The sequence below is a fragment of the Trachemys scripta genome, chromosome 1, assembly GCF_013100865.1.
Source record: "Trachemys scripta elegans isolate TJP31775 chromosome 1, CAS_Tse_1.0, whole genome shotgun sequence".
In the NCBI taxonomy this organism is placed as follows: domain Eukaryota; kingdom Metazoa; phylum Chordata; order Testudines; family Emydidae; genus Trachemys; species Trachemys scripta.
The window spans coordinates 318908987-319036085 of NC_048298.1; the positions used below are offsets into that span (position 1 = coordinate 318908987).

The window sequence follows — 127099 nt, forward strand, 5'->3', positions numbered from 1 at the left end:
GCAGATTAAACCGATTAAATAGTAACTATGATTATGATGATATGGAGACATGGGAAACAATTGATTACCATCCTTTTTATAATAGCCCTTAACATATTTGAAGACTGTTGTCAGGTTCCCTCTCAGTCTTATTTTCTCAAGACTAAATATGCCCCGTTTTTTTAACCTTTTGTCATAGGTCAGGTCTACTAAACCTTTTATCATTTTTATTGCACTCTACAATTTGTCCATCTCTTTCCTAAGTGTGGCACTCAAAACTCAGCAGTGCCGAGTAGTGCAGAACAATTATTTACAGTGTCTTACATATGACAGTCCTGTTAATTCACCCCTTATTATATTTGCCTTTTTCACAACTGAATCACATTTTGGTTCAGATTGAATTTGTGATTCGCTATAACCCCCAGATCCTTTTCTGCAGTATTACTGCCTAGCCAGTTATTTACCATTTTTATTTATGCATTTGCTTGTTCCTTTCTAAGTGTTGTACTCTGCACTTGTCTTTATTGAATTTCATCTTATTGATTTCAGGCCAATTCTCCAGTTTATTAAGATCATTTTTAATGCTAATTCTGTCCTTCTGTCATCTGACTATCCTGCCTTTAATTTAGAGAATGACCCATACATAGAACAGGGGGAACTAAGTCCCCAATCTTGCAATAAGCTCCATGCAGATATGCAGAGTTCTGCTTGCATAGAACTCATTGCAGGATCAGGATCCAACCCATTTACTACATGGGGGAAACAGTAACTGACTATACAAAAACTGGTGCTCTAAAATACACAAAGTGAACAAACTGAAAAATAGAGCAAAATCATTATTTTCTCTAATCTCTTCCAGTTCTAATCACCTCAGATGTCACTGAGGTGGCAAAATTATTTCAGACAAAAGTGTGACTTTTAAGTTGATTGTACCCCTTCAAACCCTCTTGCAATTGGCTCAGTCCTGTAGCATAATTGGGTCTTGCTCTGTATTGTGAGGGAAGCACACCCCATCCCCTTTTGGGGCAGGGTGAGGGTTGTTATATCCCTGCAGCTAAGTCTGTGCAATCACTCTTTTTCTCAGGGTACTGTGGCCTAGGGGCAAAAGTCAATATAGCTGCCCTCTCTCAGGGCTGCATGGCCCAACAGCCAGGGTGAAATATGGCTTCCCTCTCTCTCAGGGCAGTGTGGCCCACTGGCCAGAGTCAATATGGCTGCCCTCTCCCTCAGGGCAGTGTGGCCCACTGGCCAGGGTCAATATGACTGTCTTCTCCCTCAGAGCTGTGCAGCCTAGTGGCCAGTCAGGGGAGTGGAGTGGGCCACCTCTTGTGGGGAGGTGGCTGGGGTAGGGGGATCCAGGCCCTCCCTTCTCCACTGGGTCCCAGCCCAGGGCCCTATCAATGGCAAGTGTGCTCGCCACTGAGTCAGCGGGTATCCGACCAAAACACACTGATGTCACACAGCACAATGACTAGTCTCTCTGGGCTACTTCTTACCCTGTCCCTGGTGCAGTGGTCCAGGTGTCTCCGGGGTCTCTGGGCTCCTCGGCCTGTGCAGCTCACGGCAGCTCCGACACTCCTTAGGCATCTGCCTGGGTCTCAGCGCCTCTGGCTTCCCCTGCCTGGGGCCTCAGCAGTTCCTAGTCTGGAGTCTGCAATGTGCATCCTCCCTCCTCAGCCCTGAATGAGCTGGGCTGCTTCCTTTTATACCTGGTCTCCAGACAGAGCATGCCCAGAAAGGCCAACGGGTGTGGCCTCCTCAGCCCAAAGGGTGAACACCTGCTGTATCAGTGTGGGGCAAGTGCACCCCATCACAGTCTGTGACTGAGGCTCAGGGCCAGCCTTAGGGGTGGCTGATCAGAGCAGTTGCCCTGACTGTCAACTTCCAGGGGCACCAGATCAACATTTGGGGGGTAGGGGAGCAGGAGTGCCAAATTGTTTTGTTTTGTTTGCTCAGCTGCTTACCACCACCTATTCAAATCAACGAAGTCACTGGCAGCATCCGTATCAGGGGCTATTTTGACAATGAATTGAAAGAGTGGTTGTTGAACAAGGGGTTTTAAATAAACCAACTATCCCATTTTCTTTGTGCTGATTCATAGCTATTCTAGACCCAGATGAACCAGTCTTACTTTTTATGTAACAGCAGCAAGGAACCACAGGGGCACAACAAGGTTCCAGGAACATCCATATTACACCCCATCCAAAGAAGGAGGAAGTGTCCATGTAGTGGGTTTTTTTGCCAAGAGAGGGAGCTGTACTATGACACCCACGTGAAAGTGAACAAAACTCCATCCTCTGCTGCGCTGAAGGACAAGGTCTGATTCAATGCATGTTTATTTACACCACGTGAAATGTGCAGGAAAAGTTTACAAAATGACCCTTCCCTGGATGACTGTTGCAATAAAGTTAATTTAAAAAAAGCTATACCAAAGCTGGGTACATTCATTAAACCCACTAGATCTTTCCCTTCATTTGAGTCTCTGTTAAATGTTCCAAATAGGACATATCTGGATTTGTTTTCTTTTTTTAGGGTGGATTACTATTTGTGAAGCCGGACAAATTGACAGCCTTGGAAACTAAAGTTCTCTGTATCCCCACAGAACAGATATAGCACAGACTGCAAGTTTCACCAAACTGTTTCACCCATCTGGTAACACCAGGGTGGGAGGGCTGGGACAGATGACAACACATCATCATCATCATCATGTTCCTATTACACCTCTGATGTTTAGGGCAGCAACGAAGCTCCTCCACTCCACTCTGTTTCTGGCAAGTCTTTTAAAATCACTATGTTGTTTTCAGGCGGCCTTATTTTCATTTGCCTTCAGGTGTCCATTGTGATCAACACTGCATGTAAAGTTGAAATAGAAGCTTTTGATGACATTGATTATATGGAAAGGAATTCCATATGTCCGCAGAATGTGCCATAGGCTGGTCCTGTGAATGCTATCAAAAGCCTTCTCAAAATCTATGAAATTTATGTAGAGTTGCTGTTGCCATTCTAAATACTGTTCTATTATGTTTCGTAGAGTGAAGATCTGGTCTGTGCATCCACGACCTTTCCGAAAACCAGCTTGCTCTTTTCTAAGAACACTATCAACTTCCTCTGATATACACTGTACTATGATTTTACACAGCACAGATAAAAGTGTGATACCATGCCAGTTATTACAATCACTGAGAGTTTCTTTCTTTGGTATCTTCTCTATAACCCCATTGGTCCACTCATCTGGCACTTTTTCCCTTTTCCAGACTGATGTAAATAGAGGGGCCAGGATAGATGCTGCTAATTTAGGATTTACCTTGAGCAATTCTACATTCAAGTTATCCTTGCCAGGAGCTTTCCCATTTTTTAAGGATTTGATGGCTTGAATGATCTTTTCCTTCGTTGGGGTGGGGGTGTTGATATCAAGGAGTTCTTCTGCCTCCTGGATGTTTGCTTCCTCTTTAGGTGGCTCCCTGTTCAGCAATTCTTTGAAATGCTCTGTCCAGCGCATTTCTTGTTCTTTTTCGGTTGTTAGCAGATGTCCTTGTTTGTTTCTGATGAGAGTGTTTGTTGGTGTCTGCTGTTTGCCACTGATAAGCTGCATCATTTTGTTGATGGTTCCTTGTTCACCACGAGCAGCTGCATCCTCTGCTTGTGTTGCCAGGTTATCAATATAATGCCGTTTGTCTGCTCTCACAAGGCATTTGACCTCCCAGTGTGCCTTGCTATGCTGCTCATGGTATTTGTCCTTTAGCTTCAGGGATTGTGTCTAAAACCTTTTTCTTCAGGGCTCATCTGGTTTCTATGGCGTTCCAAGTGCTGGGTGTAATTCACTCCTTCCTTCTCTTCTGCCTGTAGCCTAGTCAGGCTTCACTGCTCTGTTTATAAATTGCTGTTACTTTGTCCCACTTCTTATCTCATCTGCATTCCCCTCCTCTTCATCCAGGTCTGCAAGTTCGTGAAACCTGTTCTTTAACTGCATAACAAAGGCTTTCTGTATTTCAAGGGACTTTAGCTTTATACACTGTGGTTTATAATGAACACTCCAAGCCTTAGCTATATTTTGAACAACATGAAAAATAGGATGGATCCTGGAAGGACAAGGCAGGTCAGATCCACTAGTGATAACATCCATCTGCACCATTTTTATGCTAATGACTTTAAGGCATTACCACCTAATGCCAGATTCAAATTCATGATTAGCAATCAAATGCTCTACACCCCATTACTAATCCTTGAGTCATCCAGTCCATGATTTGCAGAATTATTTTGTTATTTATATACAGCTAGGTACGTGTAGAAAACTAAACATGTGGAGGGGTTCAGTCATAAAAATAATGTTATGGGTAGTGTACTGTACAGATGTATTTTAGTGCTAAAACACTGGAACCATGCAAGATATTCCTTTAGCTCAAGAGGTGAAAACTGGTGCTTTAGGCGAACACAGTCCTGAGTTTTAACTCCACATATAACCATGTGGCCACAGTCATAGATTCATAGCATTTAAGGCCAGAAGGGACCACCAGGTTATTTAGCTCTGAGTGTCCCTAGCCTCAGTTTGCTAGAAGCTGAGAGGGGACAACAGGATGGATCACTCAATGATTGCCTGTTCTGTTCATTCCCTCCGAAGCACCTGGCATTGGCCACTATTAGAAGACAGGATACCGGGCTAGACGGACCATTGGTCTGACCCAGTATGGCCATTCTTATGTTAGTCTGACCTCCTGTATATCACAGGCCACACCATCATCTGTACTACAGATGATGAATCTGAAGTTCAGTGCAGCCACTGAATCACTACAATTGTTTTTAAAAGATCCCCCAATCAATTTTTATACATTCTGCAAAGCTTACTTCTCTTGCTTCTTATACAGATCTTTGTTAAAGGATTTAGTCTGCTACATATGTTCAACTTCTTAAGCGTCTCTGGAGATACTGAAATTATACTTAAATGTATTGCAACTGCACCATGGGCTGAATACAATAGTCATGAACACATAACTTGTGACTATATTTGCATCTGCTTATACGCTGCACAGCTATAGGATATTGGCAGGTGCACTTGAATATAATATAGGAAACTCCCAGTACCTCCCATCTTAATAATACCTTTAATAAGCAGTTTAAACTTAGCCCCTTCACCTTTAGTAGGTGGCTTTGTGAAGTTACTCAAGAACTGCTTCATTAGAATATATGAAATCTGTTCTTTTTCCTTGTTTCTTTGTTGTTTATTTTATTTGGTTGTTGTTTTTTTTGTGTGGCAGCCTTACATCTGTTAGAACAGAATATGCAATAGCAAAGAAAGTGCATTTTCCTCCAGAACCACACACCAATGCAGCAATGAAGTATGTGACTGTCACCAGTAAAGATTCTCTCAGCACACCCTAAAACATTGAGCCAAATTTAGCCTTGATGTAAGTGGGCATTAGGCCACAGAAACTTACATACTTTAAAATGTCTTGCTTGTATTTTCTAGCTGTCGGACAGATATTTTTGTATGGATTGTATACATAGACGTGACATTTTCCAAAATGTCTAAGTGACCTAGGAGCACAAATCCTGTTGACTTTCAGTGTGCTCTTAAATCACTTTGGGTGGGATATTCAGAAATGCCCAAGATAGGAGTCTGACTATATTCAGTATGGCAACCTATTCATAGAAGCATGTATGTGTCTATGTTGACTGAGGTTTAAGTAGCACATGGCTTACAAATAGCCTGAGGGCCCAGATATACCCTTGGCAGCCTATAACTGCTTTGGGAGTTATGCAGTGGAGTAAAAGCAAACAAGGGATCCTTGATGTGAGTAACTCACTTTCTCCTGGGTGGGATAACACTCTCTGCCTTCCTTTCTTCCTCAGCACAGATAGAATTAGAGAGCAGTGTGGAATCTGGTTGCCCAGGAAGGGATTAAGGTACAGGAAGGGACTAAGGTATGTAGGATTTGCAGTATCAGAGGACAGGGAAAAATATGTAATGACTACAGAAGATACACCTCCTATAAATGCCACTCGGTATTAATTTCAAAAAGTCCTACAGAGAATCCAAAAAGTAGCTTTACAAATAGTACATTGGGTCACCTTCCCTCATTGATTCTCCCTTGCTCCTTGTGAGATGCTCCCTCTTGTGTCATGGTTAATTCAGAACATAACAGAGCTACTCTAGGATATGTTGCAAGATGACAACTACACTAAAATGACACTATCCAAATCTTGCCCAGTTTACACAAGTAGTCCCAGTGAAGTGAAAGATTACTCCATGAGTAAGGCAAACAGAACATAGTCTACAGTCATACAGTGGCACAATCTGATGCTGCCTTCAGAGGTAGTTACAACCTGAGGCATATCTTTGATAATCATTTTGTTTCAATATATCATTATGTTGATATAGCATATACTTTCTGTATTATAATCATTTCACTATTAGTTATTATTTATTCATATTCTGGTAGCACCCCCACTGTGCTAGGCACTGTCTAAACACACAGGTAAACACGAGCCTTCCCAGAAAAAGCTGAAAATCTAAGAATGGGCCTTATCCTTTGCACTCCTGTAGTTTTTTCTATGCAAGGGTCTCAACATACACTTTACAGTCATGACTGAATTAAACCTCTCATCACAATACTGCTGTGGGATAAATACATTTCATTACCCACCCCGCTATGTGCTTTAATCAGGAGACTATGCTTCCTCTTCTAAAGACATGCATAAAACTAAGATATTTATTTAAGAATTCATCAGTGCCTGCTGCTTATTCCTCACATCACATCATAATCTTTAATTTAAATATCATTCTAATAAACTGCTGCAGAGGTAATTAAAGTATCACAACAAATTATAACAACTGCAATCAAGGAATCTTTGGGAAAAATATGTCAGAATCTAAGAAATGGTGTGTATCTAATTTTTGCCAGCATCCTGAACATTCTGGAGGAAAAAAATAGCTTGGTGTATAATATTCCAAGAAAGAAAGGAGGAGCCAAATTCTCAGTTGTTGAAGTCAGTTATGTTGATTTACACCAGCTGAGGGGCTGTATCTGTATTTCAAGTAATTTTGGAGACTCAGGTGGAAAGAGACCTCTCAAAGGAGGCGTTGCTCTATGAGATCCTTAAAGCTACTCCTAGAACTAAGGAAAATGTCAATAAACATTTTAGGAAATTCTATTCCTAACCTCTCCACAGACTGATGGCAGAATTTGATAGACCCATTTGCAGACAATTGCCTGTGGCTCCATGATAAAGTTCAATAAGAACTTTAGACTAATTTCTAGCTGTCCACATTCTAAAATGGAGTAAGATGAGTATATTAACGGCCTGATTTTTAGAGATGGACAGCAACCCCAGGTCCCATTCAAGCCTCTAGTAATTGGCTGAGCCTTAATCAGTGGGTGGGGTATTCACATAGGCCAGGGCTTTATAAAGCAGCGCACAAGCGACCAGGGGCTGCTAACGGAGTTTTGCAAGGGAGTGTGGGGGTGGGAAGGGAGCAGGGGTCCCTTTATTCCCCTTAAAACCTATAAACCAAACTACATTCAAAACCTCTTGCTTAAATAACCCTTTCATTAACTAGGAGACAATGCAGGCAGAAGCCCAGCTGCAGAGTGGGGGCTATCCAATTTATTGCACTGAGTGCAGTATGTATCATTACCTGCCCTGTGGGCGGGTGGCATATGTGTGTATTCTGTGCAAGGAGCTCCTGGCCCTCAAAGACCATGTACGGACTTTGGAGGCCAGGGTAACGGAACTGGAGGACCTAAGGGAGGCAGAGAGGTATATTGATGAGGCTTTCCGGGACACTGTGGAATTGTCCCACCTCCGGTCAGACAGCCCCTGTGCTGTTGAGGAGGATGAAAGGCCCAGGGAAGCAGAGCAGTCAATGGGAGCAGAGGGAAACCTTCCCATAGTTGGGACCCTCCTTCCAGATGGTGCTGGGGTTACCTCTTGCACTGAGGTTACCTCTCTGGGGGAGGGAACTCCAGTTGCTAGGAAAAGGCAGGTGTTAGTAATGGGAGATTCGATCATTAGAAACGTAGATAGCTGGGTTTGTGATGACCGGGAGAACCGCATGGTGACTTGCCTGCCTGGTGCGAACGTTGCAGATCTCTTGAGGCATCTAGACAGACTTATGTGTAGTGCTGGGGAGGAGCCGGTGGTCGTGGTACATGTAGGTACCAATGACATAGGGAAGGGTAGAAGAGATGTTTGTAACCTGTCCTTTAAATCGGCTTCTGTACCAAGTGACTGGAAGTTAGCTAATGCAACCCCAATATTTAAAAAGGGCTCTAGAGGTGATCCCAGTAATTACAGACCGGTAAGTCTAACGTCGGTACCAGGCAAATTAGTCGAAACAATAGTTAAGAATAAAATTGTCAGACACATAGAAAAACGTAAACTGTTGAGCAATAGTCAACATGGTTTCTGTAAAGGGAAATCGTGTCTTACTAATCTATTAGAGTTCTTTGAAGGGGTCAACGAACATGTGGATAAGGGGGATCCAGTGGACATAGTGTACTTAGATTTCCAGAAAGCCTTTGACAAGGTCCCTCACCAAAGGCTGTTACGTAAATTAAGTTGTCATAGGATAAGAGAGAACATTAGGTATGATGTCATCTCAAGAACTTTACAAGGGCAAAGGGCTTTCTCATTCTTGCATAGTCTGTTAAAACCAACTCCCGAGCATGGCACTTTTCACATGTTTCAGTGGGAGTTAAACTGATGAGGGCAGAAATAAATATACTGGGTGAAATCCTGGCCCCATTGAAGTCAATTGACTTATAGGGCCATGATTTTACCCATCTTGGAAAAGCCTCTTTCCTCCCACTCCCTAAAGCAAGCAGCCTGTTTCAGGATGGGTTGTAGTGTTCTGCAACGTTCTTTGAAGGACTTACATTCCACGGGCATAATAGTATTTCAGTTAGGATAAACCAGAGACATTGGAGTGCAGCATTAGAGACGTGTTTTGCCCTATGTACCAGGTATGCTGGCAATACTCAAATGGATCAAAAAAGAGGATTGATGGCCTCAACTTCTTCAAAACAAAAGGGGAAATATAACCTATGGTAATAGGCCGTGTGTTTATCTTAGCATGAAAATCCAAAAAGTGGTTTTAGTAATTCCGTACATGCACCTAGGGAATGAGATAGACACTTCTTGTAAAGTAATTTTTTGTTTTGTTTTTGCTTTTCTATAGCACTTTCTGTTCAGTGATCACTAAGCATGTTGCAAATATTAATTAAGTCTCATACTACACTTGTGAGGTAAGTATTATTAACCTCACTTTACAAATGCAGAAAATTTAGGTACACAGAGCCTAATCCAAAGTCTAATGAAATCAAAATTCCCAGGGTACATCTACACTGGATTAAAAGAGCTGCAGCTGGCCCATGTCAGCTGACTTGGGCTCACAGTGCTTGGGCAGCAGGACTAAAAATTTCAGTGTAGACATTTGAGCTCGGGCTAGAGCCCAGGCTCTGGGACCCTACCCGCATAGGCACGGGAACTAGAGGTGCAGGGGGTGCTGCAGCACTCCCAGTTTTTGTGCAGGGTCCTGCCCACCACCCTGAGCCCCAGTGCTGCCGTCCCAATGCCTGGGACTCTACTCCTGGCCTTGCACTGGGGTCCCGACTCCCAGCTGCAGGACCTGCACCTGGGGCTCTGTTCCCGGCTCCGCATGCAGGGTCCCAGCCTTGGCCCCCTTACCCCATCCATGTGCCCCCCCGAGCCCCGGTCTCACTCCTGGCCCCAACTCTGGGGGGGGGGGAGGCATGGACAAGGGTAAAGGGGGTGAGGTAAAAAGTTTGGGGTGGGAACCACCGGCTTTCAGCACCCCCATTGTAAATTGTTCCAGCGCCACTGCCTACCCCCTTGCGGGGCTCCAGAGACCGGGCTCCAGCCCGAGCCGGAATGTCTACACAGCAATTTTATAGACTGCAACCCAAGCCCCAGTCAGCTGACCCAGGCCAGCCACCCCAAGCCAGCCACAGGTGTTTAATTGCTGTGTAGTCGCACCTCTACTGACTTCAGTTAAAATCAGACTCAGAGAACTTAAGTAACACCCCCACAATCACACAGGACCTCTGTAGCAAAACCAGGAATTGAACTCACATCTCCTGGCCATGTGCTTAAAATTAAAGACCATCTTTCATCCCTCAGTTACATTAAGTACTGTGCTTATTATTTATATTTTTAAGTAATTTGTCAGATGAGACATATTTTATATATATTTATAAATTAAAGTATTCAAACACTATACAGTGAATATATCAATGTTATAGGTATCTACACTTAGTTATAGATATATCTTGATTTGTTATAATGGCAGTAATTTTTACATTTGAAAAATAAAACACTTCTGGATTGCAAATCAAGGAAGTTGTTTCTTTCCATTAACCAGGTTTCAGTTTCCTGCACATGATTCTGTGTCAAAAGACGTATCTAATGATAATGGAGAAAGAACTTCTGTTATTCCGTTAACATGCTGGCAACTTGCCAGAACTTCATCTTAGCACATACCTAGCTCTGATTAACTGAACTTACTTGTGCATGAGCATACGCAATGGATTGATTTGGGAGTCCCTATTAGCGTTCAGTCTGTAATAATAGGGACTGAAAACATTCATGGATACTCTACAAAATAATCATAGCTAAATAGAAAACCCATTAAGATCTGATGGAGTTTTTCACTCAGTGGAAATGAAGACTGAGGTCCCAAAAAAACCCTCTGGCATAGACTGAACTTGAGGGGCCTGGTTCTCCTCTCACTGATACTTAGGGTTGGAAGGATTCGATTTTTATCAATAAATGTCAGTACATCACTTTCACTATACACATACTTACTGACAAAATATATTTCCATCAATAATAATAAAAATTTACAGATAGGTGAAGTAAGAAAAATGCTGTTTGAGAAATTAAAGTAAAAATCCAGTGATTTAGATTTTAATTAGGCTGGTTACAAATGGACTAGCAAATGAATAGTAAAAACACGTATAATTTGTTGATTTAAGGATATTTACTTCATATATTTTGACATGTGATGTTGATAATTTGTGTTAACTTTTTGAATCTCATCATCTACTGTCATAAAATTGTCTGACCCTCCAATTTCCCACAACTGAAAATTTATAAATAGAAAAAAATGCTTAAACCCCATAATTTCATGCAACTGTGAAAAGTTAAATAGATAAAAATCTAAAAATAGCTTAATATAGACATTGATATCTGTCAAAACTAGACACAATCAACTCCGGTTTGAATAAGGACTGGGAATGGCTGAGCCATTACAAACATTGACTCTATCTCCCCTTGTAAGTATTCTCACACTTATTATCAAACTGTCTGTACTGGGCTAGCTTGATTATCACTTCAAAAGTTTTTTTTCTCTTAATTAATTGGCCTCTCAGAATTGGTAAGACAACTCCCACCTGTTTATGCTCTCAGTATGTGTGTATATATATCTCCTCAATATATGTTCCATTCTATATGCATCCGAAGAAGTGGGCTGTAGTCCACGAAAGCTTATGCTCTAATAAATTTGTTAGTCTCTAAGGTGCCACAAGTACTCCTGTTCTTCTTTTTAAAAAATAAAATGTAATTCTGCCAAGTCCACTGATCCTGCAGTAACTCCATTGTGGTAGGTGGAGTTACCCCAATGTATACCCATGTGACAGAAGAATCAGCCCCAAGGTGTATAAACGCCAAACTTCTGTCGTGAACTTCCACAGATTCGGGTGCCTGACACCCATTGAAAATGACAGGTGCTGTAGCTGAAAATAGAGGTCTGACACATGCACCAGTACAAGGGCTACATGGAGGACAGAGATTGTAATGGCATGAGGTCTAATATGGCCTAAATGTAGGTTCCTACAGAAAGATGATCTGCTGATATAACTCCATTAATTGAGAATTTGGCCCCTGGATCCATATTTAGATACCTTAGAGGACTGACATGATTTTCAAAGGTGCTGAGCACCAGTTCTGCTCAGCACCCTTAGGCAGACAAGTTTGAAAATTGTGTTTTCTGTCTGTAAAGCACTATACACACCTATAAGATTATATCACCAGTAACATTACGGAAGGGGTAGTAAAATGGTACACTTTTAATGTATGACAGTGGTAGATAATAGTGCAAGAAAGTCAGGAGGGTCAAGAGATTATATGGAAGATAAAAAAGAGTTTCAGAGTTGTGGTCCCAATTCAGGAGAGCATCCCTATTCAGGAAAGCACTTGAGAACATGCATAACTTTAGGTACATGCTTAAATGCTTTCCTGAATCAGGCCTTAATCAAGTACAGCATATGGTACTCCTGGGGGAATTCTGCAACAAAAAAATAAAAATTCTGTTCACAATATTGAGGGGGCCCACTTAGGGATTTGGGGCAAAATCAGTAGTTGGTCCTGCCAGTGAAGGCAGGGGGCTGGACTCGATGACCTTTCAAGGTCCCTTCCAGTTCTAGGAGATAGGATATCTCCATTAATAAAAATAAAAAAAAATATATTTTAAAATTCTGCAAAAATCTGCATATTTTATTTGTCAAAATAACACAATATAATCACACCAGTTTCAATTATTTTTCGTCATTTATTTCAAAATACCTGTTAGCGAGTATGTCTGTAACAATATATACAACAAAAAGGATTCGGGAAATGTTTTTCGAGAAATAGATTCCTTACTAGGCATATTAATACAGAACTCTGAATATTAATTCATTTAAACTACAACAGGGTTTCTCAAAATTCATTGCACTGTGATCCCCTTCTCACAACCAAAATTACTACACGACCCCAGGAAGGGAGACTGAAACCTGAGCGTTGCCACGCCAGGCAGGTGGGCCAAAGTCGAAGCTTGAGGGCTTCAGACCAGGGCAGTGGGGTGGGGGCTATAACCTGAGTTCCACCGCCCAGGGCTGAAGGCAAAGCCTGAGTCCTGCCACCCAGCGGTGGGGCTTGGACAGGCTGGTACTGCGCCCTGTCTCCCCAAGAACACATAGCTGCTAGGTAACAGTTATGAGGAAGAAAATGTGTCCTCGTGGCTTAAAACAAGCCCAGGCAAAACTCTCTGGGAACAAAGGGGCAGTTCACACCTCATCGGGGCATGTATGGGACAAACCCAGCCCAGCCTCACAGGAACAATGGACACTGGCCTAGGCAGCAACAAAGGATCTGCTGGTCTCTTGAGTGACTCAACCCCCTTCCTTTGGTCAGTTTGGGACTATGATGAGGTAATGCTCACCTGACTCGGAAGGGGGGGGTAAAGCCAAGAGGCAAGAAAGAACATGATAAAAGGGAGAGACGTTTGCCATGCTCTTCCTCTCTCTTCCACCTCCCTCTACAGACATCACCACCAAGCAACTGAAGCATTGATCACAGGGGGTAGCCTGACTGAAGGGCAACCAGCCAGCCTGTGGTGAGAAGCATCTAAGTTTGTAAGGGCACTGAAAGTGTTAAGATCAGCTTTGAATGCATTTTGCTTTTATTTCATATGACCAAATCCGACTTGTTATGCTTTGACTTATAATCACTTAAAATTTAGCTTTGCAGTTAATAAATTTGTTTATTTTACCTGAAAAGTGTGTTTGGTTCGAAGCATGACAGAAACTCCCCTTGGGATAACAAGCCTGGTGCATATCAATTTATTTGTTAAATTGATGAACTCATATAAGCTTGCAGCGTCCAGTGGGCATAACTGGACACTGCAAGACGGAGGTTCCAACAGTTGTGTCTGGGACCGGAGATATTGGCTAGTTTCATTCGGTTGCACAGTCCAAGAAGCAGCTTACATGCCAGAACCATGTGTGAACAGCCCAGGAGTGGGGGTTCTCACAGCAGAACAGAATAAGGCTGGTTCCCAGAGTCAAGGATTGGAGTGACCTAGTAGATCATCGGTCCAGATAACATCAGGGGAACGTCACAGTGGCGCTGCAACAGTGTATATGTGCAGCTTGTTACTCCAATTGAAGTTCACACTTTAAGCACTGATATTTGTGATTTTAAGTGAGTCTTAAGTGCAGTGGCTAAGAACAGTCAGGAGGAGGTCACAGTTTTGTTATTTTCTGTTTGCTTATTTCAGGAAAGGGAAGTAGGAACAGAGAAGCAGAAAAATTACTACCAGTGAGGCAGCTACAAAACTAGAGCTGGCCAGACTGGAAGAGGCAGAAAAGGCAAAGGACCACGAGTTTCAAATGTGTCAGGCAGAAATGAGGCTCAAAGAAGCAGCTGCGGACAGGGAAACTACGGAGAGGGAGGCAGCATACAGAAGGGCTATGGAGGCAGAGGCAACCCAGGAGGAGGCTGCACACAGAAGGGCCATGGAAGAAAAAGAGAGAGAGAGAGAGAGAGAGAGAGAGAGAGAAGAAAAAGAGAGTGAAAACACCAACTGAATCTGTTAGAGAAGCAGAACCAGAACCCACTGGCCCCAGCAATTCCCATCACTCCAAAAATCCACAAATGGGAACACTTATGTCCTGCATACAGTGAGGATGATGATATTGTTGAATATCTGACTACCTTCGAAAGGCTTTGTGTAATATATGAAATCCCTGATGATAAGAGAGTTCCTACCCTGATTGCAAAATTAACTGGTAAAGCTCGAAATGTATTCAATGGAATGCCTATTGAAGATGCTTTAGACCAGGGGTCTCAAACTCAAATGATCACGAGGGCCACATGGGGGCTAGTTCATTGGCCCGAGGGCCGCATCACTGACACACACTACCTCGCTGCCCCCGGCCTTGCCCCCACTCCACCCCTTCCATGAGGCCCTGCCTCTTCCCACCCCTTCCTTGCCCCCATTCCAACCCCTTCCCTGAAGTCCCCAACCCAACTCCGCCCCCTCCCTGCCCCCAGAGGGTGCATAAGGGGTGTGGTGGGGGCTCAGGGCAGGCAGTTGAGGTGCAGCAGGGGGTTGGGGTCCAGGCAGGGAGCTCAGGGCAAGGAATTGGGGTGCAGAAAGGGTGTGGGATGCAGCAGGGGGTTGGGGTGCAGGCAGGAGACTCAGGGCAGGGGATTGGGGTGCAGAAGGGGTGTGGGATGCAGCAGGGGGCTCAGGGCATGGGGTTGGGGTGTGGGGTGCAGCAGGGGACTCAGGGCAGGGGGTTGAGGTGCAGGCAGGGGGCTCAGGGCAGGGAGTTGGGGGGTGGGGTGCAGGAGGGCTTCAGGCTCTGGGGTGGCAGCGGCGCACACCAGAGCCAGAGCAGGCTGCCGGCCCCGGCCCCGCTCCGCTCCGCTCTGGGAAGTAGCTGGAAACATGTCCCTGCAGCCCCTGGGGGAGGGGGAAACACAGGGCTCTGCACGTTGCTTGCCACGCCTCCAGGTACCTCCCTCGAAGCTCCCATTGGCCACGGTTCCCCGTTCCCGGCCAATGGGAGCTGCAGGGGGGGGGAGGGGAGCGGTGCCTGCCTGGAAGCCAGGGCAACACAAGGACAGAGCCCTTTCTCCTGCCCCCCCCCCCCCCCCGGCTGCAGGGATGTGATGCCAGCCACTTCAGGGAGCGGCGCGGAGTTCGAGGGGGCAATCCTGAGGCTGTAGTTTGCCCACCCCTGGAGGCACGGGATGCTTGGCGGGCCACAGGAAATAGCCCCGCAGGCTGCATGTTTGAGACCCCTGCTTTAGACTACTGTAAATTTAAAGATACTGTATTGCGAAGATTTCAGATTACCCCTGAACCATATAGAGTTAAATTTAGGAATCTTACGAGGGATATTGGTATGAGTAATGGGGAATATGTAAACAAAATGAAAGATTTGTTGAGAAAATGGGTGAGGGGTAAAGAGGTAGCAAGTTTTGAAGGAATGCTTGATCTTGTCGCTCACAAGTATTTACTAAGCATATGTAAGGCTGATGTAAAGCAGTGTCTATGGGACAAAGATGTAAAGACTGTGGATGAGATGGCTTTTTTAGCTGATGCCTTTGAACAGACTCAGGCGTCTATTGAGGGCAGGCCACAGAAAGAGGGGTTTAAAACTGGTGGGAAGGGAGGATCCCATTTTGCCCCTGGGAAGAGAGGAGGGGGTTGGGAGCCTAAACATTCTCTTACCCAAAAAATCCCTCTACTGCTAACCCTCATCCCAAATCTCCTGTAAAAGCAGAAGAGCCCTGTGACGTTGTGCAGTTTATATGGTTTTATAAAAATATGATACGTGAATATAATGTAACTGGAATATGCTTCATGCAAAAGGTCTCTTGTTAGGTATCATTACAAAGTTTATAATCTACTGAGTGTGATCATGCTATTTGTATAAATGTACCACTCTTGTATTTAAAACTAGAAATATGAAATATAACTCTGAGGGCCTATTGTAATTATGTAAAGTGTGGGCCATTAAGGATAGTTTGGAATCTTGATGACTCCCATTGTCTGCAGATGACTGTATTTACCTGTGAGTCTTCCTGTATATGTGTTTGCTGGCAAGTGGGTAATGAAGTCTTGCAGTGACATGTGATCATGTCACCTGAACTGGAATCCATCTTTAACCTCGTGCTTTTCCAGTGAGGGGGGGTGGAAACCCACAGGGACAAAGGGTTCCCGCCTTATGCAAAAGATTTTTAAAGGGGTGGAAGAGAACAAGGGGAGAGAGGAGCCATCATGAAGAATCCTCTAGCTATCACCTGAGCTGGAACAAGAGCTGTACCAGGGGAAAGAATTGTGCCCAGGCCTGGAAGGTGTTCAGTCTGAGAAAAAACTTACTGAAGCATCTCTGAGGGTGAGATTATCTGTATTCAGTTTGATTAGGCATAGATTTGCGCATTTTATTTTATTTTGCTTGGTGACTTACTTTGTTCTGTCTGTTACTACTTGGGACTACTTAAATCCTACTGTCTATATTTAATAAAATCACTTTTTATTTAGTAATTTACTCGGCGTATGTATTAATACCTGAGGGAGCAAACAACTGTGCATATCTCTCTATCAGTGTTATAGAGGGCGAACAATTTATGAGTTTGCCCTGCATAACCTTTATACAGGGTAAAACGGATTTATCTGGGTTTAGACCCCATTGGGAGTTGGGCATCTGAGTGCTAAAGACAAGCACACTTCTGTGAGCTGTTTTCAGGTAAACCTGCAGCTTTGGGACAAGTGATTCAGACCCTGGATCTGTGTCTGGAGCCAGACAGGAGTGTCTGGCTCAGCAAGACAGGGTGCTGGAGTCCTGAGCTGGCAGGGAAAACAGAAGCAGGGGTAGTCTTTTGCACATTAGGTGGCAGCTCCCAAGGGGGTTTCTGTGATCCAACCCGTCACAAGCCCAAAAGGTGCAATCAGTGTAATTCCACTGATCACCTGGGGAATAAATGCCCTGTGCTAGAAGGAAGCAGGCAACCAATAGCACATGTTAGTTCCGCTGTCCTCAACACAGAAACCCCCCCAAGCAATTGAAACCTATTATGTCGGTTTTGTGAGATTAGCCTCTGCAGAACCAGACATGGAGCATGTTAAGGCTGTCGAAATTAATGGTAGGGAATACTTGGGGCAGAGGGATACAGAGACCCAGATCTCTCTGGTTAAGTTGAGTGTGGTCCCAAAGGCCAGTATGTTACCTGGCCAAATGGCAGAGATTGTGGTGGTGGGCAAAAGCAGATTCCTCGTACCACTAGCTAAAATCATGTGGTGTGGGAAGGTTTGGAAAGTGTTTTGACTGTGGGGGTAATAGAACACCTCCTAGTTGACCTGATTCTTGGTAATGATTTTTTCCATGTAGCTCAGATTAAAGTATTTGCCTGCAGCAGGAGGGAGTTTTATGCTGGGACTCCTGAGGGAAAGGGTGAGGTCTCATGAACTGCTGAGGGTCTCCTTGATTCTTCTGCAGCAGGGGGAAGCCACATGCTTCCAGGTGGGAGGGTGGTTCAGACCAACTCCTGCACTGCAGCTGGAGGCAACACCACATAAGGAAGGGATGGGGGTGTAATGTCTGCCAGGGAGAGAATTGTCCAGATTGTTAGTTGCCAGCAGGTTGCAGCTGAACCAGAGGCAAAACCGGCTCTAGGGAGCATAGAGAAATGTGTCCCAGAGAAGAGCCCAGAGAAGGGGATCTCAGAAACCACTGAGGTGGGTGACGATTCCTGTGACTCTGTAACACAGGGAAGCAGTGTGCTTCCAAGTATGGGAGGGGCTGAGGGTATGGCTACACTTGCAGCTCTACAGCGCTGTGAGTTAAACCTGTCTTCGTACAGCTGAGTAGGGAAAGTGTTGCAGTCTGTCCACACTGCCAGCTGCCAGCACACTGTTGTGGCCACATTTGCAGCGGCATTGGGAGCGGTTCATTATAGGCAGCTATCCCAGCATTCAAGTGGCTGCAATGTGCTTTTCAAAAGGGGGGGGTGTGGGGTGGAGTGTGACAGGGCGCACGGGGGGAGAGAGAATGGGTTTTTGGAATGCTGAGAGTGTGTCAGCACGTGGCCTTGTAAGTTCCGACCCCCTCTCCTTCCCCCACCCCTCTCTCACTCACTGAAAGCAAACAGCAGCTGTTTGTTTTTTTCTCATAGACGAGATAAGAAGCCGCTCGCTGAAACGGACCCCAACCCCCTCTCCCCCGCCGCCTCTCTCTTCAAGCAAACATTAGCTGTGGGCATCCCAAAGGGAGACCCCCCCTGCCTGCCTCTACTCATTCAAAGCAAACAGTAGCTGTGTTTGTTTTTTTGATAAGCAGCTCCCGAATCCGAGCATCCGGAGTTCACAACAAAACAAAGAGAGGAAGCTTCAGCTAAAAGGATTATGAGGAGTTTCCGGAGGTCAATCACTGCATAATAAGGTTACTCCCCGTTTACACTGGAGCAGCAGCGTCTCAGCCACTCCGCAGTAGCTGTTAATCCTCTCGGGGAGGTGGAGTACCTGCAGTGCTGTAGCCACGGAGACACAGCGCTGTACGTGCCTTGTCACAGTGGACGGGGAGTGAGGTACAGCGCTGTGGGTGGCTTTATTGCGCTGTAACTCTCAAGTGTAGCCAAGGCCTGAGACTAGCTCCTTTCCAGCAGAAGGCAACATGCCCTCAGGCACAGGGGCAGGAGAGGTGTTGTCAGTGATTAAGGAAACTGTCCCAGTTGTTAGCCAGCAGAGTTTTGCAGCTGAATGAGAGAGAGAACCCTTCCTAGGGAGCACAGAGAAATGTGTCTTAGGAGGGGGCCCAGAGGAGGAAACTGGGGAAGGAATAGTGGAGGTACAGGAATGTCTCCTCACTAGTCACTTGGGGCAGAATGCCCAGGACACTAGGCGGATGGCTGGGTCAGCATCTATGCATCCAGACACTCAGCCTGTGACCCAGTTTTGAGAAAGCAGTTATGGGAGAGCTGCTGGGAAAAGGTGCATCTGATCAAAGGGTAAACACACTTAACTCACAGAGCACAGATCATAGTCCTCTAAGAATAGGGGGAAAGAAAGGACTCAGTGCTGGGAGGGGGAAACACTGGGTAACCCCAAAAAGGGGTCTGGATTTTCTGTATATGTACAGTCCGGGGGTTGGGAGACCACTCCCCAAAGGATCCCCCTGAACACCTATCTTACCAGAGCCCGAGGCACCAAAATTCCAGAAACATGATTAAATTAAGAGCCCACACAGAGGGGAACACTGGAGGGAAAGAAAAGCCAGTGACTGATTACATGGGAGAGTCAAAGGACACCATGGGTAATAAACAAACTAAACTCAAACTACACTATCTGAACAGAGGGCATGGTATCCTAAATATACTTGTAAACGAACATCTGTGACAAAAATTTTGGTATTAATGTTAAGTTTTGGGGATAAGAATTTTGACACTGCTGTTAAGCCTTATGATAATGCTACTTTTCAATTAATACCTGTAAACAGGTTTAAAGCTTATCGCCTGGTTTGCTGTGTGTGAAAGGGGAAACTGAGGCACGCTGCCTCATGGCCTTAATGGCTGGATGCCAAGCAAACTATAACCCAAACTGCCTTCAAGATAGTCACTGAATAACCCTCTTGCAATAAACTAAGGGGGAGCTGTGATGGTCTGTACCTCGGGGGAACACCCCACCACCCCCATGTTCATCCTTATAAAATGATTATGTGGTATCCAATGCAAAGTTTGTCATGCCAGGTGTCTTCAGAAGGCTCATGATGCACTGGGCATTGTTGTTATAGTGATGTTATAGTAATTGTTGTTATAGTACTGTTATAGGTTGTAATTTCATGTATATAGTTATGAAGCTGGAAAATGTGTCCTCGTGGCTTAAACAGGCTCAGGCAAAACTCTCCAAGAGCAGAGGGGCAGTTCACACCTCATCAGGGCACGTATGGGACAAACCCAGCCCAGGCTCACAGGAACAAAGGACACTGGCCTAGGCAGCAAAAAAGGATCTGTTGGACTCTCGAGTAGAGTCACCCCACTTCCTTTGGTCAATTTGGGACTACGATGAGGTAATGCTCACCTGACTCTGAAGGGTGGGGGCAAAGCCAAGAGGGAAGAAAGAACATGATAAAAGGGAGAGACATTTGCCATGCTCTTCCTCTCTCTTCCACCTCCCTCTACAGACATCACCACCAAGCGACTGAAGCGCTGATCAAAGGGGAGAGCCTTGCTGAAAGGCAACCAGCCAGCCTGTGGTAAGAAGCATCTAAGTTTGTATGGGCATTGAAAGTGTTAAGATCAGCTTAGAATGTGTTTTGCTTTTATTTCATTTGACCAAATCTGACTTGTTATACTTTGACTTATAATCACTTAAAATTTATCTTTGCAGTTAATAAATTTGTTTGTTTATTCTACCTGAAGCAGTGCGAAGCCTGACAGAAACTCCCCTTGGGATAACAAGTTTGGTGCACATCGATTTCTTTGTTAAACTGATGAACTCATATAAGCTTGCAGCGTCCAGCAGGATAACTGGACACTGCGAGACGGAGGTTCCAAGGGTTGTGTCTGGGACTGGAGATACTGGCTATTGTCATTCGGTTGCAGAGTCCAAGGAGCAGCTTACATGCCAGAGGCTGTGCGTGAACAGCCCATGAGTGGGGGTTCTCACAGCAGAGCAGGGTAAGGCTGGCTCCCAGAGTCAAGGATTGGAGTTTCTAGCAGATCACCGGTCTGGATAACACCAGGGGAACGTCACTTATACCAACAGTGTCCAGTATCCGCCTGCTCCCGTCTCGTAGGGAGCCTCCTGCTGTGGGTCTAACACCCCCACTCAGACACCACCATTCCTGTCCCCATGTGCCTCTGTGCCCTCACCCAGCCAGTCCCATCCCTATGTAGCTCTGCACTCCCTCCCCCATCACCATGTGGCCCTGCACCTCCTTCCCCCCTCTGGCCCTGTGCCTCCACTCCTATTCAACCCCTGCCCCAGTCTGTTCTTCCCCACTAGCCCTTATGAGTCCCTGTCTGACCCCCTCAGTACCCCACACTGTCTGTCTCCCCATAGCCCCCGTCTCCTGACCTGGCCTGGCCTGACAGGTGCTGTGAAGAAGGCAGGCTCTTTCCCTTCTCTAGCCAGCTGGGAGTGGCTGCTGTGTTCTATCACCACAGTGCCATCTGGTGGGCAAAAGGCAGAACTGCAGGAACATTTCAGCAGAAGCTTTGTTCTGCGCAAAAAAATTAAAATATGCACGGCTCATAAATTATGTGCACGCACAGTAGTGCAGAATTCCCCCAGGAGTAATATGGATTCAGTAATTCCCACATAGTTCTGGTTGTTTAAATATGTAAGATTCATATTCTTGTTCTCTCGCAATTCCAATCCATTTGCTTCAGTTTGTTCTGAATTCGATGTGTCTACTTTTAAATATTTAATTTTGCTTTTAGAACAACACTTTTAACATTTCTGAGCTGATCCTATTGGGCTTGTTTCACGACAAACAATTTTAATCTTTAACACTAGAAAAAACTTGGCAAGGCTGGCAATGTTGCAAAATATATTCCACAATATGATCATCTACATTTATTTTTTAATAAATAGAATTCAACATGTTGTGATTAAAAACAGAATGTTTCAGTCATGGGCATACCGGTTTGTATTTGGATGCTCAAAGAAGCCCATCAAGCCATATCCTGCAAGTGCAATTTCTATCATAAAAGTTGAACTTACAAATGTAGAATTATGTACAAAAAAACTGCATTCAAAAACAAAACAATGTAAAATTTTAGAGCCTGCAAATCCACTCAGTCCTACTTCTTGTTCAGCCAATCATTCAAACAAGTTTGTTTACGTTTGCAGAAGATAATGCTGCCCGCTTCCTGTTCACGTCACTTGACAGGGAGAATAGGTGTTCTCATAGCACTGTTGTAGCCAGTGTTGCAAGATATTTACGTGCCAGATGCGCTAGAGAATTCATAAGTCCCTTCATACTTCAACCACCCTTCCAGGAGACATGCATCCATGCTGATGACGGGTTCTACTCGATAACAATCCAAAGCAGTGCAGACCAACGCATATTCATTTTCATTATCTGAGTCAGATACCACCAGCAGAAGGTTGGTTTTCTTTGTTGGTAATTCTGCTTATGTAGTTTCCGCATCAGAGTGTTGCTCTTTTAAGACTTCTGAAAGCAAGCTTCACACCATGTCCCTCTCAGATTTTGGAAGGCACTTCAGATTCTTAAACCTTGGGTCGAGTGCTGTAGGTGTCTTTAGAAATCCCACATTGGTACCTTCTTTACATTTTGTCAAATCTGCAGTGGAAGTGTTCTTAAAATGAACAACATGTGTTGAATCATCATCCGAGACTGCTATAACATGAAATATATAGCAGAATGCGGGTAAAACAGAACAGGGGACATACAATTCTCCCTCAAGGAGTTCAGTCACAAATTTAATTAACACATTTTTTTAACGAGCGTCATCAGCATGGAAGCATGTCCTCTGGAATGGTGGATGAAGCATGAAGGGGCCTACAAATGTTTAGTGTATCAGCACATAAATACTTTGCAATGCCTGCTATAGAAGTGCCATGCAAATGCCTGTTCTCACTTTCTGGTGACATTGTAAATAAGAGGAGGGCAGCATTATCTCACATAATTGTAAACAAACTTGTTTGTCTTAGCAATTGGCTGAACAAGAAGTAGGACTGAATGGACTTGTAGGCTCTGAAGTTTTACATTGCACTCAAAAACAAAACAGTTATGTAACAAAAAAAATCTACATTTGTAAATTGCACTGTCATAACAAAGAGATTGCACTACAATACTTGTATGAGATGAGTTGAAAAATACTATTTCTTTTATCATTTTTACAGTGCAAATATTTGTAATCAAAAATATACACACTTTGATTTCAATTACAACACAGAATACTATTTGAAAATGTAGAAAAGCCTCCAAAATATATAATAAATATCAATTGGTATTCTATTGTTTAACAATGAAATTAAAACTGCGATTCATCGTGATTAATTTTTTAATTGTGATTAATTTTTTTGAGTTAATCGCATGGGTTAACTGTGATTAATCCACAGCCCTACGATTTATGCAATAAATGATAAATCAGAACTTTAGATTATCACTCTAAACTGTGGTTCTCTAACTTTTTCCATGATGTGGACCACATTTTAATGAGTCTCACAAACCCTCCCATCCCACTCCCAATTGTGCAGACCATCTTCCTTCCCATTCAGAATCATATAATATCACTGCATAAACTGTGGCAATTGCCAATATCAAAGAGTAAGATCAGCAAAGACTATGTAGTGCTTTTAGCTGCATTTTACTGAAACTTTAACAACCGGAAATACAGATGGGAACCAGCAGTGTGACCTGACCACCAGCAAGTGGCTCATGCACCACAGTTTTATTATTATTATAAATTTTTTTTCTATAATGTACAGAAGGGTCACTTGACCACTACCTAGCCATGGGGAATCACTGATTTAAAGTAAATTATAGTCTGCTGACAGCAAATGAATCTCAAAACTAGCAACCGGCCATGTAATAATTCAGTCAAGTCTAAACCTCTTCTAAACACTGGTCCACGATGCTGGTAAACTTACATTTACTAGTACCTCATTCTTTCCAACTGGTCCTCTTCTCTCCCCCTCCCCTCCTTTTGACCCAATCGTACTCCTACTGAGGTCCATGGGTTGCCGAAGGAGGCCCATAATTGTCTGTATTGCACTCCAGTGTGTAGCAACTGTCTGCTTCCCATTCAACTGTGTGCACTTTAACCTGCAATAAAGCTTGGACACCTGAAACACCAGAGTGGAGCCACCCAAGGTCCTTTGTGGGTTAGAAAGACACTGGAGGTGGCAAATAACTAAGAGGTAGAAAACACTGACTGGTATGGCAAAATCTTAGTCTGGCAAACTGGCACAGTTGCATGAAAGGGTTGGGACCCACTGCACTAACAGGAACTGTCTAAGAAAGTTTCTAGCCTAGGGACCTCATTTTATCTAAACAAAGAAAAACAAAAGAAAAAGATGGAATAAAGGTATCAGAAAAATAAACTCAATAAATAATAGAACTCTGACCTCTTCTATTTGCATTCTTTCTTAGTATCAAACATTTTAAAAATATAGCTTTGACCTAGTTTTCCATAATGTTTTTCTATAAGAAAGGGAATTATATTTACAATGTACCACAAAACAGCATTTTGAATTCTACCACCTGATAGACTGATTTAAAATTCATGTTGCAAGCCCAGATTAATCATTATAAGAATTTCTAATAATATAGAAATAAATTAACCTTTTCATAAATGTTTTGGCTGAAGTAACAAATTTTGCATTGTTCTGAACCCTCCCCTGCCCTTTTCTGTGTAGCAGTACTGTTGCGGAGAAAAACATGCAGACTCCTTTAAACACATTCTGATTCCTGAATAAAGCAAAGATGGAAGAGCTCTTCTTCTCCTTTCCCTAGGTCTCTTCTTCACTTTCATACAGGGCAGGAATGCACTTAGTTTCAGTAGACTTACTTAGACTTAATATCAAAGGGGTAGCCATGTTAGTTTGTATCCATTATAGGACTCAACCACAGCAGCCACACCATCAGGGGCTCATTCACCTGCACATCTACTAATGTGATATGTGTCAGCAATGTCCCTCTGCCATGTACACTGGCCAAACTGGACAATCTATGTAAAAGAATAAATGGACACAAATCAGACATCAGGAATAGTAACATACAAGCCAGTAGGAGAACACTTCAGTCTCCCTGGACATTCAATAACAGATTTAAAAGTAGCCATCCTTCAACAAAAAAACTTCAAAAACAGACTTCAAAGAGAAATTGCAGAGCAACAATTCATTTGCAAACTTAACACCATTAATTTGGGCTTGAATAGGGACTGGGAGTGGCTGACTCACTACACAAGCAATTTTCCCTCTCTTGGTATTGACACCTCCTCATCAATTATTGGGAGTGGACCACATCCATCCTGACTGAATTGGCCTTGTCAACACTAGTTCTCCACTTGTAAGGTAACTCCCTTCTCTTCATGTGCAATATATTTATGCCTGTATCTGTAATTTTCATTCCATGCATCTGAACAAGTGGGTTTTTTACCCATGAAAGCTTATGCCCAAATAAATATGTTAGTCTTTAAGGTGCTACTGGACTCCTTGTTGTTTTTACTTAGACTTAGTCCATCCCGTGCTTTGCTGCACATTGGGCTACCCACCAGGCAGTGGAAGAAATACTTGCTACCCTTCAGAGCTGGTTATTGGTCTACTCCCACCCACATCCTTCCACACACTTCTTCCTCACTGGGACTTTTAGGATTCCTAGTAAAGGATTTTTCCATTTTTATTTTTCGTTATAGCTATTTAAAACACTGCCAAAAACTGTGCGTTGTTATACTATTACATTAAAGGCACAAGGCTCAGAATTTGTATGCAAAGGAGTTTTCATCTTCCCAATGATCACTGTTAATACATTTGCCTTTGTGCAGCAGAAATATGTTCCCAGAAGGGAATAAAAATACACAGTCAGAACTGTATGAGGAAGTCTCACAATCCTGGAAACTGTCACAGCTGACAAAATTGGCTAAGTGACAGAAATTGGAGTTGATAGCAGCCTTCAGTTACCTGAAGCGGGGTTCCAAAGAGGATGGATCTAGGCTGTTCTCAGTGGTAGCAGATGACAGAACAAGGAGTAATGGTCTCAAGTTGCAGTGGCGGAGGTCTAGGTTGGATATTAGAAAACACTATTTCACTAGGAGGGTGGTGAAGCACTGGAATGGGTTACCTAGGGAGATGGTGGAATCTCCATCCTTAGAGGTTTTTAAGGCTCGGCTTGACAAAGCCCTGGCTGGGATGATTTAGTTGGTGTTGGTCCTGCTATGAGCAGGGGATTGGACTAGATGACTTCCTGAGGTCTCTTCCAACCCTAATATTCTATGATTCTAACACTGTACTGCATTTAGGGTTTCAGCTCTGGATGACCAGATAATCAAGTTCTTGAGAAAGTGCTGGGTCTGTCATAGCCCAAAGATGGAATTGCATAAGTTCATAACAAACATATAGCGGTCTGATGGTCTGTTCACACACATTTTTAATCCTGCCTCTCAAGCGACAGCTCAGACACACTTCTGAAATCTTCTATTTTTTTGGCCGGGTGCATGACCCCATGAAAACCAGTGCTTTTTAAGCCTTGGTTTGACTGTACTGCATCCTCAGAAAAAGCCAACAAAGAAAACCTCCCCAACCAACACTATCAGCTTTCAAACCAGCTGGCCAAATTTTGTATGGTCTTGAGCTGATCCCCAGCTGTCCTGACAGCCTCACAAACCTTGCAATATTGCTCATCCCAGAACGAAGTCATATGAACATCATATTTGTCCCTCCAGGCGAAGTACCGCCTGTAGAGGGGTTTGTTTTGGTCAAGGAATTTCAGGTAGATGGCTAACTTCCTAGGACTGGGGAAGTCGTCGATGTGGATGAAGGAGTCGGGTGGGATAAAAAGCTCGTAGTTGGACCTGGGAGGGCCCAGCACGATGGGCACAGCGCTGGATTTGAAGGCATTCCGCCACAGCTTCTCGGTGATGTAGTCGGTGTGCTGGGAGTTTTCAAAGGCCAGGTAGAACTTGTACTGGGAGATGGTCCTGACCATGCTGCCCTCCTCTAACGCCAGTCCTTGTGCCCCATACACGTCGATGGGAACGTACTTCCTCAGCTGATGGTAGTAGCGCACCCTGGCATGCGCCTCGTTCCAGTTGCTGATGACCCAGGCCACCAGCTTGGTCTTGCGGGGCAGACTGAAGCGCGGGGATCCCCGCCTGGCATGGAGGTACCCGTAGGGCACGAAGATGTCTGAGTCCACCCGGTAGGACATGGTCCAGTTGAAGATGCCAGCCAGGTCCCTGAGCCCGGGCGAGTGCGAGGGGGACTCGAAGTTCATCCACACCCACCGCTGGGCCGGGGGGCGCTGCGGGGGCCCGGCGGGCAGCTGGCCCAGGCCGTGGAGGACGAAGTCCCGGTGGTGGAAGATCACAGCCTGCGCTTCCTGGTAGCGGCTGCGGTCGGCGCTGGGCCGGCAGCCGCTGATGTTGAAGCGCCGCTGGCAGTCGGCCATATGGCGGCGGTGGCCGAAGGGCTCCCACCACAGCAGCACGGTCACCTCCGGCGGGGGCCGCGTCCGACTCCGGCCGGGCCCCGCGTCCAGCGGGGGCAGCTCCTGCAGGCAGATGTACAGGGCCAGCACGGTGCAGCTCAGCCCGGCCGCCAGCAGCAGCCGCCGCCGCCGCCGCCCGCGGCGCAGTCCCCGGCCCGGGGGCCCAGCGGGGCCCGGCTCCATCGGGGGCAGCCGCCCGCGCTGCCTCTGCTCTGCCTCTGCTCTGGCCGGCGCAGCTGCTGCTGGGGAGCCGGGGATCGAAGCGACGGAGCGAGCATCCTGCCGCCGCCGCAATTCCTCCAGCCCCCAGGTGCGGAATCCGGGGGAGGCTCCGAGCCCCGCCCCGCCAGCCACGTTGTCCCCTCTCGTGCCGGCCCGGCGTTATCAGCCCCGCCTAGCCGGCCCCGGCCCTTGAATAGCCGAGCAGCCCCGGCCAACAGCCCCGTGCCAGCGCATCAGCCACTCCCAGGGACCCGCCCCACCCCCAGAACCCACCCCCTACCTGGGCACAAACCCCTCTCCAGGGACCTTCACCCCTTTCCGGAGCACCGGTCACTCCCTTACGGACACACCCCTCCCTGTGTAGTTACCGCTCCCTGCAGTGCACGTATCTCTTCTTGCCTCTTCCCTCCTCCCTCGCCTACCCCCCTCCCCGCGCCGGGTTATTTCTCATCCCTTAGCCCCTCCTTGCCTGTAAAGATACCACATCTCTTCCGTTACTTCCGTCCCTCCTCCTTCCCTTGTATGGTTCCCCTAGCAGCCCCACCATCCCTCCCCAAGGTATGTTCCACTCCTAGCTGCTCATCCTTTCTGGGTTGATTTATCTGCGGCAGCATCTTACTGATGTGGCATACCATGGCTGAAGGCGGCATAAAGACAACGAACGTCCTTGTTCACTCTGAATCCTGCAGAGAATAAGGAAACCCACTTCTTCCCTTCCACTGGCTGCATCAGGGGTTGCACTTCAGGAAGGAGACACGCCGCCTACCCCACCCCACCCCACCCCATCCGCCTCCAAGCATAGGCGTGAGGAGAGCGCACAGGGAACAGAATATGAGGACACAGACTGTGAGGACTGTGGGCAGACACAGGGCAGGATGATGAGTGCAGAGGCCACAATAAGCACAGTGAGGAAAGGGCCCAGCGAACACTCAGCGTGAGGGTTGGAGGACTCTTGCTTCTTCATACACTTTCACTTGTTCCTTATACTTCTGAGTAGGCTCTCTCCTTCCAAGGGATTTGGAACAGCCTCCATCCTCCAAATACTTTCCCTCCATCTTCTCCTTCAGATCACTCCTTCAAACACACTTTGTTCCCAGAGCCACAGGCCTTGGCCCATCCAAATCCCCTTCTCACATTGCCTCTATGTCTCCTTGTGTTTGAATCAAATTGTGTATTTTCTGGGTTTGTCTGTAAACCCCGTGGGGCAGGCAGGGACTTCCCTGTTTTAACAAAGTGCCGTGTACAGCTTTGGTGCTTTGTAAATCTGAGAGCTATTTTATGGAAAGGTGAAGTTTCCAAATCTGATACTCTATTTTCATATCCAGTAGATATGTAGGGCCAAGTTCATCTCTCATGTAAATCTACCCACAATCCACGGTGACCCATAATTTAAATGAGAAGCTAGATTTTATTATAAATGATAATAGTAAATAATTTGATAACAGTAGCCTCTAGATGCCAGCCAGATCAGGGCCCCATATGTGTTAGGCACGGTGCAAATATAGAAAATGACAGTTCCTGCCGCAAAGAGCTTAGGAGGATTTATGTCAGGATTATGTTGATCCAGAAAAAGGAAGAAGAGCTTATGTGTGGAGGTGTTCAAAGATTAGTTGGCATCCTAGAGAGCCTTCCAATTCCCTGTTCACAGCACTTACAAAAATCTAAGCAACAGTAGCCCTGATATTCACTGTATATTTAGAATAGTCTATCTGTGCTGGGTCCTTATTTGCAAAGATTTACACATTCCATATCATATATTCCTAATGTAAAAACAACACACATCTCACCAGATAAATACAAGATCATGTTTATTTTGCTAAATTTGTCACTACTGTGGAAATGGCTGGGGGTTAGTATTTTTGAAGTCTGATGCTTTAGATAGTTATTTCCTTCAGTTGTTGGTATCCAGGTTTTGCTAGTAACTGGAACATGTTAAAAGCAATGTCGGTCCCAATCCTGCAGTGAGTTTTACATTCAATCAATAAGGCTTTGGGCAGGCTCACTGGAGGATCAGCAGAATAGTTATAAATACTCAGCACAGTTCTCTTATCCAAAGTAAATAACACTTTACCCTTATTCTAATGCAATTGCCCTTCAGCCAGGTAGTTAATGGCAGCAAAAAGGGATGGGTTCAATACATCTAGGGCCCCACTTGAGAAATTGGCTTAAGTTCCCACCCAGAAATCTGGGAAAACCAGACTCCCTCCTTGGGTTACCCACTGGCAAGTACTCCAAAACTGTGTACAAACAAGAAAATCTTTATTATGGGAAAAGGAACATAGTCATAAACTTGGGAAAACCCAGAATATGTATGTGAATAAAGAGTAAAATATCTCATCCCTGGCCTTCCAGTAACTTTGCCTATATTCTAACTCCTTTCCCATCAACCGGTGAGAATGTTGGCTGGGTGGTGATCTCTTGACCGCATCACCTCATCCATCCACCAAACCCTGCTCACAGTTTGGACCACATAGGTAACCAGCACCATGAACGGTACGTACAAGTCAGTGCAGAGCATTGAGCACATGTATTATGTGTTCACTTTGGCCTAACTGTCTTAAAGAGAGGATGACCATCTTCTGCTCTAACAGAAGAGTCCAACTGATATAAAAGGGCCACTTTATTGCTACTGATTCTTTAGTTGAGCCATTTTTGCTTGATAATTAATGAAAACCTGGCCCCATTGAAGTGAGAAAATGCCATTGATGTCAATGGGGATAGGATGTTGTACATTATATTTATCATAATGGCTATGATCATAATTCTTATGACTTTCAGTAGTATAATTTCTAGCAGTGATGTCAGATGCTATGAAAAGTTCAGCTACATAATTTTTTGTTCATGTGGGTGGCTCTACTTGGCACATCAAGTTTTTATTTTTGTAGCTTGCAGAGGTAGTTCTATGTTAAGTATATTATGATTTGATTATACAAAGCCCAATCCTACACATAGTGAACTCAGTCAGTATTTTGTCATTGCTTTAGAATGTATAAAGTACTTTGGGACCCCACAAAGTGTAAGTTGCTATATATTAAATATTAAGAAATATGAAAATAAATATAATGTAAATTCCAACTCTTCTGTCTGTGTTCCATTGATATAGGATATTGTTTCTCTCACTGATTGTGCAAGGCTTCCCCTTTTCATAGCCTTATCTGTTTTAAAGGTAAAACAAATGGTTTGTTTTCTCTTTGGGGATTAGTAGTAACATTTGGCTAATTACTTCTGATTTTTTGCAGTCTCACATTGAGTCTTCAGTAACAAATCTGAAATCTCACCTAAAAAGCCAAATAAACAGGTAGGAAAAACAGCTGCAACACACTTTGAGCCTGATTCTGTCCTTACATTGCTGTAAAGCAAGTGCAACGCTATCCAAATGTGTGGAGTTATTCTGGTTTAAACAAGGTCAAAATCAGGCCTCTTGTATTCATACACCAATGAAAGCTCTATTATCTTCTATACAGGAGCAAGCTATTATAAATATCTATATCAAGTTGTTACGGTAGCTAAAGATTTGAAAATATAACATGGATATCACCTTATTATTTGTCTTCCTAATTATGGCAAATAAAAATAAGACCAATCTGAAGTAGAAGATGGGATCTTAAATTGTGTTTTAGTGTTATTGCAGTGTAGTAAAAGCACTTCCACAGTTATGTCCTGCTATTACAAAGACTTACACGTGCCTAGCTTTACATATTGTACATAGTCCATTAGAAATTATATTTCTAATAACAAAGTGAGTACATGTGTAGCATTACTTGGATCCTGGCACATATCAAGATAACAGGGAAATAAATCACTGAAAAAGTAGCTAAAAATGCTGTATGAAATGGAAGAATTGACACAGAAATACCCTTGAGTAAATGGGAATTCAAAAGCTTAGTACAGAAAAAATTAAAAGAGGAATTTCAAGAAAATTAATAAAAAAAAGAGGGAAAATATTTTTTGAATTGAGGATAAAGATATATTTCAGGGCCTGGTTAGGAAAAATGAAGTGCTTTTTTTTTAGAATACTAACTGGCCATTGTGGCTTAAACAAAAACCTTTTGAAATAAATAGACACAAAGATGGACTATGTGTGCACTCATTGTAAGGTGGAAGAAACAGTTGATCACCTTTTATGGGTATGTAAAGGCTTTGATGAATGGGGTAGTATTAGTGGTTGTTGCATTCCCTGAAGGACACAGGGTAGACTGAGAAAATATAAATTGCTAAGGATTTAGGAATTATAGCTGATGGTGGCTATTGACTATTCAGCCAAATCTGCTTCCCCATTAAAAAAAGAAAAAGAAAGAAAAGTTGTCTGAGCAACTGATTGCTACTGCCGCAGCATCAGATCCTGCTCCTTCTCCAGCACCAGACCTTGTTCGTGCCTGCTGTACCAACCCCTGTTCCTTAGTTCCTGCTCCACTCTTGACTCGCTTCTGGATCCTGCATCACCCTCTCTTTGCTCCCAGTTCCTACCATGCTCCTGCTCCGTACTTATCCTTGCCTAGCCTCCCATTCCCGCCCTTATGCCTCACTTCAGACCATAAGTTACCAGTCTTGGATCTGACCCCCAGCTTGGACTTCTGACTCCAACTCTGGCTTGACCTTTGGCTCTGGCATTTGGTATCTGACCCCAGCTCTGACTCTCAGCTTCGATTCCTGACTCTGGCTCAACCCCTGGCTCTGGTGATCAGCAATTGACTCTGGTGCTTCCTTCAACTCCATTCCCTGACCTGGATGTGTGATTCACGCACTAAACTGCCTATGTCTCAGACCCTAACAACTGCTACCTCTTCCACAAACACCAGAAATTTGAGAGACAGCATAATAATCTCTTTTAAGCACAGTTAATAATTATCATAATAATTAATAATAGTACATTGCAATTTTAAAGTGCCTTGCCTTTGACAGTCTAACAACATGTTGTAAATGTGGATTAGTTAAGCCTGGGAGGTAGGCATTATAATTCCCACTTTACAGGTGGGGAAACTGAAGCTCAAGAAAATTGAGCGACTTGCCATAGAAAGAATCAATCTCATTGCTAGGGTTATAAGTCAGGAGTTTTTGTCTCTCACTCCTGTGCTCACACCACTTTTTTTTTTTTTAATTCTTCACTTCCTTTATAAAGAAGGAGTACAAAATTTGGACAAATTTCTGCATGTGAGCTCCCCTATACCTGATCCTCTCCTGGTATAAGGGATTTTATTCCAGCAGTGTCACTTGGGCCTGCTTCCCTGCTGCTTGAGTAGGAGGAATGAGGTTATTTTACCTCTGTATCTGGCACTGGTGCCACTGCTGCTGGAACACTGTGTCCATTTCTGGTGCCCACAGTTCAAGCAGGCTGTTGATAAATTAGAGAGGGTTCAGAGAAGATCCACAAGGATGACTAAAGGATTAGAAAACATACCTTATAGTAACAGACTCAACAAGCTCAATCTATTTAGCTTAACCAAGAGAAGGTTAAGGGGTGAGTTTATTACAGTCTAGAAGTACCTCCATGGGGAACAAATATTTGATAATGGGCTTTTCAATCTAGCAGACAAAGCTATAACACGAGCCAATGGCTGGAAGCTGAAACTAGACAAATTCTGACTTGAAATAAGGTGCACATTTTTAACAGTGAGGGTAATTACCCACTGGAACAATTTACCAAGGGCTATGGTGGATTCTCTATCACTGGCAACTTTTAAATCAAGATTGGATATTTTTGTGAAAGCTATGCTGTAGTTCCAACAGGCACTAAGTCAAGGATGTCGTATGGCCCGAGTAACACAGGAGATCAGACTCAGACTCTAAAAGCTGTAACCAGCTCCCTGCACTACCCCTCCCCCGCCACCTGAGCGGAGCTCAGACAGGGTGAGGAATCTGCCTCTCAGGGTATGTCTACACTGCAATTAAAAACCCGCCTCTGGCCGGTGCCAGTTGACTTGGGCTTGTAGGACTCCAACTAAAGGGCTGTTTAATTGCAGTGAAGAGCTTGAATTCGGGCTCCAGCTGGGGCTCGAGGACCCTGCGAGTGCGGGCAGGTGTGCAGAGCGCGGGCTGCAGCCCAAGTCGAATGTCTACAGTGCAATTAACAGCCCCGTAGCCCAAGCTCCGCAAGCCTGAGTCAGCTGGCACAGGCCAGCCCTGGGTTTCTAATTGCAGTGTAGACATACCCTTAATTTCTCTGGGTGGGGAGACTGGAAACTGCAACGCTTTCCTTAGCCATGGTTCTTCTACACAAACATAGCGTCTTATCTGGCAGTCCTGCTCTCTCTTTACTTGGGCAAAACTCCCATTGATGTCAATGGCAAATATGCCCTAATAAGAACTGAGTAATATTGAAAAGCAAAACATGTTTGCTTGTTTTGTATTCCAAATGTTTGCAGTTTCTAACAGCAGCAAATGTTTTTGCCCGAGAGCTGTCCAGCTGGCCTCTTCACCCTCTCTGACTCACTGTCTTCTTTAGCACTTGACGTTTATTTAGGTCTGAATTCTTTCTAAATTCATCGACTGTCTCAAAACTCCAGTTTAAAAAGGCACCAGAAGATGGTGATGTATTTCTAGTCCCAAACTATTGAGCCAGATACTGTAGTGCAATGGGAGACCTTACAGAGTTTGTTTTAAAAACAGAAATGATTATTTTCACAGAATGGCAGGATACCATTTTCCTGCATATAAATATTTCTGGGTCAGATTTTCAAATCCTTTCTCCACAAATAGTATTCAAGGGAGTGTTTGCAGAGTATGGCATTACTCAGTGTGAAAAAGTGGGTCAAATCCAGCACAAAATGAATTATATGCTATTTTCTGGTGTAATGTTTAAACACATATGTAATTTGATTACATACAGTGTATTATTTGGACAATGTAATCTATTTGGTTGAAGGATTAAACAATTCTGAAAAGTAACTGTGGATAAAAGATTAAATCCATGGTCTTTATATGCAGCAAAGGGGGTGTCAATGTGCACCGGTATTCTAGTAGGCAATAGCCCCATGTGCAGGACCGGCTCTAGGCACCAGCAAACCAAGCACGTGCTTGGGGCAGCACAATTCCAGGGGCGGCATTCTGGGAGGCTTTTTTTTTTTTTCTTTTCAGCAGTTGCACTCTCGGAGGGTTTTTGTTGTTGCTTGGGGCAAAAAACCTAGAGCCGGCCCTGCCCATGTGCTTCTGAGTAGCATAGCCACCAACTTTCCCCAGTGCCAGTGGGTGCTTGGGCCCCCCCACCCTTGCCCCGCCCCAATTCCAACCCCTTCCCCAAAGTCCCTACCCCAACTCTGTCCCCTCCCTGTCCCTATTGGACCCTTTCCCCAAATCCCTGTCCCGGCCCCACCTCTTCCCCGAGTGCGTCGCGTTCCCCCTCCCTCCCAGCGCTTGCCGCATGAAACAGCTGTTTCGCGGCACAAGGGCTGGGAGCTAGGGGGAGAAAGTGGGCACAAGGTGCACTCAGGGGAGGAGGCGGAGGCAGAGCGGAGGCGGAGGTGAGCTGGGCAGGGGAGCTGCCAGTGGGTGCAGAGCACCCACCAATTTTTCCCTGTGGGTGCTCCAGCCCCGGAGCACCCATGGAGTCAGCGACTATGCTGAGTAGGATAGAATTAATCTATGCAGAGGGCTGGATAAAGTTAATATTGCCAGGTCAGAGTGCAGAAATGCACAGATGTGTTGACCACACCCTGAACTGCAAACCCTGTCCCAGAATGCCTCTGTGCTTTCTGTTGCAGAAGATGTCCTCAATGGCCACTCCATGTGTTAAGGTCAGAGCCAAAACTGGAGCAAAAAACTTTCATTTCAAGATTCCAAACTGCTCTCAGGTTTTGTGACACACACATAGAGGCACCAGACAGCCACAGTATGACTCTGTGGATGTCTGTTAGTTCTTTTATGATACAGTATCCCATCTTGAATCTTTGTTTGGAAGCAGTTCTCGGAACACTTGGCTATGAGACTTGGGTTTATAAATCCAGAGACAAAGAATAATTCTGCACAACCAAGATTTCTCCCCTACTCTAAGGTCCCATATGTGGGTTAGGGTGAAGCCTTGTGGATAAGGGTGAAGCTGTGGATGTGGTATACCTAGACTTTAGTAAGGCATTTGATACAGTCTCGCATGACATTCTTATCGATAAACTAGGCAAATACAATTTAGATGGGGCTAGTATAAGGTGGGTGCATAACTGGCTGGATAACCGTACTCAGAGAGTTGTTATTAATGGTTCCCAATCCTGCTGGAAAGGCATAACGAGTGGGGTACCGCAGGGGTCTGTTTTGGGACCGGCGCTGTTCAATATCTTCATCAACGACTTAGATATTGGCATAGAAAGTACGCTTATTAAGTTTGCGGATGATACCAAACTGGGAGGGATTGCAACTGCTTTGTAGGACAGGGTCATAATTCAAAATGATCTGGACAAATTGGAGAAATGGGCTGAGGTAAACAGGATGAAGTTTAACAAAGACAAATGCAAAGTGCTCCACCTAGGAAGAAAAAATCAGTTTCACACATACAGAATGGGAAGAGACTGTCTAGGAAGGAGTACGGCAGAAAGGGATCTAGGAGTTATAGTGAACCACAAGCTAAATATGAGTCAACAGTGTGATGCTGTTGCAAAAAAAGCAAACATGATTCTGGGATGTATTAACAGGTGTGTTGTGAGCAAGACACGAGAAGTCATTCTTCCGCTCTACTCTGCTCTGGTTAGGCCTCAGCTGGAGTATTGTGTCCAGTTCTGGGCACCGCATTTTAAAAAAGATGTGGAGAAATTGGAGCGGGTCCAGAGAAGAGCAACAAGAATGATTAAAGGTCTTGAGAACATGACCTATGAAGGAAGGCTGAAAGAATTGGGTTTGTTTAGTTTGGAAAAGAGAAGACTGAGAGGGGACATGATAGCAGTTTTCAGGTATTTAAAAGGGTGTCATAAGGAGGAGGGAGAAAACTTGTTCACCTTAGCCTCTAAGGATAAAACCAGAAGCAATGGGTTTAAACTGCAGCAAGGGAGGTCTAGGTTGGACATTAGGAAAAAGTTCCTAACTGTCAGAGTGGTTAAACACTGGAATAAATTGCCTAGGGAGGTTGTGGAATCTCCATCTCTGGAGATATTTAAGAGTAGGTTAGATAAATATCTATCAGGGATGGTCTAGACAGTATTTGGTCCTGCCATGTGGGCAGGGGACTGGACTCGATGACCTCTCGAGGTCCCTTCCAGTCCTAGAATCTATGAATCTATGAATCTATGTGATGAAGCTATTAACTAAGGAAAAATTTTTAAAAGACTAAGACCTGCGATTCTGCAACTGGTTCCACTCAGATGGATCCTTGCACTGGCACAACTGAAATCAGTGAGTTTCCGTACAAGTGCAAGGATCCACCCTTACAGAACTGCAGGATGGGGAGCTGCAAGTATTATATTAAACTTACTCATAGACTACCCCAACTGCTAAAACCAGACTATGCATACCTCTACTTCTACTCATGATAAGATGCAGGAGGAAATACTTGGAGGAAAAACAAAAAGACAATGACTTTTATGCCTTTAGTTATATAATTCAACATTCTTAATCAGCAACAACCATTTCATAGGGAGGTGTTTCCCTTATTATTTTGTCTTTGATTTCTTGATATGTTGATTTTGGATCTCTTTTGTGTTAGTAGTTAAAATATATTGCATGACTTTGAAAGACAAAAGTCAATATACGAGCATTTGTAAATCTTATCAACACTTACAAAAAATAAGAAGGATTCTTTGGGTTTTTTAATGGTAGAAATGTTTAGTTTGGAAATGGAGGGAGAGATACAGGAGAGCTATATAACAGAGAAGGCCAGTTGGACAATCCTTTTATCCCTGTCCCAGAATAAAAGATCAAATCAACAGCTGATAAAATTAAAAGACAAACACAATCAATGCAGATAAAGGCAAATATTTTTGTGTGCAAGTACTTTGAACTCACAGTTATGGAATATTATTGAAGCAAACTGTTTAATATCAGAGGGGTAGCCGTGTTAGTCTGAATCTGTAAAAAGCAACAGAGGGTCCTGTGGCACCTTTGAGACTAACAGAAGTATTGGGAGCATAAGCTTTTGTGGGTAAGAACCTCACTTCTTCAGATGCAAGTAATGGAAATATATACCTGCCTCTAGAGATTTCCATTACTTGCATCTGAAGAAGTGAGGTTCTGACCCACGAAAGCTTATGCTCCCAGTACTTCTGTTAGTCTCAAAGGTGCCACAGGACCCTCTGTTGCTTTTTACAAACTGTTTAATAAGATCCAAATGAATGATTAGACACATGAATAAGCATAGTGCCTGTGTGTATATTAGCCTTGATAACAGTTCAAGAGAAATCAATCCTCAAGCTTCTAGGGAAAAAATGTTCAGTGGATAGGCTCAAGAAGAAATGTGCTCCATGGTTGTACAGTTGTGCAGGTGCAGTCTGAGGCTTTTCATCCTCCTCTGAAACTCCTGGTACAAACTACTTTCACAGCTAGGACACCAGACTAGATGGACAAAACTAGACAGAGGGTGAAAGGAAATTGCTGTGCTCCTTGTAGTCAATTTTACACCATCTTCATTGCAGCAAGGTGAGACTTAGGCTTCATAGGATATGTCTACACTGCAATAAAAGACCCGTGGCACGGCTGACTTGGGCTTGAATGGCTCAGTCTGCAGGGCTGTAAAACTGCAGTGTAGACATTCAGGCTCAGGCTGGAGCCTGGGAGCGGGGAGCGTCTCAGAGCCTGGGCTCCACCGTGAGCCCAAATGCCTACACTGTAGTTTTATAGCCCCACAACCTGAGTCAGCTGACCTGGGCTCTGAGACTCAGTGCCACAGGTTTTTTATTGCAGTGTAGGCAATCATAATGCCTAAAGCGACTCCCAGGTCAGGTAGACAGATGTGCTAGCCGTGCTTCAGCTAGCATGCTAAAAATAGCAGTGTGGATGTTGTGGCATGGGTGACTGCATGGGCTAGCTTCCTGAATGCAAGCCTGGCAGCTCCCCTGGGTCCATACTCAGGTGGTGAACTCATGCCACCACCCATGCTGCAATGTCCACACTGCTATTTTTAGGATGCTAGCTCAAGCAGAGCTAGTGTGTGTCTCTCTGTCTGGGCTATGAAGCTTTCTCCCAGCTTCAGTGTAAATGCACCCTTAGACTTAGGGTGACCATATTTCCCAAAGGGAAAATGGGACACCGCATGGGACTAGCCTGAGGGCCTCCTTCCTCTCCCTGCACCCCCCCCCCCCCCCCCCCCCCCCCCCCCCCCTCCCAGCCACCCGCCCCCCCCCTGCCCCCCCCTCCCCACATGGGGCTGGCCTGATCTGCTTACCTGAGCCCTGTCAGCCCCTCGCCTGAGCCCTGCCTCCCCCCCTGCACGGGGCTGGCATCGCTGCTCACCCTCCTCTGCTCTCCACTTTGACAAAATGGGCATTTGTCCCATTTGTGCTTTCCAACGTGGTCAGTTTGGAAGAGCAAACGGAACAAATGCCCACTTCTGCCAGAAAAGTCGGGACGGCCGCGACAGGGCTTAAAAAAGGGCCTGTCCCGGCCAAAACGATGTATGGTCACCCTACTTAGGCTTCATAGTGCCTAAGTCACTTTTGAAAATGGAATATGATTGAGGCCCTGTGAAGCTAATCTCATTACAAGTAACTAAAAGTAACTCCTACATGCTTCAATCATTTTTGAAAATGGAACTTGGGCTCCTAAGTTACTTAGGGTGCATTACACTGCAATAAAAGACCCGCGGCATGGCTGCAGCTGGCCTGGGCCAGCTGACGGGGGTTTGGGCTGCAGGATTATAAAATTACATGGTCGATGTTTGGGCTTGAGCTGGCGCCTGGGTTCTGGCTATGTGTACACTGCGACAAAAGACCTGCAGCATGGCCACGGGGTCAGCTGACTCAGGCTCCCAGGGCTCAGCTGTGGGGCTATACAGTTGCAGTGTAGACGTTCTGTCTCTGGTTGGAGCCTGAGCTTTGAGCCCCCACGAGGGGAAAGGGTGTCAGAATCTGGGCTCCAGCCCGAGCCCAAATGTCTACACTACAATTTTGTAGCCCCAGAGCCCAAGCCTAAGTCAGCTCCCTGGGCTCTGAGACTCAGTGCCAAAGGTTTCTTATTGCGAAGTAGACGTATCCTTTCACTGCAATGTCAACCCAGAGTTAGTGAGCCTCGAGTATGTGGACCCTGCTCGCTCCCGGTAACCAGAACCAGCAACATGGAGGAGTCATAATTTTAAGACAGCTTTCAGAGTGGTAGCCGTGTTAGTCTGTATCAGCAAAAACAACAAGGAATCCTTGTGGCACCTTAGAGAGTAACAAATTTATTAGGGCATAAGCTTTCGTGGGCTAGAACCCACTTCATCAGATGCATGGAGTGGAAAATACAGTAGCAGGTATAAATACACAAAAAGATGGGAGTTGCCTTACCAAGTGGGAGGTCAGTCTAACGAGACAATTCAATTAACAGTAGGATACCAAGGGAGGAAGAATCACTTTTGTAGTGGTAATGAGAGTGGCCCATTTCAAACAGTTGACAAGAAGGTGTGAATAACAGTAGGGGGAAATTAGGTTTTGTAATGACCAACCACTCCCAGCCTTTACTCAGGCCTAATTTGATGGTGTCCAGTTTGCAAATTAATTCCAGTTCTGCAGTTTCACATTGGAGTCTGTTTTTGAAGTTTTTTTGTTGAAGAATTGCCACTTTTAGGTCTGTTATTGAGTGACCAGGGAGATTGAAGTGTTCTCCTACTGTCAGATTTGTGTCCATTTATTCTTTTGTGTAGAGACTGTCTGGTTTGGCCAATGTACATGGCAGAGGGGCATTGCTGGCACATGATGACATTTATCACATTGGTAGATGTGCAGGTGAACAAGCCCCTGATGGTGTGGCTGATGTAGTTAGGTCCTATGATGGTGTCCCTTGAATAGATATGTGGACAGCGTTGGCACCAGGGTTTATTGCAGGGTTTGGTTCCTGGGTTGATGTTTTCATTATGTGGTGTATAGTTGCTGGTGAGTATTTGCTTCACATTGGGGTGCTGTTTGTAAGCGAGGACTGGCCTGTCTCTCAAGGTCTGTGAGAGTGAGGGATCATCCTTCAGGATAGGTTGTAGATCCTTGATGATGCGCTGGAGAGGTTTTAGTTGGGGGCTGTAGGTGATGGCTAGTGGGGTTCTATTACTTTCTTTGTTGGGCCTATCTTGTAGTAGGTGACTTCTGGGTATCCTTCTGGCTCTGTCAATCTGTTTCTTCACTTCACCAGTTGTTGTAGCTTTTGTAGTTTTAAGAACACTTGATAGAGATCCTGTAGATATTTGTCTCTGTCTGAGGGATTGGAGCAAATGGAGTTGTATCTTAGAGCTTGGCTGTAGACAATGGATCGTGTGATGTGGTCTGGATGAAAGCTGGAGGCATATAGGTAAGTAAAACGGTCAGCAAGTTTCCGGTATAGGGTGGTGTTTATGTGACCATTGTTTATTAGCCCCGTAGTGTCTAGGGCTTGGTCTACACTACCCCCCTAATTCGAACTAAGGTACGCAACTTCAGCTACGTGAATAACGTAGCTGAAGTTCGAAGTACCTTAGTTCGAATTAGTTCGAACTTACCTTGGTCCACACGCGGCAGGCAGGCTCCCCCGTCGACTCCGCGGTACTCCTCTCGGCGAGCTGGAGTACCGCAGTCGACGGCGAGCACTTACGGGTTCGACTTATCACGTCCAGACTAGACGCGATAAGTCGAACCCAGAAGTTCGATTTCCAGCCGTCGAACTACCGGGTAAGTGTAGCCAAGGCCTAGGAAGTGGACCTCTTGTGTGGACGGTCCAGGTTGAGGTTGATGGTGGGGTGGAAATTGTTGAAATCCTGGTGGAATTCCTCAATGGCCTCCTTCCCGTGGGTTCAGATGATGAAGATGTCATCAATATAGTGCAAGTAGAGTAGGGGCATTAGGGGACAAGAGCTGAGGAAGCGTTGTTCTAAGTCAGCCATAAAAAAGTTGGCATACTGTGGGGCCATGCGGGTACCCATAGCAGTCCTGCTGACTTCAAGCTATAAATTGTCCCCAAATCTGAAATAGTTGTGGGTGAGGACAAAGTCACAAAGTTCAGCCACCAGGCCTGAAAACAGGCCTAGCATCCATGAGATGCTGGTGGACATTCCAGCAGTGATTTCTGCCCTACCAAATGTGCCTGAGAGAGGTGGAGGTGGAATAGGACAATACAGACATGAAAGAATGGAATTGGCCGATGCTGCTTGTGACAGACAATGGCAAATTAGAATTTACATTTTAGTTTGCTTATTTGTTTAAAAATTGCAGACCTCCTTAGCCTTTTTGGGGTGGGAAGAGACAGGGTGTACTACATGAGCCTCTTCTGTACTTTCGGGCATTCCACATTCTTGAGGACATCACAATCCTAGAGGTTCCAGAATGGTAAAGGGAGATTTTATTCCAAGCTGCCGGTGGCAAGCCAGATGTGTATGCCACAGAGGTTTTCAAATTCATGGTGACAGAGCAACCCATCTGCGAATGGAGTGGGCTGGTGACTTACAGAGGAGGGCCTAAGAAATATGCTCTGCCCTGAAATTTGACTACCTATCTGGAGTTCCTACTATGGGAAAAGTTTGTGGCTATCAGAACCTGGGATTGGGTCAAAATTCATGGGGGAATCAACAGGATACTGCATTAGCATCCACATGGGTGACTGCCTTCCTATGGGCTCCATTCAGTACCTGATGTAGGCTGCTCTGAATGAATATACCCAGGGACTCCATGCAAACACACACGATAATATGGACTCTCAAAGAACTATTGTTGTTTGCAGTGTTGTTGTAGCCATGTTGGGGTTTTAGAGTAGCTCTAAAGCTTGCGTCTTTCACCAACAGAAGTTGGTCCAATCAAAGATATTATCTCACCCACCTTGTCTCTCTCATCTCAAAGAACTACATAGCCATCCTCCTTACTGCCCTGGCACACTTCTGGACTGCATACAACACCCCCCCCCATACTCTGGACATTGATTTTGTCACCTGTGGACTAAATTTAACTATTGCTTCCCCTCCCCTCCCCCTGTTCTATTTACAACAGTTTGTTTTGTTGTGGCATGCCCGAATTGTACAGCCTGACATATTCAAGGGGAAGGCAAACAAATTCTTACTTTAAACACCCCCAGCCCATCTCTGTAAGAATGTGTACATTTCTAGTAAAAAATTCATTTTAAATGTTTGTTTCACTATTGTTTGTGCTTCTCAGTCTCCATTTTGAGCTCCATATGGTGGTGGTGGTGAGGGTAACGCCAGGATGCTGAAGTGTAATCCACCATTAGTGGATGCATGCTGCTGCCTATGGCTTGCAATAAATTTTGCAATGGGTCATAAACCAGAAATCCCTCTCATCCCCATACAGTATTAATAACAACAAACATGGGATCAGAAACTTACCAGGCTCGGGGCTACTTCTGCCTCTTGTGTTTCTGATGCTGGTTCTGCAGTGGACAGCTCCTCCACGGACAGGTGGGGGGACCAAAAACCTGCTCTGAATAGGGACCCAGAATGTGCTGCAGCTGCTCTGGTGGCAGAGCCTCCTTGGGGACCAGTGTGACTACAAGAGTCACTTCGGCAGCCTCATCTGATGCTTGCTGCCTCCCCTCCAGTCCTATATTGGAGTCAGGGGTGAGAAGGTCACTGTCCCAGCTGACCAGGCTTTTGTGAAGCGAGACTGGTTCTGCGCTCAGCACAGTACCCAGCACCCAGTAAAACTCCTCATAAAACTTCCCAGAGGTGCAGTTGTCATCCCTGACTTTCCTGTGGTTGGTCTTGAGCCATTTAATCTGCTCCCTGCACTGGTCACTGGTCCAGTGAATCCCAAATGCTGCCAGCTTCTTTGCTATTAACTGGTATGCGTGGTCATTCCTTTGCTAAAGTCAAAGCACTTACTTACCTCACACCAGAGATTCACCAAAGTCTGGCTGTGTTCCCATGACCAGTTAGCAGCATGCTTGGCAAAGGATTTCTTTGTGTCAGTGGCCATTACAAATGCAGGGGAAGGTTTATTCTGTGTGCAGCTCAGCAGTCAAAACAAAATGGAAGGGTTAAATGCTGAACAGCTGTACTTGAACCATGGGGTTGCTTCAGTTTCCGGGGAATCGATTGGCCAGTCTTGGGATAGAAAGGACACTATCCCATGGGATTGTGGGATAGCATTGGTGGACTCTCAGGACCTAAGACAGGGGGCCCAGGCTGAGCTGTGTTCACACTGCAAAATGATGGAGTTTGGGCCTGTGCCTCCGTGGGACTCTGTCTCAAACCCTCCACCCCTCAGTGTCCTGGGCCCAAGTTAGACACATCAATGGCTATTAGCCAGGATAGGCAGGGATACTGTCCCTAGCCTGTTTGCCAGAAGCTGGGAATGGGCGACAGGGGATGGATTGTGACAGATTTATGTTTCCAATCTGCCTGGGGCATCAGGTGATCAGGCTGAGGCCACAGGATCTTTAGGGGAGGAGATGAAGAGCACACCAAGTGTCTAAAGTTTAAAGCTTTATTAATAAAATAATAAAATAACAGCAGAGAGTGCTGGGGATCCCCCACGTCACTCAGAAGAAGGAAAAAGCAAAGCGTTAGTGCCCCAAGCTCTAGCCCACTTTCATACTCACACCCGCACTACCTGAGGCTGGCCAAGCCTGGGTGTAACATAAGAAGAAGAGCGGGGAAGGGTAGACGGGAGTTCTTGTCCCGTGAGTGGGTCGTCCAGGGTCCGCTGTGATCTCCGACTTGCTTTTGCTCTCGGGATGGTTTTTAAGTCCTGGGTTCTTTTGGGGGTGTTTTCATTCAGGGCCCTCTGTGCCCAGTGCTCTTTGTACCAGTCCAAACCGACTTGCTGTGGCCTCCTTGGCTTTCCCAAAACACACCGGCTTCAGAGACTTTGTTTTCCCCCCCCATTGGCCTTCGCCATCTCATTCACTCTCACTGTTCTCACTGCAATCTCTGCAGCCCTGCTCAACTTAGTTCTCCTCTTCTCATGGCTGGGCAGCTGCAGATTTCTCGTTGAGCCCATGACCTTGGACCGGGGTCAGCGTCTTATCTTCAGATGGAGCTAGCTGAAGTGTCGAGTTAACTCGTTCTCTGCTCTCTTCCTCCCTCCCCCTTTGGCCTTTCCCAACCTGCAAAGGAATCTTCCACTTTACACTCACACACCTTTGACCCTCCCCCAAAATGCCTTGCAATGCTTGCAATCGCGTTAGCAACATACAATGCTAATTTGCCTCCCCATGGGACCCCCTAAGGGAGGGAGTCCTTGGGCCTGTGACAGGATCACCTGTTCTGTTCGTTCCCTCTGGGGCACCTGGCATTGGCCACTGTCGGAGGACAGGATACTGGGCTAGATGGACCTTTGGTCTGACCCAGTATGGCCGCTCTTATGTTCTTATGTTAGATTGAGCGTAGATGGAAGGGGGTTTTGGGGTTGAGCCTGAATCTGAGCCTGGGCTTACATTGCATTGTAGCTACACCCTTTTATGCTTTTGAAAATGTTACCCTAGGTAAATAACCATGCTCTAGGTCAGTGGTTCTCAAACTTTAGCAACCCAAGGATCCCCACTTTGATTTAAAAAAATTTGGGGACTCCCTAAGTCCCCCACTCAGCTCTGGGCCCTGCCCCCACTCCACCCCTTCCCCCACGGCCCCACCACACGTCTTTCCGCCCCCTGTTCACTCCATCCCCCGTCTCTCCATCGCTTGCTCTCCCCCACTCTCACTCACTTTTACCAGGCTTGGGCAGGGGGTTGGGGTGCAGGAGGGGGTGCAGGATATGGGAGGGAATTTGGATGCATGAGGGGGTGTGGGGTGTGGGCTCTGGGAGACAGCTTGGGTGCGGGGTATGGGCTCTGAGCTGGGGCACGGGTTTGGGGTGCGGGAGGGGGTGAGCTGTGCGGATTCTGGGAGGGAGTTTGAGGGCAGGAGGGGTGCAGGAGGCTCTGGGGGGGGTTGGGTGTGAGAGGAGGTATGGGTTCTGGGAGGGCATTTGGGTGCAGGAGGGGGTGAAGGGTGCGGGCTCTCGGCTGGGGCAGAGGGTTGGGGAGCGGGAGGGAGTGAGGGGAGGCACTTACCTCAGGTGGTTCCCGAAAGCAACTGGCACATCCCTCTGGCGGCAGCTTCTAGGTGGGGAGGGCAGGTGGTCTCTGCGCGCTGCCCCTTCCCCCAGGCACCACCCCTGCAGCTCCCATTGGCCTCAGTTCCCGGCCAATGGGAGCTGCGGAGTTAGCGCTGGGGCAGTGTACAGATATTCCCTGCCCCCGCCAGGGGCCACAGGGACATAGTGGACACTTCCGGGAAAGGTCCGGAGCCAGGGCAGGTAGGGAGCCTGCCTTAGCCCTGCTGCAGCGCCGGAGTTTTAGTGGCTAAAATCTCCCGGTTTGGCTTCAGTGCCTCTGGAAGATAGAGGGAGGGGGAGGAGTTGATCAGCGGGGTCCACGGGGCCCCTGGAGTACCCTCAGGGTCCACGGATCCCAGTTTGAGAAACGCTACTCTAGGTTGATCTCTCTCCCACCTGTACCATACCAGTGACTATTATACATAGAATCATAGAACTGGAAGGGACCTCAAGAGGTCATCTAGTCCAGTCCCCTACACTCATGGCAGGACTAAGTATTATCTAGACCAGTGCTCTTTTTTTAAGTGGGGGCCACTTTGGCAAAAAACCTTCAATGTGAGAGCCACATGGGGTGGGGCTGAGGGGTTCGGAGTGTGAGAGGTTGTCCAGGGTAGGGCAGAGGGTGGGGTGTGGGGGTGAGGGCTCTGGCTGGGGTGAGGGCTGTAGGGTGGAGTTGGGGATGAGGAGTTCAGGGAGCAGGAGGGGGCTCAGGGCTGGGGCAAAGGGTTGGGATGCAGGGGTCCTGGCTCTGGGGTGTGGCCAGGGATGAGGAGTTTGGGATGCAGGCAGGCTGCCCCGGGGCTGGGGCCAGAGGACTCCCGCAGCCCTCTCTCTGCTGGCAGGCAGCACGGGAACTCCAGGGGAGGGGGCCTTTTTTCCTCCCTGCCGGCAGGCAGCATGGGAGCTCTGGGGGAAGGGGCCCTTTTTCCCCCCAGCTGGCAGCAGGGAGTTCTGGGGTCAGGGGAGAGGCCCATAGCAGCCCTGCAAGCCCCAACTTCCTCCCCTCCCCAGTTCCTTCCCACCCTACCTCTCTCCTCTCCAGCTATTTATAGCCTGCTACGCGGCCACGCAGCTTAGAGGGGACTTAGGGAGCCGCACTTAGGGTCGATGGGAGCTGCCACTGGCTCACAGGCCTTGCAATGAAGAACACTGATCTAGACCATCCCTAACAGGTGTTTGTCTAAGCTGCTCTTAAAAACCTCCAGTGATGGAGATTTCACAACCTCCATAGGCAATTTATTCCAGTGCTTAACCACCCTGACAGTTAGGAAGTTTTTCCTAATGTCCAACCTAAACTGCCCTTGTTGCACTTTAAGCCCATTGCTTCTAGTCCTGTCCTCAGAGGTTAAGGAGAACAAGTTTTCTCCCTCCTCCTTGTAACAACCTTTTAGGTACCTGAAAACTGTTATCGTGTCCCCTCTCAGTCTTCTCTTCTCCAGACTAGACAAACCCAATTTTTTTCAATCTTCCCTCATAGGTCATGTTTTCTAGACCTTTAATCTTTTTTTTTTGCTCTTCTCTGGACTCTCTCCAATTTGCCCAAACTTTCCTGAAATGTGGCACCTAGAACTGGACACAATATTCCAGTAGAGGCCTAATCAGTTTGGAGTAGAGCAGAATTACTTCTCAACTTCTTACAACACTCCTGCTACTACATCCCAGAATGATATTTGCCTGTTTTGCAACAGCGTTACACTGTTGACTCTTATTTTGCTTGTGGTCCATTATGACCCCCAGATTGCTTTCTGCAGTACTTCCTCGGCAGTCATTTCCCATTTTGTATGTGTGCAACTGATTGTTACTTGCTAAGTGGAGTACTTTGCAGTTGCCCTTATTGAATTTCATCCCATTTACTTCAGCCCAAAGACAGGAGTTGCAGAGGGAGCAAAGTAACAGGAATGGAAGATGATTTTGTCAGCAGTTTTTTGGCTGGATTAAGGGTGGGCCAGGTTAGCATGGAAAAGACCCAAGGTGATGTGGACGTGGATGAGTAATATGGCTGTTAGGGTAAAAAGGAAGACCGTTCATATGGAATTTAGCACTGGTTACTGCAAAACTGAAGACAATAACAACTCTGCTCTTAGAAAAGAGGCAAATTCTCATGTCTGGTTCATTATGTTAACTGATGGTTAACAAGAGCAAGAGCAAGAGCATGGCAGCTGCACGAGCCCAGCACCTCTCAGGACCAGGCCACATGAAAGGTGTGGACTAGCTGTCTGCACAGAGAATGAGGAGCCAGGAACTCCTGAGCTCCAGCTCCCTCATCGACCTCGGGCAAGTCACTTAACCCCTACATCGCTCAGTTTCCCTCTCTGTAAAATGAAAATAATACTTGCTTACTTCACAAGTGTGTTGTGAGAATACTTGTGAAGTTCTCTGAAGATGAAAACTCTGGGATAAGGGCTAAAGGTTATTCAACCTGGAGTAAAGTGTGACACAAGTAGTTGGGAATATGCTGTAACTGTTTCTATCAATAAGTAATGGATTTCTCATTAACCATTTCTTTAATGAAAATTTCTTTAATGAGAATTTTCTGTAATAATGCCTAAAGGCTGCAGTTAATTGATTTATTATTTCTGGGTTCCCTGGTGCCCTTTTCTATTCTCTTCAACACCTGGTGCCCATTTCTAGTCTCTAACACATGAGGATAAATATTGATTCACAATCTTTTAATTTTGGGCCTACACGATGCTGCCATCAATAAATGAGCCCAGACAAAGGTGGTTAAAACAATTGCCAATTGTTTTATAATCTTGCTGTAGGGATTGGTATCACTTTACAGTAAAATTGCCAAAAAGAGGGCCAAAATACCAGCATTAATTACACTTTACCTTCAAATACATTTCACTGTTCACATGTGGTAAATGCGTCTTGTATTGTGGAGTTCCTAACTGATGTGCTGTCCAAGATACATGCAGGTTTCCTTTTAGCTCAGACATGGATGTTACAGTAATATCAGGTGACTAAGAAATACAACGTTCAGTAACAATTGAGCAGAATGGTGACCCCATCACTTTCCCCAACACTTTCGATGGACAGGCCTACATTTTCAGAAGTGACTAGTGATTTGGAGCGGCCAATTGGAGACACCAAAAAGGGCCCAGATTTTGACAGAGCAGGTCCTCAGCATTTTGTGAAAACCAGGCCCCTCTAAGGTGTCTCAAGTTGGGCACCCAAAACGTAATTGCTTTTGAAAATTCAGGCCACAAGACAAATGTCAAGGAAAGACAATAAAATATAGCAGCAGAAATAAATACAGGAAATTCACTAAAGTCCGCATTATAGGCATCTTTTCTTGATTCTCCCTCTCTTCCAACCTCCTCTTCTCTTATCCATTTTATTGCTTTTCCCTCATTTCTATTTAATTTTCTTATTTGAATCTTTCCTTCCCCTGAAAAGCAGCATCTACCTCCCTCTCCTTCTTTGCCTCTCTCCTATTTGCCCCCTGTTCTGTTATCTACCTTGCTTGTTCCCCCTAGGTTGCCTCTGTCCCCTTATTCCTCCTCTTTTGCTCTTTCCTACTTTGGTCTCCCTTGTCTCTCTCCTATATTGCATGTGATATTGGGTGTGATATTTTACTGAAATAGCTATACCAGTATAACCTATAGTGTGGACACAGTTATACCAGTATAAAGGTGTCTTATATCACTATTGCTTATTCCCCAGGCCCCTTCCCATATGGAAAAAAGTTCTACTGGGATAAGCACGTTATATGGCTATAACTGCATCCACACTAGGGGAAATGTGCCACTTTAACTATACTGCTACAATTTTTCTATGTAGCCGAGGCCTTAGTACAAGATTATTTGCCCAATATGTTAATCTGAGGTCAAAAAACATCAATAAACCTGAGTGGCTGATCTGTACCTGCCAATGCCTGCAAATAGACAGGTTTGGCAATCACGCCTTTACACATTCAACACCTTCTAGCTGGAGCGCTCTGTCATTAGAGCTGATCAGGTGCCAATACAGATGGCTTTATTATTTTATTGTACAAAATATAATACATGGTCTATATTGTGGTATTTTGAGTTTGCTGGAACAAAATAATCGTAGGCTTGGTAACACATGGAGGTGCCTGCCCTGACCCACGTCCTCCAGAAAGAGAGATGTTGCTTTTCATTGGAGCTATCCTACAGGGAAAAATATATGGAAACAGAAATTAGTACAGATTTTACTTGGCAGGGGATATTTTTAAACAGCCTTTGCCTCAGAATTCTAGCACATTTTATATTTGTAAGGAAGCAGGACGAGACAAAGAGAGCACAGTGTGTTGAAATCCACTGTGGAGCACTGCACACAGCACAACATGCGACCTTTGAGGGAAGGAGAGTAACAGTGGAGGTTGGGGAGGAAATAAGTTGTACATACTGTGTATGTCTGTGTGTAAGCCAACAATTTATGGGCCCCCCAAAAATGAGTTCTTAGGGGATCACTAATAGGTTAATCACAGAATCATATGCCCAGGCAGGAGGAGAGAGCTGCAACAGAAGAGCTAAAGCAAGTCCTGCCTGGAGTGCCCACTCCCCAGCCTGGTGAAGAGGCGCCCTACTTAACCACACAGTATGAACTATGCATGCTCCCCCTGGCCCTAACAGCACTGTCCTGACAGACCTTATAAACTTTGTATGCCCCTGAGCTTGGCAGCTTTCTCCCCACTACAGAGTCCACAAATTCCTCAGGAAGAGAGCTGCTGGGCATAGTGAGAGTGCTATGCTCATAGCTGGGAGAGGACAGGCCCATTGGACTGAAAAGGCCCCTTGGAGATTGTAAGGGAAAAGAGAAATCTCACCAAGCTGCCCACTACCCTCCCAACATACAAAGAGGGAAATGACTGAGACCTCACCCCAACCTCGTATCTCCCCAATGGGAGATGTGCAGAGGAAGGGGGTTACTGCAGTCCAAGACCTGAAGAAAATTCTGACTCCCATGAAGACAGGAGAGCAAGTGTGACTCAGGATCCACATAGAGCTATTGAGATCCACCCACCAACATGAATAAAAAGTAAGTATTCTGCATCTTCAAGCAAGGTCCTTAGCACATGAGCTTAAGGTGGCTCAACAAAGCAGCACTCAGCAGCTTTCCTATGTAAGGTCTGCAACCTAGTGCCCTGCTACTTGCTGAAGGAAAAGAAGGGGTTGGTTGAAATGTTAAAAAATATTATAAAACAGTGTCATCCTAATGTTGCAAAATGAGGTGTTACAGTTGAAATCTACTGATTACTGTCTCTTACTTCTTATTCCTCCGTGCCTGGAATAGTACTTGGGCTGTGAAAGTAAACTGTTTCTGTTCTGTGATGCTGGCTTCAAGCCTCCCACGGAGAAATTTCTTTTCACACTCCATATTCCTTCCAGAGCCACTGTTAATAATTTATTAGAATAATACCATTAAAACTGATCATTCTAGCTTGGGTTGTTTTACTTTTCACCTAGGCTGCTGTAAAAGAATTAATATAAACCACTTTTAAAATAAATATCTTTGGTCAACGTAATGAACAGAAACAACATAATATACTACAGACGAACACTACCAGAGGATAGTGGCCTGTAGAATGTGGTCTTGGAGAGTCGCCTGGCAGCCTCCTGTTAGTAATCTGACCTGTTCATTATGACTACAGCACCTCCTTTGTCAGCCCCTTTGATGATAATGTCAGTTGTTTCTGAGGCTGTGGATGGCATTGCGTTCTGTACAGCTGAGGTTTTGGGACAAGTGATGTTGTTTGTCCACAATTATCCACGATCTACAACCTATCCTGGAAAATGATCCCTCACTCTCACAGACCTTGGGAGGCAGGCCAGTCCTCGCTTACAGACAACCCCCCAACCTGAAGCAAATACTCACCAGCAACTACACACCACACCACAGAAACACCAACCCAGGAACCAATCCCTGTAGCAAACCTCATTGCCTACTCTGTCCCCATATCTACTCTGGTGACACCATCAGAGGACCCAACCACATCAGCCACACCATCAAGGGCTCATTCACCTGCACATCCATTAATGTTATATATGCCATCATGTGCCAGCAATGGTAGGGTTACCATACGTCCGGATTTTCCCGGACATGTCCGGCTTTTTGGGCTCCAAATCCCGGTCCGGGGGGAAAGCCCAAAAACCCGGACATGTCCGGGAAAATTGGGACATGCCGGCCGGCGGTGCGGGTGCTCGGGGGTTGGGCCGGGGGCTCGGGAGTCGGGCCGGGGGCTTGGGGGCCGGGCAGGGGGCTCCGGGGCCAGGCCGGCGGTGAGGTGCCTGGCCGGGGGCTCCAGGGCCGGGCCGGCGGGGCCGGGGGCTCCGGCGGGGCTGGCGGGGCTGGGTCGGCAGGGCCGGGCCGGGGGCTCCGGCGGGGCCGGGTCGGGTCGGCAGGGCCAGGGGCTCTGGCGGGGTCGGGCCAGGGGCTCAGCCGGGGGATCGGGGGCTCCACCGGGGTCGGCGGGGCTGGGGGCGCCAGCCGGGCCGGAGACTCGGGGGCCGGGCCGGGGGTGGTGGGCCGGGGGCCGGCACCCCAGGGCCGGGTCCAGCCTGGGCCGTGCCTCCTCCCCTCACACTCCCCCTTACCTGCTACAGGCTTCCCGCGACTCAAATGTTCACGGGAAGCAGGGGAGGGGGCGGAGACTTTGGGGAGGGGGCGGGGCTGGGGGCGGGGGCGGGGCCCCGTGGAGTGTCCTCCTTTGGGAGGCACAAAATATGGTAACCCTAAGCAATGCCCCTCTGCCATGTACATTGGCCAAACCAGACAGTCCCTCCGCAAAAGAATAAATGGACACAAATCGGACATCAGGAATGGTACCATACATAAGCCAGTAAGTGAACACTTCAATCTCCCTGGTCATTCTATTACAGATTTAAAAGTCACTATCATTGAACAAAAAAACTTCAGGAACAGACTTCAAAGAGAAACAGCAGAACTAAAATTCATTTGCAAATTCAACACCATTAATCTGGGCTTGAATAGGGACTGGGAGTGGCTGGCTCACTACAGAAGCAGCTTTTCCTCTCCTGGAATTGACACCTCCTCATCTATTAGTGGGAGTGAACTACATCCACCCTGATTGAATTGGCCCTGTCAACACTGGTTCTCCACTTGCGAAGTAACTCCCTGCTCTCCATGTGTCAGTATATAATGCCTGCATCTGTAACTTTCACTCTATGCAGCCGAAGAAGTGAGGTTTTTACCCACGAAAGCTTATGCCCAAATAAATCTGTTAGTCTTTAAGGTGCCACCAGACTCCTTGCTGGATTTATGGCTTATTACAACAATCTGTAACCCACTAACCCCTATCCTATGACTGCAGAGGTGTTAATGGGCCACTCTAGTTTGAATGGTCCCTTATACTATGGGCTAACTACTATGCTAAACACTCTATTCCACCTTTTTTGCTGCGACTCTCGGAGTTCCTTTTCCAGACCTGAAGAAGAGTTCAGTGCGGCTTGATAGCTTGTCTCTCAGGACAAGTCTACACTTAAAACGCTACAATGGCGCATCTGCACTGAATGCAGCTGCGCCACTGTAGCACTTTAACGAAGATGCTCTATACCGACAGGAGAGAGCTCTCCCATCAGCATAGTTAATCCACCACCCTCAGAGGCAGTAGCTATGTCAGCAGGAGAAGTTCTCCCACCGACATAGTGCTGTCTACACGGAGGGTTAAATCAGTATAACTACGTCGCTCAGGGGAGTGGATTTTTCATACCCCTGAGCGATACAGTTATACCGATATAGGTCTGTAGTATAGACCAGACCTCGCCAACAGAAGTTGGTTCAATATAAGATGTTACCTCACCCACCTTGTCTCCCTATTAAGGGTACCTTTCAATTCCAAGTGTGCTGGTGATTTATGTTACAATAGAAACAGCCTTTCTATATCTTCTCCCATCTAAAGATAAAGTCTTTTTATCAAAGATGATTGCCCATCCAGCCCCCTGAAAAATCAAGAGCTTCTGCAGGAAATATCAGGATGAGAGTGTGCAGACAGGAACAAGGTTTTTAGACTGACATTAACTCAGGTGCAAGCATATTTTAAAATAACAGAAAATTCAACTCTCCTTAAGATTGGAGAGATTTTTTTAAAAGGAATAACTCATGTAGAAAGAGTTTTATTAATAGGAATTCAGACTGATTTTACCCTAGTACTGTGACGATATTAAAGAGCATGTTGTAATGATTAAAGAAAAAGCCTTTTGTGATACTATGTATGAGGAGCAAGACACTATTACAATTAACTGTATAAGCCTATTAAAAGCTAAGGACCCAGTCCCATGTTATACTGCGCATTCGAAGTTGAGAACTCTCAGTACTTTCCTGGATCAGATCCTCTAATGGTCTTGTGCGGATTTAAATGCATTTTACTAGCCTCTGCCTGTTGCGGAATCAGACAGATACCTCATTAATGTGTTTGTTCAAACAACCATTTACATAAGGGAAGCGAATGTGTCATATACACTTTATATATGGATTCCATTACAGAATGAATGGATGGACCTGGTAGATATGCTGTAAAAGCAGACTTCCTGGATGAACTAAGTAGGTATGATAGATTCATCAAATAATTTTAAAACTAACATTTAAAACAAACAAAAATAACACATTGGTTTTAATGTTTGTGCAAATGTTTGATTAAAATGTACTGTAGGTACAATTTTGCACCTGCGGGGAGATGGGCTGAATGATCTACATGGCCTTTTCCGTCTCGAACATCAATGATTTTATGCTACCTAACATTTCACAGCTAGACAGCAATATTGCTAGATGACAGTGTGATTCTCACAGTTAGACGGAAAACATTCAAAATCTCACTAATGTATAAAAGGCAGGTTAAACGAGGCATTGAAAAGGATTAAGTAAAAATGTGGAAGAACAATAAAGAGGTTTATATTTATTATGTGGTGACTCAAAGTCCTGTAGGTGCAGATTCATTCACCTTCTAGAAACTGCTCTTGCATTCATTGTGAGTTTGGCCAAATCTGCAATTGCCCATTGGGCAGGAAAAAAACAGCCTGAGAGAACAGATTGCAAAAAGGAACTGTTTTAAGCTTCATTTACCAATAATCCTTCACATCAGCTACCAGTCAGATCTGCTGGGCTTAGCTGTAGGAATTCATAGTCATGAAACAACTGTAATATAAAGGTTAAACAATAATTAAACAAGCAACAAAAAAATATGCTGAGATGCCTTTCAGTGTTGTCAAAGGAGATTTCGAAAGCAATTTAATAATTAAAAGCCAGTTAGTGACATCAGCTAACAAAATGTTCCAAGAATGTTTCAGTGATTTCTGCCAAACACCCTCCTTCCTTATTCCCAATCTGGTATATTAGTATGGATCTTCTTAAACTGCAATGCAATCCTTTCATGCCTGGAGGGCAAAAACTTGCCTTCCTAGCCCACTCGAAACTCATTCTGACTTCAATAGGAACATTGGGTATGTATGCAAGAAATGCAAGATTGGATCTTGAGTCTGCAAATTAGTGGTCTCACTCTCTTTGTCCACAGACCATTGTAATGTTGCATAATAATAAGGACTTGGTAGGAGTCAGGAACTCTTGCCCAAAAGCCTCCATTCAGGAAACCGATACATTAAAAATAACATTTATATCCCAAATGGCAAGTTGCAGAGCTGACTGGGAAGCAGAGATCTCTTTACCTCTTGTAGTCTAGGTGTCATATTTTAAAACACTCTTCTGCCCCTTGCGATTACATGTCAAATGGGAATTCAAGAGTAGCATAAACCTCTTGAATGACCACAAGCAAATCAGACAAGTTCCTAAATCCATGGTCTCAGTGGCTGCAATTGAATTTAATAAAATATGGAGTTAGAAATATGCTGAACTCAGTGTTTAAGAAATAAAGGTAAAGAGCTATTTTCTCTGTGCAATGGTGTCAAGAAGGTAACAGGTATATTTGCAATAAGAAAATTTGATATAGATCAGATTACTGAACCACATGGTCTTTTCCAGGTTCTACATTGCTATAATGTCAAGCTGATGAATTGCTTGGACTTCTATGTGCTCTGTATGTTCCCCAAGTTTTAGAATGATGAAACAAATAATGGGCCATAAGGATTTCTCCAAGTTCTGTACATTCCCATAAGGATGATAATCAACATCATGGTTTTGCTTTAATGAACTGACCCAGTTTTCAGCATACTCTCTCATCAGCATTTTAGATTCCATTTCCCAAACAAACACTTCTCATTTTCTGACTATAGAGATTACCTGCAGCTGGATGTTTAATTTGGCATCCATCTCTCCGAAAATAAAGCTCTTCTTCAAGTACTTCCTTAACTCTCTTAGGTGGCTCAACATATACAAATTTCTTCCCTGTTTGCAAAACATATTGCAAAAAATTGGTTACTTTAAAGCCCCAAACTGTCAACGTACATCTTGTCTGATCCTGCTCTACTGGTGTTTTTAATACCCCTTCCCACTTCTCATCATTTAGAGATATCCAGTGGTATGCAGTCAGGCCCAGATATTCCAAGCTTGGGTGGTACTGTGGCTCCCAATATTATGGCCATAAGGGAACTGTTTGCAAACCTTTGCAGGGTTCAGAAAGTGCAAGACTGTGCTGTGGATTCACTGAACCACCGTGACATGGCACTGCAACTTTTGAGACTATGGTACAGTATATCTACATTGCAAACAGCAGCCTGTGGCAGTGAGTCTTGAAGTCCGGGATCTACAGACTCAGGCTCGTGGGGCTCATGCTACAATGCTAAAAACAGCTGTGTAGACATTGCAGCTTGTGCTAGAGCCCCTACCCCTGTTTGCTCCCCAGGGCCTCCGTGAGCTGCAATTATTTTTAGCACTCGACGATCCAGTCTGTAGACCTGGGCTCGGAGACTTGCTGTCACGGGCTGCCATTTGCAGCGTACATGTACCATGAACGCATGATGTTGTTCCAGCACATGAAGAACCCAGGGGAATGGCAGTGCAGGGGGATGGAGCCCACTGCGATACCCAGCATAAATGGACAGGTCACACCCCTGCCCAAGGAAAAGACAGTGTCCTCGGCAGGGTGGGGATATCTGAAACTCGCTGGGGAAAGCTACTGTTCACTACAGGGTGGGGATGGGGTAGGAAAAGACCCATAGGAGGAAGGGTGAAGGGGCAGGAGAGACTACACAGGAATAGTGTGGTGACCTTCAGGGAGATGTGGGGAGACTCCCCCAAGGAAAGGCACTGCAGGAAAGGATGAGCTGGGAAGGGGGGAGACCACTAGGATAGTGGTCTTCAATCTTTTTTCATGTGCGGATCCCTAAATATTTCAAATGGAGGTTGGGACCCCTTTGAAAATTTATTGTCTGTACATATAGTTGAACAGATTCAGTCACTTTTCAGTCTAAGTCATTCATGGAATCCTTAAACATAGCCTGTGGACCATCAGGGGTTCATGGATCAAAGGTTGAGAACTACTACACTAGGGAAAGGATAGTGATTCCTGGAGAGTGATGGGGTGTTTGGGACCCATGGGGAGGCAGTGTCACCCACAATGAGGACTGGAGATGGGGTGAGACCCTCCCCCCCCCCCCCACACACAGGAGAGGGCTGGGGTGACACCACCAGGGCCAAGGCTGTGCCAACTACTGGGGAATGGATGGGGAGATGGGACCCCCACGGCAGGGCAGTCCCACTTGAAGGGGGATGGATAGTGAGATGGGATTCCGGGGCAGGACAGTGCCCTTTGCAGGGGGGATGAATGAGGCATGTGACCACAGGGGTGGGGCAGGCAGCAGCCCTGCTGGGGGATGGATGGGGAGATGAGACATGACAGCAGAGCAGTGCCCCTGTAGGGGGGTGGATGGGAGCTGGGATCCCAGGGCAGGGCAGTGCCCCTGCAGGGGGATAGATGGGAGCTGGGACCCCAGGGCAGGGCAGTGCCTCTGCAGGGGACTGGACGGGGGCTAGGACACCCCAGGGCTGGGGATGGATGGGAGCTGGGACCCCAGGGCAGGGCCCCTGCAGGGGGCCGGACGGGGGCCGGGACGCCCCAGGGCAGGGTGGCGGGGCCATGGGACCCCAAGGCCGGGGGTGGCGGGGCGACCCCAGCACTCACAGGGCTGGCTGCAGTGGCCGCTCCCCGCCGGCTCCGCACAGACGCTGTTTCCCGCTTCCCCGGGCGCCGGCTCCTGCTGCTGCTGCTCCCCGGCCGCCTCCCTCATGCCGCCGCCTCTGCCGGCCGCGCCCAGCCCGGCTGCGGGACGCGCCGGCCGGTTGCCATAGGAGCTCAGGGGCGGGGGGGGGAGGGAGGGGCGGCAGCCCCGGGGACAGCAGCGCGGCAGGGCCTGGGGGCGCGGCTCGGGCGCCGTTGGGCCCCTGGGCAGAGGCGCGGGGAGACGGGCCGAGCAGCCCGCAGGGCGCCGCCCGGGTGACGGGGGGGAGCGGATGGGGAGGCGAAGGTTCCTGGCCCTGCGCGGGCGGGCGGGCGCCGCTCTCCCCTCGCTGTCTGCTACGGCGGCTCATTAACCAGCCTGGCTCCTCTAGCTCGCACGTTTCACCCCGGGGTCTCCCAGAGCGAGGCTGCTGCAAGCCAGAGTCACCCCCCCGACCCGGCCCCTGCCCGAGGTAGGTGCGGAAGGGAGGCCAAGAGCGTGGCTCAAGTTCAGCCAGTGGTAAACCTAGCAACGTAACACGAGTCCTGCTCCCCTGCTTCGCCCGCCTCATGGCCACCTGAAGTAGTGACAGGGGCAGCAGGAGCTATGGAAAACACCAGTTCCAGCCTCTTCCTTTGGCTGTTTAGACCAGTGGTTCTCAAAAGGTGACCCTTTTCACATAGCAAGCCTCTGAGTGCGAGCCCCCCCATATAAATTAAAAACACTTTTAGATATATCTAATACCATTATAAATGCTGGAGGCAAAGCGGGGTTTGGGGTAGAGGCTGACAGCTGGCAACCCACCATGTAATAACCTCGTGACTCCCTGAGGCCTCACGACCTCCAGTTTGAGAACCCCTGTTTTAGACTGTACATTCTTCGGGGCAGGGATTGGGTCTTCCCCTGCCTTTGGAAAGTCCTTAGCACATTTGAGGCACTATTACAATCTAAAGAAATAATAATTTGGGTAAAATAAATTAATTAAACGCACACCTCCTCCTGGCTACAGCACGGGAACAAATTTACATGGACACACTCCCAGAGCAGGGGTATTCATTCTATCTGCTACCCAAGATCCATAAACCTGGAAATCCAGGACGCCCCATCATCTCAGGCATTGGTACTCTTACAGCAGGATTATCTGGCTATTTGGACTCTCTCCTCAGACCCTACGCTACCAGCACTCCCAGTTATCTTCAAGACACCACCGACTTCCTGAGGAAACTACAATGCATTGGTGATCTTCCTGAAAACACCATCCTGGCCACCATGGATGTAGAAGCACTTTACACCAATATTTCACATGAGGATGGACTACAAGCTGTCAGGAACAGTATCCCTGATGAGGCCAAAGCACGCCTGGTGGCTGAGCTTTGTGACTTTGTCCTCACCCACAACCATTTCAGATTTGGGGACAACTTATACCTTCAAGTCAGTGGCACTGCTATGGGTACCCGCATGGCCCCACAGTATGCCAATATTTTTATGGCTGAATTAGAACAACGCTTCCTCAGCTCTCGTCCCCTAGCGCCCCTCCTCTACTTGTGCTACATTGATGACATCTTCATCATATGGACCCAAGGAAAGGAGGCCCTTGAAGAATTCCACCTGGATTTCAACAATTTCCACCCCACCATCAACCTCAGCCTGGACCAGTCCACACAAGAGATCCACTTCTTGGACACTACAGTGCAAATAAGTGATGGTCACATAAACACCACCCAATACCGGAAACCTACTGACCACTATACTTACCTACATGCCTCCAGCTTCCATCCAGGACACATCACATGATCCATTGTCTATAGCCAAGCCCTAAGATACAACCGAATTTGTTCCAATCCCTCAGACAGAGACAAACACCTACAAGATCTTTATCAAGTATTCTTAAAGCTACAATACCCACCTGGGGAAATGAGGAAACAGATTGACAGAGCGAGACGGGTACCCAGAAATCACCTACTACAGGACAGGCCCAACAAGGAAAATAACAGAACACCACTGGCCATCACGTACAGCCCCCAACTAAAACCTCTCCAGCGCATTATCAACGATCTACAACCCATCCTGGAAAACGATCCCTCACTCTCACAGACCTTGGGAGGCAGGCCAGTCCTCACTTATAGACAACCCACCAACCTGAAGCAAATACTCACCAGCAACTACACACCACACCACAGAAACACCAACCCAGGAACCAATCTCTGTAGCAAACCTCATTGCCTACTCTGTCCCCATATCTACTCTAGCGACACCATCAGAGGACCCAACCACATCAGCCACATCATCAAGGGCTCATTCACCTGCACGTCTACTAATGTTATATATGCCATCATGTGCCAGCAGTGCCCCTCTGCCATGTACATTGGCCAAACCGGATAGTCCCTACGTAAAAGAATAAATGGACACAAATCAGACATCAGGAATGGTAACATACAAAAGCCAGTAGGTGAACACTTCAACCTCTCTGGACATTCTATAACAAATTTAAAAGTAACTATTCTTGAACAAAAAAACTTCAGAAACAGACTTGAAAGAGAAACAGCAAGAACTAAAATTCATTTGCAAATTTAACACCATTAATTTGGGCTTGAATAGGGACTGGGAGTGGCTGGCTCATTACAAAAGCAGCTTTGCCTCTCCTGGAATTGACACCTCCTCATCTATTATTGGGAGTGGACTACATCCACCCTGATCAAATTGGCCCTGTCAACACTGGTTCTCCACCTGTGAGGTCCTCCCTTCTCTTCATATGTCATTATATAATGCCTGCATCTGTAACTTTCACTCCCTGCATCTGAAGAAGTGAGGTATTTTACCCACGAAAGCTTATGCACAAGTAAATCTGTTAATCTTTAAGGTGCCACTGGACTCCTTGTTGTTTTTGTGGATACAGACTAAGACGGCTGCCCCCGATACTCCTCCTTTCCTGTCCCACTTTTTAGGTCTTCCACACATTTTATAGACCAGGTAAAGGTAGTTGGGTAAACTGCCTTTTTTTACCAGATTGCACTGTTTGTCCTATTGCTAGGATTGGTTCTAGCTCAAGGCTAGGAACATCCAGTTTCTGTGGCTTATGGCAAACTATGTAATAATTCTTTGCAGCCTTATAAACCAGCTGTGGGTGGCCACTATAATTAAAAGTGGGTGTGGGTTTTTATCTGTTATTGTATCTGAAAGGTTTGTGCAACTCAGTATATTGGACATGGAGTATGCACATTGCACTAATTAACCTTTTCTTTGCCACATCTCTATATGGTGCCAGTGTTATGCCTTTTAGAAGCAGAGCTATTTAAAAGAGAGGACCTACAGAAAATAATCACAGTAACAAAACAAAAAAATGCTATGTAGGTTGGCTGTTGTAGATTTATAGTGTAGGAAGAATGTCTGATTTCAATAATAATTAAGTTTGCAAACTGTATAAGATTAAACATCTTGAAATGTATTCCATTCATAAAAATAAAGCACAGAGCTTTGCCTCTTCTTGTTTAGCGGATGTTTTATTTTTTCTAGATTTGAGGAAAAAAAATGTTGGTATTTATTGTAGTCCATAGAGAACGCCACTAGATGGAGGTAGGATTGCAAAGATTGATGATCTGATGCTGGTCCGATAGAAAATTGTGAGTTTTGCTAGTCACATCAATTGGAGCAGCCTCAAGGAGACCCAGACGAATTTTGAAGAAGCTGAAATTAAAGCTTGTTTTATGGATACAGTACCTAGTTGTATGGATGCAGAGTTTGTAATCAGTAAGGAGTCATATATAAGGAATGATGATTTTGAAAATCTGGGTTTCTCTACGCTTATCATTTTTAGTTGTGTTTTAACATGTTAACCTGTGCTAACACGTTAATAAATTCTAGTGTAAATCCTAGCCTAGGCTTTGAGTTAAGCTTGATTAGCAGTATATGTCTTTGTCCTGGAACAAATGTTCGTTCAGCATCTAGCATTTACAATCATATTAATAAAAGTATTAAAACACCACTAAAAATGAAAATATAGACAACACCCATGTTACTATCATGTTTGCATCTCTGTTACTCTGTGTGATACTGGTGTAGTTTGGACTCAAGGGTTTCATTCACTTTCTGCAGACATGCTACAAATAGAATTTCCGAACAATGTGATGATTAAAAACCAGGATTGTACTTTGAAATTTCACTTTTCAATTGCAGTTCTGTACATTATAATAGAAGTGCTGAGTAATACTACTTTTGTAATACTTTTCATCTCAAACTACTTTACAAAGGAAGGCAAGTCTCCAAAGTACAGAGAGGTGAAGCGTTTACACCAGGGATCAGCAACCTTTGGCACGCAGCCTGCCAGGGTAAGTACCCTGGCGGGCCAGGCCTGTTTGTTTACCTGCCGCGTCCGCAGTGGGAGCCGCGATTGATTCAGCCAATCGCGGCTCCCACTGGTTGCGGTTCGCCGCTCCAGGCCAATGGGGGCAGTGGGAAGCGGCGGCCAGAACATCCCTCGGCCTGCGCCGCTTCCCGCCACCCCCATTCCACCTAACGAAGAGAGGGATGAGCATCTTCGCAAGCAGTCTGGCTAACCTAGTGAGAAGGGTTTTAAACTAGGTTCACATGGGGAAGGAGACCAAAGTCCTGAGGTAAGTGGGGAAGTGGGATACCGGAAGAAAGTACAAGCAGGAGAGCGCAAGAGGGGAGGACTCCTGCCTCATACTGAGAAAGCAGACGATCAGTGAGTTATCTTAAATGCCTATACAGAAATGCAAGAAGCCTGGGAAACAAGCAGGGAGAACTGGAAGTCCTGGCACAGTCAAGGAATTATGATGTGATTGGAATAACAGAGACTTGGTGGAATAACTCACATGACTGGAGTACTATCATGGATGGATATAAACTGTTCAGGAAGGACAAGCAGGGCAGAAAAGGTGGGGGAGTTGCATTGTATGTAAGAGAGCAGTATGACTGCTCAGAGCTCCAGTATGAAACTGCAGAAAAACCTGAGAGTCTCTGGATTAAGATTAGAAGTGTGAGCAACAAGGGTGATGTCGTGGTGGGAGTCTGCTATAGACCACCAGACCAGGGGGATGAGGTGGACGAGGCTTTCTTCTGGCAACTAACAGAAGTTACTAGATCACAGGCCCTGGTTCTCATGGGAGACTTCAATCACCCTGATATCTGCTGGAAGAGCAATACAGCGGTGCACAGACAATCCAGGAAGTTTTTGGAAAGTGTAGGGGACAATTTCCTGGTGCAAGTGCTCGAGGACCCAACTAGGGGCAGAGCTCTTTTTGAACTGCTGCTTACAAACAGGAAAGAATTGGTAGGGGAAGTAGAAGTGGGTGGCAACCTAGGCAGCAATGACCATGAGATGGTCGAGTTCAGGATCTTGACACAAGGAAGAAAGGAGAGCAGCAGAATACAGACCCTGGACTTCAGAAAAGTAGACTTTGACTCCCCCAGGGAACTGATGGGCAGGATCCCCTGGGAGAATAACATGAGGGGAAAAGGAGTCCAGGAGAGTTGGCTGTATTTTAAAGAATCCTTATTGAGGTTGCAAGAACAAAACATCCCGATGTGTAGAAAATAGTAAATATGGCAGGCGACCAGCTTGGCTTAACAGTGAAATCCTTGCTAATCTTAAACACAAAAAAGAAGCTTACAAGAAGTGGAAGATTGGACAAATGACCAGGGAGGAGTATAAAAATATTGCTTAGGCATGTGGGAGTAAAATCAGGAAGGCCAAATCACGCTTGGAGTTGCAGCTAGCAAGAGATGTTAAGAGTAAGAAGAAGGGTTTCTTCAGGTATGTTAGCAACAAGAAGAAGGTCAAGGAAAGTGTGGGCCCCTTACTGAATGAGGGAGGCAACTAGTGACAGAGGATGTGGAAAAAGCAGCTAATGTACTCAATGCTTTTTTTGCCTCTGTCTTCACGAACAAGGTCAGCTCACAGACTGCTGCACTGGGCAGCACAACATGGGGAGGAGGTGACCAGCTCTCTGTGGAGAAAGAAGTGGTTCAGGACTATTTAGAAAAGCTGGACAGGCACAAGTCCATGGGGCTGGATACGCTGCATCCAAGGGTGCTAAAGGAGTTGGCAGATGTGATTGCCAGAGCCATTGGCCATTATCTTTGAAAAGTCATGGCAATCGGGGGAGGTCCCGGATGACTGGAAAAAGGCTAATGTAGTGCCCATCTTTTAAAAAGGAAAGGAGGAGGATTCAGTGAATTACAGGCCAGTCAGCCTCACCTCAGTCCCTGGAAAAATCATGGAGCAGGTCCTCAAGGAATCAATTCTGAAGCACTTAGAGGAGAGGAAAGTGATCAGGAACAGTCAGCATGGATTCACCAAGGGCAAGTCAGGCCTGACTAACCTAATTGCCTTTTATGATGAGATAACTGGCTCTGTGGATGAGGGAAAAGCAGTGGACGTGTTATTCCTTGACTTTGGCAAAGCTTTTGATATGGTCTCCCACAGTATTTTTGCCAGCAAGTTAGAGAAGTATGGGCTGGATGAATGGACTATAAGGTGGATAGAAAGCTGGCTAGATCATCGGGCTCAGCGGGTAGTGATCAATGGTTCCATGTCTAGTTGGCAGCTGGTATCAAGCAGAGTGCCCCAAGGGTCGGTCCTGGGGCCGGTTTTGTTCAATATCTTCATTAAGGATCTGGAGGACTGCACCCTCAGCAAGTTTGCAGATGACACTAAACTGGGAGGAGTGGTAGATACGCTGGAGGGTAGGGATAGGATACAGAGGGACCTAGACAAATTAGAGGATTGGCAGGGCCGGCTCTACTATTTTTGCCGCCCCAAGCAGCGCGCCAAATTGCCGCCACAGACAGCTGAACATAGAAGCTGCCGCCGAATTGCTGCCGCCACGGAAACACGCGTGCCGCCCTAACAGTACACGGACTGCCCCCGCCGTCTGCAGCAGCAATTCGGCGCACTGCTTGGGGCAGCAAAAACACACGGACTGCCGCCCCTTGCAGATAGCCGCCCCAAGTACCTGCTTGGAATGCTGGTGCCTGGAGCCGGCCTTGAGGACTGGACCAAAAGAAATCTGATGAGGTTCAACATGGACAAGTGCAGAGTCCTGCACTTAGGACGGAAGAATCCCATGCACTGCTACGGACTAGGGACCAAATGGCTAGGCAGCAGTTCTGCAGAAAAGGATCTACGGGTTACAGTGGATGAGAAGCTGGATATGAGTTGACAGTGTGCCCTTGTTGCCAAGAAGGCTAACGGCATTTTGGGCTGTATAAGTAGGGGCATTGCCAGCAGATCAAGGGACGTGATAATTCCCTTCTATTTGACATTGGTGAGGCCTCATCTGGAGTACTGTGTCCAGTTTTGGGTCCCACACTACTACAAGAAGGATGTTGAAAAATTGGAAAGAGTCCAGCGGAAGGCAACAAAAATGATTAGGGGACTGGAGCACATGATTTATGAGGAGAGGCTGAGGGAACTGGGATTGTTTAGTCTGCAGAAGAGAAGAATGAGGAGGGATTTGATAGCTGCTTTCAACCGCGAGGTTTCAAAGGGGGTTCCAAAGAGGATGGATCTAGACTGTTCTCAGTGGTAGCAGATGACAGAACAAGGAGTAATGGTCTCAAGTTGCAGTGGGGGAGGTTTAGGTTGGATATTAGGAAAAACTTTTTCACTAGGAGGGTGGTGAAGCACTGGAATGGGTTACCTAGGGAGGTGATGGAATCTCCTTCCTTAGAGGTTTTTAAGGTCAGGCTTGACAAAGCCCTGGCTGGGATGATTTAGTTGGGGATTGGTCCTGCTTTGAACAGGGGGTTGGACTAGATGACCTCCTGAGGTCCCTTCCAAGCCTGATATTCTATGATTCCTTGAAAAGTCATAAATTTACACAGATAGCAATGATTTTTGCTTCAAACATAATGTACTTTTTTAACACCTGCTATTGATAAATCAAAGTGGTACACACCCTTCTTTCCACACTCCAGGAAAAATAACTCAGGTTTGAAAAAGTACACTATTGTAGCTAGTTAATAATCCAGATATGTTCATTTTTCAAAGTAATTAGCAACATTGACAAGTTCTATAGGTGCGTCTATCCCAATGTAAGCACTGGGGAGAGGAGGTGCAACTCTACTTCAGTCATAAAACTTTGGCTTGCTTTCAGAAGGGCTGAATCTATTGTTGAAAGAGGGCAGGCTTACTAAGACAGGGAGCTGTTCAAACAGCAGACTAAAATTTCCTGCTGAGCAAAACAAGGATGAGTATCTATATAGTGCCAAGACTACAGCACACACTAATGCCATCCGGTAGCAAGAGTCACATAGTCAACAAGGCAGTGATCTTAGCTATGTACTGTAGATGTGCAGTTGGTCTAGGTTAGAAGTGACCAAAGTGCAGCACATGAAACAAATGTGGTGCAGGAGTCCTGTGACAAGCATTCCACCACTAAGATAAAAGAGAACTTTGCACACAGGGCCTGAACATCTATGCCACAATTAAACAGTGTTACCGGATTTGCCCATTACTTTGGGGTATGCTCATTTATTACAGTTACTTGTCTGGGGGGGAAAAGGGTTTTGTAATTCTGTCAATGTACTACTTGTGTCACTTGTGTTTTCATATGGAGCTCTACTTCTCCCTTCTGCAAGTTCTCTCCCAATGGAGCTATCCTGCAGGACCTAGGTTCCCCAGCCCCAGAATCAGATGAACACACACACACATATTAACAGAATGCGTCTGAGTGGACCGGATTAATAAGCACTCCCAAGTTGACCCCTTATATGTCCCTGGATTCAGGAAGCTGGGTCAAGCAGAACTTCCAAGCTGTCACCCTTATATGCCCTTGGACTCAGCAGGCTGGGTCGAACAGTACTTCCACTCTCATATGCCACTGGCACCACACCGGAATAGAGTTCGTCTGAGCAGGCTGGGTCGAGCAGCACTTTCAAGCTGTCACCCTTATATGCCCTTGGACTCAGCAGGCTGGGTCGCACAGCACTTCCACTCTGCCACCCTCATATGCCAGGGCACCACACCGGAATAGAGTATGCATGACCAGGCTGGGTCGAGCAGCACTTTCAAGCTGCCATCCTCCTATGCCACAGGTTCAGCACATCCCTATTCCCACTTTCACAGTACAATTGTTCTGGTAGTAACCTACTGATGAGAAAAGCCCACTGGATTTTTGGGCGCTACAGGGATCTTTAGCTTAGGTAAGAGAAGCGTTGCTGCAGAGCAAATGGGGAAGCCAAAAACACAAAAAGAGAGGGGGCGGGGGAGGGAGGGAAGCAACCAGCTTAACCATAAAAGTTATTTATTTCCAGGTAATAACCATACAAGGAGACCCAAACAAACAAAACAGTTCAAATTTAAGCTAGATTTAATATTGTATTACAAAAGTCAGGTTTAGAAAACTATCTGATCACACAAGTTAGGGTTAGAAATTTATACCTAGAGTATTAAAAAAAAAAAAAGAGAGAGAGAGAGAGTGAGTTAGGTTCTCACCACTCCATGAAGCTTGAACTGGTCAGGGTTCCCAGGTGTGGTGATAGCTAAGGGTCTGGAGTGCTGGAGACAGGCAGAGCCCCCAGCACGATCAGTCAGGAGAAGATGAAGTCCCAGTGGAACTGATGCAGAGTTTGGATCCAAGCATCAGAACACTTACTTGAGTGTGGATAGGGTGTTTTTGTTGGGAAACAACAATGGTTCAAGGGAGAACACTAGATTTGTTTATGGGTAAACTGAGGGCTCAAAGGAATATACCAAAGTTATTTTGTTCAAGCTAGACAATAGGAACTGATCATTCTTGGTTATGGGTGGTATTCCTTCAAGAGAGAGCTCATTAGGCAGCTTCAGTATTTTGGATACCAATAAAGGATTTAGTACTAGAATTGGTCAGATAACTACTGAGCTGGGTGTGTGCAGGTATGGATTCATTAACCTCTGGAGCAGAGATCCCCCATGATGCAGTGCTTCCCTGCTTTTCTGGTCCCAGAGTTCAGTGTGGTTCTTGCCTTGGAATCTCTGTTCTCCATCCTGTATGCTAATGGAGTTGCCTCCCTGTCCCATCTTCAATGCAAATGAGGGTAGGGGAGTTGCCTTAATCCTGTCACCTTTGTCAGGAGGGGTTTAGGTGCGTCTCCCACTGCCTTTTCATTGCTTTTTGTAAGTCTTCTGATCGGTTTTGGCTCAAGCAGAGGCGGGGGGGGGGGCACAGAAATGGGTCCTTCATGAGTCAGACAGGCTGGATACTGTGCCCTGGTTCCCCAAGAGCACAGAGCTGACAGGTAACAACAGTCCCTTAGCCCATGCACCATGACCCTGAGTCAGCTGGCATGGGCCAGCTGCAGGTTTTTAATTGCACTATAGACATAACTTCAGTGACTACATTTTCAGAATAAAACTTCCCTATGTACCTATGTTTCTGCCTCTGGGCATGTGCAGTACTGCTTCACTGTCAGCATCCAGATGCTTATCTTCTGCCTAAACTCCAGAGCAATTAATGAAGCAGGACATGCCTGGGGGGGAACCTGATCCAGTAGGTGTGCTCTGCTCCAATACAGATAGAGGAGGAGGCGGTGGTGGTATTCTTCCACTTTGTAACATTTAGCCTAGTAGTTAGAGCACTCCTTCAGCTGAGAGAGACCCATATTCAGTTCCTCTCCTCTGCCTGACTGGGGGAGAAGATTTGAACACTCTCTAGGGAGAGTGCTTTAACCATTGAGATACAGAATGTTGTGAGGTGGGGCTCCCGTAATCTTTCTTGTTGAAGCTCTTCTGTTGTGTATAAATATTTAAAGAATCATTGGTCCAGAGAGAGAGAAAGAGAAAGAGGAAGACTTTGTAGCCTGGTGGTTAGAAGACCCAGGGTCCAGTCCTCCTCTTTAAATGACCCTCCTGCATCCTAGGTGCATGCTCTAATCACTGAACTAACCTCCTGCGCTGGCCATTTTGTGTAGCGTGAGACAGGCACCTTACTCATTCTCACAATAAATGAGTTAGGTACCTAAGCCACCTGATTGCAGGAGACAGGTTCCTAGCTGTCGGCCTTGTGTCCCTGCAGCCAAAAGTTATGTGCCTATTTCTGTAAGGAGGTGGGGCTTAGGCCACACCCCTCTCATCAGTGTCTCCCATTGGCTAGCTTACCTGGCTCGCCAGCCAGTACACTGACTTTTTGTGGATCACATGCTGGGAAGCCTGTCTCGTCCCATTCATTATTTAGGCACCTAGCTTAGTCTTTGTGGATCACAGTGTTGTTCCTGTGATTTTTCTAGGCACCTAAAAGGCAAAGCTGAGCATTGCAAGTCCCTATGTAGATCTGGACCTGAGCTGCTTGGAGAGGAAGGCGTTGACAAAAGGAGAAAATGCTGGAGTCAAGGATTACCCAGTGTTGCCAATGCTTGTGATTTCATTACAAGTCTCATCATGTTTGGTGTATGTCTTAAAACTCTAACTCCTGGGCATACATGAGAATCTACTTTAAAAGCTGAAAGTAAGTTTCTAGCTCTCATGGTTGCAGAGGAAAGCTTGCCAACATCACTCAAGTGCACCCCACAAGGTTCAAAAGCCAGAAGATAAACAGTGAGAACTCAAGATGCATTATTTTTAAAATTGCATGATTTTTAATCCAATCCCATGTTTTTTGTGCCTGCCTCGTGATATTTGAGTGCTCCAGGTTGACAATACTGGCCACTCATCAGTTAAAAAGGGGATCAAATATAGAACTGAACTAAGGGAACAGTCCACAAGTTAGAGAATTTCTGAGAAAAAACACAAAATGAAATGTATGAGACTAGAATGGTGTCCTGACTCCTGTGTTAGAATGAACTGTACAAGACTTCAGCATGGATCAGACATACTACTAAAGTCCCTTCTGCCCTGTAAAATGTTTCAATCAAGTCAGACACAACAGTGTTTTGTTTATCTTGACATGCTTCAACTTGTAGACAAGTGTGTATTTGGATCCATCTAAACATTATTCCTTAACTAATTTTGAAGGAGAGTGTAAACAGGACCCTTAATGATAGTCATCTCCATACGAAAGTACCAGTAAAACTAAACTGGAACTGCTTTTGACACTATAGGAATAATGCTCTTGGTCTATGAACAGACAATTTAATTGATTATTAGGCCTTCAACAAAGATCCACAACACAAACAATATTTAGTGTTAAGTATTTTATTTTAAAATGAGGAAACTATATTTTGAGTGTCCCCTGTATAAGTTAGTTACATTCAGTCAGCGTTTTCATGCACTTTTAAAGAAGTTAAAACACGTCTCAAAAGTTTAAAACAAACAGTAACTACCAATTTGTGCATAACCTGCTAGCTTACTTAACAGTTAATGTTCCAGCTTTCTCCTTGACTTGATATTAGTGTTTTGGACTTTAATTACAGTAGATCCTTGCTAATTTGCACTGATAAAGTGGAGACCCACTGCAAATTACTAAATTTACCAAAGCTCTATCCTGCAGAACACCTCAAGTCCCATTCTATATAAGTGATATGTCAAAGTCTGAGTAAGTATATGGTCATTTATTTTGCAAAAAATAATGAAATCTTAATCATGAGATCTCCCTCTACAATATCACCCATTAACTCTTTTCTGAGAAGAGGGGAGAAACCACTTGTTTTGGGTGCAAGTATAAAGAATGCCGTCTCACAAAGAGGAAGTAAGTGAAATTCACATTCAGAAGTTTAAATAATGAGAATTTAAGAATCTGGCACAGAATTTGTGCAATTTTCTACAATTTCAAAAAGGTAGTGATATATGTCAGTTCTTCTAGCAATATCAAATGCAGTTTCATCCAAGTTATTTTTTAGGTTTGGTTTCACGTAACGATTCATCAGCAGAAGTTCAAGTGTTTCTTTACTCCCTCTGTTTCCTGCAGCAAGATGCAATGGTGTCAGCAATCCATTTGTTTGAGCGTTGATATCTGCACCATGCTGAAGTAAAAACGAAGCCACTGTTGTATTGTTCCACTTACATGCACTATGTAGAGGCGTCCAGCCATCCACTGTCAGTGCATGGACATCTGCACCGTGGGCAATCAATTCACGCACAACATCTATATGTCCACTGTAGGCAGCTCGATGGAGGGGAGTGTACTGATCTTCGTCTTGGACGTTAACGGGAGCTAGCTTTTGAGAAAGGAGCCTCTGTACTGTGCTAAGCTATGTAAGAAAGACAGACAGCTTAATATACGCACGCACACACAAACTGTACTTTTAGACAGCAGTGTATGTAACAAGTGTAATTAAATACGGTCAATTTATAGTCTGTTGATTTTAGTGCACATAGGATAAAGTACTATTTAACGGGAATGTTTTTGTCAAGAGTAACTATCTTCCCCTTCAGTCAAAACACAATTCAATTCATCTCCTGTATATACAGCATAGTTTTGAAGAAAAAAAAAAAGACCATGTTTGAGGTAAGAATTTTTTGGTTTGTTTTATCTTATGGATAAACAGGAATTGTCCCACTGGATCAGACCAGTAGTCTACTTAGTACAGCATCCTGTTTCTGGCTCCAGTTCAGGCAAGCATGTGCTTAAAGATACTTGCATCAGTCCCACCGACTCCAAGCAACCCCATCTCCAATTATGGAATAACTTGCCCCAGGTTATTACTAACTCCCTTCATGTAATGCTTATTTTATGCCCTAAAGCACGAGATGTTATATTCCTTATTTTAAAAAGTTGTCTTCTACAGCAGAACTGTTGATGGTCTTATCTATATAGTTGGATTCAAATTAAAATCTTTCATTGAATCCTACTCAACTCTTGGCCACAATCATAACCTGTAGAACTCTGCCACACGATAACTATATGCACAAAGTTACTTCTGGTAGTATTTAACCAACTTTATAGTTGGTAGAATACTATTTGTTAATGCACACATACCACATACAATGACAAAATCCCTCAAAAAATTATTCTCCAATTTATTGGAAGTAGTTAACCAGCTTCAGCTGACAACTGCGAACATATCGTTTGCAAGAGATGGACCTCATTTCGGCATTCAAAATTAGTGTACTGTGTTTTAATATGACATGCATTAAAGCAATACAATAGGATTAAGAGTGTACCTGTTGGGCTCATATTTTATATTAAAATACCCAGAATGCTCTTTCAGTTCACAGTATTTTCAGATCAGTGTTAGTATTTGAGCTCTTGGTACAAATCAAGGCCTTGATCCTGCAAGCTGAGCTGCATGGAGAGACACCTGAACTTATTTGGAGCCTTGCTGACTTGAAAGGGAAGCCACCCCGGTGAATCTGCTTGCAGGACCTGGCCCCAAATGTTCTAGGTCCAATTAGCTGGGCTCCCAATATGCTTTGCAAAAATAGAACAATTATGGCTAGATTTTTGTTTTTTAAGCATAATCTGGGTACATACCAATTTAAGGTAATACAGTGAAAAAAAAAATATATATATAGTGGATGAACTCCTTCTTACCCGATTTTTTTCAGCTGCCCAAAGCAGCAGTTTTTCTGGATTGTTTTCCATTTTTTTTTCTTGCATTTGGTACCACTCCTCACTTTTTTCCTCCTCTTCATCTTCCTCACCAGACTCTCCTGACCAAAGACTCTGAGTTCCTATAGGAATTAGATGTCTGTGTGTTTCCAACAATTCAAGTTGGTTAAAGTTCTCCGAAAATTCCAGTAATTCTTCTCTATCATCTTTTCTATCGTCAATATTTTTCTCATCTGATTTTCTGCTTTCATTCATTTTTAGTTAGCATCTGTAAATGTCAACTGTACAGAGTTAAATATTTTTTCTTCTGGTGCTGTCTTGCTTCTTTTCTGAGTCATTCAGCATTACCTCCTGCCAAACACACATACATAAATCATCAACAAAAGCTAAAACAAGGGTTGTGCCAATACCAGCAACACAATGAAACAATTTTCAAGAACCAATTTTAAGAATGCCAGTTTATGTACATTTTACCAAACTGGCTATGTAAACAGGAACTGTGTTAGCTGCAGTTAACATATTTCCTATCAAAACCCCCCAGAAATAGAGTGCTTGTACACAGTAATTATGACATCTGCAAAAGTAATGGCGCAGCACTGAATGTGCATTTTGCATAATCTGAGTGGAATACCCTGCAGAAGCCAAATGGTTAACAGTGTTTAGAAATTTTATAATATCTATTTTCAACATTAGTTTTTGCTTCTGTTTTACTTTTGAGTTGTAACAATAATGACTTATCTATACATTTCATCCAAAAGCCTGGGATAGCTTCAGGGTGCAGATGAGGTGAGAAAGAATGAGAACACTGGGCATTTCCTCTGTAAAGCACCACAGCTAGGAGAGAAACTCATGACAGGGGCAGAAAGGTAGCCCTGTGCTCAGCAGGATAGGATTTTTCTCTGTCAGTGATACTGTGGGAACTGTCTGAGCATGCAATCCTCAAAAGCATGCATTCAATTTAATGCATCAGCTCCCCTGCCCCCATCCAAGAATGAGTTTATCCATCTTTAAAATTCAAAGGGAAGGGATGGAAGCCAAGGTCGGCCTCCTGCCCACTGTTGCTAGCTTCCTTTTGTCCCTTTCCTCTACCTATTCCCTGAGTCACCTGTCCCTTCTGGCTCCTGCTCCCAGGATGCAGCTGGTGCACAGCAGACGGGCTAGTTAGCATTGTACTCAGCAGGGTAGCTGGTCTGATACCACTTCCCCAAACAACGCACTCTCGTTCCACATCCCACTTTGTTCTGATGATGCAAAACACGTCTCAGGTGACTGGTAACCTGAGCTGGACTCTAGCCAGGTCACTGTGACATTCACAGTGCCATGAGATTTGTAATGACCCAGAGTAGCCAAGAGCTCAGGTTTACATGCCACCCCACGGCCAACACCTCCAGACCCCCCCCCTCCTGGGTCAGCAGGTGCAATACTGATGCCAGGGAACGAGCGCCACTTCTGGCAGCACTGAGCGCTCCTGCTAAGGGAAGGCCCCCAGCCAGGCACTGGCACCGGCACCGGCACCGATCCCCCCGGGCGCTGCTGAGCTTCCGAGCTGTAACTGGGTCCCCCCCTGAGCTGCTACGGGGGCAAAAATACCTGCCTAGCCTCATGCCCACCACGGATTTCAGGGGCGGGGCCGGCTGGCGACGGTGGCACGGGACTCAGAACCACCGCCCCCTCCACATGCAAGCACACAGACGGAGCCCAGTATAACACTTCCGGTCCGCAGCTCCTCCCGGAAGTGGCCGTGACGTTACCTGTGATTGGTTCCAGTCTGACCAATTGCGTCCCCGCCTTGCCCCGGTCTCGCGGAGGAACGGGTAAGGCGGGAGCTGGTGGGCAGTTATCGCGAGAGGACACTACTCAGTCTAACCCCGCCCCTTCAGCGCTATGGAAACTGAAAGCGCGGCGAGGCCCGGCTGCTGACGCGGTAGGGCTGCCGGGTGAGGACCGCGCGGCGAAGCGGGGCTGAGTCGGGGCAGCAGCTTCCCCGGGCATCGGTGCCGGGGCTCAGGGGAGACGGGCAGGGCCGGGCCCCCGTGCAGCCCGCAGCGCCCCGAGCCGCTCTGCGCAGCGGGTGGGTGGTTGTTCCCTCCACCTAGGGTGACCAGACAGCAAATGTGAAAAATCGGGACGGGGGTGGGGGGGTAATAGGAACCTATATAAGAAAAAGACCCAAAAATCGGGACTGTCCCTATAAAATCGGGACACCTGGTCACCCTACCTCCACCCCTGTGCCGGGGCCCGGAGGGGAAGCCGCGGCGCGGTGTTTAGCTGATACCGCGTGTCTGGATGCAAGCTTTGGCCTGCCGGGCAGGTGTGAGCGCCGCCCACTTGGGTCACGTGGCCGGATTGAACTGGGAACCGCCAGAGCTCAAGAGCCCCGTTGCTGGGGCTGTAGCAGGGGGGCTGTAGTGCACGCTAGTGGGTTACACAAGCACCCGGATCCCCAGTGTCCAATGCTCCCTCTTGAGAGGGGTGCAATGGTTGCGCCTTCATTTGCTGGCCCCTCTGGTCCATTGGCCGTATCTCTGCCACTCAGATCTAGCTACAGCATCGCATGGGTCCTTCCTTGCTGTGGGCTGTGCGTCTGTCCGCTCCAATGCGTGTTTGCTCGCAGGCAGCCTGCCAGCATGGCCCCCTCGTGCGGGGAAGTTTGGGTGCCTGCTGATTAAGGGAGTCCTGTCTCACTGCTGTTCAGGTGCCGCGTCGTTACTTGAATTGCAAAGGATAGCTCTTCCAAAGCCCTGTTTCTGGGACAGCTTCTGTGCTATATACCTTTGAAAGGCCACTTTGGTGTGCAAGGGGCAGAAATAGAGATTCCTTTTCATAGGATATCAGGGTTGGGAGGGACCTCAGGAGGTCATCTAGTCCAACCCCCTGCTCAAAGCAGGACCAATCCCCAGACAGATTTTTGCCTCAGATCCCTAAATGTCCCCCTCAAGGATTGAACTCACAAACCTGGGTTAGTAGGCCAGTGCTCAAACCACTGAGCTATTCCTTTTACCCCATATACTTGATTACGTTGTGCAGCAGTGAAATGAAATGATAAACATTTTTTTAATTTTATATATAGAGATATCCCTATCTCATAGAATTGGAAGGGACCCCGAAAGGTCCATCCCCCTGCTTTCACTAGCAGGGCCAAATACTGATTTTGCCCCAGATGGCCCCCTCAAGGATTGAACTCACAACCCTGGATTTAGCAGGCCAATGCTCAAACCACTGAGTTATCACCCCCCTCCCCCCAAAAACAAAAACAAGTGTAATTTTCTTAAATACATCTGACTTTTTGTATTTTTAAAAAAGGAGCAGTACAACTATCTGTGCAAAACTGGGTAGGTGGCATGAACTCAGTTTATTATGCGCTTAATTGTAATCCATTTGTTTTCGTGTCTTTTAGACACTATTCTCTGTATTCAAAGCTAGAACTGAATTTTCTGCCTTGTACTGACCCATCAAGCTCTGTCCAGAACTGCTCAGTGAGGAGTACTAGCCACCTGGAGCCATTGTGAGCGCAGAGATGAGTCGCGTCAACTCAGAGTAAGCTCCTGTTTTTTTCAGGCCCATAACCTCCCTATGCAAACATTGCACATGTTTCTGTTCCATCTGAAAGGAAACAGTCAACTGGCAAGCTATTCAGTTTTTTAAAAAATTAATTAAATATAGTTTCAAGTACTTGATCTGCCTGTTTCTCTCAGCCAATATTTGTGGTTTTATGAAGAAAATATTTTTTTTCTTTAGGATTAGAAGATCCTTCAAAGGGATCCACATGGGTGCAGCCCTGCATCTGCATGGATCCATTTGCAGGATCTAGCCCATAACCTCTTTTATTTACCATAATTTTAGGTGGTGTTTGAAACAGAAGTAGTTAAACATTTTGAGACAGACTTGATTTTTAAGATGATGGTGTGATGTTAACTCTACAAAATACAATGGTTTCTGTGCCAGACTGTTCGTGCATTTGGTGATTTTTGGCAAAACAGTTTATTGTATGATAGACTGTTGAAATAGCTGAATTCATAGTACAGTTTTCTATTTTTATTTTTTTAATTCGATTTAGGGATGAAGAAGATACCTTCAAAATCTTGGTTGCCACTGACATTCACCTTGGGTACTTGGAGAAGGATCCTGTGCGTGGAAATGATACGTTTGTAACTTTTGATGAAATTTTGAGACATGCTCAACAAAAAGAAGTAAGCAGCCTTTGGGAAAATAAGGTTATGAGACTGGACTTTGGATCCTTTCCAGAAAGTATTAGGAAGGTTGGCCCCAATCCTGTATCTGGATCTTGTGGAGCCCTTTGAAGATTGCAAGATTGTGGCCTTTTTTCTGAAGTAATTATAAGAAGGTTGCTCAATCTAAAGAGGGGTTTGAGCAAGAGTAGAAATGTAGCTGATGTTCAGTTCTTAGCAGCTAATATGGTACCTTAAATGTAATAATGAAAGTACTGGACAGTTTTCTTTTCAGGGACTCTGGTAGGACTGAACTGTTTATTTTGGAAATGGAGTGAATGATATTGGAATGAGCTCCATGAAGACAGACCCACATTGGTTTTAGTGGAGGTTGTTTGCAGGGGAGCTCATTGCAGGATTAAAAGTCAATGGAATTTAGGCTCTGGTGCCTCGTAAAATGGAAGTTAGGCTTACCCTCTATTCTTATGAGTGTAATAATTCCCAGATATATCCAAATGTATATTTGTAATCCTGATGGAGCTGTTTTGTTGAGTATCCATTCATTTAACATGTATTCAGAAATTCAGATTGGTTGGGCATCCTTATCAAAATAATGCAAAGTGAATTAATAATGATTTCTTAGGGCTAGAGACAATAAATTTCCAGCTTCTCCCCTGTGAAATACTTAAACATTAAAAAAACTGGGGTGGAACACCTGTAAAATATTGTTGGCACCTTCCTTGTCATTGATTTTAAGAATTCTGTAGTGCTGCTTTGCAAAGTGTTGTATGCTTTTGTTGTGGTTTTGGGTTTTGTAAATTCAGATTGTCTTTTTAATTTTTCTGAATATTGTTAGATAATTTAACTATAAGCATTTTAGGTTTTATTTGTTTTACAATCTATAAATATGATATTAACTTAGAAGACCTGGTAAGAAATTCCATACACTTCAACATAAAATCAGTGTTTTACAAGAGCATGTAGGGAATTGCTTTTAAGATAATATAGAATACCACTTGACTATAACAAAGCTCTTGATCTGTGCAGGTGGATTTTATTTTATTAGGTGGGGATCTTTTTCATGAAAATAAACCTTCCAGAAAAACATTACACAACTGCATTGAATTATTAAGAAAATACTGCATGGGTGATCATCCTGTACAATTTGAAATTTTGAGTGACCAGTCAGTCAATTTTGGTTTTAGCAAGTAAGTATATTTTACTGTGATGAAATAACTACAGTATGTTGTGCAATTTGCTGGTTAGCTATTGTAAGCTGCCACTGCAGTAGATTTAAGAGTCTGATCCTGTAAGCGGCTTATGGGCAGACCTCCGCAAGTCAGTGGATTTCTGTGAGCTTTCAGTAGTCCACTGTGTGGAGCAGGTTGCAGGATCCTCAGTCCATTTTCTACGAAAATATTCTTATGAACTTTGTCACCATCTTTGGATGACTTTTCTAGGTGTATTGCATATCATATACATTCTGATATACGTAAGCCCAGTATTGGAAATATGATGTCCGTATACTCATTTGAATAGTCATTGAATACAATAGCACTGGTTGTATGAACTAAAATTATTTGTAGGATTAGGCCCCCATAATCCTATCTAGACTTTTGAGCTTTTAGAACTGAAAGATTTTAACATAAATTAAACTGCTCAAACTTTTGAAAACAAAATTCAGCTTTGGACAGAGACAAGGCATGAATGTTGAAAAGGAGATTTTTTTTTTTTTTTTTTTTTTTTAATATTTAATGGAGAATGTATGAGACAATTTTTCAACATTAAATATAACCGTGTGTACCAGGTGAACACGGTGATGCGGTACAATGCAAATTCCCATCTGTATCCAAAGTCTTGTTTATCCAAAATTATGTAATGCCTTTCCTCCCCCACACTCCTGCCCGCTGTCTGTCTGTCTTAGCTATGTCTATGGCCTCCATCTGAAGAATTTGAGCACCTCACAGTTATTGTATTTATCCTCACAACACTCTTGTGAGATAAAGCAGTGCTATTATCCCCATTTCACAGGTAGGAAACAGGCACAGAAGCCCAAATCCTCAAAGGCATTTAGGCTCCACGATTTCAATGGAAGTTAAGGACCTGAATACCTTTTGAGGATCTGGGCCTAAGTGACTTGTCAACATCACCCAGGAAGTCTGTGGTGGAGTAGGAACCTGAACTCAGGTCTCCTAAGTCCCAAATTGGTGCCTTTAACCACTGCCCTTCCTCTTAGTCCCATTTAATTTAAATAAAATGAAACCTCATTTAATAATCACCTGCTTCAGAGTGTTGCTGAATGTTTCTTTATTAATGTTCATAAAATGCTTTAATATGCAATTGAAGTTTCTGTATAAGTTGTTGTTTTGATAAGAAACATTGTATCATGAATTTGTGTATGCAAAGAGCTTGTAAACAAATGTAAACTTTTTTCCTATTCAGATTTCCATGGGTGAACTACCAGGATGGGAATCTCAACATTTCTATTCCAGTTTTTAGTATTCATGGCAATCATGATGATCCCACAGGGGTAATTATTATAGTGATGACAAAAATTATACCATTGCACAAATACAAGTATTTTTTTTCCTTTGGGAACAGGTTACTAATATCAGTCACCCCATTTCACTTTTAAATTTCCTTTTTAATTAACTGGGTGCATTTTCCTTTGTTTTGCTCATGTCAGACTCAAACTGACATGTTAGGTTCTACATTCAATTATTAGGAGGGATGGGAAGAGAGGATATGGGACCATATGATCTGCCTATCTAATACCTTATTTTAGGGATTTCTAGAGCTAGAGAAGGGATAAAGACTTATTGCCCCCCACAATGCAAGAGAAATTGAAAGGGTTTTCAAAATATTAGGTGTAGAAAAGTTCAACATTTTTTTTTTATGTAAGAAAATGTCTTTTAATATCTTGAGTTTTAATTTCAGTCCTTTTCCATGCATTTAGATTATTTGTTAGCTGTATTTTTTTAAATTGATTTACGGCTTTAGTTACTACTTCTGGTCTGTATGAAGGAAGCCATCATAATGTTGGTCAAATATTTTTAATTGTTGCTTAAAATTAAAAAAACAGTCAAGTTATTAAAGTTTTAAAAAGCGCATAAGGCTCATGTTTTCAAACTACTGTTCATAAAGGTTTTCATTATGCATTTGACATGTGAATCTGTAATATAGGATTATTACTATTATTCACAACCTACAAAAAAATGAACTATTTAATAACAGCAAAAATGTAACTTGGTAGTTCATACTGAGCAATCAATTTAGCTAAGCCAGATCTCATTCAGACTTCCTTTTTACAATACTTAATAAACTATTACTATTTGTCTTGCATTGTTGAACAAATTTAGAAGTTGAATTTAAGTACAAATCCATTATCTTTCTGTTCCTTAATATTTTCAATAGGCAGATGCATTGTGTGCATTGGATATTTTAAGCAGTGCAGGATTGCTGAATCATTTTGGACGCTCATCATCTGTAGAGAAGATAGACATTAGTCCCATTTTACTCCACAAGGGAAGCACAAAAATTGCTCTATATGGATTAGGTAAGCTTCCTTTCTGTTCAGCTAGATATTTCAGAAGCATGTCTAGACCCTTTTTTATATCACAGAGCTCTATTTCCTTCCTTACTGAGGTTTATATTCTAACTTCATATAGAAGTAGTGAGCCAGGTAAAGAATCTTAGAATCAATATTTCTGGGGAAAGGTGTTAGACATAGCTCAAAAGCATGTGTGCACATACTGCATCTCTTATCATGAGATGAACTTGCAAAAGTAGTATGTGACCTCCTGACCATGAGGTTCTATTTTTTTTGAAATTCTCTCTTAACAGGCTTTGTCATTGGCTTGTAGTTTGTTCACAGTACAGCATGTTTACTTACTGAGTGGAGCAGCCATGATCACTTTCTTACCTTACATTCTTTTTACAGGCTGCTTGTAAAGAGGCAAGTTTGATTTTTAGTTTGTCGTGGTTTATAAAACCCTTAATGGTGCATATTCCATCTATACTTTTATGACTTCCTGTGAGTCCTGTTGAGGTTTGTATCTGTGCTCTTGACAGCAGCTATCTTTTAGGGATTCCACTATTGTGTCAGGAGTCAGCAAGTTTGATATGGTGGTATGTAGCATTTACTTGTTTATTACAATGGAATCTCTTGTTGTTGAATGAAACCCATTCCTCCCCATTTTTACCCCGACAACTCAACATTTTTTTTTTTTTTTTAATAGTGCTTGTTTGAAATAGTGTTTTTGGCACAGACACCTTTCTTGTCCTGTCCACCTAAGTTGCTGCATAAATAGCATCTGTCTCCATCAATTCCTCACCACTTTTGAGAAACACCTGAAAGTTTTTCTCTTTCAGAGGTATTTTATGATAGATTTCAGCCTCAATACGTAGGACCCTTTTTCCTTCCTCTCATGTAGTGCTTTCTCTTTATTTCCTGGGTTTTTTGTTTAGATGGTAGTTTTCTTCACATGTTTTAAAATAATTGTATTACACTATATCATTGTGTAGTATCCATAACATGTTGGTATAAGACTCTTTTTTTAAAAAAAATTTGCACATCCTACCACCTGTACCTCTTGTTTAATATTAGAAGAGTCGTTTTTTCCCCCAAGTTATGATAGTAGAAAATGGAAATGTGATTATAAGTGTTGCTGGCAAAATAAGGTCGTAATTATAAGCAGAATTCACTGCAGATCAGGGTCTTTATATACAGAGGTATTTAATAAGTGTGGTGCTGCTTGAAATCTAGTGAAGCTAATGCTTCATATCATACACAACATATAAAGGTGTTAACAAAAACATTTAACTTTTAAGTAGATGTGTTTGCCAACAGTATTATTGATTAGCAATAATCTTTTTTTTATGTGCAAGTTAAAAGAAAAAAAACCAGCAGCTTTTCTTCCTTGGTGAAGAAGTACTTGAGTTCCTTCTAGAAATGATTATTACTTTTAAGGATTTTACTGAAGTGCCTTACTTGGTTTTTGTGGAGGATATTTAGATGCAAAATTTTTTAATTATTTTGTGCTCCCCCCCCTCCCTCTCCCCCCCCCAAAAAAAATTACATGTATATGTCTTACAAAACTTTTGGAAATGTGCAGTGCCTACTCCTGGGGGAATTCTGTGCCACTGTGCAATGCAGAATTTAATGTTTTTTGTGCAGGATTTCCTTTTCCCCACAGAAATAGGCTGCAGTGCTGCTGGCTGCCACTAGGGGCCACTGGACCCAGCGGGGCCCAGATGGACATAGAAGACACAGCCTGGGGGAGGGGGAGGGAGCTAGAGGGTTCCCGGCAGCTGCAGTTCTCAGCACGCTCTGAGGGAAGAAGATGGCGGCGCACAGTAAACTCCACACAAGCCAGCATGAGGCTGTTTCTCCTGGATTAGGGCCGGCTCCAGGGTTTTTGCCGCCCCGAGCGGTGGGGGGGGAAGTCGCGATTGGCGGCAGGTCCTTCCCTCCGAGAGGGACAGGGACCCTCCGCTGAAGAGCCCGACGTGCCGCCCCTTGGCCGCCCCAAGCACCTGCTTGCTCAGCTGGTGCCTGGAGCTGGCCCTGCTCGGGATCCCTGGGTTTCTGAGGAGTAGGGGGGTTGGTGTCAGGGCGAGGGGGCCCCACAGCTGGGCCCTGATGGGGAGGGGTGTGGGGGTTTGGGCTGGGGGGAACCCACGCCTGGGCTCGGGGGGGGGGGGGGGGGGGGGGGGGGGCCCCCCGCCGGGCTCTGCAGGGGGGGGGGAGGGGCCCGAGAAACAGGAACTGGGTTGTCATAGGGGTTTCTTTCAATTCTGTTACTCTTGGGAGAATTTTTGTGTGTGTCTGTATTGTTACAGACATACTTGCTGACAAGTATTTTGAAATAAATTACCAAAATAACTGAAACTGGCATGATTATATGGTGTTATTTTGACAAATAAAATTTGCAGAATTCTAAAATATTGTGTGCAGAGTTTTTAAATTTTTGCTGCAGAATTCCCCCAGGAGTAAATTCCAAGCAGCCCTCAAGTACTGTATGTGGATTTATTGTTTCCATGATGTAAGGCATAATCTTTAAAATACGCACATCAAATGAAAAACATAAAAGCTTTACCAAAATAAATGATTTTAGGGCTTGATTCTGCTAGGTGCTGAGTGCCTCCAGCACCTAATCAAGTCAATTGGAACTAAGGTTACTCACTCCTGGCTACATTTGGCATTTAGAGCACTCCACCTTTCAGGATCAAACCTATGAAGAAAATAGGTTGGTTTAATAGATGGCCATTGTTTGCAAACGGAACAATTTTTTGGGTCTACTTCACTGCTTCCCCATATGTAGTCAATTTTTGTTTAGCCTTTTCACATACAACCAAAAGGGAGAGAGACGTGCATATTATATATATAAATAAAAAAAATAGGGCTGTCACGCAATGAAACTGATTAGTCGTGTGATGAAACAATAATAGAATACCATTTATTTAAATATTTTTGGATGTTTTCTGCATTTTCAAATATTGATTTAAATTACATCACAGTATACAAAGTGTACAGTGCTCATTTTATATTTATTTTTGATTACAAATATTTGCACACTGTAAAAAACAAAAGAAATAGTATTTTTCAATTCACCTGATACAGGTACTGTAGTGTAATCTCTTTATAATGAAAGTTGAACTTACAAATGTAGAATTCTGTACAAAAAATAACTGCATTCAAAAACAAAACAACGTAAAACTTTAGAACCTACAAGTCTACTCAGCCTTACTTCAGCCAATCACTCAGACAAATAAGTTTGGTTACAATTTGCAGGAGATAATGCTGCCCACGTCTTGTTTACAATGTCACCTGAAAGTGAGAACAGGCATTTGCATGGCACTGTTGTAGCTGGCATCACAAGATATTTATGTGCCAGATGCGCTAAATATGTCCCTTCATGCTTCAGCCACTGCTCCAGAGGACATGCGTCCATGTTGATGACAGGTTCTGCTCGATAACCATCCAAAGCAGAGTGGACCAATGCATGTTCATTTTCATCATCTGAGTCAGCTACCACCAGCAGAAGGTTGACTTTTCTATTTTGGTGGTTCGGGTTCTGTAGTTTCCGCATCAGAGTGTTGCTCTTTTTAGACATGTGAAGGCATTTTCCACACCTCATCCCTCTCAGATTTTGGAAGGCACTTGAGATTCTTAAATCTTGGGTTGACTGCTGTATCTATCTTTAGAAATCTCACATTGGTACGTTTTGTCAAAGCTGCTGTGAAATGTTTGTTTTAAGAATACTGTGCTGGATCATCATCCGAGACTGCTATAACATGAAATATGTGGCAGAATGCGGGTAAAACAGAGCAGGGGACATACAGTTCTCCTCCAAGGAGTTGAGTTACAAATTCAATTAACATTTTTTTAACAAGTGTCATCAGCATGGAAGCATGTCCTCTGGAATGGTGGCTGAAGCATGAAGAGGCATATGAATGCTTAGCGTATCTGGCACGTAAATACCTTGCAAAGCCATTTACAAAAATGCCAGGCAAATGTCTGTTCTCACCTTCTGGTGACATTGTAAATAAGAGGGCAGCATTAGCTCCTGTAAATGTAAGCAAACTTGTTTGTCTTAGCAATTGTCTGAACAAGAAGTAGGACTAAATGGACTTGTAGGCTCTGAAGTTTTACATTTTGTTTTTGAGTGCAGTTATGTAACCAAAAAAAAAAACAACTACATTTGTAAATTGCACTTTCACGACAGAGATTGCACTACAGTACTCATATGAGGTGAATTGAAAAATACTATTTCTTTTGTTTTTACAGTGCCAATATTTGTAATCAAAAATAATATACGCTTTGATTTCAATTACAACACAGCATACAATATACATGAAAATATAGAAAAACATCCAAAATATTTAATAAATTTAAATTGGAAGTCTATTAACAGTATGATTAATTGCAATTAATTTTTTTAATTAAGTTACCGGTAATTGCGTGAGTTAACTGTGTGATTAATCACAGCCCTAATATAAAAATAAATAAATAAAAATTAAAAATAATAATATTTAAAAAAAATAAACTTGATTGTAAACCCTGATAATTGGCAGGGGGACTCAAGGGCAGGTGTAATACCTGCTGGCATTAATTTCAACTTTTTTTTTTTTTTTTTTAAGGACTAGATTTCAGGTTGATGAGTTCCCATTTTAGAGACAGAGTATGTTAAATAATAAAATTACCTTGATCAAATCCGTGTTAGTGCCTCAAGGTTCTTTAACAATGTTGCCACACAACTTCACTTTACAATGTTTTTGCTGATAAAACATAATTTATTGTACAGTAACATTGATTAACATTTTGCCATGGACATTCCAGGATCTATACCAGATGAGAGACTATATCGAATGTTTGTCAATAAGCAGGTAACCATGCTGAGACCAAAGGAAGATGAGGATAATTGGTTTAATTTGTTTGTAATTCATCAGAACAGGTAACAGTATTGACTGGATCGTGATTTTTTTCTCCCCCCCCCCCCCCCCCATGTAGATGTACGGTTTTGTGCAACTTTCTCGCTCAGGGGTGTGAGAAAACACCCCGCTGAGCGCAGCAAGTTTCAGCGCTGTAAAGCACCAGTGTAGGCTGTGCACCAGCGCTGGGAGCCGCGCCCCTCGTGGAGGTGGTTTTTTAGAGTGCTGGGAGAGCTCTCTCCCAGCGCTCTGCCATGACCACACAATCCATGTTAAAGCGCTGCCACTGTAGACTAGCCCTAAGACTGTTGGATATTAGGTGCATCAAGAAAGTGGAATATGTCAATTCTTTCTGTAACAACCCTGTCCAGCGGATCTGGTTACAGAAAAGACATGGAAAGAAGGGTGGAGTAAAGGAGTTCACGCTTGGCAGAAAGGGTGACCTCTGAATAAAGAGGTTGAAAACAGCACAGCTTCGCTAATTGGGTTTCCGGAGAGGGTGCAGTTTGTCACAAAACAACTGTGAATTGTCTACTCTGTACTACTTCAGTGTGTGTGAGGAGAAATATGAGTTTATAAATGTGCATGTTATAACAACTCAGCCACTGATTGATTATAGTACAGATCGGCACACAAACTATAAGCAAGTTGGGTTTGCAAGTCCCACGTTTTCCTTTGCACTTTCCAACATTTTAAAAATCTACCTTGGCAAAGAGTATTGTACATGCTTGTACTGTTTCACATATGTTATTTTCCCAGAAGTGTTAACAGGCAAAGAGTGAAAATCACAATATTGTCATCAGTTTTGCTCTGCATCAGGAAAGAGTTTGTGAAGGTGTCACAGATACTTCCAGGAAAAGGTGGGGAGGCAAAAGTCTGGGAATGTTGTAGACAGAGCACCATCAGATAGTGCTCATTACTGACCTCATCCAGCTGGCTGAAGGAGCAGCAATAACTGGGTAGAAGGGGTCAGTTGTGGGTCCCCATTTTAGAGGAAAAAAAGTAAAGGGGAGTGGGAAGTGAGGATTAAATATTTAGGATTAACCCTAAAAAGAGAGAAATGGAGGAATTTTTTTCTTTAAACAGAGGCTGTAACAAAAAGACTTGAGAGATGGGAAAGAGCTTCATGTGGAGGAAAAGTCAGCATGCAAGCCAAGTGAAAGGAGAAAGGAATCGGGGGTCAGGGGGGGAGAAGAGCCCACATCAAAACCGGGGTACGAGGGAGAAAATAAAAGTAAATAAGCTTAATGTTAGAACAGAAATGGTATTTGAGTTTTTTAGCTACCTTCTTACTAGTGAGGAAAAATAATCTCTATTAAAAACCAAGCAAAATTGTATTTCTGTTAACTCAGCATTTGAATAATAACTCATATCTGTGCAAGGAATAAAAAGGAGGAATATTTATTGTCCATGTGCATGTGAAATATGTGCATTGCCAAATATTGTAAAAATCCAAACCAAATTTAACTGTAATATTGGTTATTATTTAAATTAGTGCTTTACAACTGTTCTCTCTCCCTACCCTCCACTCCCCCAAAACAGTCAAAATTGTACTTTGTTCTAATTCTCTTCCTTTTCTTTGAAACAGGAGTAAACATGGAGCCACCAATTACATTCCAGAGCAGTTTTTAGATGACTTTATTGACCTTGTTATTTGGGGTCACGAACATGAATGTAAAATAGCTCCAACCCGAAATGAACAGCAACTTTTCTATGTATCTCAGCCTGGAAGTTCAGTGGTTACTTCTCTGTCGCCAGGGGAAGCTATAAAAAAGTATGTGTTTTCTTGAGTTTTGTTCTAATATTTTTCTCACATGCTGTGTTGAGCAGGACATCTCCTACACCAGGGGTGCTGACCTTGGGGTGGGGCCAGAAATGAGGAGTTCAGGGTGCGGGAGGGGGCTCCGGGCTGGGGCAGGGGGTTGGGGTGCGGGAGAGGGATCGGGGGTTGGGGCATGGGAGGAGGTTAGGGGTGCAGGCTCCAGGCGGCGCTTACCTGAAGCAGCTCCTGGAAGCAGTGGCATGTCCCCGCTCCGGCTCCTGTGCGGAAGTGAGGCCAGGCTGTTTTGTGCACTGCCCCGTCCGCAGATTCTGCCCCTGCAGCTCCCATTAGCCATAGTTCCTGGCCAATGGGAGCTGCGGGGGTGGTGCTGGGGTGGAGGCAGCGCACGCAGCCCCCTGGCTACTCCTAAGCTTAGGAGCCGGAAGGAGGATATGCTGCTGCTGCTTCTGGGAGCCTCGTTGTGCGCGTGGGGAGCAGCCTCTGACCCCATTCCCGGGCTGGAGCGTGGGAGCAGGGCAGGCCCCAGACCCCGCTCCAGCAGAAGCTCAAGGACTGGATGTGGCTCGTGGGCCGTAGTTTGCCCATCCCTGTCCTACACAGAAGATAAATTTATTGAAATATGAGGAAATGGATTGGGATATAGTGTAGTTCTGTCTGACAATTTATTACATAGTGTAATCAGCCAAAGGGTTAAAATCAGTATTTTATGATAACTTAGCCTTGGCTTCTTTAAGCTAAATTCAGCCTTGTAAGTAGGTACAACTCTGTTCACTTAGGTGGAGTTAGCCTGGAAAGATGAAGGGGCTCCTTGCATCCTGTCTACTTCCACATGTGCACACGCTCTCATATAATGACACGGTGCAGAATGAAGGAGAGTTTTGATCTGAATTCTGTGACTTATCTGTCCTCATTTCCAAAATTATTTATCTAATTCCAGGCACATTGGTTTGCTGCACATTAAAGGCAAAAAAATGAATATGGAGAAGATTCCTCTTGAAACAGTACGAAGTTTCTACATAGAGGACATTGTTCTTGCTGATCATCCAGACATTTTTAATCCAGACAATCCAAAAGTAACACAAGCAGTACAAGCATTCTGTATAGAAAAGGTAACTGCCTTGTACTTGAACTGTAGGAAGAGAATGTGATCTTGTAGTAAGCATAGGACTGGAAATTGAAACACCTTCATTTTCTCCCCATGTATGCCGCCAACATGCTGGTGCCTGGGGAAAGTCTCTTCATTACTCTGTCTCTCAATACTGGCCACCCCCTCCCTTCCTTCTAATCGCCCGTCAAGTGAAGGATCACAGTTTATCTAATACCGAAGTATTCACATATTATAGAACTTCATAATATTTAATATGGCACTGAACTACCTAATGAAAACCTGAGAAGGCTTGTTAGCTACTAGCAGGAAACTTAATTCTAATACCACAGCCTTTCTTTGTTGTGATCGAGTCTTTGTGTTTCACACACTTTTGGCCAAATTCTGCCATCTCTTATGCATATGTGCATAAGCTCTTTATTACTTAGACACTTTTTCCCCCCCAACACATTTAGTTTTAGACAATGCTGGAAAGGTCCAAGTAGCTACAACCAGAGAAAGTAATAGGTGCTGAAGAGTCACTTTTATATCTACCCCTTTACTGCTTGTACTTCTCAGGTTGAAACACTGCTGGATAATGCGGAAAGAGAGCGTCTGGGAAATCCACGCCAGCCAGAAAAGCCTCTCATAAGATTACGAGTAAGACTTAGTTGCTTTATTTTAAAACTCTTGTTGACTTAATTACTTTATGCTACATGTTCTTTACAAGTTTTATATTTAATAATTTATCTGCTCATACACAATTTAAATTTTGTTGTTTTGTTTTAAATCCCACCCTCACTGTACATGTACCATGAGCCTTTGTGGCATGATCAGTACTTTCCAGCAGGCAATTGTATGGGATTCCCTTCGGTGCATGCCACTGCTCCTCCTTTATTGGTTGGTGGGATAGAACGTGTTATCAGATATTAAAGAATGTGATGATGATCTTTACAGAGGCATACATGCCACCTTTGCAGCACTCCCAGACATAGGAGTCAGAGACTGGATTGGTAATTAAGCATATGGTGTTAACATTAGCATTAGCACCTGACTGGTTCATTGTTCAAACTTTTATTTAAAAAATAATAAAAGAGAGCGAGAAAGAAACTGATGCATCTTAGACTATTTGAAGCGCTTGGTTTCCTTGCCTCTATCCCAAATTTCATCTTTTGACATTCTCATTTTAGGTTGATTACAGTGGAGGTTTTGAACCATTCAGTATTCACCGTTTCAGTCAGAAGTTCATGGAAAGGACAGCTAACCCAAAGGACATTATACACTTTTTCAGACATCGTGAACAAAAAGAGAAAAATGGTAAAAACAAAATTTGTCAGTTAAAAGTAACATGGGAATTTTATTTAACCAATATTTTTAGGGGTTCGCTACCTGTGTAAAATATGTAATTAACAGAGACCGTATTATTATTTGCTTTACCATTAGCACCTAGAACCTTAGTCAAGGACCAAGACCCTAACAATAGAAATCTGCAAGGACCCCTCCAAATCCATACAATTTTTGCAGGAGTATGTGTTCTTTTTGTTGTTGTTTTAAATCTTGGTGTTCAGACAGCACCCTCTCTCAACAGTTCACAGACAGTGACTTTATGGCCTCAGAGTACCTTTCTGAACTGTGTGTTTAATGCTGTGCATAAAACTGCATCACAGTTGGGTTCTCAAAAAGTGGACAAATGAAGAGGTCAAGTAGCAGTTCTTATCTGATTTAAAAGCATCCATGGGGCTATAAAAACTTTGGAGAGTTGGGTTTTTCAGTGATTTCTTTCCTTGAGACATGTCAGCACATTTACCCATTTGACAAGGAGTTTGTCCTGACTTCAGAACATCTGAGCACCATTGGGGGTCGGAAATAGCCTTATTATCCACATACAAACTTCCTTACCCTTTATAAGTCAGTGCTCACATGGAGGATATCAGAACTTCTTCTCTCTTCCCTTCCTGGCTGCATTCATTTACTTAGTACATTCATGCTTAAGACATATTCATCTAAAAGTTGTAGGAAAAATTTGCTGAGGTATATTTGACTTCTCTGAAAACCCAATAGCTAAATCTTTGCCTAAAATCCCAATCTGAAATGGTGCCATGTTTTTCTTTTTGGATTTAGTAAGAATCAGAATGCTTGATGTGGAATAGTGTGATCTATTTGCCTTAATCCATTACCAGATTATCCTATTCCAGGTGCCTTCTATCAGAGTGTTCTTGCCATTAAAATAACAGGCATTTGTCACGGTGAAAATCCTACTATGCCCAGAATTTTTAATAACTGGTTAATAGTTGTTGACAATTTTGTCCTAATGAATCCCTAATGGTCACTAATGAAGATGTGGTTTGCATAAGAACATGCTGTGCTGATCTAATGGACTTCTAATGTAGTACATTAGTGCTTTATAAGTAATTTAATTCCATTGACAGGTATGTATACAGCGGCACTTGAATTAAGATGAAAACATTATGCTTCACGATTAGTAAACACACTTAAAAAGCTCTTAACTAAATTTGAATTAGGTTGCTGTTCTTCTGGGTGGGATTGTTTGATTTAATTGAGCACATAATTTATTTAGAAATCTTTACCTTATTAGTCCTTTGAAACTACAAAATAGCTACTGTAAGCTTGATCACTTTGGACTTTTCACTTGTCTGCTTAATAAGCAGTTCTGCTCTGAAAAGTGAACGTAAAAATGGCATTATGGGATTCTGCGTTTGTGTCTCAGTGGCTTCTTTGCTTAATGCCTTTTAACACAAGGTTGGTGACTAGTAGAATTAATACAATTCATGACTCAGTACAGAATGAGGCTCTTGACTTTGCATGTATAACAGATCTGATTGGAAGACACTACAGGTTCACTGTTGTCTCCAGATGGATATATGGTTCAGCAGAAGGTGAAGGGATACAGCTGGAGTTTTTACATCTGACCTCAAATGTAGATTTCCCATTACAAGGCTAGATCTGATGAGTGTATTCACACTGTGTGCGAGTGCCAGAATGGGGATAGCATTGGACCAGTGTTGTAGTGTTTTCCAATGGAAAAGACCTGTTTGGGCTTATCAGATTACTCAGGTATAGTGGTGCTGAAGTAAGTGAGGTTGGTTTAGTCCATGGTGTCTGTAGATGTTGATTCTTCTAGATCAGCTCAGAATTTTAGATTACAACTTCTGTGTGATGTTGATATAGCTGACTATATTTTTGCACAGAGCCCGGTACAATGAGATTCTCGACAGGGGTAATTTTTGGGTATTACTGCAGTAATAAGATCTTGGTTGGTTCCACTAGTAAAACTGAGCACATTCTCTGGATCTTGTGTTTGGCTTGGAATTGGAAGTTGGACAGATGGATATTACGGATTTGTTGAGTGACCATTGTCCTTTTGGTTTGAAGTTAGTATGAACCTATCCTTCAGGGACCTGTTTTTGAAGGTCTTCCCCAAGTCTGATGGAACAAGTGAACTTCCAGGGCAGCTTTGATAGAGAATATTGATTAGCCAACTGATTGCTCTATCAGTGCTTTGGTGGGACTTGATAATGTTTATTGTTCCACTATTGATCAGATGGCTCCGAATGCCCCCTTGGAGAAGGAAGGCAACACAGGTCACCATGGTTTACAGGTGGTGTCTTGTGTAGAATATTCATATTGCTTTGTGGATGAAATTGCTATCTGGTGAAGGCCAGCAGGCTCTACTGTTGGTGGAATTTGCCAGTACTGTGTATTTCTATGCAGGAGTTGTGTACCCTCTGCTCAAGAAACCAAGTCTTGACTTGGGGCATGGATGAATGCTAGCCGGCTGCCACTTGATCTGGGTAAGACAGAGATAATATACATGACTTGTGGGAAGTAGTCTAAAGAGTTTGTAAAGAATAATTTGGCACCTTTCACTGAAGGATTGTAACTACCATTTGCAATACAGGTGCATATTTAAACATATTACTAGGTCCTGGACTTCTGGATCCTCAGGGAGTGATTGTGGCCAAGGTTACTTTTTCCTTCTATGCCTGGCAGGAAGTGTGTGACCTTTTCTCTTTGATATGGACCTTGCCAATTATCCTTTCATCGAATCATAGAAGATTAGGATTGGAAGAGACCTCAGGAGGTCATCTAGTCCAATCCCCTACTCAAAGTAGTACCAACACCAACTAAATCATCCCAGTCAGGGCTTTGTCAAGCCGGGCCTTAAAAACCTCTAAGGATGGAGATTCCACCACCTCCCTAGGTAACCCATTCCAGTGCTTCACCACCCTCATAGTAAAATAGGGTTTCCTAATATCCAACCTAGACCTCCCACACTGCAACTTGAGACCATTACTCCTTGTTCTGTCATCTGCCACCCCTGAGAACAGCCGAGCTCCATCCTCTTTGGAACCTCTCTTCAGGTAGTTAAAGGCTGCTATCAAATCCCCCTCACTCTTCTCTTCTGCAGACTAAACAAGCCCAGTTCCCTCAGCCTCGCCTCGTAAGTCATGTTCCCCCCCTCCCCCTCCGATCATTTTCGTTGCCCTCCGCTTGACTCTCTCCAATTTGTCCATATCCTTTCTGCAGTGGACGCAATACTCCAGATGTGGCCTCACTAGTGCCGAATAGAGGGGAATAAATCACTTCCCTCGATCTGCTGGCAATGCTCCTACTAATGCAGCCCAATATGCGTTAGCCTTCTTGGCAACAAGATTCATTTCCAGCTTCTCATCCACTGTAATCCCGGGGTCCTTTTCTGCAGAACTGTTGCTTAGCCAGTCAGTCTCGAGCCTCTAGCAATGCATGGGATTCTTCCGTCCTAAGTGCAGGACTCTGCACTTGGCCTTGTTGAACCTCATCAGATTTCTTTTGGCCCAATCCTCCAATTTGTCTAGGTCGCTATGGACCCTATCCCTACCCTCCAGTGTATCTACCTCTCCCCCCAGCTTAGTGTCATCTGCGAACTTGCTGAGGGTGCAATCCATCTCATCATCCAGATCATTAAGAAAGATGCTGAACAAAACCGGCCCCAGGACTAACCCCTGAGGCACTCCGCTTAATACTGGCTGCCAACTAGACATCGAGTTGTTGATCACTACCCGTTGAGCCCAACAATCTAGCCAGCTTTCTATCTACCTTATAGTCCATTAATCCAATTCATACTTCTTTAACTTGCTGGCAAGAATACTGTGGGAGACCGTATCAAAAGCTTTGCTAAAGTCAAGCTATATCATGTCCACTGCCTTCCCCATATCCACAGAGCCAGTTATCGCATCAGAGAAGGCAATCAGGTTGGTCAGGCATGACTTGCCCTTCGTGAATCCAAGTTGATTATTCCTGATCACCTTCCTCTCTGCCAAGTGCTTTAAAATGGTTTCCTTGAGGGCCTGCTTCATGATTTTTCCAGGGACTGAGGTGAGGCTGACCGGTCTGTAGTTCCCTGGGTTCTCCTTCTTCTTTCCTTTTTTAAATATGGGTACTATATTTACTTTTTTCCAGTTGTCCAGGACCTCCCCATCACCATGAGGTTTCAAAGATAATGGCCAGTGACTCTGCAATCACATCAGCCAATTCCCTCAGCACCCTTGGATGCATTAGAGCTGGACCCATGGACTTGTGCATGTTCAGCTTTTCTAAATAGTCCTTAACCCAGGAGTGGGCAAACTTTTTGGCCCAAGGGCCACATCTGGGTATGGAAATTCTATGGTGGGCCATGAACGCTCACGGTTCCTGGCCAGTGGGAGCTGCGGGGGTGGCGCTTGGGGCAGGGGCATCGTGCAGAGCCCTCTGGCTGCTGCTGTGCATAGGAGCTGGAGTGGGGACATGCCGCTGCTTCTGGGAGCCATGCAGAGCCCCAGCACATGCGGAGCAGGGCAAGCCCCAGACCCTGCTCCCTGTCAGGAGCTCAAGGGCTGGATTAAAACATCTGAAGGGTCGGATGCGGCCCCCAGGCCGTAGTTTGCCCACCCCTACCTTAACCTGTTTTTTCAGCACTGAGGGCTGCTCACCTCCTCCCCATACTGTGCTGCCCAGTGCAGCAGTGTGGGAGCTGACCTTGTTTTGAAGCCCGAGGCAAAAAAAGAATTGAGTACTTCAGCTTTTTCCACATCATCTGTCACTAGGTTGCCTCCCCATTCATTAAGGGTCCCACACGTTCCTGACCTTTTTCTTGTTGCTAACATACTGTAAAAACCCTTTTTGTTACCCTTCACATCCCTTACTAGCTGCAACTCCTGTTGTGTTTTGGCCTTCCCGATTACACCCCTCCATGCTCGAGCAATATTTTTATACTCCTCCCTAGTCATCTGTCCAAGTTTCCACTTCTTGTAAATTTCCTTTTTGTGTTTAAGCTCAATGAAGATTTCATTGTTATGCCAAGCTGGTCGCCTGCCATGTTTGCTATTCTTTCTGCACATCGGGATGGTTTGTTCCTGCACCCTTAATAAGTCTTCTTTAAAATACAGCCAGCTCTCCTTGATTCCTTTCCCCCTCAAATTAGCCTCCCAGGGGATCCTGCCCATCAGATCCCTAATGGAGTCAAAGTCTGCTTTTCTGAAGTCCAGGGTCCATATTTCTTTCATATTTCCATCTGATTACTGTAATGTATTCTAACCTTCAGAAACTCAAGCTAATGAAGAATGTGGTGACCCATTTATTATGCAGAGCTTCACATTGGGAGCATGTTACACCAGTGCTCTGGTATCTGACTGGCTATCAGTAAGTTTCTAAGTGCAGTACAAAGCATTGTTTTTAACCTGTAGGGCCTTAACTGCAAGCTTAGGACCTGCCTGCTTGAGACACCCATCTCTCTCTCCATGTCCTCCTGCTGCATTTGAAATTGGCAAAGACATTTGAGCATTAGCTCCTTCAGTGTAAGAGAGGGCGCTGCTGACATGGCGTTCTCCATGAAGGGCCTTTGATTTTGAAATTTGCTCTCCTTTTGATCTATCAGAGCCCAGTTTATGTTGCTCAGTCCCTGTCTTCTTCCAGGCATTTAGGAGGCGTTATTATGCCTTTTACAGATGAAATGCTATTTGGACATATTTGTATATTTATTATTGGAGTAGAATGAGTAGTCAGGGTATTTATTGTGGAAAATTTCAGTTATAGAAGAACTCCTAGACTGGTGGCCAGTGCTGTTGCAAGAGTCTTATTTTCAACAATTTTCAATTGTTATTACCTTTTGTATTATAATAAATCAGGGTTATGTTAGTAGCTTTTAACACCTAAATTGATGTGTGAAGACAAATCTATTAAAATAAGAACCCATTTATCTCTTTTCTAGAAGATGAGATTAATTTTGGAAAGCTCATTAGAAGACCTGCTTCGGAGGGGACAACCCTGAGAGTGGAAGACCTTGTGAAGCAATATTTCCAGACAGCAGAGAAGGTAACTTTATTGTTGTGTCTTTATGTCCTTGGTGCATTTATGAAATCACACATTTGATTGCGGTGGTGGTAGAGTTTTTTTCCTATGGAGGTTTGACAGGGCTCTGTCCTTAGTGCCCCTTCTTGTCTCTCTCTACATCTTATCTTTGGGTAATCTCATCTGCAAACACAAATTCAGTTACCCTCTCTGTACTGACAACTCTCTTGTCTCTTTCTGTCCAAACTGAAATGTCTGCATCTCTCTGACATCTCCTCTTCATGGATATCTAGCTCAACCTGGCTTAAACGGAGCTCCTAAACTCTCCCTCCCGCCCCTCAACTTCCTTTCTTGATCACTGTGGACAGTGCCAGCATCCTGCGTGTCCTCAGGCCCATAACCTGGGTGTCCTGTTTGACTCAGCTCTCACTCTCTGTGCTCACATACAGGCTTAGCATCTCTTAAGATAAGCTTTCTAATCCATCCACACATCTAAAATTCTTGTCCAGGCTCTCATCATCAATAGCTTTCTCTTTGGTCTTGACAAATGCAGTCTTTCTCATTCAGAATGATGCTACTGAGATCATTTTCCAAGCCTGTTGCTTTGACCATGTCACCCCTCTTTTTGCATCCCTCCACTGGCTCCCCCCTTTCTCTGGTGCATCAAGCATAAGCTGCTTGTCTTAATTTTCAAGGCCCTTCATGGTCTATCCCCATCCTGCCTATCATCTCTTATTGGCCAATGAGATGTTAATTCTCTTGCTTCAGATCAGCCCGTGGCACCAACCTCCATCTCCCACTTCGTGCTTTCTCTCACGCTGCCTCTCACGCTTGGGAGGAGCTCCCAATAAATATCCACAAAACTAACGACTTATCCTCCTTCAAAAACCTCTTCAAAATTCTCCTTTCCCAGGATGCCAACAAAAAACGTAACGGTTAGTCCCTGTGCTGAGCCTATCATGCTGACCAGTATTGGCTCATTGTTTCTTTGTATTCTGTCTATATCCATTTCTTGTCTTATGCTTAGATTGTAAACTCTTTGGGGCAGGGACTGTCTTTTTTTGTTAGTTGGTTTGTATGTCCCTAATATATTCATATTTCTGCCTGCCTGCCTGAAATGAGTATAAATAGTAGGGCTGTCATGTGGCTTAACAAAATTAATTGCATGATTAAACAATAATAAAATACCATCTATTTAAATATTTTTGGATGTTTTCTACATTTTCAAATATATTGATTTCAATTACAACACAGAATACAAAGTCTACACTGCTCACTTTATATTTAGTTTTGTTTACAAGTATTTGCACTGTAAAAAAAACAAAATAATATTTTTCAATTCAACTAATACAAGTACTACTTGAAAGTTGCACTTACAAATGTAGAATTATGTAAAACGAAAAAAAAACCCTGCATTCAAACATAAAACTGTAAAATTTTAGAGCTTACAACTCCACTCAGTCCTACTTCTTGTTCAACCAATCGCTCAGACAAACAAGTTTGTTTACATTTGCAGGAGATAATGCTGCCCGCTTCTTGTTTACAATGTCACCTGAAAGTGAGAATAGGCATTCGCATAGCACTGTTGTAGCCGGCGTCGCAAGATACTTATGTGCGATATGCGCTAAAGATTCATATGTCCCTTCATGCTTCAACCACCATTCCAGGAGACGTGTCCATGCTGATGACAGGTTCAGCTCGATAACAATCCAAAGTAGTGCGGATCGACGCTTGTTCATTTTCTTTATCTGAGTCAGATGCCACAAGCAGATGGTTGATTTTCTTTTTTGTTGTTTCTGTAGTTTCCGCATCAGAGAGTGTTGCTCTTTTAAGACTTCTAAAAGCATGCTCCACACCTCATAGCTCTCAGATTTTGGATGGCACTTCAGATTCTTAGACCTTGGGGTGAGTGCTGTAGCTCTCTTTAGAAATCTCACATTGGTACCTTCTTTGCGTTTTGTGAAATCTGCAGTGAAACTGTTCAGAAAATGAACATGTGCTGGGTCATCTTCTGAGACTGGTATAACATGAAATATATGGCAGAATGTGGGTAAAACAGAGCAGGGGACATACAGTTCTCCCCCAAGAAGTTCAGTCACAAATTTAATTAACGCATTATATTTTTTTAACAAGCGTCATCAGCATGGAAGCATGTCCTCTGGAATGGTGGCCGAAGGGGCATATGAATGTTTAGCATATCTGGCACATAAATACCTTGCAATGCCATCTACAAAAGTGCCATGCAAATGCCTGTTCTCACTTTCTGGTGACGTAAATAAGAAGAGGACAGCATTATCTCCTGTAAATGTAAACAAACTTGTTTGACTTAGCAATTGTCTAAACAAGAAGTAGGATTGAGTGGACTTGTAGTCTCTGAAGTTTTACATTGTTTTGTTTGAGTGCAGTTATGTAACAAGAAAAAAATCTACATTTGTAAGTTGCACTTTCAGATATTGCACTATAGTGAGGTGAATTGAAAAAATATTTATCTTTTTTACAGTGCAAATATTTGTAATAAAAAATATACACTTGGATTTCCGTTACAACACAGAATATATATGAAAATGTAGAAAAAAATCCAAAATATTTAATAAATTTCAATTGGTATTCTGTTGTTTAACAGTGTGATTAAAACCACGATTAATCACGATTAATTTTTTTTAATTGCAATTAATTTTTTTGAGTTAATCGCGTGTGTTAACTGCGATGAATCGACAGCCCTAATAATATCCATTTCGTATTGAACATTTTTTGAACTAACTAAATGTTGATAATGTACTCTAAATTAAGCACAATCAAGCTAATCACTACCAGATTTTGAGGAAAAATAACATGGTTAATAAAGCAGCTTTTATTCCCCCTCGCTCAAGTCTAAACTATAAGTTGCATTAGGTCAAACTCTTACTAAGATGCTAATGATTTACATTTTCTTTTTCCAGAGGACATTCATGTGTATAAAACTTAGGAAAATAGTTCCACTAATGTGAATAAGAGTTAGAGTTGGCAGGATTAGGCCCATATGTCCTGATTCTATGAAATGCTGAGGAGTTTGAAGGACTTGGGTCTTTAGAGACTCCCAGTGGTGTTAATTCAAGTAGCCACAGGGTACTCTCACAGAACTTTATGAGATGAAAGGGAAAGAAAAAAAGATGCAGTTTTCTGCATTTATCACAGTGTTGGAAGTTTTTTAATGTCCTGTTATAACAGCTTGCTATTGCATTAGTTTTCTTTAATTACAGTAATAGCTTTTCCATTTTGTGACAGAATTCCTGTTAATACGTTTATATAAGAATTTACTGACTGTCAAAAATACTTCCTTAAAAAAAAGACAGTTTTAAGTGTAATGCTGATGCATTTGCTTCATGGGGAATAAAGCTAACAGTTCATTTTAATAGCTATATAGGATTTTTTTTTCCCCAAGTGTATTTAATTTAACTGTTTCTCAGTAGAAAAGGCTCCGCTGCTTCTGACATTCTTTTATAAAATAGCACCTTAAGAGACAGCTGGAAGATTTGAAAATAAATTAAGCATACATAATGTTCCTGAGTAAGAGTGTTAGTGCTGCATTATCACAGACTAAAGAGAGCACGCTACTCAAATGTCAGTATCCTGGCTTGGTTGAACAACAGCTTCCGGTTAATGGAAATATATTGCCAGGAACCAATCCATCCCATTAATATTAATGGGATTCGGATATTAACCACAGGTATGCCACTTAGTAGCAACGTTTTTAGAGGAGAGGTCCATCCTATAGTGAACTTTCAGGCTTTGAGCATGTGCAGCTAAATGCTTCTGCTGTGTGCCATGGCTTCCAAAGACATGGACCTATCTCTCATCAGTAAAGTTTGTGTGCTGGAGGCCCTACCCAAGCCCTGTGCTAAGCAAGTAAGAGTGGCTGAAAGGGTTTGATGTCTCCAAAGTCCATTGATTCTTGCATTCAGAACAGCCATAACATTTTACAGGGGAACAACACATACCGAGGCTGCAAGTGTCAATGCGATGGAAAGGAGGCAGATGTTGGTGAAGCCCGGGTTTCAGCATAAGCTTGGACAAGATGCTCGACTCTCCAGGCTTATGCTGAAACAGAAAGTGAGTCAGCTGGTGGCAGAGAAGGAGTTCAACCCTTCAGACGACTCAGTTGGTGGAAAGCCCAGCACAGCATGGTTTAGTGTAAGGAGCATGGCGGGAAACAAGATGATTACCTTCTGGCAGCTACTGAATGGTGGACAGACACCTTACCCAGCATTCTCGAGTAGTTTCGGACACATGGCATCTTTAATGCTGACGAGTCTGGTCTCTTTTACCAGGGCATTCCCGACAGAGACCTTGGCCTTCTGAAAGAAGGGTTTGCAGGAGGGGAAATATGCTGTAGATCATATCATATTGCTGTGTTATACAAACATGGATGGGACAGAGAAATGGCCTCTAATGGTGATCAGAAAGAGCGAGTGCCTCCATGGTTTCTCTAAGGACCGCTCAGAGCTGCCTGTGATCTACAGGAACTCAGCCAATGCAAGTTTGCTCTTTGAAGAGTGGTTTAAGAACTGGAACAGGGAGCTGTGGCTACAAGATCGACACATGCCTCTTAAATTTAAATTAATGGAGATATCCTATCTCCTAGAACTGGAAGGGACCTTGAAAGGTCAAAGAGTCCAGTCCCCTGCCTTCACTAGCAGGACCAAGTACTGATTTTGCCCCAGATCCCTAAGTGGCCCCCACAAGGATTGAACTCCTAACCTTGGGTTTAGCAGGCCAATGCTCAAACCACTGAGGTGTCCCTCCCCCCTGATTGACATTGCCCAGCCCATTGAGTTAATGTCGAGCTATTGCACTTTGTTAAAATTCTTGCTCCAATGCAGCCTCAATCATGCAGCCAATGGACTGTGCACGCCATTGCTTCTCTAATGTTGACCCAAACCTACGAGTGGTGGATGTTGTCAAACTGATGAATGCACTTCATCTTGCTAAGGAGTCCTGGGCTGCTCTTCTCCCATAGACTGTTCTAAAGTGCTTCAGAAAGGGAGTTTGCAATAACAGAAAATGATGGCTTGTTTACATCGATGTGCTGGTCAATGTTTCTCTTCCTGAAAATTCTAACAGCAGAGGAGTTTGAGGCCATTGTTGAGTTTGACAGTTGTTTAGAGATGGAAGGTGAGCTTTCTGGTGCTGAACTTCTGGAAGCTGTAGTGGTTGTAAAGTGTCAACAGGCCGATAAGGCACAAGAGAATAGTGAGTCATATGATGAATCTGAAGAGCCTTCCCTCACAGAGCAGCTAGATGTAATGGATGTTTTTCAGAGGCTATGCCAGAGTTGTGGCTTTGAGAACCGTTATGAGGCTGCATGCAACATGGAGAAGGATTTACGGGTGGAGATAGCAAACTAGGATGGGACAACTTTTGTTCTTAAAACCTTTTTTGGTAAAAATCTTGTGCTACTTTAATTTGTGACAGAGCACTCACTGTAGGAACAGTACTGTTCAGCAACAGTACTGTTCAGAGACATTATAATAAGTGTTTCATACGATTTCATTGTTTTTAAATAAAATGCTTTTTCTTTATAATTGTGACACTTAGCAAGTGGAGATTTCTTAAGTTTTCTGTATGTGGTGTTGGTACACGACACAGAGTTCTCCTTTACTGAGTATCAATGTTTGGTTTTCTTTTTTTAGTACTGAAAGTTAATAAATGGTTTCACAATTACTATTCTGTACAATGTATTACTGTTCCTTGCTTGTTTTTCTGTGTATACCTCCTGAAAACAGTGCCTTCCGCATATTGGCAACTTCTGGATAATAACTTTTTTCTGGGAGCCAAGAGGTTGCTGTGAAGTGAAATCTACTGTACCTATAATATACAAAATAAATCAGTTTCTTTCTGATTTCCCAGCACCTAGTCCAATGTTTCAGTGATTAAATTTTCTCTTTTCATGTTATACAGACACAAGAGTGCTGCTAAAATATTATTTTGGTAACAGACACTACTTCACACATTCGATGTACAAAAACAAATGTAAATTTAGTTTACTTCATTTTAGTCCTGAAAGAAATCCAGTAAGATTAGCATTATCACTTCCTCCATTTAAATGATTCACTTGTGAGATGTATTTTACTCTTTTCTTCCATCACTAATCAGGGCCGGTTCCAGCTTTTTTGCCGCCCCAAGCAGCGAAGGGAGGAAAAAAAAAAAAAATGAAGCAGCGATCGGTGGCAATTCGGCGGCCGGCCCTTCCTTCTGAGAGGGACCGAGGGACCTGCCAGTGAATTGCCGCCAAAGGCCTGGACATGCCGCCCCTTTCCATTGGCCGCCCCAAGCACCTGCTTCCTGCGCTGGTGCCTGGAGTCGTCCCTGTCACTAATCATAATGCTTTTTAGCTTAATTGATCCTTAATTTGTTTTACATAACACATGAATCCTTTAATGCTAAAGGTTCTTGACTAGAAAGAATCACCTGTTAGCTTTTCCTGATGTTATCCAATTCTTTGACTAATCGCTTAAAATATTTGTGTATTTCTCTTTTCTGAAGAATAATATGACTAATACTCTGTTTGGGATAAATATTGCTGTTTGAGGGAAGTTTTTTTTTTTTTTTTTTTTTTTAACCTTCTCCCCCCTCCCTCCCTTTCTGTCTCCTAAAGAAAGTACAGCTTTCACTCTTGACTGAAAGAGGAATGGGTGAAGCAGTGCAGGAATTTGTTGACAAAGAAGAGAAAGATGCTATAGAAGAGTTGGTGAAATTTCAATTAGAAAAAACTCAAAGGTTTCTTAAGGAACGTCACACCGATGCAGAGGAGGCAAAAATAGATGAGGAGGTTAGTACTGAATTACGCTCAGTCCTTCTGGTTAGGAGCAGCCTAGTTTGTAGCTCAAGATTGTCGTTTATTGACAGCTTTGTGAGTATTTTGAAGCTTGCACAACACCTGCCTCTAGCCAGTCCCCTCAGTGCTTCACATTCATGAACACACACAAAAATTAAATATATAGCTTAAAAGCTGCTTAATCTTTTTAAAATTGTATCTTGTAGTTTGATATGTTGCTTCCTACTCCATCTTAGTAGAATATTTTAATTGTTCCTAATAGGATCTTATGTGTACACAATCTGTCAGTTTTTAAGGATATGTGGCCTACAACTTAAGCTCTGCACAAACTCTGACTGAGATAACAAACATATTGGCAAGTATTGGTAGATGCAAATGTTTAGTTTGCCTTTAAGACTTGGGACCAAATTGACCACTGTTGTTTATCAATAGTCTTTGGATTGCACTTGCTTATGCCATTGGTTAAAACAGTAGCAGCTTGATGCCTAATTTGAATTTAAACTTTTTACTGTAAGCAGAGCAGTGGGTCTAGACTTATATTTTGTGATGCCAGTTTTCTCTTTCCATTTCTTCCTTTCTCTCTTTCACCTCCTACTTATCTTCACTTTTATTTTTCTTCTTTATTCCTGACCTCTACCCATGCTTTCTCTGGGGTCTACTGTATTTCTTCATATCCCACTACCTCTCGTTGCTCTATTGCCCATTCTCTGTCACTTTTACACTTTGCACCTGTTGACAGTTGAGCTTACAGACTTACTTCTTACAGTTGAGTTCACAATTCAAATATGTAAAAGTTCATAAGATGTTACAATAAGATATAAGAATAAACGTTGATAGGAAAAGGTAGGAAAGGAAGACAGAATAACTGAAGTAGCCTTAACAAAAAGGCTAAGTTGATATAATTTAAAGACTGTTCAAATTATGCTTGCTAACAACAGGAGATGTGGAGCCAGAAGTTAATGAGCCAAAACTGGTATGCCACATATTAGCCCTAATTAGTAGATAAAATAACAGGGGGATGGGCAATTCTACCCGTTTTGGATCCTTAAACGAAAGATTTTGTGGGGAACGAAAAAAGAAAAAGAAAAACAGGAGGGAAAAACAAACAGAAGCTACTGCAACTGAGTTTCACCAGCATGGCTGCTACCCCCTCTGTTTTCTGGGACCCCACGCTTTCGTTATCATGGTCCTGAAATGTGTCCTGACCAAAACAGGACAAAGAAAGAGGGACTCAGATGACATCACCACCACTACCAGCTCCAGCTGAAAGCCAGACACCATATGGGATAACAATTATCATCTTTAACATTCTAAAAGACTGTCAAGCAATGGGGCTTTTTTCTTTCTAAAAATCAGTCTACAGCTAAAGGGGAAATAGAACAAGAGATGCTATTAAAATGGAAGCCTTATTTAATACTTTAAATTTCAGTTGCTTTAACTGCTTTCCCTTCTTTTGTGTCTTTAATAAAAAGGTAAAAGGATTTTTAATAGTGTGATTTCCATGGTGCTAAACAAGCTGAAGTCTCTGTATATTAAGCCTTGTTTAACATTGTTTAATGTTAGATAGTGACTATGTTATGTTAATGCCTTTTGCCGGTATATTCCATCTAAAGTAATGCATCTCCTTTCCTTTCTACCCCATATCAAGCACATTTTCAGCCAGTGCTGAGCTTTACTGCATTGGCTCACATCCCATGAAATGTGAGATTCATGGGCTGCAGTGTTGGCCTCCCTTCCTCCTATGGCCTTTGAACATGTTGTTGGGCATCCTTTGTTCTCATGCTAGTTCAGATCTAATATGAGAATAGCACCAGCCCCATGATTTTTCTGCAGATGCACATTGCTGGTTTGCTCTAATATCTAATGGTGCCAGTAAGCAGTAGTGGTACTGCAGACCTACTTCAAGCCCTGAATCTCTGGTGGTGATTTCTTTTTACTAGGAGTGGACGAGATCAAACTATTCTACGTTACTTAATGCTTTTTTACTTTGCTTCTAAAAAAGAGGTGTCTCTATATCTCTTGTGTATTCTGGACTCATCCTGTTACAAACATATCTCAAACGTATTGTTTGTACCTGCTAATGTAATTGTTGCTCTTTACAGTCAGCAAAGCCTTCCTGGCAAAGTGTTGAATAGTGATGCCATTCTATTTCTGTTAAAAACAAATCCAGTAAAAGAACAGACATTGGGTTGATTTCTCTAAAAATCTAAGTTCACCTCACCTCTAAGCTATTAAAACAGGAACACTTTTCTTGGAATTTGTGTGTCTTCAGCTATTGTACAGTCCAGACTATTAATTTGGTCTTATATTTTATATTACTGTGATCTAGGTGCGAAAATTTAGGGAGACCAGAAAAGAGAATATTGAGGAGGAAGAGGAAGAAGTTCGTGAGGTAATTCCCCTAAAACACAAATGTAGGGTGTAAAATGTGTCGGTATTGATGTTGCTTAAGTGGAGCACTCTCATCTTCTATTAGTGTATAATAGAATAAATAATAGATACATTCTATACCACCCAGGCCTAATTGTTCAAGAAGGATGAGAGAATTCTATGGCAAGTTGTATTGATTTCTGTGAAAGAGAAAGATTCCACAAGGTCTTGTGTTGGATGCAGAATTAAAAATCACCTGAAAATATCCTTGTGTGTGATATGCCCTCAAAGTCACAGCATGCTTCTGGTTTAAAACTTGAACAAAAACCATTCTGAATCTGGATGTCCAGTTTACAGTTCTCTTTAGAGTACAAATTTTGTTGTTTTTCTCTACATTATAAAGTCACTACAATTTATTTTAAAAAGGTAAAAATCCCAGATTATATCACTATTCATCTGGGGGAAAAACAAACAGTTCCCTTGTAGAAGACACAAGAATGTGTCAGTAAATTGCATAATAACTAAGCAACTATCAATAATTATGCAAATTGTAAAGACATTCAAACATAAATATCCACTTTGCTATGTATAATTTGCTTATGTGGACTTTCTTCCTGGTACATAATTGTGGGATATAATCCCATGCATAAAACCTATATTAAGACTGCTCATAAGTGAAGTCCCAGAATCTATTAAATCAGTGGTTCTCGAACTTTTGGACTGGTGACCCCTTTCACATCGCACTCAGAAGCTTGCTACCTCCTCCCCCTCATAAATTAAAAACACTTTAACACCATCATAAATGCTGGAGGCAACGGGGTGTTTGGGGTGGAGGTTGACAGCTCCGACCCCCCCGGAATAACCTTGCGACCTTCTGAGGGGTCCCGACCTCCAGTTTGAGAACCCCTATATTAAATTGACCTTTATGTAAGTGGTTTTGCAATTACTAGGGATTTTTTGTTTGACAAAAGGATATTTTCAGTTCTGTCTTTTGGCTGAACTTTAGTGCTGTATACCTAGGGAAACATATTGAAGCACAGAATGTACAGTATTCAAAAGTCCAGAGTGAAGTATTTAATAGTCCATTTATGCAGGGTATATCTATGAGACACAGAGCACAAAAGGAATGGCTTAACTGGAGCCACTGCCCAGTCATCCATATGTCTGGTATCATTTGGGAGACAGCTCCACCAAAAAAACCAACCTCAGATCCATACGATTTAGACAAGCAATTGCAAATTTCCAACCCAAAGTTAGCAGTGCCTGAGGAGTCCCAGAAGCAGTGAATTAATGTCCCTGTTGATGAATTACATGTCAGGCAGACGTCCGAATCTAATGTTCACAGTGTTGGTAGCCTGGTTGGTCCCAGAATATTAATAATTTAAAAAAAGAACAGGTAGATTTCCTGATTTTTTTTTTTTTTTCTTTCAGTGTGTGAGAGCATGTGATGGGTTTAGGTTGGGTTTTTCTGAGGTGGTCCATTTTGGAGTATGGGAGGTTCCTCCATTTTTCTTCAGTCCTTCTGCAGAGATGTTCAGAATCTAATGTCCATTTATCTATAAGGAAAATAATGTCTACTTGAGCAATGTATATTCAGGTTCACCACCATAGAATTAGATGCAATTGGCAACCTCTGGGCTTGTCTGGGCTCTCAGCACTTGGTTTGCAGCAAGCTGGGGTGTAAATCTCCACACTAGGCTGTCGTGCACTAAAAGTTCTCTAGTGTGTGCTTTGATCTATCCTGCTTTGAAACAGTAATGAAGGGCACTAAAAGTTCCCCAGTGCAAGGCAGTAGGGTCCACACAGATACTTAGTGTGGCAGGGTAGTGTGGGGTAGATTTACACCCCAGCGTGCCATGAACTAAAGCTTGTGTAGACAAGTCCTTTCAATGAGCAGTGCTGAACTCTAGTTGTGAAGGTGTGTTACAGTTAGTGAGGTGAAAACTACAAATACTACCTAGTCAGGATGCCCTTTTACCTCCATATGGTTCAAATTTATAGTGTAGATGGGAAGTTAGCTATGTCTTTACACCCTGGATCAAATTTTTAAAACTGCCTAAATGACTTAGGTGCCTAAGTCCCATTAAAAGTCAGTAAGGGACTTAAAGTCCCTTAATTATAACAACAACAACAGCACCTATGTCTTCTGTATGTTTAAACTATGATTTAAGTTCATGTCTAAACTACAAATGGGAATATGGACCCAGGGGATCACTGTGCAGATAGGATCTAGTGGAAATCTAGAAATGCCAAATACACTTCCAGCCTGGTTCTTCTCATTTAATGACTTCAGTGGATTTACGTTGGTGTAAGTGAAAGGAGAATTGAACCCTTTTCTTTTTAAGAAAAATGTTAACAGTCCACTCATTCATAAAGCCCATTAATCTTTATACCAGATGGCAGTTCCCTTTCTTTGTATCTTTACCTCACTTCTCCTCCAAACTGTTTTTTCTCTCATTTGTTTTTTAAATCACAGTCCTTGGATTGTAGAAACTGCTCAGTTGTTCAGATACTTTCCCCCTTTTCTTTTATTAAGCCTTAATGACTCATCTTTCAGAAGCAGTTTTTGCTAAGTTAATGGAAGAATATGCATATTGCCTCTTGGAGAAAGCGGTTTTCTCTATTGTAGGTTGGCTGACTTGTTAGTCCATTTCACAATTTGTTATAACACTCATTTTTTCAGACTTCTTTGAATGGGAGTGAAGCATTTTATAAACAATATTGACTTAGTGTACAAATTGGGACTGCATCAAAATGACTAGAAAAGAGACATCTATTTTCTGGCTGACTTACATTACCATTGAAGTTGACCCTAAATCTGAGTTCTTATAAACATGTCACCACTATGGTTTCAACTGTGGTGCATTTTACTGTTAAAATTAAATATTCTGTATCATTTCTTTCAGGCTATGACCAGGGCTAGAGCTCACAGATCTCATGAGGCTGCTCTTGCCTCTTGTTCTAGTGATGATGATCTTATGGATATGGGAATGTCAGAACAAAAAAACAATGATGATTCAGATGCTGGCACCTCTGTATCATTCAGCAGAGGAAGAGGTCGAGGAAGGGGTCAGGCAAGAGGTGGAAGAGGGCAAATCTCAACATCAAGAGGAACCTCTCGAAGAGGAAGAGGTCCGTAGTTTTACATTCCTCGTATTGCAATTATTAGCGATTTTCCCCATGGTCTATTTATTTATTTATTTTTAAAGGCCTTTTCTGTAATGCTCCCATGAAATGCCCTATTGGCTTGTTGTTTCATCAGATTCCTGATGTTGTAATCTTTTTATTGCCAGCATTTTTGGCATCAGTTGCTGCAGTAACTTGCCCCCTTACAAAGATTAAGTTGAAATATTCAGGTTTTGACAAGAGGAAAAAATACCATGCTCCTATGCTGCAGTAGTTATAGCAGTCTCCTGGGGAAGCCCTATGCACAGAGGTGTATGTCTGTTCTTTTGTATTAATATTAGGCAATACCTGTGCTGGCTAGTGTTTGTATTATGATAGCTTCCAACGTGAGCTAGGTGCTGTCCATATGTAGAAGGTAGTCTCTTCCCCAAGGGCTTGTGAAACAACTAGTCCTTCCTAAGGCTTAGAAAACTTGTCTTAATCGGGGGAATGGGGAGAACTTTTTTTTTTTTTTTTTTTTAAACCAAAAATATCAAGCCACCTCCTGGTCTGGTTGTAATTGATTGTGCCCTTTTAATGAGTTACACTCCTTGTTGTTAAGGCCTTAAAAAAAAAAAATTACTAAAGTATCCAGTTCTGCAGATGGATCAGCTAGCCAAGACTCCCATTGACTTCAATGGGCTCAGCCTGTTTGTAGGGGGACTAGCAGATCTGACAGCGAGATCAGGGCCTCTGAATTCAAATTAAGACTGGGCACTTCAAAAATAAATTGGTTATGGAAACCACTAATGGGAAAATGTGCCAATGTACTGTCAAGAAAGGGAATAAGTTTTTGGCCATGGGGCAGACAATATGTCAGAAGCTAAATCATGCTCCCATTTTTATCCACTTTCTAGTCTGAAGAGTGGAACTGTGGTAAAGATGAGTGTTTTTATTAAATTTCTTACTCAGTCCTCAAATATTCTTGTTGATTATTGGTATCAATCACTGCAATGTGTTGTATATGTTCTGTAGGCTCTTCCTTATAAACCATTAAAGAAGAAACAAAAATGGGCTGTAAATATTACTGAATTGGTATTCCACTGAAAAAAGCAGTGTAGCTGGGGGTAGCACCTGAGCACATGCACAGTTTCTGGGGCGGGAGGGAGGGTGCACTCAGGCAGCTAGCTCAAGCTGCCACCAATGCTATCCCCTCAGTACAAACCCGCCTGGACACCCTGGGTATGTATTCAGGTAGCTAGCCAGAGCTGCTACTTGTGCTATTACCAGCCACACTGATATTTTCAGCTCTCTAGTTCATGCAGAGCAAGGGAGTGTCTGTTTTCCTGATCTGGGAAGCACTTTCTTGGCTACAGTGTAGACGTACCCTTAGTTGTGGTTCTTTTGATGCTTGTTTTTTAGAATTTCATAATTAACAGAAAAAATGCAAAGAGGGCTAAATATTGAGAGAGTGTGTGTGTGTGTATTTTATCCTTACAGGAAACACTACCCAAGAACAGTCTAATAGCAGTAGAAGTTACAAGCCTGTGTCTACTCCTACCAAGAATATGTCTATCATAGATGGTATGTTCAGAATAGTGTGTTGTTTTCATATGCCCTCTCAAATTGCTGTCACTTTGCAGAATGCCATAATGAAGTTAAGAAGTTTATGACGCAACCTTTATTTTCAGTAGATAAAATTCAACCATCACATGGAGCTTCGTTTGGCTGTTATTAAGTAGGGAGGTGAACTGTTAGTGAGGTTTAGTCCAGCTGACTTCTTTTCCTATCGCATCTCTTACCTATCATTTTAAGAAGATTAATTAATGGGGTTAATGGGTCTGCCTCTCTCTACTTTAACAGCTGATGAGTTCAGGTTGTTTCAAGAACTTCCCCCTTCAGATGCAAAATGCATCCAGAAGAGTGTCTTTGTTGAAGCCTCACAAATTGTGTGGCCCAAACTGATTGGCTAGTTCTGGATTTGTGATGAAGCCTTCTCTTAGAGAAGGGGACAAGGCTGCGACCACATTATATGCGAATTCGCGCTATATAGACGCGCGTTCTAGCGAGGGTCCGGTGTACATTAGTGCCTGTCCTTATAAAACTTATTGCACAACCTCTGCATTTTGGAAGTATATTGGATTTATATTGTATTTTTTTACATATATTAATAAAAACATTATTTTCAGTTTTCCCTTGTACTGCCCCTCTTGTGCTCACTCTATTATAAGTATTCAGTTGGAGTATATCATGTGGAACAGAAAAATTAATACCAGACATTCTGACCTATTACCACCTTCGTGCACATGAATGCAAATGAACCACTGTAGTCTCCAAAATTACCACTTTCAAAGTCTCTTTTAATTCAAGAATGTTTAACTCAATGATATTTGAAGATTAGCTGTGAAAAGAAGTGGCGGCTGATTCATTAAAATATCCAAGTAACCTTTGTCTCATCTGCATCACTGCCCAAATAAAGGCTCATTTCATTGTTTGAGCATCACTCAGAAATGAACTGCATTTTATAGGATTAGCTTAGCACAAAGTGAACCTATTCATTTTATTTGAAGTTACTACTGATTTACATTTTTAATTTAAAACAGGACCACAGCACAAGTGGGGGTTTTTATGAAGTCCTTTAGAATTGGCACAGTCTTCAATATTGTATGGCATTATATTTAATAACAGCTGTGCCCCCAGTCCTGCCAGCTGATCCGTAGGGCTGGGTCCTAATATCTACATGGAGTCCTAATGAAGTCAGTGGGGCTCTCCATTATCATGGGCTTGCATGAGTGCATCACACTGTAGGATCAAAGCCTATATTTCTTCTGAATCGCTGTCACAACTTGTGCATCTTTGAGCAATTTAATCTAAAACTAATGTTTTTAGGAAGTATTTTTTAAAAACTCCTATTTTGCAGACATATTAGACTACTTTTCATTGGCCAGGCAGTGCATGCTAAAAATCTTTTAATAAACATCTACATTTCTTGTGAAAGTTATACATGCTCTTGAGTAAAAAATATGACAGATTTTTTGAAGTTGCTCATGTCAAAAATGGAAAATTTTAATTCTTCCCAGACTTGAAGTGATCTGTGCTTTTCATATTTATAAAACTATTTTAAATGTGGTTTTTCTATTGTGATTTTAATGTGGACCTTTAATTAGTGAATTAATGCTCATTGGTGCCTCACCAGAATAAGTGGTGAAAATGTAAGCTCTCTTGAAGTAACTGTCCGATAGTGATAGAAAACTCTAACGTTTAGTAACAAGACATTTTCATATCTGTCTGGTTTTTACTTTAGATAATTGGAACACCTGTAGAGGTCTGGCTCTGAGGAGGTCAAATTAAATTTTTAAATTAGAAATACAGTAGGAGAACCAGCTGATGATAAAATGTCCTGCTGGCATGTATTGCTTAAGTACAGGCCATTTTAATTCTGGTGTATCTCACTGTGGCAAATGGTTTTCAGGGAGCCACTGGAATACCAGGCCTTACTGGAGATTTAGCTTATCAACATTGCACAGAAATTGAGAAACTTGCTTTTGCCACAGAGCCAAAGCGTTGTCCAAAAACACAAATGACTTTTCTTGATGGAGCCAGTGTATTCAAATCCAGTTTAAAAGGTTGATTTGTGGCAACTTTTGAGAATTTAAAACTCTAATGGATGCACTTAAAGATAGTTGTTTCTTGATTTGAAAATGAATCTGCCTACGAGTTGGGAATCCAAGCATGCACTTTGGCTAATAAGTTTTTCATGTAGCAGTGCCGAATCCCTTCAAAACCTGACTACTGTACCAGTGAGGCACTGCTCGCAGATATCTGTAAAAGAACACAGCTGTTTTCTCTATTTGCAGTTTAAACAAGGCCAGGTTTATCATATCCAATGTAAAAGGCAGCAAGGCAAATTAACCACAGTTCAGTGAAAGTGAGTAAGAAGAAGTCATTTGTTTTATGAGGTAGTTTTTGCATTTGTTTGATAAATAGAAGAATGTTTCTCTTCTTTACTGAAAAGAAACCTCATACAATAAGTACCATTAAGAAATCAACATTTTCTCGCAATTAACACATCACAGTATCAGAGATACTGCAGGTCTTGCCTATTCTAAGTACCATATTGGAAGACACTGCAGCATCTGTTTATCTAGGCTCTTTCCGCATGAGCACCTTATTGTCTCAGATACCACACTGGGTGGGGCAGAGAGAAACAAATTATTGTTTCAGTTTTGTTGACTTGTGCTACAAGAATTAGAATAAAACTCTTCATTACTGAAAACTTGACTTAAAATAAAGCAAAAATATATTATCCAGAAAAATTGGACTTCTCAAATTGTAATAGCAGCAAAGAGTCCTGTGGCACCTTATAGACTAACAAATGTATAGGAGCATGAGCTTTCGTGGGTGAATACCCACTTCTTCAGGTGCATGTGAAATTTGTAATGTTAATAAATTGTAATGTTAATATTAAGCTATATGAACTAAATGTTAATTTAGTTTGTATTTGTGAATGTTTTATCTAACCAGTAGGATTATACTTTCCCCAGCTAGAATAGGAAACTATGGGTTTTGCCTCCACTAACTATCTTGGGAAAAGCACAACTCTATTTTGTCTGGTATGTTGTGGGAGAAATCATAAAAAGTAAACTATAATAAGTCGGTGTACCAGGCCTTTTTATTTATACTTTGTAGTAAAATACATTTCAGTCAAAATGTGAAGGTGAGACCCTTGTGCGATATGATGTGATCAGATAATGAAATGTGGTTATTTCAAGTGCCTTCCATATGATATGTTCTTATCTGTTTTATTTTAGCCTTTAAAGCTGCCCGACAACAGCCCTCTCGGAATTCATCTGCTAAGAATTACTCAGAGGTGAGAAGCTATTTTGCATATGTGTAAAGTTGTAATACTACTGTGTTGTGTATAGCACTCTGAGGCCATGTCTACATTACAAGCTTATGTCGTCTCAAGTTACATTGGCATACAGCCACTGCAGTTAGTACATCACTTGTGTGCATGCTTACTTGGCTCCTTGTGTCGGCGGTACACGTACTGACCAGGAGTGCTTGTATCGATGCAGAATGCAGTGCACTATGGGTAGGTATCCCACTGTGCAACTTAGCAGTGCACTGTCTTTTAGGAAGTTTTGGCAAGGCATGATGGAGCTGAGACAAGTCACGCGTGGGTAACTGGGAGCATGGAGTCAACTTCCTAGTTTGGAACAGTCTGTATCCCAAAATGTCATCTGTATCCCCCAAACCTGTGCAGCCTTCCTCGTTGTCTGCTATCTCCAACAGAAGCATGGAGCCTGCGAGATCTGTGCTGTTGTCATGAGCGTTGCAAGCAGGATGCACGATGGTGCAGTATCTGCAGAGCCACAAGAAGAGCTGCAAGGAATGAGACTATTTCTTGGAGGACAGATTGCTATGGGACATAGTGAGAACCAGTTCCATGTTGTTGGTGGCTTTCACGGAGCAGCTACAGATGGTGGAGCGCTGCTTCCGGGCAGAAGAAACAAGCACTGACTGGTGGGATCGCATCGTAATGCAGGCTTGGAATGATGAGCAGTGGCTGCAGAACTTTCAGATGTGCAAGGCCATATTCCTGGATCTGTGTGCTGAGCTCTCCTCAGCCCTTGAGCACAGGAACACCAAAATGAGAGCTGCACTGACAGTGGAGAAGCAAGTTCCGATCACACTGTGGAAACCCAGCAATGTCAGATTGCTACCAGTCAGTCAGGAATCAATTTGGAGTCAGGAAACCTACTGCTGGGGCCATATTCCTGGAAGTGTGCAGGGCCATTAATCACCCTCTGCTGTGCAGGACTATGACTCTCGGCAATGTGCAGTACATAGTGCATGGATTTGCAGCAATCTGGCTCAGGTGTTCTGTGGGTATGGAGGGGGAAACCCAGAAAGCTGCAATGGTAGCAGCTGCAGATAAAACACACAGAGTTATCGTCTGTGTTTTCACTACGGAAGGTGAAACATAAGATTCTGAACTCACTCCCCTTGCACCTCTAAAGTTTTAAGCACTACATTCTCACTTCTGCTTGGGATTGCTTGTGCACAGCACCTGCCACGGTGAGCATGGCTTGCCAAGATTGGGGAAATGCTGAGTTTCATGATTGTAGTAGTATATGCAATGTCACTGAATACTGGCACCGTTTTCCATAAGCGGTAGTGATTTGAGCTGATATTTCACTCCTAAGGGTAGCACAGCTGCTGCAGGCATCCTGAAGCTGCCTGGGACCATATGCTGCTAGCCTGAATACTGCAATGGTGCCAGCAGAAATTATTGCCGAGTGGTGTGGTAAAGTGTCCTACCGTGGAGGAAGAATTAAGGCAGCCATCCCTAGAAACCTTTTGAAAGAGGACTGGAGAGTGCCTCCATGAAAGTTTCATTGAGATCTCTCTGGAGGATTAACAGGACAGCCCTGTATACATAAACTGTTTTGTGTGCCCTTCTCCCCACTCTCCCCCCCGCAAACTCTAAAGGGTTTGTTGTACCCTCTGTTGGTTGTACCATGACCTCTTCTAGCACAAGTAAATTAAGGATAAGTCAAAAGATGTGTCCTGCTACTTTTGTGGTGCATCCCTGTAATTTAAAATTAAACTACACACTTACCCAACATTGCTTCCCCTGCATCAGGCTTCCCCATGTTCGACTGGCTGGAGTGTGGTGGAGTCAAAAACAGGTCTTGGTTGGCTGCAAAGCTGGATTCCCCTGGTTGCCTCTCCCACCATACTCTTCCTCCTCTTCCCTGCTGTTCACAGCAGGGACTTATGACTCTGGCTTCTCAGATGTATCTACAGTGTTGGAAGGAGGGGAGATGCTTGGGTATGGCATGTAGCTTTTTGTAAAAGCAGATCTATTGTTAAGTATCAGAGGGGTAGCTGTGTTAGTCTGAATCTGTAAAAAGCAACAGAGGGTCCTGTGGCACCTTTAAGACTAACAGAAGTATTGGTGAATGCCCACTTCATCAGACGCAAGATGTCTGATGAAGTGGGCATTCACCCACGAAAGCTTATGCTCCAATACTTCTGTTAGTCTTAAAGGTGCCACAGGACCCTCTGTTGCTTTTTACTAGTCTATTGTTGGTCTCCCTGGCCTTCTGGTACACTTGCCAGAGCTCTTTGGCTTTCATGCAGTACTGCTGCTAGTCCCTGTCGTACCCCTTCTGCATCCCCCCAAGCAATCTGCTTGTAGATGTCAATGTTTCTGCGGCTGGTTTGTAAATGTGCCTGCACAGCCTCTTCTCCCTCCCCAGCAGAACCAATGTCTCCTGTCCACTTTAGGCTGGAGTGTCTCTGTAGCATGTAGCCAGTATGGTCAGCTGGGCAGCTGCACTCAACAGTGGAGAGCTGCTAGGTGTGCTCGCCACGCCAGGCAATCAGGAAAAGGAATTTCAAAAATTCATGGGGCTTCAAAGGGGAAGCAGGGCTTCTGGCCTCCATAATCCCAGGACAGCAGAGTTCACAATGATGACCAGAATGGTCAATGTAGGGCATTGTGGGACAGCTGCTGGAGGACAGTTGGTTGACCTAAATAACCCAGTGTCTACTCACCCTGCATTGATCTAAGTACATTGACTGTGACTCTGTGCCACTCGGGGAGGTGGTATTAAGTTGGTGTAATAGAGCATTTACATTGGTAGGAGCCAAACTTAAGCGTAGACCTATACAAAGCTACGTCGACCTGTGTAGTGTAGACCAGCCCTGATTAACTGCCCTTTTCAAAATAAAGGCAAAATATACTAATTAAGGCCAAAATTTATTTCTTTACTACACCATTTGTAGCCAATGTGTGAGATTCCCGCAAGGCCAGCAGGACAAATATTGTGGATGAACTGATTTGAGAACTTGAAAAGAAAATGGGTCAATTTGCAAGTCAATAATTTGGACAACTTGATAACAGTTGTAAGCCTAGAGAGAGTCTGAGTCCCATCTACCAGTCACCTTGCAGACTACACGATCCAAGCCAGTAAAGCACTTAAGCACATGGTTAAAGTTAAGGATGTGAGTAGTCCCTATGAAGGTTTTTTTTGTTTTATCCAGGTTAAATTGTTTGAAGTGTAGACTCCAGAAAACACTAAACGAAGAGCGAAATAACTAGTACACTGTAGCTGTCACTAATGTTTCATCCCAAAAGAGTACGTAATGTGCTACCTTCTGTAAAATATTATTGTTTTTTCCAGGACATTATAGATGATGACTCTGATGTGGAAGAAGTTTCTTTTACTGCTGCTTCCAAATTTACTCAAAGGTTGGTACAGTTATTTCAAAAAGGGCAAAGAGCCGTTTGAGGATCTGTAAGCCCCTCTGGAGTGGTATACATGAGTTGGGCTGTAGCACTATATTTCTCTGATTGTCAGTAAAGAGTTACATTAGCTGAAACTCACTTTTAAAAATTCAAAATTTAATATATAATTAAAAATTTGCTCAACTGTTTTAAATAGAAAAATTAGCTTCTATGATGTAAGAGAATTTCATCGTGGTTGAGCGAGGTTCCTCCCCACCCCTCTTTTCTTTTTGAGACATTTAGCAACTAGTATGAGAAAATGCAGTTGAAGGACTTGAAAGTGCATGTTGCCATGATGAGAACGGACCATGTGTATGTTTTACCATATTTTAAAGTATATTAATTACCAGTCAGATTTTCAGAAGTATTCAGTTCTCCCACCCCACTCCACTCTTGCTCACATATAGGCATCTGACCAGACTTTTTTAAAAGGCCTTGGTACACAGTAGCTCCTGTTGTTTTCATTGGGAGTTGCTGAATACTTTTGAAAATCTGGTCACTTTGTTTAGGGATGCACCTAGGAGTGTCTCTCTTCTGAAAATATAATCCCCATTGCTAATAACCAGCAGACAACTGATTGTCATGTAAAGAACATCACTTCTGAATTCCTCCACTAAAACCTCATTTGTTACATGTTTTCAGAACTAATGCATACACTTAGCAGCAACCTGAGAACTCTGTGACCTGGATTAACAGGATAATGGGATCTACAAACAATATTTTTATTTAGGTTTGGTCCGGCCAAACAGAAAATTTAGAACGTCTGGTTCTGGTGCCATGCTCTGTGATGATGATTAAGTTTTTCCTGTTGTAACCCTTAAGGTTGTCAAGCACGTCTACATCCAGCAAAAGGAGCTCACAAAGCCAAATAACTAGAGGGGTTGACTTTGAATCAGATGAGGTACAGTATGGTCTTCTCTTGTCATAATTCTCACAACTTCATATTATCACTTTTCAAAATATTAAACTGATTAAAGGTATATCATAATTTCAAAAAAGGAGGGATACAAATGAGGGAGCTAGTTAAACAGAAATTGAAAGGAAAAGTTACAAGGGTAAAATGCCTGCACACTGCATGGAAACTAGTTAAAGATGCATAATAGAGGCTCAAACGACATGTATGCCCCAAATAAAAAAAGATACAGAAAAAAAACAGAAATAAACATCACCACGACTAAACAGCAGAGTAAAAAACATGATTAGAAGCAAAAAGGCAGCTTTTAAAAATTCATAAGTCATATCCTGCAGAAAGGTATCTGGGAGGGTATAGTGGATCACAAGCTAAATATGAGTAAACAATATAACACTATTGCACTACAGTTCTGGGATGTAGCAGTAGGAGTGTGGTAAGCACTACACATGAAGTACTTCTTCCATTCTACTCCACACTGATAAAGCCTCAGCTGGAGTATTGTGTCCAGTTCAGGGAGCAACATTTCAAGAAAGATGTGGACAAATTGGAGAAAGTGCAGAGGAGAGCAACAAAAATGATTGAAGTCTAGAAAACATGACCTATGAGGGAAGATTGAAAAAATTGGGTTTGTTTAGTCTGGAGAAGAGAGGACTGAGAGGGAACACGATAACTATTTTCAAATACATAAAATGTTATTACTAGGAAGAGGGTGAAAAATTGTTCTCCTTATCCTCTGATGATAGGGCAAGAAGCAATGGGCTTAAATTGCAGTAAGAGAGGTTTGAGTTGGACATTAGAAAAACCTTCCTAACTGTCAAGGTAGTTAAGCGCTGGAACAAATAGGGAGGTTATGGAACCTCCATTACTGGAGGTTTTTAAGAACAGGTTAGACAAACACCTGTCAGGAATTGTCTAGTTATTACTGAGTTGTGCCTTGAGTGCAAGGGACTGGACTAGATAACCTATTGAGGTCCCTTCCAGTCCTACACTTACAATTCTATGAAATATGAAATTGCACACCTACTAACTGGGGTATGTAATCTATCACTTAAATCAGCCTCTGTGTCAGAAGGCTGGAGAATAGCTAATGTAATGGTGATTTTTTTAAAAAAAAAGGTTATTGGTCTATAATTGCTAAGATTGCCTCTGCAGTCTTACTTCAGTACCAGGCAAACTGGTTGAGACTATGGTAAAGAACTTTGCCAAACAGTTGTGCAGTGCTGTATGATAAGGGGGACAGAATTGTTCCCTGACCCCTGCAGATATATTGTGTCTATGTTCTCTTTTACAGATATCAGGAATATATGTAGTGCGAGAGAGAGAGAGGTCTTTCCTGTTTTACTAGGGCATATTTGGAAATGACTGATTCTAATCTCAGAATATCTATTCCAATCAGATTAAAAACTAGCCTGATTACTGCTCTCTTTATGATGTTGTTGTATTTACAGTTTATATCAATAAATAATATCCCCCTTCATATTGAAAATAATAGAACAAAAAGAAAGAAACTAACAGAAACAGGCAAAGTGGAAAATATGGAGTAAAATGGCAGGCCTTCTGCCTTAGCCAACTCTCATGTTAATTCTGCCTTTGTAATTCAAAATGCTTTGAAAACTTTTAAAATGAACTTTTACATTGCAGGATGAATTTGACCCCTTCAAGAGCACTGCTACTTCCAGAAGAAAGCACAGATGATTCTGGATTCATTATATAAAATCACACTGCACAAATGACCAGGTCTTGTGATGGAAACAGAAAACAATATGCAAGGTTTTAGATAGTGTTTTACTCTAAACTATTTTTTGCCTTAATGTTTCAATTCTTTTGTGAAAGATTAACGCTCAGTGGTACTGTGTATGCAATATAACTTGATGCATATGTTGGGTTACTAGATGTAAATACCAGTGCCTAATAGTAAAAACTTTGAGAAATATTCCATAGGATAATTTGAAAATTTTCCCTTCTGTAAAACTTCTAAAAGGTTGCTTTCATCTCTGGGGACGTATATAAAAGAATTCTTCCTTCTATAAAATTTCTCACTGGGTTTTAAATTTTATAGAGGAATAAATTAAAGCATTATGCATGGATGGATACAGTTAACGTATTTTTCTGGCCTAACGAACATTGCATTTATCTGCAGTTTGGTATGGTTAGCAGAAAAATTCAAGGACCCAAAGATGCAACTTTCAATATTAAAGCTATTAATGCCCGGAAAGGGTCTGCTGTTACTGTCTTTTATAAAATGTCAGAAATGTACAGAAGTGACATTCTGCCTGCAATTCTAGAAAATGACTTTAGGTTAAGTTGGTTTGCATATTTCTATCACTCAAGTGAGACTTCTAGGATAGAACCCTGCAGCTGTGCAAGTAAAACTCTCAGAAGTTGGCATTAGTCTTACCTGTATAAAAAATATGGAATTGGGCCAGTAATGGATGAGACCCTGCCTCTGTTTATTTGTGCAAATGATACGTTTCATGTTGTTTTTTCTATTTTCAGTATTCCCACTGAAACAGCACCAATTCAGTAATGCATTCAATAATGCTTGAACGATTTGTTTCCAAAGTGAGAACAGAAAAACAATCAAAATAGGAATTACAGCAGTTGCTATTTTAAAAAGTCAAGATTTCCCCATGTTTGGTGCCAACTGAGAAACCACAGCTCTACCCTTCAGTAGTTTCATCCTGAGAGCTAGGACAGTTTGGAGCTTAACTGCAAGACCTCTCGGTGGGCTGTGTGGCCCGTTTGGTCTCCCTGACTGTTTGCCTCTGGGATGTTGAAGAAACACTACGCTACATACAACAGTTGGGTGGGAAAGTGCAGAAGCATGAACTATTCCTGGAGCAAGATGGAGTTTGGCAGCTGTGTGGCCATGGTTCTGGCCTATCATGGCCACCCCTGGGTCTGCATTCACTTTTGCCGTTGTGAACCCAAATGAGCCATAGAGGCTCTGAGAACTCTGTGGAAGTTGTCAGATCCAGGACTTGTCCCTCAAGGTATTAAATAATTGGTTGTAGTTTTGAAAGCAATCTGTTCCCTTATGGTATCAGAACACGCTTACTCTGGCAGTGTTTGCAGTGGCCTGACTCTTCTCCTGCCTCTTCACCAATGGCTATTTTTGCTATGCATAGACTTGCTGCTATAAGCTTCTCTTTAAAGGGGAACTGTTTGTTTTGTGCTAGAAGCCAAAAATATGCCAGACTGCCATCAATCTCACTAATAAGAAAAGTTACCTTATGTAGTTCCTGTCATAAAAACCCCATATAATGTTATGTGAACAATGGTTGTAAGTTGTATGGCGCTATTTTGCATTGAATCTGAAGGATTTAAATGTAAAATCATAGCTTTTTTTATATGTTGCTAGCTAAATAAAATTTTGTACTGAAAATAAATTAACAGCCTCCTAAATTATTTTTAAAAAAAATCTTCATCATAGTGCTTGTTTGAGGGGAGCTTTTTTAATGTCCCAGTCACACAGGTTATCAAGGAGCCAATCCTGCATTTTCTTTAGATATTTTGTCCATTTTCTGTGTGAAATCAAATGTTTCTATGTCTTTTCTTATTATCCCTTTTACATGGTCTCCCATTTAGCTCTCAGATTTATAGTCCAGTTGTGTGCACTACTTCTAGATTAATTGCCACAGTTCTCAAATATCACTATAAAACTCAAAGGTATTATATTTTTTACACTACACAGGTAAAATAACCTCCTTTATATATAACATAACTAGTTTTATATTTAAATGTTACTTCTAGAACTATTAATGTTGAGGATGGTACAGTATGCTCTGGCCTGGTAATAATAGAATCATAGAACTGGATGGGACCTCGAGAGGTCATCTAGTCCAGTCCCCTGCACTCAAGGCAGGGCTAAGTATTATCTAGACCATCCCTGACAGGTGTTTGTCTAACCTGCTCTTAAAAATCCCCAATGATGGAGATTCCACAACCTCCCTAGGCAATTTCTTCAGGTGCTTAACCACTCTGATAGGAAGTTTTTCCTAATGTCCAATCTAAACCGCCCTTGCTGCTCTTTAAGCCTGTTGCTTCTTGTCCTATCCTCAGAGGTTAAGAACAATAATTTTTCTCCCTCCTCCTTGTAACAACCTTTTATGTACTTGAAAACTATTATCATGTCCCCTCTCAATCTTCTCCAGACTAAACAAACCCAATTTTTTCAATCTTCTCTCATAGGTCATGTTTTCTAGACCTTTAATCATTTTTGTTGCTCTTCTCGGGACTTTCTCCAATTTGTCCACATCTTTCCTGAAATGTGGCGCCCACAACTGGAAACAGTATTCCAGTTGAGGCCTAATCAGCGTGGAGTAGAGCAGAAGAATTACTTCTTGTGTCTTGCTTACAGTACTCCCGCAAATACATCCTAGAATGATGTTTGCATTTTTTGCAACAGCGTTACACTGTTGACTCCTTCCTAGGCAGGCATTACACATTTTGTAGGTGTGCAACTGATTGTGCCTTCCTGAGTGGAGTACTTTGTATTTGTCCTTATTGAATTTCATACTATTTACTTCAGACCCTTTCTCCAGTTTGTCCAGATCATTTTTAATTTTGATCCTGTTCTCCAGTGCACTTGCAACCCCTCCCAGCCTGGTATCATCCATAAATTTTGTAAGTGTACTCTCTGTCATTGTCTAAATTATTGATGAAGATCTTGAACAGAACCGAAACCCAGAACTGATCCTTGTGGGACCCCCACTTGTTATGTCCTTCCTGTTTGACTGTGAACTTCTGACAACTACTCTCTGGGAACGGTTTTCCAACCAGTTAAGCACCCACCTTATAGTAGCTCCTCTGTTGTATTTCCCAAGTTTGACACTGTCTCACATGACCTTCTCATAAACAGAAACCTTACTAAAGGCAAGATATACCACATCTGCAGTTCCCCCCCCATCTACAAGGCTTGTTACCCTGTCAAAGAAAGCTATTAGGTTGTTTTATCACAATTTGTTTTTGACAAATCCAAGCTGACTTTATCACCTTATTATCTTCTAGGTGTTTGCAAATTGATTGCTTAATTATTTGCTCCATTATCATTCTGGGTACTGAAGTTAAGCTGACTGGTCTTTAATTCCATGGGTTCTCCTTATTCTTTTTTTATAGATTGGCACTATATTTTCCCTTTTCCAGTCCTCTGGAATCTCTCCTGTTTTCCATGACTTCTCAAAGATAATCCCTAATGGCTCAGATATCTCCTCAGTCAGCTCCTTGAGTATTTTAGGATGTATTTGTGACGGGTTGGGTCACAGAAACTCCCTCAGACTGTCACTAGATGTGCTGGGATACCACTGAGAACAAAGCCCCTGTCAGAAAAGGCTTTCCTCCACTCCTGCTGACACACCTGTCATCTCCAGCACAGACCGAGAAGTTGGGCCATGCCCCCCTGCAGTTCCCAGAAAATAAGGTTCACTTAGCCCAAAGGCTCCTCAGTTAACAGGGACTTTCCCAGCACCCAGTATTCAATCTTTCTGGGAGCTTAAACCCCAAATAAATCCAGTTTACTCTGTATAAAGCTTATGCAGGGTAAACTCATAAATTGTCCGCCCTCTATAACACTGATAGAGAGATATGCACAGCTATTTGCTCCCCCAGGTATCAATCACTTACTCTGGGTTAAACAAAAGTGATTTTATTAAGTATAAAAAGTAGGATTTAAGTGGTTCCAAGTAATAACAGACAGAACAAAGTAAGTTACCAAGCAAAATAAAACACACTCAAGTCTAAGCCTAATACAGTAAGAAACTGATTACAGATGAAATCTGACCATCAGAGATGTTCCAATAAGCTTCTTTCATAGACTGGACTCCTTCCTAGTCTGGGCCCAATCCTTTTCCCGATACAGTCCTTGTTAGTTCCAGCTCAGGTGGTAACTAGGGGATTTCTTAATGACTGGCCCCCTTTGTTCTTTTCCACCCCCTTTTATAGCTTTGGCACAAGGCAGGAATCTTTGTGTGTCTCTCTCTCTGGGTTCCCACCCCTCTGTCTAAATGGAAAAGCACCAGGTTAAAGTTGGATTCCAGTTCAGGTGACATGATCACATGTCCTGTGAGCCCCCCAACATTCCTCCAGGACTGGCCCGCAAGTATGCATTGGAGATTTGCAGGTAAACAGAGCCATCTACAGTCCATTGTCCTAGATAATGGGAGCCATCAAGAGTCTAAACCACCATTAATGGCCCACACTTTGTATAATTACAATAGGACCTCAGAGTTATGCTACATATTCCTAGCATCAGATACAAGAATGATACATTCATACAAATAGGATGAACACACTCAGTAGATTATAAGTTTTGTAATGATACCTTACAAAAGACCTTTTGCATAAAGCATTTTCCAGTTACATCATATTCACACTTACAAACATTTTTATAAAGCATTGCTGAGTGCAACATCACAGTATTTCATCAGGCTCTGGTGACTTGAAGACATCTAACTTGTCTAAGTAATTTTTAATTTGTTCTTTCCCCGTTTTAGCCTCTGATCTTATCTCATTTTCACTGGCATTTACTATGTTAGACATCTGAACAAAACAAAACAAAAAGGCATTTAACACTTCTGCCATTTCCACATTTTCTGTTTTTGCTCTCCCTCTCCCACCGAGTTATGGGCCTACCCTGTCCTTGGTCTTCCTCTTGTTTCTAATGTATTCATAGAATGTTTTCTTGTTACCCTTTGTCTCTAGCTAGTTTAATCTCATTCTGTGCCTTGGCCTTTCTAATTTTGTCCCTACATGCATGTTATTTGTTTATATTCATCCTTTGTAATTTGTCCTTCTTTCCACTTTTTGTAGGACTCTTTTTGATTTTTAGATCATTGAAGATCTCCTGGTTAAGCCAAGGTGATCTCGTGCCATACTTCCTATCTTTCCTATGCAGTGGGATAGTTCGCTCTTGTGCCCTTAATAATGTCTGAAAAACTGCCAACTCTCTTGAACTGTTTTCCCCCTTAGACTTGCTTCCCCTGGGATCTTACCTACCAACTCCCTGAGTTTGCTAAAGACTGCCTTCTTGAAATCCACTGTCTTTATTTTGCTGTTCTCCCTCCTACCATTCCTTAGAATCAGGAACTCATCATTTCATGATCACTTTCACGCAAGCTGCCTTCCACTTTCAAATTCTCAACCAGTTCCTCCTCCTTTGTCAAAATCAAATCTAGAACAGCCTCTCCCCAGTCGCTGTCTCCACCTTCTGAAATAAAAAATGGTCTCCAATACTTTCCAAGAACTTATTGGATAATCTGTGCCCTGCTGTGTTATTTTCCCAACAGATGTCTGGGTAGTTGAAGTCCCCCATCATCACCAGGTCCTGTGCTTTGGATGATTTTGTTAGCTGTTTAAAAAAAGCCTCATCCACCTCTTCTTCCTGGTTAGGTGGTCTGTAGTAGACCCCTACCATGACATCACCCTTGTTTTTTACCCCTTTTATCATTACCCAGAGACTTTCAACAAGTCTGTCTCCTATTTCCATCTCAATCTAAGTCCAAGTGTATGCATTTTTAATATATAAGGCAACACACACCCACTGGCTCTATGATATGAAGGTGCTCATCAATTCTCCCAGCAGCTAGACATGCATGACATACTGTGTATGTATAAAATACGAAATACACAATGTAAGATCTAGCTTTTAAAAACATTTTCTTTTTATTCTATTGGCCAGGAGGGGAAAGTAGCTGCCGATAGGAAGATGAGCTTTGATTTGCCTGCGAGAAAAACATCTCTAGAAAAACACTAACATAATAAAAAGTGACCTTTAATACATAGACTGTTGGGTATTTTTAATGAGAGGCTGAACAATAGCCAGTTATAAGCCACATAACCTTTTAGCTTACGGGGGGGGGGGGAACATTTGAATAGAGTGAACTAGTCTAATTCTGTTATTCATTTTCTATTCTGTACCTCATTACTACTAGCTCTAGTCAATGTAGCGGTGCTGTAAACAAGGCTGAAATGAGCCCAAAATACAGTTAAAATTGTATTTTTAAATTGGAATCTCTCTTAGAATGCAGCACAGCTACCAGACATTGTGTTGGTTTATAAACAGAACAGAATTTACAAGAAGATGCTGCTGCAGGTCAGGATGCTGACAGGGGAGAAAAGGATGCTCAGGTGAAACCAGATAGATTTTCTTTTTCTTATATAGTACAGATGTAATTATCTCTGAGGAGAAGTGGGAGGCATGGAGTAAAACCCAGTAGGAGTGCAATCTTGGACAAAGTGAGCACATCAGTGTAGCAGTAATATTAAGCATCCAATGGGTGGAGATTCTTGCTAGCAGCCTGCCTGAGACGGGAGATATAAAAGTGCTGAAAGAGAAGTCTACACTGACTGAGTGTCAGATCTGCATAGCCACGGCGCTTGTCAGGATCACCTGCTGTTGTTTTGGCTGATCATTTCTGCATTTTGTTCACAGTTATGAAGATTGTGCTACGGAAAGCAAGCGACAGCTCGTGAAGCCTCCCATTGACTAGACACACAGTATTGTTTCATAGATGAGCTATTTCTGAATCTGAAGAAAGAAGCAGCGTTTCAGAAATGGTTACTCATTATATATGGCTCTCTCTCCCATACTTAGCTAATGCCTTTGAGAGATCAGCAAAGCTTCCCATCAACAGAAGTTTTGAAGGATCTTTTGAAATACCCAACATCTCCAGTTTTTTTTCCTGGAATAACTACACACTTGCTGACTGGCAGAGCTTTGTGGGCAGGAGAAGATATGGGGCAGAGTCTCAAAATCTTACAGTGAAAGCCATGCTCATTGTGGCATACTCCTTCATCATAGTGTTCTCGCTCTTTGGGAATGTCCTGGTCTGTCACGTCATCATCAAAAACAAAAGGATGCACTCCGCTACCAGCCTGTTTATTGTGAATCTAGCTGTAGCAGACATAATGATAACGCTGCTCAATACTCCCTTTACTTTGGTAAGAACCTGAGAGAAGTCTGTTCCCTCTCGCTCTGCTTCTTTTCTGTATATTATGAGCATCTGTAATGGAAAATGTATCATTTGCCTTTTCTTCCCTTAACAGAAATAGCTTAGTGTGTGGAGTTTGCCTCTGATTGTTGTTACTTGCACTCACTGGAATGACAAATGACACTGTAGTAAATGCGAGGCTGCAATTTGGGCTTCCAGTCATGTTAAAGCATTAGAGTTAATGTAATGACTTTTTTTCTTTATCCTGTTATATGGAGTTATATTCTCAGTTTATCCTCTGCTAATGCAAGATAGTTCTATGATACACTTGCTAGTAATCTTTCCAGACTAGTTTTAAATGTCTGTAGGGGTGGAGTCATTACTTTTTGGAAGATTTAACAGGTCTTTTCCTTTTATAATTTCTATGATCCAGTTAGAAATGTAATAATAATTAAAATTGCACCTGTGGTTTATGCCCAAGGACATTGTTGGCACTAAACTAGTAAGCATAATAGGGTTGTAGTTTCACAATTTTAGTATTTAGTTATTTTCCCTCCCCTGAGGAGCTTCCAATGTAATACCATGAATTTCCCTTATTTAAAAAAAATGGTTAATAATCAGCATCATGTTACATGATCTGGTGAAAAGAGATACTTGCATTGTATCCAGATCAGGGATGCAGGAGTATCCATGTATCCAGCAGGGATGGTTGGGTGAGGGGAACTGACTTTTATTGGCAGTTCTTTGGGTATGGAGGAAAAGATTCTGAAGGAAGTCAAACAAATGCATTAGAAGTTGCTCCACCATACTAGCTGGTGCATATTGCCTGGTCAGTAAAGTGGCACTAACATAACTGTATTTCTGGATCACCTCCCGAAAAGTCTTGACTCTATTTAATGTCCTATTTCAGGCTTCAGTAATCAGCCAATAAATCAAAGGAGACAGAGATTAGATAAAAGAAAGGAGTGGTGTGTTAGCCTGTTTGTGACCTGTAGATTTTTAATAATCCTTTTGGGATGGAAGCCAGATAATGACCACAAGACCAGCTAATAGTGTGCTGACAATGGCACAATAAGTCGAAGGTCAGGCATGTGAAAAGTACCCAAATGATGCACGTAGAAAGCTAAATATATTCCCTGCTGGACTGTTCCTAGGCTCGGTTTGTGAACAGCACATGGATATTCGGGAAGGGGATGTGTCACATCAGTAGATTTGCACAATACTGTTCCCTCCATGTCTCTGCTTTGACTCTCACAGCAATCGCAGTGGACAGACACCAGGTGAGAGTTCTCTTAAGCTAAATGGCCATGAATTGAAAATGCTGGAGCATTCCCTTATTTTAAAATAAGAAATTAAAAACCATTTTCTGAACACCTCAGACTCAGACCCTAAGGAGTTTAGCACAGGGCACTCTGTGTAAGAATTACCAAGGTGGTGATGTATATTTTTTCTGATCAGCTCTCTGATATCACTTAAGGAGGAGGAGGAATAAGTACAATTTAGGGGCTAGAGCAAGGGTTTTCAAACCGGGGGTCGGGACCCCTCAGGGGGTCACAAGGTTATTCCGGGGGGGGGGGGGGGGG

At 43.4% G+C, this 127099-nt stretch overlaps 5 protein-coding genes across 14 annotated transcripts in view; 2 read left to right on the forward strand and 3 right to left on the reverse strand.

The window, feature by feature from the left end:
- Nucleotides 1–26123: 26123 nt before the first annotated feature.
- FUT4 (fucosyltransferase 4) lies at nt 26124–27823 on the reverse strand. Its single transcript, XM_034758932.1, has one exon. The coding sequence runs from the start codon at nt 27621–27623 to the stop codon at nt 26544–26546; it is 1080 nt and encodes a 359-aa protein (XP_034614823.1). The 5' UTR covers nt 27624–27823; the 3' UTR covers nt 26124–26543.
- A 20678-nt stretch (nt 27824–48501) lies between these two features.
- Nucleotides 48502–58162, reverse strand: C1H11orf97 (chromosome 1 C11orf97 homolog). Its single transcript, XM_034758933.1, has 4 exons — nt 57831–58162; nt 55991–56095; nt 51009–51134; nt 48502–49908 (listed from the first exon to the last, which is right to left on the reverse strand). Exons 1-4 carry the CDS (start codon nt 57934–57936, stop codon nt 49904–49906), a joined length of 342 nt encoding a protein of 113 aa, XP_034614824.1. The 5' UTR covers nt 57937–58162; the 3' UTR covers nt 48502–49903.
- Nucleotides 58163–69989: 11827 nt separating this feature from the next.
- Nucleotides 69990–74040, reverse strand: ANKRD49 (ankyrin repeat domain 49). 2 transcript variants are annotated; one of them, XM_034758943.1, is made up of 3 exons: nt 73904–74040; nt 72276–72644; nt 69990–70992 (listed from the first exon to the last, which is right to left on the reverse strand). In XM_034758943.1, the coding sequence occupies exons 2-3, from the start codon at nt 72546–72548 to the stop codon at nt 70531–70533; spliced, it is 735 nt and encodes a 244-aa protein (XP_034614834.1). In that variant the 5' UTR covers nt 72549–72644; nt 73904–74040; the 3' UTR covers nt 69990–70530. The 2 variants fall into 2 exon arrangements, with proteins under 2 accessions (XP_034614834.1, XP_034614835.1); XM_034758944.1 differs by lacking the exon at nt 73904–74040 and adding an exon at nt 73399–73796.
- Nucleotides 74041–74148: 108 nt separating this feature from the next.
- On the forward strand, nt 74149–119985 carry MRE11 (MRE11 homolog, double strand break repair nuclease). 9 transcript variants are annotated; one of them, XM_034758942.1, is made up of 20 exons: nt 74149–74230; nt 75691–75830; nt 76351–76483; nt 77510–77670; nt 78905–78992; nt 79877–80018; nt 84804–84918; nt 86484–86669; nt 87616–87787; nt 88342–88422; nt 88953–89079; nt 95009–95112; nt 101723–101896; nt 104232–104294; nt 107179–107404; nt 108878–108961; nt 112189–112247; nt 115573–115640; nt 116499–116577; nt 118231–119985. In XM_034758942.1, the coding sequence occupies exons 2-20, from the start codon at nt 75811–75813 to the stop codon at nt 118282–118284; spliced, it is 2136 nt and encodes a 711-aa protein (XP_034614833.1). In that variant the 5' UTR covers nt 74149–74230; nt 75691–75810; the 3' UTR covers nt 118285–119985. The 9 variants fall into 9 exon arrangements, with proteins under 9 accessions (XP_034614833.1, XP_034614825.1, XP_034614828.1 ...); XM_034758934.1 differs by lacking the exons at nt 115573–115640; nt 116499–116577; nt 118231–119985 and adding an exon at nt 112673–114238; XM_034758937.1 differs by lacking the exons at nt 115573–115640; nt 116499–116577; nt 118231–119985 and adding an exon at nt 112673–114239 and having other exon boundaries at nt 74160–74230; nt 75713–75830.
- A 4516-nt stretch (nt 119986–124501) lies between these two features.
- GPR83 (G protein-coupled receptor 83) overlaps nt 124502–127099 on the forward strand; it is an 8006-nt gene continuing 5408 nt past the window's right edge. Inside the window, exons 1-2 of the mRNA XM_034758945.1 lie at nt 124502–125526; nt 126671–126796. Coding sequence (XP_034614836.1) covers nt 125140–125526; nt 126671–126796 — 513 coding nt within the window. The 5' untranslated portion in view covers nt 124502–125139. The remainder of the gene's footprint in view (nt 125527–126670; nt 126797–127099) is intronic.

What these genes read in the sequence shown, in the direction of transcription:
- FUT4 (XM_034758932.1), bottom strand. Translation starts at nt 27,623, where the DNA reads ATGGAGCCGGGCCCCGCTGGGCCCCCGGGCCGGGGACTGCGCCGCGGG.
- C1H11orf97 (XM_034758933.1), bottom strand. Translation starts at nt 57,936, where the DNA reads ATGAGGGAGGCGGCCGGGGAGCAGCAGCAGCAGGAGCCGGCGCCCGGG. An exon ending in CGGCCACTGCAGCCAGCCCT is followed by an intron (nt 56,096 to 57,830) that starts GTGAGTGCTGGG and finishes TTTTGCAAACAG; the next exon opens with GGAAGAAATTTGTATATGTT. An exon ending in AATTAAACATCCAGCTGCAG is followed by an intron (nt 51,135 to 55,990) that starts GTAATCTCTATA and finishes AATTATTAACAG; the next exon opens with TGGCTCTGGAAGGAATATGG.
- ANKRD49 (XM_034758943.1), bottom strand. Translation starts at nt 72,548, where the DNA reads ATGAATGAAAGCAGAAAATCAGATGAGAAAAATATTGACGATAGAAAA. An exon ending in GGGCAGCTGAAAAAAATCGG is followed by an intron (nt 70,993 to 72,275) that starts GTAAGAAGGAGT and finishes TTTCTTACATAG; the next exon opens with CTTAGCACAGTACAGAGGCT.
- MRE11 (XM_034758934.1), top strand. Translation starts at nt 75,811, where the DNA reads ATGAGTCGCGTCAACTCAGA. An exon ending in CCAGGGGAAGCTATAAAAAA is followed by an intron (nt 86,670 to 87,615) that starts GTATGTGTTTTC and finishes ATCTAATTCCAG; the next exon opens with GCACATTGGTTTGCTGCACA. An exon ending in AAGAGGAAGAAGTTCGTGAG is followed by an intron (nt 104,295 to 107,178) that starts GTAATTCCCCTA and finishes CATTTCTTTCAG; the next exon opens with GCTATGACCAGGGCTAGAGC.